This window comes from Petromyzon marinus, chromosome 2, assembly GCF_048934315.1.
Source record: "Petromyzon marinus isolate PM22_M1 ecotype Great Lakes invasive population chromosome 2, UKy_Petmar_22M1.pri1.0, whole genome shotgun sequence".
NCBI lineage: Eukaryota > Metazoa > Chordata > Hyperoartia > Petromyzontiformes > Petromyzontidae > Petromyzon > Petromyzon marinus.
Window position 1 is genome coordinate 326,598 of NC_133668.1, and position 135,781 is coordinate 462,378.

General features: G+C 52.3%; 2 protein-coding genes across 9 annotated transcripts in view; both read right to left on the minus strand.

The window, feature by feature from the left end:
• Positions 1-3,304, minus strand: part of LOC116950696 (V-type proton ATPase 116 kDa subunit a 1-like) — a 34,242-nt gene extending 30,938 nt beyond the window's left edge. Inside the window, exon 1 of the mRNA XM_032968675.2 lies at positions 2,930-3,304. The gene's annotated coding sequence lies outside the window, so the exon portion shown is untranslated. The remainder of the gene's footprint in view (positions 1-2,929) is intronic.
• A 7,335-nt stretch (positions 3,305-10,639) lies between these two features.
• On the minus strand, positions 10,640-86,799 carry LOC116950657 (V-type proton ATPase 116 kDa subunit a 1-like). Of its 8 annotated transcripts, none has more exons than XM_032968644.2 (22): positions 86,660-86,799; positions 74,279-74,472; positions 73,580-73,658; positions 73,367-73,464; positions 73,085-73,213; positions 70,025-70,107; positions 66,937-67,063; positions 65,662-65,744; positions 64,312-64,405; positions 62,580-62,792; positions 60,685-60,835; positions 56,003-56,142; positions 54,996-55,153; positions 54,071-54,161; positions 53,637-53,755; positions 52,672-52,885; positions 49,234-49,341; positions 48,086-48,193; positions 46,859-46,879; positions 45,680-45,797; positions 35,786-35,957; positions 10,640-13,596 (listed from the first exon to the last, which is right to left on the minus strand). In XM_032968644.2, the coding sequence occupies exons 2-22, from the start codon at positions 74,393-74,395 to the stop codon at positions 13,503-13,505; spliced, it is 2,517 nt and encodes an 838-aa protein (XP_032824535.1). In that variant the 5' UTR covers positions 74,396-74,472; positions 86,660-86,799; the 3' UTR covers positions 10,640-13,502. The 8 variants fall into 8 exon arrangements, with proteins under 8 accessions (XP_032824535.1, XP_032824504.1, XP_032824526.1 ...); XM_032968613.2 differs by having other exon boundaries at positions 49,138-49,341; XM_032968635.2 differs by having other exon boundaries at positions 70,025-70,128.
• Between the last annotated feature and the right edge of the window lie 48,982 nt (positions 86,800-135,781).

Genomic DNA, 135,781 nt, shown 5'->3' on the forward strand with positions numbered 1-135,781 from the left:
CTCCTGATGTCGAGGGTAAATGGGCGAGGTTTAGGACTGTGACTCATGCAGCTGCAATGGCTGCTTCGGGTACGCGGTCCAGACCTCCCCAGAGACCCTGGCTGACAGAGGAGGTGTTCAGGATGGTTGAGAAAAAGCGACAGGCCCACTGTCATCGGCTACAGAATCCCACGTCAGAGAATGAGGAGGCTTGCCGCAGCCTTCGCTCGGAGGTTCGGAGAGCCGTGAGGCGCTGCAAGGATGGGTGGTGGTCACGGGTTGCTGAGGAGATGGAGTCTGCCTCAGTGGCCCGTGATCACAAATCTCTATTTAACTCCATCAAAAAAGTTATCTGAAGCGCCACACCTATTACCATCATTAGGGGAAAAAACGGTGACCTAATTCTCCGACCCCCAGGAACAGGTTTGCAGATTTGCTGAGCATTTCTGAGGTCATGGGGGAGGGTAAATCCCTCAGCCAGGAAAACATCGTGGCACAAAGTGAGGATGACCCTGCTGAGGCTGCGGTGCCTCAAATATTGGAAGAAGTCACCCCCTGTGAGTGGCTGGCTGAGGTGCCATCTGTTGAAGAAGTACTGAAGGCGATCCGGAGTCTGAGACCAGGAAAGGCAGCGGGCAGAGATGATCTCCCAAGCGAAATGCTGAGGGAGGGCGGCGTTTGTGCACAGACTGCCCTATATGACATCATAACAAGTCTGGACTACTGGACGGGTTCCGCAGGATTGGAAGGATGCCCTGGTGGTCCCCCTTTTTAAGAAGGGGGACCCCGCACAGACTGTAACAACTACAGGGGCATCTCACTCCTCAGTGTGCTGGGAAAGGTCCTGACAAGGATTATTCAACATCGCCTTGCCAGGCACGCTGAGGAGAGGCTTGCGGAGCCCCAATGCGGTTTCAGGATAGGGCGGTCCTGCACAGATGCCATATTTTCTGTCCGTCTGCTACAGCAGAGGTGTAGGGAATTCCAACAAGACCTACATCTCTGCTTTATTGACCTGGTCAATGCCTATGATACCATCAGTAGGCCTGGGCTCTGGGTCGTTCTTCGTGCTTTTGGAGTACCTGACCCTCTGCTCACGATCATTAAGGACCTTCATGATGGTGAGTGGGCCCGGATAAAACTACGTGGCCGGGAGTCAGAGCCATTCCCTGTACACCTTGGGGTGCGACAGGGATGTCCTCTGGCTCCCAGATTATTTGACATCTATTTTGACCACGTAGTTCGTGAAGCCTTCAATAGCTGTACCGGGGGAATCTCCATATGGTACAGATATAATGGGAGGCTGATCGATGCCCGGGTGCGGTCAAGGGATGGCTCCCTATTGCTCAACCACGTTATGTATGCTGATGATTTGGTAATAGCTGCTCAGTCAGAGGAGGAGTTGGAGACGCTGCTGCTGAGACTGGAGCGTGCCACTAAGAGGTGGGGCCTTACCATCAGCCCCACCAAAACTAAGCACCTGCCTGGGTATTTTGTACCATCGGACACTCCACCCCCACAACTCCCGATCGGTGATGGGGCAGTTGTGGAGAGAGTGGAGAGTTTCCCATACCTGGGCAGTGTGCTTATGACTGGCTCCAGTTTAACAGCAGAGGTCTCACTCCGAATCAGTCGAGCGGCAATATCTTTTCATCGGTTGCGTAACGCTGTGTGGAAGCTACCTGATCTGTCGCTCTGCACTAAGCTTCAGGTCTTCTCGGCCACGGTCATTCCCTCCCTTCTCTACGCTTGCAAAACGTGGACCCCCCTAATGGAACATCTTCGCCGGTTAGAAACATTTAGGCTGGCCTGCCTACGATCCATCCTGGGTTTAACCAGACTGGATTGTGTGAGGAGCTCACAAATCATTGAAAGATCTGGGCAGGGTCCCATCGGTGAGCTCCTCCGGCAGGCAAGGCTGCGATGGCTGGGTCATGTAGCCCGCATGCCCAGCCACCGCATGCCGAAACAGCTTTTGTTTGGCCGGATTGAGGGGGCTAAGCGGGCGCGGCACGGGCTAGAGAAGAGATGGAGTGATGTGGTACAGGAGGACGTGGAGCTGAGTGGACTTGCCGATGACTGGTACCAGCGGTGTCAAGATCGGCCTCTGTGGAGGAGGCTCGTGAAGGATGCTACTGGGCAGTTGGAGGCAGTCGCCCTCCAACAACAACGGAGGACGGAGGAGCGACGCTCAGAACAACGAGCGGAGCGCCGGGTGGCTAAAGCACAGCAGGTTGGCACAGTAGGGGGCACAGGTGGTGCATCAGCCAGTCATCTCAGTCAGTCGACCCGTGGCACCTGGGTCTGCCCAGTGACCTCCTGCCAGCGGGCGTTCGACACTTCACGTGGCCTCACGGTGCACATAGCCTGGCACAAGCGTCGTGGTGACGTCACCGCCACTTAGTGGCGAATGGCGGTTGTTGTTGTTGTTGTGTGTGTGTGGATGTGTGTGTACCTGGTGCGGTGTGTAAACATCGCCACTGGGGAGACAAAGGCGGTCGGGCGTGGTGCTGGCCACCCACCCCCTCGTGTACCATTCCGGCCTTCATAGGTGCTCGCTAACAGCACATGCCCCTACAGCCTGTTAAGGCTATATGGGGAATCTTTGTCTTTATCTTTGTGTGTGTGTGGATGTGTGTTCGTATGTGTGTGGACGCGTCGTTACCTTCGACGACGCGGGGGAGTAGCGGGGAGCGGTAGTGTAGCGGTTAGCGCGCTGCACTATGAACCTGGAGACCCGGGTTCGATTCCCGCTCACGTGACGATTATCTGAACCGGTCCCGGGCCTCCCCTAGGTCGACTCAGCCTCCAATGAGTACCTGGTGCGGTGTGTAAACATCGCCACTAGGGAGACAAAGGCGGTCGGGCGTGGTGCTGGCCACCCACCCCCTCGTGCACCGTTCCGGCCAGGCTATATGGGGGATCTTTGTGTGTGTGGACGCGTCGTTACCTTCGACGGCGCGGTGGAGTAGCGGCACGCGGCAGACCGTGGAGGGTGGTGGTGGTGCAGCACGTGGAGGCAACCCTGGAGGTCTCCCTCCCTCTCTCGAGCTCTCTGTGCGCCACGAGGCAGCGAGGAGGCCTCTATAAATACATCCACGTGGTGAGCGCGCGTGGCTGGCCGGGGCGGTGCTGGCCACTGCTCACCGGATCGCTCGGGCGCTCGCAGTGCCCGTGGTGTTGGTGGTGTTGTTGGTGGTGGTGATGTTGTTGTTGGTGTTACAACTCTCCCTCCAACCACCAGGATCCGGCCACACCGGCTCGCGGAAGGGGCCCCGGCTGGCAGCCGCTGATAGGAGGCACCGCACGCGTCGAGTCGGCAGCCCAATTGGGTCGGGTGTGTTGATTGCGTAATCACAACCCCCACCCCCCAGCGCCTCCAATTCATCATCCGTGGCGAGAGAGCGAGAGATTCAAACAATGGCGAGAGAGCGAGAGATTCAAACAATGACACAAGACGCAAGCCACGACCCACACACAATGACACAATGACACGCACAATGACACAAGCCACGGGGCCAGAGTGAATACACCGCTACAGTCGTCTGCGCTCCTTCAACGGAGGATTAACAGCAGCGCTACACGAACACTGTCTCTGTGTCTCTCTCTGTCTCTCTCTCTCTGTGTCTCTCTCTGTCTCTGTGTCTCTCTCTGTGTCTCTGTCTCTCTCTGTGTCTCTGTCTATCTCTCTCTGCCGAAGCCAGCAGCGCGACACGAGGCTCCGTACCGGTCGTGTCTGTGGCCATCAGGCCCAAGGCGTGGAGAACAACGTCACACTCAGCGTGCACGCGGCTAATGTCGCCTCCTTTCCCTATTTAAAAACATAAAAACATCCCATCAGCCGCGCATCATTGATCGGCATGGATTCTCTGGATCGGTGGTTGTAGCGCATTCGTGACAACAACAACCACAAGACAACTTTGACAACATCCGTGACTCGCAAACAACGAAACTGAGGTTTGCGGAACGGGCAAAGGTGCGGTTCCTGCAACGTCTCGCTCACGCCACTGATGGCGGAAGGACCTCCACTTGAGGGAGCTCGAGAGAGCCAGGGGCACTGGAGAGCCCTGGGGAATTCCACCAGAGTGTATTTGGCCTACTCTTCCACCGCTGGCCAGACGTCTCGGATAAAGCGTGCACGCGGAGCGACCTGACATTGACACGGCAACCACAACGACCTGGCCGAGCTGGAGTGGCGTTCGTGCGTGGAATGAACGGGAGCTGAGCTCACGGAAACTCTGTCCGAGGCGCTCCGCTTATCGCGCCATCGCAATGCATTGAAACGATCGCCAATGAAGCGAGCGTCTCGTGTGGCGGCAATTCGAGCGTGGCCCAGCGCTGGCATTTGTGGCTGAAAACGATTGGCGAGTCAAACTCGAAGAACGAACAGCAATTAAGAAAGAAAAACGACAAAGAAAACGACCGATATATATATTTTTTTTGGGGGGGGGGGGTTAGATGGCGTAAATATATAAATGTTATGTCGTCGTTTAAACTCAGATTGTAAATGTTGTGGCTTGGCTCTCCAACACATAACCGGTTAGTGCTGTACTAGTATACTACACTATACACTAGTGCTGTACTAATATACTACACTATATACTACACTGTACACTACACTATACACTAGTGCTGTACTAGTGACGAATTGGCCACGTTCTGTTACCGTGACAACCCTTACTAGTTGGCTGTGTCGGGTGGTGGCGGGTTTTAACGACACAACATTTATACATTTACGCGATCTAACCCCAACCCCCCCCCCCCCCCTCTATTACGGATGATATTGATCGCGAGAACCTGCTACTGCGTGTGAAAACCGATATATAAATATTTATACATAAATATTTATATATAAATATAAATATTTAAATATAAATATTTATATATAAATATTCTTAATGCGATGCCCCCCGCCGCCCGTGACGGATGGTCGATGTGGCCCTCGCTCACGAGGCAGGGCTCGGGGTCCTGGCCCTGCCCTCGGGGTCCTGGCCCTGCCCTCGGGGTCCTGGCCCTGCCCTCGTGGTCCTGGCCCTGCCCTCGGGGTCCTGGCCCTGCCCTCGGGGTCCTGGCCCTGCCCTCGGGGTCCTGGCCCTGCCGTCGGGGTCCTGGCCCTGCCCTCGGGGTCCTGGCCCTGCCCTCGGGGTCCTGGCCCTGCCCTCGGGGTCCTGGCCCTGCCCTCGGGGTCCTGGCCCTGCCCTCGGGGTCCTGGCCCTGCCCTCGGGGTCCTGGCCCTGCCCTGGCTCACGGGGCAGGGCTCGGGGTCTTGGCCCTGCCCTCGGGGTCCTGGCCCTGCCCTGGCTCACGAGGGCAGGGCCAGCTCCCCGAGCCTCCTGGGCCCGAGGGGTGTCGCCAGGCCCCCGCTGGGCAACGAGTCGGGGCTCGTGCGCTGCCCCGAGCCAGTGGTGGAAAGTCCACATTCCCATGGCAGGGGACCGTCTCTCCATGGTTACGATGAACGTCGTTCCCTTTATTATCCAGGCAAGGGTCGGCGAGTGTCGGCATTGATTTCAGGAGGGTCCCGCGTGAGGGATGTTTGGCCCCTGTCCTGTGGGAGATGAACCCACGTGAGGGGATACCGCTCGGAGATCCACACAGATGGATTCAAGGCTCCATTGCGGCGCTGACATTCCCCGGCAGTGTCCCATCCAGGTAGTGGGCAGGCTCAAGAATCCCGCTTAGATTCTGAGTCAGCTGACAGGAGCGTGCAGCACATTGAGAGAGCGAGTGAGCGAGAGAGCGATGTTGTTTTGGTGGCGGGCCCCGGACAGCGCTCGCCCTTGCCGTGACCTCCCGCTGCTGAACGGACGTCGCGATGATCGTGACGGATAGACGCGGACGACCCGAGGCCACGGCCGGTCCCTTCGCGATGAGGACGACGACGACGATGATGATGATGATGAATCGCACTCGAGTGTCCGGGCGCTCGCCAGGAACGGCGGGACCGGAGCGAGGCTGCGCTGGTGGCAAGCGGCTCCCCGCGGACGCCTCCGACTCGCTCCTCGTCACCGGCGGCACCACGCACGGGGCCCTACATTCGTGACGTGCATCGCGGCCGAATCCCATCGCGGCGCGAAAGAAGCCCCGATGTCGCGCACCGGTCGCCGCTCGGTGGCGGTGATGTCACCGCGGCGCCTGTGCCAGGCCAGGTGCACTTTTGAGTCCGCGTGAAGTGTCGAAGCGTCGCCGGCGGGAGGAGGTCTCGTGGGACGGAAAGAATCCCCAGCACGCGCGGACATACACAGCGAGCAAGACGTGAAAGCCCTACCGGCAAGCAAAATACAAAAATGAATAAAGCAATGAATAAAATGTCACTCGATCGATCGCGGCGTCCTTCACGCAAATGGAACCTCACGACGGCCATGGAGCCGGGAGGCAGCGGCCACGCGGCGAGGAGCCGGGCGGCGACACCACCACACGTACACACGAGCTCTGAGGCCCACTGCTGGAGCGCAAGGATTGGGCCTCACTGCTGGGGCTCACTGCTAGAGGGTACGAGTTGGTGCTCTCTGCTAGAGGGTACGGGCTGGGGCTCTCTGCTAGAGGGTACGGGTTGGAGCTCACTGCTAGAGGGTACGGGTTGGGGCCCACTAATAGAGGGTACAGTTACAGGTTTGGGCCCACTGATAGAGGGTACGAGTTGGGGCTCACTGCTAGAGGGTACGGGCTGGGGCTCACTGCTTGGGGGTACGGGCTGGGGCTCACTGCTAGAGGGTACGAGTTGGTGCTCTCTGCTAGAGGGTACGGGTTGGGGCCGTCCGGGCGGGATGACATTGGCACGCTGTGGGTTGGGTCACCTTCTCGCTCTCTGCAGTGTTTAGCCAACACGGGGACACGCGCACGTGCGTGTGTGTGCGCATGTCCGTGTGTGTTGTGTGTGTGCGTGTCCGTGTGTGTGTGTGCATGTCCACAGAGCTCGCGTGCACCGAGTGCCGGGTGGCGATGGGGCTGGAGGACTCGGCAGGGGCTCAGGCCCTGAGCGAGATCCTCACCAATGCAGGCGGAAGAGTTTTTAAGAGCAGACCGCAGACCCGCGTCTGTTTTGGGGTTGGCCAAACGCGTCCGTTTCATTGGCAACCTTCAGGACTTTAGTTTAACACCGAGTAGCAGTGGTAGGAGGAGTCGCAGTGGTAGGAGAAGTAGCAGTGGTAGGAGGAGGAGGAGTAGCAGTGGTAGGAGGAGTAACAGTGGTAGGAGGAGTAGCAGTGGTAGGAGAAGTTGCAGTGGTAGGAGGAGGAGTAGCAGTGGTAGGAGGAGGAGGAGTAGCAGTGGTAGGAGGAGTAGCAGTGGTAGGAGGAGTAGCAGTGGTAGGAGGAGGAGGCTTTAGCGACCAATATCATCCATAATAGAAGGGTTTTTTTGTAAGATCGCGTAAATGTAAATGTGTCGCTAAACCCGCTACCACCGTACTTGAACATCTCGGGATGACAAGTGTGGAGCCGCGCGTGTGTGAGACGCCGCTCGAACTTTATCTGAACTTGTTTTTATTGTGCTCACCAACGCACTATGCAGGCTCAGACCAGCCGAGCTTCCCAGATCTGATGAGATGATCCGGCTCCAGATGTCACCGCTATTGGCCAAAAAGCCCAATGCTGAACTTACACCGCCAATGACAGGCACCCCTCGATTAACGAGAGGGATGCGTTCTTTAAAAAAAAAACCCCACGCGATTTATCGAAATGGGAACGGCTACAGCCATTAGTTTTAGTTTCTGACATTACCACTCTACTCATAACCTAAACATTCACACCTACTGCTGCATCACTATTCACAACACAACACATACACACCTACTGCTGCATCACTATTCACAACACAACACATACACACCTACTGCTGTATCACTATTCACAACACACACATACACACCTACTGCTGTATCACTATTCACAACACACATACACACCTACTGCTGTATCACTATTCACAACACAAACATACACACCTACTGCTGCATCACTATTCACAACACAAACATTCACACCTACTGCTGTATCACTATTCACAACACAACACAAACACACATACTGCTGTATCACTATTCACAACACAAACACTAAAACGCCCGAATAGTAAGTCCTTTAAAAAAGAAACAAGATTCGCCCCTTGTAGGGAACTCGCCACAAGATGAGCTGCACGCTGTGGCGACTGCCGAGGTAACGTGGAGGCGGACGGAGGGGGCCGTCTCGCTGGCGGCTTCTCGTTCGGCCGTCTCGCACAGCGTCACCGCAGTGAGTTGTCGTTGCGCGCGGGAAAATTCGATTTCGTGAATGGAAAAGGGTCCACGATTTGTCAATTGCGCTCGCGCGAAATGTCGCGAAACGAACGGTCCTAAGTGGAGGGATAGTGGCACGGTTCTCGTGTGTGGGGGGGGGGGGGGGGGGGGTCACACACAGCGGCAGGACCCTCGTGGAAGAGCCACGAGACTCCTCGAGGCATTCCAGTGTGAGCAAGGACAGGAATCATTGCAGGCGATGTGACGTTGAATGCGACCACAGCTCATCCCGTATCGATTCTCCGTTGGTTAAATAAATATTGCCGATGCGTAAACACACGCACAACGCACGAGCCAAAATGCAAGTTTAACGTTTCATCAACAGTCACCATATCCAGCGTGCCGGAGTGCAAAGGTCATGCCATTGTGAACGCGCAAGTACAGACGTATCAATGAATGTTAATCGATACGTTGTGCATACGTGCTATTTATGTATGGATTATGTATCTCCCTTGATGCCTGTGTTGATGAACGTCGCACCCCGTCCGCCCGGCCATACATCAACCCCCACAGCGCTCGCCGGCGGCGCGGGCTTCCAGCCAATTTGGTGTTCGCCTGCATCACCTCTGGCGCTTCGTGAGCGCCACGCGGTGCCGTCTGGGGGTGCGAGGGGGGGCAGCGTCACGGCCCGCACGGGGCCAGAGAGGCGGGCGGCGAGGAGCCGCGGCGGAGAACCACCTCGGGATTGTTTTCGTGGCCAATTTTAGCGAGCGCGGATCGAGCGGAGGGATGGGCGGAGCAGTCGCCGTGAACCCGGCCGCGTGGCTCGCAGCGGGAGAGCGAGCGGCGAGCGGTCGGAAGGGGTCGAGAGTTCACATCCTGGGTGGGGTCATCGTCATCGCCAGGGCACTCTCGCAAAGAAGACGTCCCTGGTGCCCTCGACTTGTCGCCTGGTTACAGAAAACTTAAACTCCTGGGTCGATAAAATAGACACCCCTCTGCGGGGATGTCAGGAGTGATTCTCCTATGGATAGACTCGCCCCCGCTATAGGAACGTGGAATTACCATCATTGGTTCAGGGCTGTAAACGGGAGACGAGCACCAATGCCTCGTTGCTGGCGTGAGCAGCAAATCGCTCTCTCAACTGCGGCACAAGATCGCAGCCTTGCAAGCCTCCAGGACGTGTCCACCCAGAGTCGACCCTGGGTGGGGGCGACTCTGGGTGGGGGCGACTCTGGGTGGGGGCGACTTTGGGTGGGCGACTCTGGGTGGGGGCGACTCTGGGTGGGGGTGACTCTGGGTGGGCGACTCTGAACGGGGGCGACTCTGGGTGGGGGCGACTCTGGGTGGGGGCGACTCTGGACGGGGGCGACTTTGGGTAGGGGCGACTCTGGGTGGGGACGACTCTGGGTGGGGGCGACTCTGGGTGGGGACGACTCTGGGTGGGGACGACTCTGGGTGGGGGCGACTCGGGTGGGCGACTCTGGGTGGGGGCGACTCTGGGTGGGGGCGACCCTGGGTGGGGGCGACTCTGGGTGGGGGTGACTCTGGGTGGGGGCGACTCCTGGTGGGGGCGACTCTGGGTGGGGGTGACTCTGGGTGGGGGCGACTCTGGGTGGGGGCGACTCTGGGTGGGGGCGACTCTGGGTGGGCGACTCTGGGTGGGGGCGACTCTGGGTGGGGGCGACTCTGGATGGGGGTGAGTCTGGGTGGGGGCGACTTTGGGTGGGCGACTCTGGGTGGGGGCGACTCTGGACGGGGGCGACTCTGGGTGGGCGACTCTGGACGGGGGCGACTCTGGGTGGGCAACTCTGGGTGGGGGTGACTCTGGGTGGGGGCGACTCTGGGGGGCGACTCTGGGTGGGGGCGACTCTGGGTGGGGGTGACTCTGGACGGGGGCGACTCTGGGTGTCAGCAAGTAGCGCTCAGTCGGCCTGTACAATGAGATGCGATGAGTGAAAAGCTACAAAGATTCCCCGTGTAGCCTCAACAGACTGTAGGGGCAAGTGCCGTTAGCGAGCAGCACCAATATAGGCCGGCACAGTACACGAGGGGGTGGGTGGCCAGCAACACGCCCGGCCGCCTTTGTCTCCCAAGTGGCAATGTACACGCACTGCCCCAGGTACTAATTTGAGGCCGAGTCGACCTAGGGGAGGCCCAGGATCGGTTCAGATAATCGTCACCTGGTGGTGTTGGTCGTGAGCGGGAGTCGAACTCGGACCGCCGGGTTCGTAGCGCAGCGCGTGCCGACCGCTACGCTCCCCACACATTCACGTTTAATGTGTAACCACCGCACTCTGTAATTGTCGTGTAAACCACGAGGCTTTTAAAGCTTCTCATCATCAATACTGTAGGCGTCGACTCGTGACTTGGCCGACTCCGCCAGCGAGTCGGCGGCGCGTCCACGTTCAGAGGCGGCAATGAAGGACGCGGGGCCCCCGGACGTTGCTTCTGCTGAACACATTTATTATTACACCACATCGAAGGGTAGGCTGGGGGCAGTGCTCGCACACGGCACGGAAAACAACCACGGCACGGAACAACCACGGCACGGAACAACCACGGCACTGCCCGTCAGCGAACAAGCAACGCCAACCCTCGGGGGGGGGGGGGGGGGGGGGCTTGAGAGCTCGAAGCCGCGGAACAAATCGCGTCCAAGTCGGCAGGAGGAGGACCAAGCGCCCAAGCGCGCTCCCGGCGACACGAGCGAGATTGAAATTCACGCGGGGGGGGGCTCCCATTGCCGCGCGCGGAGCGATCCCGCTGCCTCCCATTGCATCGACATCGCGTTCCCAAGGCTGGCGATGCCTGCGGCCCCTGCGGTGCCTTGGACCGTCAATGGCTACGCCCCGAGCGATAGCGGCACGCACGACGGCACGTCAACTACGAGCACTGAGACTGGGAAGTGCACAACAACAACCACCGACTTCAATGTCACAGCTCCAACTTCAAAACGACGCACGTGCAGGAAGGGTCACGAATATTGAAAATGCCTTCTTTCACGTTAAATGCCGCCGCGCCGTTTCGCGAGGCAACCCATAACAGTGAAACGTTAACGCGTTGCATGTAAACGAGAGATCCAGTTTACCCCAGAACACCGCAGCGCGTCCGCTACACGCCGCGCGCCCACAAACACGACGGCGCGGGGCGGATCGGGACAGCCACCCGGGGGTCTACGGGGGTCTACAGAGGTCACCGGAGGTCATCGGAGGCCACCGGCCCAGCGCCAAAGACTCCCGACGGCCTCCGACGGGAGACCTCTCCCGGGCTGCCAAAGTTCTCGGCGGCAGGCGTCGAGCGGCTCGTAAATGGGCGCCTGTCCACGCGAGGAGTCGGCTTCGTCGCACGCGGCGCCTTCCCTTCACCTCCCGCCTACCCTTACAGTCCCCCCCACCCACCCACCCACACCCCACACACCTCACAAATTCCACAGCTGTGTACGCAACACAACAAACGGACGTGAAAGAGCTGCGAGACTGCGCACATTACGGCGGCAATACCCGGCAGTGACGCGGGCGCTATTGTAAAAGGGTCGAAAATAACGAGCTGCTAGAACCCACGTGGTGTTTAAGCAACTCGCCACATTCATTCCCGGCATTTGAAATCAAGTGGAGTTTGCACTTTTTGTTGTTGTGGGATATCGCTCGGAGGCGTCCTGTCGACTTGCACAAACTCTCGTAAACCCGAAGCAACACCGTCAGGATTGCCACCTTGATACATCTGTGACAGCCGCATCTCGCAACACGCGCCCCTCAACAGCGGACACAAGCTCCGAGCGCACGTAACATCAACCACTAATTTTTAATGCTGTCTGTATATAGATATGCAACGTATAATTGATTAGCCCACGCAAACACCTATTATATATGTACCAATGCATTCATTAGCGACGTTCCTATTTGTAACATTGACACACACACACAATCACAACACAACGAGCACACACCCATTGCTGGGGTCGACACGAACCACGGCATGGAACACCACATGGACGTCCAATGTCTCGCCCCCGTCACGTGGCCCTGCCAATCCCACGGCAGGCCTCGGTGCTCTCCGCGCTTCCCCGCCGGGGGAGGAGGGGAGGGCGCTGGGGTGAGGGGCCCCACCCACCTCGCTCGGGCGCTACCGAGGAGCCTGCGCTCCGTAACCGCGTCGAGACGTCGAGACGCAGAGTCTTCTTGCCTTGCGCGGTCCGTCGGAAGGACGCTCGCGCGCGCCGGTCGAGGAGACCGGGCGGGCCTGGTTCCGTGGTCAATCCACTGCTGGATGACGGCCTCCCCACGCCGTGCGCGCCCGCTGGGGCTCGTTTAACCATACTTCGCCACCCCGGTCACTACGAGTTGGCGGAGGCAGGGGAGCCCATCGTGGCAACGTGGCGCGGTACGTACTCCGCAGCGCTGCTGGGTTGTGCACAGGGTGCCATTCTCCTTGAAATTTGGCCAATGGTCAAATGGACGTTGATTACCCAAAGCGAGTTTGGCCGTTTGCTGCCCACATTTGGCGGACGCAAACCGCCTGCCCGCCAGCGAACCAAGACGCGGCCGCCGAGACGCGCGCTTCGCAATCGTTTGCAAAAACATTGCGAGGCTCGGCCGTGAACAATATCGGTTTAGCTTCTCCGCGACGGCACAATTCTGGCTGCGCTGGCACCGGCGCGGCGAGCACGTGGCACGAGCGACGTGACGGGGCCCAGGGCAGTGAAACGTTTATTGAAGCAGGGGAACAAAACGTCCAGGCGAGCGACGGGCTGGTCGCCGCACATCACAAAGTGTCATATGTCACGAGCTGACGCGAGATCTTTGCTTGGTTTAAGCCGTCTATCTTTCTAATCCTTTCAGTGAGACCGCTATGCCAAGTTAAAAATCGATAACGCGCACCCGCAATTGATATCGACATTGTTATGTGGAAAACATAATCAGCTTCGTGGAGTCGATCGCAGGAATATATTGTCATTGCAAAAAAAACTAAATCGGTTAAAATTCATTTAAATAATTTATTAAATAAAACCAAACCCCCCCCCACCCCCCCAATGCTTGTTGAGCGAAGCTGCGCGTGCACGCATGCGGGGCAAATTAGTGAAAACTGCTTCTTGTTGTTGTTGAGCGTTGTTGTTGTCCTTCCCCCGCACCTCCGACAAGCCACGGTCGGCCACGTGCGGCGGTGCGAAGGAAGTTCAACGTACAGTAACGGTACACACCAAGGGGATCAAAGCAGCCTCTGTAACACGAGCGCACGCTGGGCTCGGAGGCAGAGCGCCACCGCGGAGGGGCGGAACCCCAGCGCCCCCCCCACCCCGGGCAGCTCATTATCACTCTTCCAGCTGGCTCTCCAGGATTTGTTGAAAGGAGAAGGGTGCAAACTTGTAGCCTGTTCCCAAGTAGAATTTGTTCTGAAACTCCACCCTGCGGAGGGAAGAGAAGAGGGGGGGGGGGGGAGGCATTAGCACAAACCGTTGTTGACTCGGGGGGAATTCGTAAAAAATAAAAAATCCTTCCGACACCGAAAATAAAAGCGGCTCCGCTGTAGCGGTCCGGTCCCCGGAGTGAGTGAGAGTCAGCGAGAGTGAGCGAGAGTGAGCGAGAGTGAGCGAGAGTGAGAGAGAGTGAGCGAGAGTGAGCGAGCGAGAGCGAGCGAGAGAGAGCGAGAGTGAGCGAGAGTGAGCGAGAGTGAGTGAGCGAGAGTGAGCGAGAGTGAGCGAGAGTGAGCGAGTGAGAGCGAGAGAGAGTGAGCGAGAGTGAGCGAGAGCGAGAGAGAGTGAGCGAGAGAGTGAGCAAAAGTGAGCGAGAGTGAGCGAGCGAGAGTGAGCGTGAGCGAGAGTGAGCGAGCGAGCGAGAGGGCCCGGCTCAAGCGAGAGGCGAGGCCGAGCTCACGTTCTCCCTTTCACAGCCCTCGGCCAGCGGTGGAAATTCTCCGTGACTATGGCGGGGTGGGGGGGGAAGAGTCTGTCCACGGGACAACCGCTGTCGACCACCCAAAAAGTGGTAGCTATTTTACCGACCCCGGAGGGCGGGATTGATGGGCAGAGCCAAAGCGCGACCGGGACGTGAACTCGGAACCCTTCGAATTGCGAGCCGCTCGCTCTTCGTACGAGGCGGCGGCCAGGAATGACTTCGGATGAAACCGTCTCCTGGCACCGTCGCGGCAATTCGATTCCCCACGGAACGCAAGCAGTCTTTCTCCCGTGATAATGAAACATCTCTGTGACCTATAGCTCCTGTTTGCTTAAATGAGATTTAAACCGAATTTGCTCAATTATAGCATATTTATTTGACATGCCTGGGAAACTCTGCCACACTATCACCAATTCCTATTTTTCATGCCAAGACGTAACTAAATGAAATAAAATATATAACGGTGTCACTCAAACGCCTCGGGAAGACAAAGGAGAGCAGCCTGCACCAGTCGAGAGAGCGCACGGGGGCGACTGTGACGCAGGCTAATAACGGGCACCGCGCCACCGCTACGGCACCGTCAACATTACGATGTAACGGGCACCGCGCCACCGCTACGGCACCGTCAACATTACGATGTAACGGGCACCGCGCCACCGCTACGGCACCGTCAACATTACGATGTAACGGGCACCGCGCCACCGCTACGGCACCGTCAACATTACGATGTAACGGGCACCGCGCCACCGCTACGGCACCGTCAACATTACGATGTAACGGGCACCGCGCCACCGCTACGGCACCGTCAACATTACGATGGCGACGAGCGCTTCTTCAAAACGGAGCAGCAGACCCTGCGAGCCCACGCATCATTTTCACTTTCGAGGGATTCAGCCAAAAGCGAAGGGTTTGCATTCCATAAGTCATAGTGGTCACGGTCTCACCGAGAGTGGGAGGACCCGTGCCATGCACACCGTAGGAGAGCCTTCATCTCACCGCCTGCTGTCATTGCCCGCCGCCTGTCCTCGTCTCGGCCGCGAGTCGCGCAGTGCCAGGCCGCGCCCTCGACGGGAACCGGGCGCATTACTGAGGGCCGCGGCCGGACCGGCGCAGCGCCAAGCGCGATCCTCAGCAAAGCCGGCGCGCGCTGCCCAGCGCTGCATTCAGGATTCGAACGCGCAGCTCAATTTTGGGTTATAAATCAAGTCTGTGGTGTTGAAAAAAAAGTATCCAATCAGTACCACTTAATTAAGCGTGCGGTGCATTGCGCTAATAATGCGGCCCTCGAAGAGAAAACAGTGCTGAGTGTGGTCGTTAAGCACGAGGTCAGGATCGGTGCTCATTAAGCATGTGGACCGTACCGCACACACCGCACCTGGCAGCTCGTTTGTTTCCCCGAGATGCATCAAAGGCCAAACGTTCGAATTCAGCGCATTCGTTAAGTTACGGCTTTCCGGGTCAATCGTTTGAAAATAATAAATCGGACGGGAGCAAACGGAACATATTCGCGTTTATGAATGTAATTTTCTGAGTTTGTGTTTCATCTCCTGAAGAAGTCTACTTCAACGAACCGCAGAATGCAGGTTTAAAAAGTTGCGTGTAAAGGCCGTGCAAACGGTGAGTGTGCACATCAGCGTCATTTGGAGAATCGGTGGCTTTTTGAACTCGGCAACAGTGGCAAGTCTCACAGATTCGTAACGGCGTACTCGATCACGCAACAACGCGTAGGCCAGCGGGGTACAAACGTACGTAGCATGATGAACAAATACACACGATTGTGTGCAGAATAGACACAGTGGATTACTTACACATTTCCACGTGCTGTTTCACCCACAGTGAAGTTACTCTTTAAGCTGGCTCTCTAAGGATTACTGTTTGGGAGCTAACTGCTCCTGAGTGTTCATGCCAAGACAGCGCCGTGCACGCAGCTTAACCGGGCACCTTACCGTCAGCCGGGGAAGCTGCGGCGAGCGATCCCGTCTGCCGAACCGCAACAGCTCAGAGATGTTCAACGTCGACACGGGGTACACAAGTATACACGTAGCAGCTGTGCAGACGTGGTCACCTTGTCGGGGAGTGGAGGCTTCATGGAAAGAACGACGGTATAACTTACCATGTGGCCTAACGCAAGCAGAGATCATTGCATTGCCTACGAAACGCGTCGCTTCGAGTGAAGGGCCAACACGGCCGCTCGGCCCCCCGCGTGGTGGAAGGCCCTACGGGGGGGGGGGGGGGGGGGTGCACCCCGCCGAGTCACCGACCCCCCCCCCCCACCCCGATGTCGGGTTCGTGCGTGGAGGCCTAATTAGCGGCAATTATCGAATCAGAATGAGCCTAATGAAGAGCGAGCCGGAGCGCAGCACCTGAGTACTAACGAGACCCCGGAGCCCACAGAAATATCAAGATGCAGAACGACGCGGCCGAGCTGGCGCGTAAAATATCCCCAAACCGTAGCGGGGGCAACAAGAAAAACCTGACGACTCGGACGAACGTGCGACCGGTGGCGCCGAGCCGATGACAGAAACCGGAAGTGGGCGGTGACCGAGTTGTGGTGCCGCTACGGAGTTCGTGTCGGAGTGGTGCTTCCAGGAGGAGTGCCACCTCCTTCCCCGCGCTCCCGGAGGTCGCGGAGGACACCCGACGCATCGCGTCCCTGTCGCACCGTCGGTCTGTACCCCGTCTCTGCTTTATTTCTGTCGAAATGAGACGGTGGGAAATCGAGGGCTAAATTTCGGACGTCTACTTTTGTGGCCGTCGCCGAGGAGCGTGGCGAGCCGATGGTGCGAGGCGTTAACACAACAACACATTTAGCCGCCAACACACCGAACCCCCATCGTCCCTTGGGATAGAGCATATCGCTTGTGGAGCTGTCCACGTGCGCACTGCGTAAGCATTTTGAGCACGCGTTAATAATCCTGACGATCCAGGGAGATTCTCGGCAAGGCTCCACCATCGTAAGCAGATTGAATGCTGTGCGTATCAATCCATTGGACGCGTTACATTGCCGTGTCACGATGTGTCTGTGGACACTCGACATCAAAGCAGTGGACTTTGCAAAACCAAAACCCCCTTCTCCTTCTGCTCCTAACTCTGTGTGTGGGCTTCACCGACGAGCAAGCAGACGGTGGTACAGCAGCGGTTGGTGTTGAAAATAAAAGGCAAATACAGCATCTATAGAACAAAAAGTAAATAAGAATTTTGTACATTTGGAATTTACGCCATTCTTACAGGGCAAGGCACAGTGTTTCACAGTCTGCGGGAGTTTCGCAGGAGGGCGCGATGACCGCTCTGTATACTCCAACTGAACACTTTGGAGGTAATTTATCAAATTTGGAAAATGTGGACCGCGACGCCGGCACACGCGAGGAGCGACGACCCGAACGTCAACCGCCAAGGAGGCGCCGCCGAGTATTTATTCCGGCGAATGCCACACCGCAGCGTTAACCAGGGTGAGCAGCCAGGTTCGAGCCGCGAGCCTCTACGAGTGGCGGACCGCTTGTTGCGCCAAGCCTTCATCGTCCCAGACGTTACAACGGAGCACAAACGCACGGGCAAATTAGTGCCAGTGTTTTACACTGGGCGATAAACGATGATGCGAAGTGGACTTGAGAAGGAAAACAAGCAGGGGAGTTGTCACTAACCGCCGTTAATAAACAAAAAGACCTGGACGCTTCAAGTCTTTCTACATAATTAATTACGCGTTGAGCTTAACGGTTAATTTAAAAGTGAAGTCTCCAGCAGCATCGATCGAACATTTCAAACCAAATGGACGGGGCTTCAGCCCCGCCAAACAACTGAAGATGACCAACATTGCTGCAGGGATCGACAGCCGATGGGATCGGAGCGACGGGGACGGTGCGGGGATTGCGAGCCCAGGGCAAGGACGCTCGGCTCCTAGGGGGAGCCGGGGAGGGCGGCACGCAGACGCTCTCGCTACGCTTTGCGTTCAGGACGCCGAGGTCCTCGCTCGTTACGGCACAGCTCGGCGTTCCGATGAGAACGGTTTAAGAGGGAGCCAGGTTTAAGAGGGAGCCAGGTTTAAGAGGGAGCCAGGTTTAAGAGGGAGCCAGGTTTAAGAGGGAGCCAGGTTTAAGAGGGAGCCAGGTGTAAGATTGAGCCAGGTTTCAGAGGGAGCCAGGTTTAAGAGGGAGCCAGGTTTAAGAGGGAGCCAGGTTTAAGAGGGAGCCAAGTTTAAGAGGGAACCAGGTTTAAGAGGGAGCCAGGTTTAAGAGGGAGCCAGGTGTAAGATTGAGCCAGGTTTCAGAGGGAGCCAGGTTTAAGAGGGAGCCAGGTGTAAGATTGAGCCAGGTTTAAGAGGGAGCCAGGTTTAAGAGGGAGCCAGGTTTCAGTGGGAGCCAGGTTTAAGAGGGAGCCAAGTTTAAGAGGGAGCCAGGTTTAAGAGGGAGCCAGGTTTAAGAGGGAGCCAGGTTTAAGAGGGAGCCAGGTTTAAGAGGGAGCCAGATTTAAGAGGGAGCCAGGTTTCAGAGGGAGCCAGGTTTAAGAGGGAGCCAGGTTTAAGAGGGAGCCAGGTTTAAGAGGGAGCCAGGTTTAAGAGGGAGCCAGGTTTAAGAGGGAACCAGGTTTCAGAGGGAGCCAGGTGTAAGAGGGAGCCAGGTTTAAGAGGGAGCCAGGTTTAAGAGGGAACCAGGTTTCAGAGGGAGCCAGGTTTCAGAGGGAGCCAGGTTTAAGAGGGAGCTTAGTTTAAGAGGGAGCCAGGTTTAAGAGGGAGCCAGGTTTAAGATTGAGCCAGGTTTAAGATTGAGCCAGGTTTAAGAGGGAGCCAGGTTTCAGTGGGAGCCAGGTTTAAGAGGGAGCCAGGTTTAAGAGGGAACCAGGTTTAAGAGGGAGCCAGGTTTAAAAGGGAGCCAGGTTTAAGAGGGAGCCAGGTTTAAGAGGGAGTCAGGTTTCAGAGGGAGCCAGGTTTCAGAGGGAGCCAGGTTTCAGAGGGAGCCAAGTTTAAGAGGGAGCCAGGTTTAAGAGGGAGCCAGGTTTAAGAGGGAGCCAGGTTTCAGAGGGAGCCAGGTTTAAGAGGGAGCCAGGTTTCGCTCTATAAAAAAACAGCGTCGAGCGGGTCTGCTTTATAAATCATCGCATTTAAACGTTTTTGCTTAAATCCTTTTCAAAACATTAGGGCGGTGAAAACACGAAGCTAAAAAGCCAAAGTAATTCCAAATCATTCGCAAACAGAATGCCGGAAATGTATTGCTCAATAAAGGGAACGGATCGGTAATCGAGTGAGCGGCGCGGACGTGCGGAGAGAATGCTCGAGCGGGGCCTGCCGCGGGGCGGCCGTCACGCCGGGTGATGGAGGATGTTATTAAAGCCGTGTTCCCCGGGGAGCGCGAGCCACATCTCATCAGCTCTGTTTAGCATCCCGACTCGCCCCGGCGAGCCAGACACGGTTAATGAGCCAGCGCTGGTGGCGGGCGGGCGGGCGGGCGAGCGGGCAGGCGAACGGGCGGGCGAGCACCGATAGAACCGGGGGTGGGAGGACCGTCTGCGCGCTTGCAGATAAGCCCCCGCTGCTTAAGGACGGCGCCGACAAGCGCGAGGGAGCACGGCGCGCGGCGCTCGCTGTATTATTTTCGACAAATTACATCGCGGTCCCCGAACTGCGCGGAGCGAGGCCTGGTGCTGCCGGACCGACAGCGATCGGCACGGTTCTACCTCCGAGGGATTAATTACGGCGCAGAGCCGGCAGGTGGCTTGCAGGGCGGCTCGGCGCAATGAATGACAATTCAATGTCACGCGCATCCGGGACGCGATGCGGCCGCCGCGCTCGCCCACTAGCGCTCTGGCTACGACGAGGAGGAGGAGGAGGCGGCGGCACCGGCCTGCCTATTAGACACCCATCTGGGCTCTACCTGTGCGACTGCGAGACACCGAGCCAATAAAGCGAGCATTAAACATGCACTGTGGAGATAAAGATACAGAGTGGCTCTCCGCTCTGAATAAAATACGTTAATCTTAGAGACTCATTTATGCTATCGGATAAGAACGATAATAATAATAATGGTTGTGACGCCGTGCCGCAGTCGTGAGCGCGCTGCACCGGTGAGCCGAGTTCAATTCCCAGCCACGGTGAGGGAATTACATTTTGGCAAGCAACTTTATAACATTTTCATTAAAATATCCACCTCTCATATCGATGTCCGTTTTCGCGTTCCAAGCTGTAAAAAATATAAATGGACAGCTATAAAGAGAGAAGCGGGTTAGGTATTAAAAAAATAAATTTTAAATCCATCCCCTTGGTCACGCGGCTTAAAATAACATCGAGTGGCCGGCAATGCGGATGGAGCGGTGGAGCGAGAGAGGAAGCGCAATCGATGGCAGGCACCACGGCCGAGGGGCGTGCAGCGGCGGCACCACCACGGCACCAACACGAGCCACTCAGGCTCCCACATTACGCCCCAAGACACCGGCCATTTGCCGGCAAGTGGACCGGCTCTCTTAAATATTGATTGGATGGCATTTAAGCTTTAATGGTAAGCAAGATAATGAGACTCGTTTTCCATATTTGGCGGAGCAGCTAAAATAATCCAGTTCAGCCCATTGTGTCCTTGACCCTGGAGATGCTTGACGTGTTATTTATTTATTTGCTCGCTTGCACGTACAAGGAAATGGCCGCAGCCACCACAATGCAAGAGCTATTACCCTCGCGTGCCCAGGAAAGGGTGAGCTATCAATCAGGGCACGGCATTAAAGGCAAAACGTGGAACGGCTCCCGACGTGTCCTGAGCGTACGCCCTGCGACACGAGGCCGCGGCCAATTCAACCATCCGGCCGCTTCCGTGAGTGTGGCAGCTCGCTCGGTCGCGACCCGCAGCCGCTGCCCAGCGAGGGCCGAGCAGCTGCGGCGAGCGCGCACGCACGGAAGGACGCACGGAAGGACGCACAAACGCGCGTGCGCACAAAGTGGCGAGTCGAGACGCGGCACCTTAGCGCTGCCGAACGCGTCACCCGCTAGAGGGGAACAGCCGAGCTGCGGCGTCACGCGGCCTTGAGCCAAGAGGAAGAGACGAGAGGCGTCGAGAGACGCGCTCCGCCGCTCTGCACAATTTCACGGGCAGATTGGGGACATTTCTGAAACGGCATCGCAGCCCTGTTTGGCATTAAGGATATTACACTGCCCGACGAGTACGCGCAACGCAACGTACACACACAATCTGGCATCCCTCTGAACCGAGACGCTCGGGTCACAGGCGTGTCGTCGCAATCTGCGGGATACGGAGCACCTCCGTTACGTGCCCAACCCACGTCATTTGGCCAAAGTATGTGGAATGACGTCACGATATCACCTTCACGCAGCATTTGGCATCCGTTGCAGGTCGATCCGAATTCGTTCCACCAACTCAATGAGTGACGGGCAACCGCAGATTGCACGTAAACTAAATGAGCTCTGTCCCCTCCCCAGAGCTTGTTTTCCCCTCGGCTACCGATTTGGGAAAACGCACCAAGCCACGGTGTCGTTTTGATTTCCATCCCGCACCTTGCGTGTGGGTTCACGTAATAAATCTACCGCACGTCAAGCAGGGCGGGCGGGAGCGGTGGCGCAGCGGTTGGCGAGAAGAGCCCGAGGAGGGCGAGCGGGGCGCGGAATCCTCCGTCACCGACACGCGGCGGCCAAGCGTGGGGACGAGCGGTCAAACAACCGCACGGCCGACACAGCAGTGAATTGACGCGGCGCTGCAAATAGCAAAGAGGTCTCCCGCGAAAGGGGCTCGATGGGCTTTTGTTGTCCGCTTGCGGCCTCATACTTAGCCAGTGCTCATTCGGTCGTTTGTGCGGTATTGCTTCTTTCCTCAGCTGTGTCTTTAAAAAAAAAAGGATTGCAATTTACGTGCAGCTGCGTTAAATATAAATGAATTCACGCTCCAAGATAAAGAAGGCTTATTCTGTGTGTGATGACGGAAGAACACAGAAGCACAATATACACGTAAAGGATTTAACATGGATCAAACTTATCGCTTACAATTCAATCTAAATAAACGCCGCGTGCGCATTTCAAGCACGCGGCGTATTGTCGAGGCAGGAATAAAAACGGCCCCGCGAAAGTGTGGAGTTAAGGGGCCGTCGCGCGCCATTTCACCCAATCCGGCGCGCTCGCGGTCCCCGTTGCCGGCGACGCGCTGAACACGCAGGTTTGTATTCAGGCAGGGCACCGGGCGCAACAACACGGGTTTATCTCGGCTTACACGCGGCGCGTCAAACAAAAGGCTCGGCGACGCAACCCGCGCCGCGCTGCCGCCGCCCGCGGCGCGCAGGGCACCGGCGGCGTCGAGGCACCGGCGGCGTCGAGGCACCGGCGGCGTCGAGGCACCGGCGGCGTCGAGGCACCGGCGCCGTCGAGGCACCGGCGGCGTCGAGGCACCGGCGGCGTCGAGGCACCGGCGCCGTCGAGGCACCGGCGGCGTCGAGGCACCGGCGGCGTTGAGGCACCGGCGGCGTCGAGGCACCGGCGGCGGCCGCGTGCGCCTCAACGCCGGATTTCCGCGCCGTTATTTTTATTCTTCACGCCGTTGCGGAGCGCTCGATCGTGGACGGCCGCAACGGCTCGAGGCGCCGCGGGCAACCCCCCCCCCCTCCTCCCGCCCCAACTCCGACCACGAACGGCTGTCGCGGGTCCCTTTGTGCGAGCGAACCGGCGTCGCGATGATTAGGGGCCAGCGCCCGCCCGGTCATTTCACTCCGCTCGGCGTCCTGCACGTGACGAGGCTGATTATTGGCGAGGCCTTCTGCCGCTGCCGCCGCCGCCGCCGCCGGTGCCGTCGAGCGGCGGTGGGCGCCGCGCTCGCAAGCCGCTCGGCCCGGCCGCGTGCGGTGCCACCGCCTGCACGCGGCGTCGCCCGACGCCCGTAACGCCGGTTTTTGCACGTGGCCATAAATCTGATGCCAATTAAGTGGCAAAGTGTTTTTGTGACCTTCGCGTTTTACGCACACACACAGGCGGGGAAAACACGCGCGATGAACGCCGGGCCAGGTTAACTGCAGGAATGCGAGCAGATCACTTGAACCCTGATTTTCACGGTACCATTGTCTTTATTTGTGTTACTATACTCGTTATTCCTTGCTATGCAATGTTTATATCTGTCGTTGCCGTGTACCAAGCCTATTCAAGTAAACACTTTAGACTATAATGCATTTCTGCACGTGACAATGAAAATTTGTAATGGATGACAATTTTTTGTTTCACAAGGACACGCCCTTCTGGCTCAACGTGATGTACAATGCACGGTGCGCACACACACACACGGTGCGCACACACACACACGGTGCGCACACACACACACACACGGTGCGCGCGCGCACGCGCACACACACAGTGCGCGCACACACACACGGTGCGCTCGCGCACACACACACACTGTGCGCACACACACACACGGTGCGCGCACACACAAATACACACGGTGCGCTCGCGCACACACACACACGGTGTGCGCGCGCACACACACACACACACGGTGCGCACACACACACACGGTGTGCGCGCGCACACACACACACACGGTGTGCGCGCGCACACACACACACACGGTGTGCGCGCGCACACACACACACACGGTGCGCTCGCGCACACACACACACGGTGTGCGCGCGCACACACACACACACGGTGCGCTCGCGCACACACACACACGGTGTGCGCGCGCACACACACACACACGGTGCGCGCGCATAAACACGGTGCGCACACACACCAGTTGTGTGTTGGAGAGCACATCTACAACATTTACAATCTGAGTACTGTGCTGTATTAGTAACGAATTGGCACGTTCTGTTTACGTGACAAACCTTACTAATTGGCTGTGTCGGGTGGTGGCGGGTTTAAGAAAACATTCATAATTACGCGATCTAATCCAAAAAAGTGTATTATGGAAAAAAATCATGATTTTCAGTAAAATATTGATTTGAAAAATAACACCGATCTGCCTTTTACTGTACACCTTCAAAACCTCAATTGTTCATTTTAGCAATGTTCCAATTACACTGAAAAAAAAACCCATTTTCCCCGAAACTATTCGGGGAGGGGGGGTTGCGATCAGATAACACCACGCCGTCTACACAATATCACAACATGTAGACCTCCCTCTTTCCAGTGGAACCAACACAATCATAATAATAGTGACGTCCTCTTCGTAGTCGTTGTTCTTATTGTGCTGGTTAGAAACGGCTCGCAATGTAATTGTGTTTGCAGATTGTGCAGCGCACCAATAAAATCCAGCAAGACTGACAGTCCCTTTGTGGCTACCAATAACGACCACCAACACCACCACCAACACCACCACCACGCCGCGCTCCGCTGGGGGGGGTGGGTTGGTTTGCACCAATGGAGATCGCGCGCCCCCTTCATTTGCATTTCGCACAAAGGCAAAACAAAGACAAAGATCCCCCGTATAGCCCTCGGCCGTTGGGGCAAGTTGCTGTTTTGTGCGTACGGATTAAGGCTGGCACGGCACACGAGGGGGTGTGGGTGGCCAACACCAAGCCCGGCCGCCTTTGTCTACCTCGTCAATGCCGGCGGTTTACTTACCACTCCACGTACCCGATTAAATGCGTGTATTTATGTTGAACTTTTTCTTTCACACCGTACGTGGCCAACCGTGCCAATAGGCGGTGCGGGGCACAGAGCACGAACGAAACACAACAAAACCAGCTCCAAAGAAATTCGTCTGAGGCCGAGTCGACCTTGGGGAGGAGACACGACCCGTTGCAAATGTCACCACGCTGTTATTTGGTCGCGAGCGGGAATCGAGCTGGGGTGGCCGTCGGCTTTGCGGCGCTGCCAAGCGCCCCCCACCCAAACCCCCCACAGCATCGCAGCGCCTGGCACGCGGGCGCAACGTCCCCTCCTACCCTCGCACCGCGCCACAATCCCAGCGCGCACAGAAAGCCCTCGTAAGCACACATCAAAGCCAGCCGCTTAGCGGGGGGGTGGGTACGGTGGGGGGGGGTCCCGCTCATTAATATGCGGCTACACGGCACGCTCGGATACTGCTCCCGTGCTGAAGGTCACGGCAAAAGGAGGGCTGCTGTTAGTGGAGAAGGCCCGGGCACCGCACGGGACTATTCTCTCCGTACCCTGGCTCATCGCAGGCACCGATCGTCCTCGCGTGCTTAACGTACATGCACGCACACACACGCACGCACACGCACCGTTATCGTTTTTATAAGCCCTGCCCTTCTAATCCTTGAATACTTGCGGCTGATGGCTCGGGCTGTCCAGACAGCTTGCGCCCCCCTTGTGTGGACAAAATACTTGATGTGAATTTCCCGGATAATTATTCAACATTCAATTAGTTGACATCGGCAAACTTGGGCACCGGGCAAGGCTGCTGCGGCGGTTCACTTCGTAAATCGGTGACGTTTAAAGGATAGAAGTGGACATTTTTACTTGAGTGGAACCTCAAAGACCGGCGCAATTTCACAATTTGTAGAGCTTACCACTTCAACATTGAACATTTGCACAAAAGCAATGCCAAGATCACGTGCCTGGCTTAGTCCTGGGACGGTATCTGTCTGAGAAGAATCAGAACTGATAGGAGTCGAAATGGAACGCACAGTAAATGAAACGAAATTTAAATGAAAATGAGCACCTGACAGCATGTGTCTTGCTTGTAGGCCTGACTCAGTGGTGGAAATTCCACATTCCTACAGCAGGTGCCTGTCACTGCATATTAAAATGTTATCTTCATACAAAGTGCTCCTCTTTTTTTTTTACCCTGCGGATACGGTGACCTGAATTAATCCGACACAAAGAACAGAGCGACGCGCAGGGCGCGCTTCGCCTGGTGGTGAATATGCAGCGGCCCCCCACTTTGGAAGACTTATGGCCAATCTGCCATGACATTGCAACGATCTCTTCCCGCAAAGGAACAATTGTTTGCAGCAAACTGCCCTTCCTTCAACGTGAATAAGGCAATTAAAAAAAATGTTCACTGCTCTCAAGAAACGTTTGTTTTATAGAGAAGCGCTCTGTTAGTTACTTAACATTCAGGGACTTTGCTCCTTGTGTCCCCAACTTGCAATTAACGCTTTGCGCAGGATATATTGCTAAACAGCTCCCTCGATTATTGACCAGAGCGCAACGTAGCGTACCCGCCACGCGCGCTGCCTACGCGAGCACCGCGAGTGGACGCGCCGCGGTCGCTACACCAACCCGCCTCCGGTAAGCGCGCGAGCGCGAGTCGGAATTCAAGAGAGCATCGCTCCTCTCCCGCTCGAGCCCAACACCAACAGATGGCGACCGGCACTTGGACGCGGCCACACGCCGCCTCGCGCTTCATCATTGTCACGCGCGCAATTGTCGACTCGTTCAGCGAGCCTCCCCGAGTCTCCCATCGACAAATAACAATTACGCTCGCCCCTCAAAAGCCGGCCAATGCCGTGGGCGATCGGCGCACACAATCGGGGACGCGCGAGACCCGGAGACTCGCGCGAGACCCGGAGACTCGCACAAGACCCGGAGACTCGCGCAAGACCACGGGGTTGGAACCCCTGGCCGGGCCGGGCCGTCCGCCCGTGGTGGCCCCCCCACACGCGCGCGCAGATGGGCAGGAAGCCACCGTAGAGCGAGGGCAGGAGCCACCTGGCGGCGTGACGCCCCGCCCCCCCCCCCCCCCGCCAGGGCCCGCCGCTGCCCACGCACGCGGGCGGGCACCGGGCCGCGGCCCCGTCCCCGACGTCGCACTCGTTGGCTTGTCGGATCCGAGGCGGCCGCGTGAAACTGCGGCCCGTCCCGACTGTAGGCTTGAGACGTATCGATGTGGGGGGAAGTGCAGAGGGAGCGGCGTGGTGCCAGCGCTGGGACGCATCCAGCACGCTGTGAGCGCCAAGCAAAATCAAAGCTGCGTCTGGGGCAGGGCGGGGATCGCGGATTAACGTGGAGTCGTACGTCTCGTACGCGTGGGAGAAAGGACGGCAGGTACTGAGATGGTTAAAACTTGGGTCGAAGAGGAATATTGGTGGAAGCAATGGAGTCTTTTTTTCCCCCTTGAAAAACGACAAGAACACCAAATTAATTTTGGCAATTTGTCGGGAGGCAATTCTTCTCTAACGCGCAAAAAAAACCCCTCAATTATTGCCGCCGTAATATAAATACACGTTTGATGATGAAAGTGCGGCAATATAAATTACACGGGTTGATTATGTAGCTATTTACAGATAAAGGAGCTCCGCTCTCTATTGAAATATGTATCACCGTGTGGCTTGATGTGACCCTTCAAGCAGCTCTATCGGAGCACACGTTGAACAATGCAACGAGCTCCAATCACCGAATATATTCCGATGCTGATGCTCTCAGGCAGAATTAATACAATTTAGCTTTTTAGAACTTATCACCACAGAGAATCAAAAATGTTTAAATTAATTGCCGCTGAGGCCTCCCTCGAACACCCCGGGCTTTTCCCAGGCCATCCAGAGAATTACAAATTAACGGACAAGATTTCTTAACTTTTATACGAGTACATTACTCTTCAGAATTGAAATACAATGATAAAGTATGCCGCAAAATTTTTTGCCGCAATTTAAGGCACGAGTGAGCATCAAGCCAGGCCACGTTCACCCGGAAAGCCGTGTCACCCGTGGAGATTGATTGACCATACTTCACCATGCTGGTCCACGCAGGTTTGTCAAGAGGGAGCGGGGGTGGGGGGGGGCAGGACCAGCTCCGATATCACTCGCCATTGCCGCTAGCTGAGAATCGAACTCGGGTCACGGGGTCAGGAGCGCGGCGGCGCCGGCCATGCCGGCACCGTTCTCCAGCCTTTCCACTCCGTCTCGCCAAGTGCAAGCGCCGCGGGGAGAGCGGCGGCGCAGCGGTTAGCGCCACGCTGCGCTACGGACCCGACGACCCGCGTTAGATTCCCGATCACGGCCATCACCAGTGGCGATTGTCTGAACCGATCCCGGGCCTTCCCCAAGTCGACTCGGCCTCAAATGAGTAGCCGGTGCGGTGTGTAAACACTGCCACTGGGCACACAAAGGCGGTTCCGGCGTGGTGCTGGCCACCGACCCCCTCGTGTGCCGTGCCAGCCTTCATAGGTGCTCTCTAACAGCACTTGCCCCAAATGTCTATCAAGGCTATACATGGGGGGGGGGTCTTTGTATAATTCCCCTTGCCGCGTGCGTACACTTGGGCGTTGTCCCCCATGTCGTTCCCCCACGCTCGTCTCTAAGCAACGGCCTAACTACACCCGCCGCCCCCCTCGGCGCCTCCACGGCACGACGTGCCGCTGCCACCCGCCAGCTCGCCGCCGCCACCCGCCAGCTCGCCGCCCTGGTCTTTCCAGTGCCGCATTTGTGCAAACTAAAAACAGGAAGATGGCAACCATTTCCACAATTGCAACGACGGCTCGGGCCTTTTTTTTTCCAAGGAAAATGTTGCTCAAGTGCCCACCACATTGCCGTTGTCCAGACGGGTGAACGGACACTCAGACGGGTGAACGGACACTCAGACGGGTGAACGGACACTCGGACGGGTGAACGGACACCGAGACGAACATTCGGACGGGTGGACGGACACTCGAACAGGTGAACGGACACTCGGACGGGTGAACGGACACTCGGACGGGTGAACGGACACTCGGACGGGTGAACGGACACTCGAATGGGTGAACGGACACTCGGACGGGTGGACGGACACTCGGACGAGTGAACGGACACTCAGACGGGTGAACGGACACTCGGACGGGTGGACGGACACTCGGACGGGTGAACGGACACTGAGACGAACATTCGGACGGGTGAACGGACACTCGGACGGGTGAACGGACACTCGGATGGGTGAACGGACACTCAGACGTGTGAACGGACACTCGGACGGGTGAACGGACACTCGGACGCGCAGCAACGGCAACTCTCCAACCGTTCCGAAAGAGATGAAATATTAATTGAAATTGTTATTGCTAATTAATGAGCAGCAGATGGTGAACATGGACATATAAGAGTTGTGGGTTCGCAAGGGACTGCAGTGCGTGCCTGTGGCCCCATAGTTGTCCTCGTTACGTAGCTGCATTGGAACACACAAATATAATGACAACGCTTCATGGCAAAACAAACAGCTTGCCCAACCAGTTTCAATATCAAGCGCTTATTAATAGTTATGTGGTTAACATCACGTTATCTTTTTTTAAAAAAGAGTTTCTGAGCACCGGCCCAAAGGCCCCAAGCGCTAAACGACAAGCAACAAACAGCAACCATGAGGGTTGTAAAAGATGAGTCAACACGCTTCACAAATTGAGGACAGTTATCATGAAGTCTAAGAGAAATGTGGTGATTGTGTGGGTGGTGCGTTTAGTTTAGTTTATGTATTTTGGTAAAGCCCTGTGACCCATTCGGCTCTTGAATCGGGTGCAACCACAACAAACAAAAAAACATGAAAACATCTTAAAGTGACTATGTGACTGCAAATAGAAAATCCATGAAAAAAAAACAGCAAAATATTCCTGAAAAAAGCACCGTACACCAACGCTGTGTGCAAAAAATCCCAGTGGGATGCAAGTCAAACAACAACAACCACAAGAAAACTTAGAGTAAGGCCGTCAGTCTAACTCCGTACTACAACAAAACAAACATGTCCAAACCAAAAAACGTTTTCAAAATCACCAAAAAATTAAAGCCATAATTGCAACGTAACAGTGATCACGGGGATTGTGACCGAATTTTTACAATAAACTAAATAAATAACATGTAACACCAAATCCTACAGCCATAGCTGGCTGCATGAGTTACTCCACAACAACAGAAGTATCAGTCGGAGTATCAAATTTTTCAATGCACCTTTAAGATCAGCACGCTAAATCAAAACAAAAATAATACTTTGCAGCGTCATCCGGAGCGAAAACATTTTATTTTATGCCACTTAATAGCAGTGGCAGCTAGGGGTGTACAACTCCTCTAGAGCAGTTTTGAGACAAGATCTCATTGGTAGCGATTCAAGTTGCAGTTTATTGGCAAAAGCATTTCAGACCCTGGGGGCATCAATAGCAAAGGCCCTTCCTCCAGTTTTTGCACGGCAATAGGGAATGTGAAGCTGGTAAATGAGCGAAGACCTGAGGTCAAATTTGTTATTGGAAACAGAGAGGAGATCCAGCAGGTAGTCTGTGGACTTTTTTGTAAGTACATCGTGAATAAATAAGATCTGGTGTACAAGCCGTCGAACATTAAGAGATGTTGTTGCGTTGTTGTGACCTGCAGTGTGGCGAGTGTGTGGGTGGGTGAGGGTGTTGTTGTGACCTGCAGTGTGGTGAGCAAGTGGGTGAGCGGGTGAGTGAGAGGGTGAGTGTGTTGTTGCGACCTGCAATGTGGCGAGTGTGTGGGTGGGTGAGGGTGTTGTTGTGACCTGTAGTGTGGTGAGCGAGTGGGTGAATGAGCGAGTGGGTGAATGGGTGAGTGGGTGAGTGAGAGGGTGAGGGTGTTGTTGCGACCTGCAGTGTGGTGAGCAAGTGGGTGAGCGGGTGAGTGAGAGGGTGAGTGTGTTGTTGTGACATGCAGTGTGGTGAGCAAGTGGGTGAGCGGGTGAGTGAGAGGATTAGGGTGTTGTTGTGACCTGCAGTGTGGTGAGCAAGTGGGAGTGCGGGTGAGTGAGAGGGTGAGTGTATTGTTGTGACATGCAGTGTGGTGAGCGAGTAGGTGAGCGGGTGAGTGTGTTGTTGTGACCTGCAGTGTAGTGAGCAAGTGGGTGAGCAGGTGAGTGAGAGGGTGAGTGTGTTGTTGTGACCTGCAGTGTGGTGAGCAAGTGGGTGAGCGGGTGAGTGAGAGGGTGAGTGTGTTGTTGTGACCTGCAGTGTGGTGAGCGAGTGGGTGAGCGGGTGAGTGAGAGGGTGAGTGTGTTGTGACCTGCAGTGTGGTGAGCGAGTGGGTGAGCGGGTGAGTGAGAGGGTGTTGTTGTGACCTGCAGTGTGGTGAGCGAGTGGGTGAACGGGTGAGTGAGAGGGTGAGTGTGTTGTTGTGACCTGCAGTGTGGTGAGCGAGTGGGTGAGTGAGAGGGTGAGTGTGTTGTTGTGACCTGCAGTGTGGTGAGCGAGTGGGTGAGCGGGTGAGTGAGAGGGTGAGTGTATTGTTGTGACCTGCAGTGTGGCGAGTGGGTGAGTGTGCGGGCGAGCGGGTGAGCATATCGGTGTGACCTGCAGGGAGTGCTGTGGCTCAACATTGTGGATGAGACGATACAGTGAGGTCTGGTAGGCCGTGTCCTCAACGCGGTAGGCTCGGCGTGTCCTACTTACGCGTAAAACCTCGCAAAGCTGCACGCGCCCCGACAGGTTTGGGTTACAACGACGGCGCTGACGGATATCGCGTGCCACACATATCGTCTTCCTCCGAAGCCATTAAGGGCGCGAAGCTTGGCCTTCTCAAGAAAACAACGTTCCTCCCGCCATCAGACGCTCGCACGCGGCGACGGGGCAGCGTGCGTCTGCGCGGCGGCCACCGCCCCCCCCCCCCCACTCCCGGCCCCCCGAACGAGGGGCGGCCACCGTCGGCGAGCACGAACGCCGTGGCGCTACGTCGGAGCCTCGCCGGCGCTACGCCCGGCACGGTGCCGGGTTGCGCGCGGCACTGTGTCGCCGCCGCCGCCGCTGCTGCAACAGCCGCCACTACGATGAAGTCATAGGGCGTGCGGCGTTTCCAAGAGCTCAACGTGAACCGATCTCGCCCCATTGGGATTTCGCAAGCAGTGGCCTCGTCTCTCATATCAAGTGTTCGCTGCGTACTGATGGCAATATGACAGACAAGCAAGCGGTGTGCCGTCACACAGCGACGGCGACTGGACTGCAATGCCTCGGGCCTCATGTTAGGGACTACAGACAACGTACGAAGGATATTTATAAGCTCACTGTGCCAGACACACACTAAGATTGTGGGCAAGTTGAGGTATATTTCGGTTGAGTATGTTATCAAATGGAGAGATGTGCAATAAATTAACGAAGAAACATAAATGTTTCCATTTAAAGCTTTCGTGACTGCAGGGATTCATATTCTTGGTTCTTTCGGTAAAGTCACGTAGAAGGGAAATAATAAAAATATAACATAATACAAATTCTCACGGCGTTTCGATTGCAACACAAGCAATCAACATCAGGTGTGAAAACTACAGCAAGAAAATGTTTTTAGCTGAAGTGGGAGAGATGCTGTGGTAAGGGGTTATATAGGTTAGAGAGGGGGGAGGAGCAAGGGAGGGGGGGAGTAGGGGGAGGGTCGCGTTGTGTGGAATGCTACTGGACGGGGGGGGGGGAAGTGGGCGGGGCTATAAAGGTGCAGAAAACCAATGCCACTGCAGCAAAGCCAATGAAAGACAGGAAAGCAACAGCAGCGGACGTTGGAGAAGTGCAAAAAAGCCAACACCACTACAGTAAAGCCAATGAAAGACAACAAAGCAACAGTAGCAGTACTGCCAAACGCTGGGGATGCAATTAACTCGGCAGAATAGACTAGTGCTCGGTAAATACGATGGAACAACCATAGACAGTTACCGTTTCACCTGGTTAATAACATCCTTCCAAACATAAATGTACTAAATTAAAATCTCCATAACCACGGTCGCATTAGGCACGTACAGGAGGCACCGCGGTGACGAAATGTTAACTACCTCGCCTGGTATACAGGAGGTCGTGGGTTCAATCCCTACCCAGACGCCTGCTACTGTATATTTGTAGTTTGCGTGTCTCTCTCCCCGTGGTCGCGTCGATTTCTATCCGGGTCCTCCACATTTAGAGACACGCTTTTAGAGCATTTGGCTACGATACATTTCTACATAAGCCACTTCTCGTTGGGCTATCATTTGTGACCAGGTGACTTCTGAAAAACAGCGATATAGCACAGTGGGCTTAACCTGTTAAATTTGAATCACAGTTCCTATGATCACTGTTACATTATTTTTATAGCTTTATTTTGGTGATTTCGAAAACGTATGGTTTAGCCATGTTTGTTTGTTTGTTGTAGTACAGAGTTAGCGTGATAACTTTAATCTAAATTGTCTTATGGTTGTTATTGTTTGAATTGCATCCCACTGGGATTTTTGCACACAGCGCTGATATACGGTGTTTTTTTCTGGAAGACGTTGCTGTTTTTTCCTGGATGTTTCTGTTGCGCGTAGTCACTTTAAGATGCTCTTGTTCATGTTTTTGTTTGTTGCACCCGAGTCAAGAGCCGCATGGCTCACAGGGCCACACCGAATACATGAACTGAACTGAACCTGGTAAAATGAATGTCTTGATTTTAGTTACATACAGGAACGTAACCTAAACATTAAAAAGAAACTCTGGAAGAGTCATTAATATTTGCCATACATTAAACATCCCGAGATAAAGGCACCACACACTGTGATTGAAAATAAGCAGAACATGTCTTTGTTCAAATATTAATTACAAATAAATTCAGTATTTTTAACTAAAACTGATTTAATTAAAAATAAAGGAGCGAGAAAACAATCAATGCTCTTTATCCAGCTACTCCATATGTCAAATTGCATTTAATATTAATTCCACCAATTATTTAAAATACAAACAAGTAATTACTTTAACACATTTGGCAAGAGGCTTTAGATACTGCCCGTGTGTACGGTGTGTGTGTATTGACTGTGTGTGTGTATTGACTGTGTGTGTATTGACTGTGTGGGTAGCAGTGGCTCAACGAACCGGCGACCACCCTAGTTCAACTTCCGCTCACAATCTAATTCGTGCGATTAGCAGAACCGGTCCTGGGCCTCCCCCTAGCTTGGCTCAGCCTTAAATGGGTACCTGAGGAGGTGAATACACATCAGCACCGGGGAGACAAAGGTGGCCGGGAGTGGTGTTGGCCACCGACCTCCCTCGTATGCTGGACTTCAAAGGTGCTCGTAAAACAGCACTTTCCCCAACGGAGTGTAGAAGGCTACACGGTGGATCTTTGTCTGTATGTACACCGTGGTGGTGGCGGCAGCGTTAAAGCAGTAACCGCAGAGTTCCTCAGCAGAAACGGCGTACGCTCCGGACGTGTCAACGCCGTTATCGAACGGCGTCCGCGTGAAACGGGCACTCATTACATCGCAGCGACGGCATTCATCCGTTGAGAATCAGGGTCGTTTGCCGGAGCCGGCAACGATCGCACGCGGCGGGGACAAACGCATCGGAAGCCGTCGATTGAAGGCGGCGGCTTTGTTTGACGGTGGCACCGAGAAGAGGAAACGCGGGGCGAGCGCATCGGAAGCGCTGTCCGTGTCGTCAGGATGAGGAGCGGAGCAGCGTGCTGCTCAAAAAGCCTTTCTAGTGCTCGTCAGTTTAAACTTGCCATTTGGAATATTTTAAGCGGCTGTCACATCTCTGCGTTTAACATACATCACACCGTGCCAGCAGTGTGCCTGTGAATAACGACGTCTTGTGACAATGGTTTTTTTTTAGTCCTCCCACCGCCTCGGTTATAAGGAAGAGCGCGGGGGGGTGTTCTGAACAAATGCCGAATGTCAATCTATACGGACACAACAGAGGGTGTCACATTTTCTCTGGATATTAAAAATGTTTATACAAGCTGCCAACACTTTCTTTAACACATTCACCAATCACTTACACGAACACAGCGACACCACAGACGTCGCGTTCCCAAGCACAATTAAAAACGAGTTACACAAATGTCACCAGTGAATCTACTTCCGCCGCCCTGCGTACGACACCACGGCCGCGGACGAGCGCGTACAGTGTCCCTGCACTCGGGGAGCGAGCGTCCCCAGGGGGACGGGGGGGGGGCAGGCTGGGCCTGCGCGACCCGCGGGGACGCAGCCCCCCCCTCCCCCAGGACTCGGGCTCACGGAATGCGCCCGCGGGGGGCTCTCAAACGCAACGCCGCGCTCGCGGCCGGCCGCGTGCCCCCCATCCACGTCACTCGGCGACGCAGCGGGGAGGCGGCCGTCACCGCAGTCTCCCTGCGCTCGCGTGGGAATCGCCACACACACACACACACACGCGTGTGCGCGTGTGTGTGTGTGTTTGTTAGAAAGCAGCGGAATACCCCGTGGCCGGGCGACCAGTCAACGCCGATAATTAGTCACACGGCTCACACTTTAAGAGAAACCTCGCAGCACCGACTGAAGAAAATCCACCCCCAAACAAACAAAGAAACGATAAATAAAAGCAGGTGACTGAATGAGATCTCTTCCATTCCTCTGCAGGGAAGCATTGCACCACTGCGTAGATATTCAGCACACACACAGAATTTCACCCGCGCACACACAGCGTTACACACACAGAGTTACACACACACAGAGTTTCACCCGACAAAACAAATGCACATTTGAGCCCAGATCGTGAAGGGGAACAGTGTGCAAATTCTCCCACTAATGAGGATATGATCGTGGAACATTTCCCCATTAAATAACTGAACTCTGCTAATTGGAGCAGAGTAATCACTCCTGGCATTACCATTTTGTAATAATTAAGGGCAGAATGTACCCAGAGAGGCTTAGAGTGGCAAGCAGTATGCTTGGTCCAGAGAGGCCGAGCGTGAGGCCACGCGTGCGTGTGTGCGGCCGTCTGTGCGTGTGTGCGTGCGTGCGTGTGTGCGTGCGTGTGTGCGTGCGTGTGTGCGTGCGTGCATCTGTGCGTGCGTGTGTGCGTGCGTGTGTGCGTGCGTGCGTGTGTGCGTGCGTGTGTGCGTCTGTGCGTGCGTGCGTCTGTGCGTGCGTGTGTGCGTGTGTGCGTCTGTGCGTGCGTGCGTGCGGCCGAGCGCTCACCAGTGCAGGCGGAGAGCGTGCAGGAAGGCCGAGAGGCCCTCCATGACCAGCAGCACGCTGACGGTGAGCACGGCGAAGAAGGCGAACACAAAGATGAGGCCAAAGAAGCCGGCGTAGCTGTTCTGTCTGAGCCCCGTGTGCATCACCATGCCCCACAGCACTTCGGACAGCTCTGCGAAGAGCGGACAGATGCACAGGGACGGACGGACGGGTTGATTCGGGCACCGAGGAACAATAGGAGCCAAAACTGACATCACCTCCGTGGCATCTCCGTGGCATCTTAACTGATCGCTGTTCTCAAGAGTGCACAGTTGGATAACGTCTTCATTTGCGTGAAATTGGGAAAAATGCAATGGAGAAAAAAACAGTGTGTTCGTTTTAGGAGTTTTGTGTTGACCGTGCAAGTAAGTTGCATAGACTTTAGAACACGTGACTGTTTGCGTTCACCGAGCCCTTCTTTCGTAACCGAGTGAATTTGCTCGAGCTCACACGAGAGCGAAAGCGCTCCCGATACAGCGCAGCATAGTGTCTCATAATTGGTTTAATTGTTAGCCCCATCGGCAAAGGACAAACACACTGCTGAGACCGCACGGTCAGACGCATCAAAGCCAGAGCCATTTACCACGCGCTGCTTGATGGGACTCGGGGCGCAATGGAAACCCACGCCGATGCAAAACAACACGGTGCCCCAAGATACCCAATTACCATAATCGCCTGCTTTAATATCAGCCGCCAAACAATTAAAGTTGAGAATTTGTTATAATTCCACCTGCTACTGCAGCGTAAACATGTCACTTTGTGAAAAAAGATACATCTTTCACTCGATTTTAATATTTACGCATAAATGGGCTCGGAACGTCTGGAGGTGTGCGCTGGTTTGCGATGTGCCTGCGATGTCTGCCGTGAGCAGGGCGTCCGCACTGCCCTCGTCTAGCGGGAGGCGCGCCCATCTGCACGACAAAAAATTGTTACGTTTGGCAGATGGCACCGGCAGAGACGACGCGGTATGTTAATATGGTTCCCTTCGAAAGGGCACTGCTTAAAATGCAGCAGTTCTCATACTGAAGATGCAGACAGGGGGCACACGTACACGCACACCCACGGTCGGTATTGGAGAGGGAAAGTCGCAATGGCGTTTTGTGCTCACACTCTGGAGGGGCCACACTTCATCTTAACGTCAGCAACTAGTCTGGCTCGTCAGTCGCACTCGGAAGATAAATGTTTCGGCATCTCACCAACAAGAAGACAAGATGAATTATTTGCCCGTATACATCTGTCGGCAGACATACGTTACAACCGGAGGACTGGTCTCTCCTGGCAAAGAGCGATCTCGAGAGAGTGAGTGGGTGAATGTTCCCAGGCCTGCGTGTAGAGGGGGCCCGTAACTCATCGCGTAAAGCACAAGGTACTACAGCTGCCGGCCAAAGAGTCTCTCCACAGGACAGCCACTTTTGACTTCACCACAAAGTGTAATCCATGTTATCTACGCTGCACATCACTCCGAGCCTGGGCGCAATTCACCACAGCGACACACCAACAATATATCCTTGATTTCATGCTGCAATGTTATCGCTTTATTGATATGGCAATAACTGTAATTTCAGTATTCCCACAATAAATATGAAATACGAGGCCTTATTTTGTGATTTTTATTTATATTGCCACGCCGAGTTTTCATGCCCACGAATGTAATAAAAGTGGTGTGTGTACAAATAAATAAACCGTACACCAAGTACATAGAATACCGAAAGATAAAATTACAAATGTTGAACTTGGGCCGGCACTAGCTTGGTCTGACTTGCCCGAGTACCTCACAAAATAATTAAGCAGGCAAGATGCCTGCTTCACATATCCGCCTCCACATAAATAATTACTAGATTTCTTACACAACCAACCAGCTGCACGGCATTCTGGGAGTGCGTAATTTCAGCAGCACCCATTTCAAGACAAGCAAACTCTGCACCAGCTTCGACATACAGCGTCTCATCAGTAGTCAGGCTTGCTTAAATCAATGCTGGTGAACTTCCAGACGTACTGGCAAGGACTTTACCAAATGTACACAAAGAAGGCCAGGAGGTCATCAAGAGGTCATCAAGAGGTCATCAAGAGGTCATCAAGCACAATGCCACGATGTCACTCCTTGCAAACCAAGTTCGCGAGTTCAAATCCTGATGAGAGGTTGACTCAGCCCATCATCCCTCTAAAGTAGATAAAATGAATACCACTTTGGACGGACAGATTCTTGGATTATTGGAAGGAAGCGGCTTGTCCGATTAGTTACTGAGTTATATTGTCCGCACCAGCGTTACTCATTTAGAACGCAACACGCGTGTGCGATGTGCTACATCGGCCAACGAGGTGACTTAATAAGGCCAGAGTATCTTTAAATATGAAGAGACGTACGCATTCGTAGAATTCAGTTACAAGTCAGTTCACATTGTGGGATTTGGGATTAAATACCAGCAGTGTGCTCAAGTAATTAGCACAAAGTGCATCAAGGGCTAAGTCTGCACATTCAACAAATTGAAACGAACTTAAACAGAAAGCAAAAAGAGCCATCGCTTGTGCTGGAAAGTTTTAGGAGGCTTTTTGTTTGGATTACCGTTGGGGCTATCTAGCATTTTTAATTTCCCCCAATTGGCCCAAAGAGACGAACTGCCCCGTAGCCAACGTTCGTGCGCAGCGTACGAGAGGTTACAAATCTCCGTTGTGCCCACGTCAAATATAACGATGAGTTGCCATGCGCATTTTCCGAGCAACAAAAAAAATGGAAGTTTGGCGGTGCCGGAGGAACACAATTACAAACGAGCTGGTGGCAGCACTTTCTACCGCGGTGTACGAGCACTTAACCCTTGTGCGGAACCACGCTCAGCTGCACGCCGATAGCCACCGCATTCCCCAAAATCCTAGACGATGACACAAAATATATACTTATACCATCATTCATGCGAACTTGCATTCCCGAACCCTTTTTCCACGCAGGAGAGGAAAACCACAGACAAGCGGAAATGGCAGCCAGGACTGGTGCTACTGCTCCAAGCTCTGCAGCCCTATAGCGGAATGTCTGGCAAGAACAACGCTGCAAACGCTCGACTTTTTAAAAATCTACATTTTGTGCCACTCCGCACACACAGAGTCTACGTACTTTAAGATACAGAATGCAGACTTCGCTCTACACACAAACGACGCCAGAGAATGTTATTTATACGATTCAAAACAATGTACGATACCAACATGGCCAGTACGTTTTTTAGTTCCAGTTATTGGCGTTTTTGCAACGCATTTTTAAAAAAACGAATTGTACGCATTGATGTTCAGTCTGATGCAATAAAAAAATATTCTACAGCCTGCTCGTGAAAGGAGCAATCATCCCGTTGTTGTTTTCTTCAGAGAAATCAATCGAGACAAAACACTGCACGTGCACGGTGGTTTACAGTCTGGGATTTACCGGCAGAACGCACACTCGCAATGCACGTGCTTAAAGAAGTTGTCACTCATCTGCTATATTTCCTTGTAGTGCCCATTAGCTGTGCCCGACCCATTAAATCATCCAGCCGTAAGCTTTTTTAAGTAGCTGTCATTAAAAGTATATTTATAAACACAGTCAAGAGTCATCACGGGTTTTTTCTTCTCCTTTCATTTGCACCGTTTCACGCAAGGTCACGGAACCGCTGCTTCTGGCATTGCCGGCGCTCGCAGCATGAAACGCGTCGGCCGCAACACGCCGGGTAAGCGTCCCGCCCCACCGTCAGTGCGACGGAGCGAGCGAAGCGCCGGACGCAAATTCCTAGGGGTGGAAGAGGAAAGGGCAGCTGCCCGTCAGCGCTCAAGGCCCAGCGACGCGTGGGAGCTGCAGCGCATTCACTGCCATAGACGGCTTGGACATTCAGGCCTGCGCCACAAGCAAGCACTTGAAGCACGCCACCGGGAGCGGGCGCCACCGGCAGCGGGCGCCACCGGGTGCCACCGGGAACGGGCGGCACCCGCGTTCGCTCGCGCCGAGGGCATGGCGCAGGACAGGAAAGCAAAGCGTGGAGCGTTCGGCGCGAGCCAGGAGAAGAGTGGCGCCGCTCGGCCTCTCCGGCGGTAGGGCGAGCCGATCGCAATCACGAGGCTGCGAGTATACATCCACACGTTGGGGCTTGAACGAGCCCATCATCTCTCAGGGGCGGGTAAAATAGGCACAACTTGTTGGGGAAGTTAACAGTGGTTGTCCAATCGATATAAAGTGTAATTTGTTACACTCACGTCTGGAGGCTGTACATCCGAGATGAGCACCAATGGCTCCATGCTCATTTTTAGCATGAAATTGCTTGCTCACCGTAGAAATACCCGAATGGACACACGGTGGGGATTGTGAACGCTTTCATCGGAGAGCAACATCGATTTCATTAACCGCCTTGGTCTTTAGCGCCGCACACTGCGAGGGGCTAAGCATATGAAACATGTGAAGGAGTCTGCTTCTATGTATGTACGTGCGTATGTGTGTGTAGAGGGGAGCGGTAGTGTAGCGGTTAGCGCTACGCTGCGCCACGAACCTGATCACCCGAGTTCGATTCCCGCTCACGGCCAACATCAGTGACGATTATCTGAACCGGTCCTGGGCCTCCCCTAGGTCGACTCAGCCTCAAATGAGTAACTGGTGCGGTGCGTAAAAACATCGCCACTGGGGAGACAAAGGCAGCCGGGCGTGGTGCTGGCCACCCACCCCCTCGTGTGCCGTTCTAGCCTTTATAGGTGCTCGCTAACAGCACTTGCCCCAACAGTCTGTTAAGGCTATACAGGGGATCTTTGTCTTTGTGTATGTATGTACGTACATATGTACGTACGTACATGTGTATGTACGTACGTATACACGTACATGTGTATGTAGGTAGGTATGCACGTACATGTGTATGTATGTACGTGTGTACGCTGAACTTCTTTCGCAAGGTACGGAGCCAACCGCGCTAATCGGAGGACAACAAACGAAACACCGAAAGCGGTTCTAAAGGAGAGTTTTCAATTTAGATGTAAAAGTGCATGGCTCCGGTGGCTTCCTAATACAAGACCAGCCATGGTAACAGTCTCGGTGTTTCCCCACGTCCCTGTCAGGGTGCCTGCCTGCGACGTTGCCCTGGCCGCCACCAATCTCTTTAGACATGTGACCTTTTCTTTACCCCCCGTGCATTCAACGTCTCCGCTCCGTCATGAGAGGAACGGCAGAATTAAATGAGACACCTTTCCCTTTCCTCCGTTAAATTACGCGAAAAATCATTCACTTAAATCGTGATAAAGGAACGACAGAAATAATAAAATAAAGTGTTATATTTTGTTAACAATTAAGAGAGTCGACTGGACAACAGGAAATTAAATTAGGTGTTTTTTTTCCCCACTTGAATGGCAACCCCAGGAGAATGACTAGAAGCTGCTCGGCAGAAACGAGGTTAATCAGTGAATCATCAGCGCACTGCGACCCAATAACCCTACCCCTGATTCCATTTTATTACATGACACTGCTGCAAGTCATCTCCAAATCTATACAATATCACACACGCACACACCTCGTGCGGCCCCGCACGCCTCATGCAGGCATTCATTTGAGAAAAAGATTCCCATCACAAACATCTGTGCAATTCTAAGCGGAAGATTAACCAAGGGCCTTGGACACTGTATATATATTTTAAGACTTCTGGAACGAAAGCATTTTTTTTAAACTACCTGGGCTACAACCACGTAGTCACGCACGTTCGGCATGCAAGATCATGCAGTTATACGGCTATCATCAGCAGAGTCATAAAAAATAAAGTTTGCCGAAATATCACAGTTCTGATTACTCTTTAGTTCTTTCGGTAACGTCACGTACTTAGAAATAAAACAAAAATAAAACAAAATATTTTATTTCTACCTACTACGTGACTTTACCAAAAGAACCAAAGAGTATGGATTCCTGCAGTCACGAAAGCTTCAAATCAAGACAGTTCTGATTGTAACGATATTAATTCTAGTGTTAAGAGGTTTGCTTGTCCAAACGTTAATGAACCATGAAATACACATGGGGTGGATCGTGCCCGAGAGAACGTCAAGCGTGGAGATGGAGCGATGGGATCAGCTGCTGTGCGGGGTGCCAGGGCAACTAGCACTGCGAGAGACGGCGCAGGCTCGGAGCAGCCTTCATCCAGCAGTGGAGAGACCGTGGCTAATTACGACGACGACCATTATACGTGTGTGTGTGTGTGTGTATTTATACGGGCAGGCAACAGCCCAATAAGACCATCAGTCTCCATTAAAGGGCAAAAATGTTAACAAAAAATATATATCATTTGGAAACGTAATTAAAAATAAAAATTTGACGCAGCAGCTTTAAATGAACCGGCATGCACAATGACCTGGCTCCCGGCCAGTGGCACACACCTCATTGGTGGCGAGCGCCTGCGCCGAATGGCCTGGACATTTCAAATCCTTCCTCAGATTTGTGGCGACGCGTTTGCCATTTCCAGCGGCAGTAAAACCGTTCAGACGATAGCGGCATTCTTTATGCATTCATCAAAGAATTATTCACAATCCGCACTTGCAAATAACTTGATGTGTCACGGTATTTCACAGCCGTTCAAATGTTATCATTCGCTGGTTAACGGGACACCTATTTCAGTTTGACAAATTGACGCTCCCATTCTAAACAAAGCGCTGCTTCGTCATTCGTGTCACATCCTCAAAATGGAGAACAGGAAACGAACGTCTGACGACTAACACGTTACAGAAAACTGGAAAGAAACCCAACCGCTTTCAACCAAACGTAATAATTAATTTTACAAAATGCAACCGCAACTACGTGGGCAGCTCTTTGGCATCGACAGTGGCAAGAACAAAAAGAGAAATGGGACGCCAATGGAGCTAGAGAATAACAAGAAACTATTTTATAAAAACAAATGACCAGCACCCACACTTGCTTGCTAAAGTAGTTAGAGAACCCATCAGAAAGGACCTTGAGAGGTGAACAGATGGCTCGTAGGTGGAGGAGGAATGGCCAAATTGGGTCGTTTCCAGTTCAGAATTGTAGCCGAGCGAGAGTGCTTTAGTGCCGCTGGGAGGAGAGGCGTCATTTTGTTTCTGGCCAATGCACGGGGCCGTGATGAATGTGCGGACCGCCTTATTGCAGGATGCCGATGGCTGAAGCCAGACGTGATGGATGACTGGGAGGGCTGAGGGCGTTGTCAAAAACACTCGGGGGGGTTCAAAGGTCGTGCCGTAGGGTACCGCTAAAATGTGGACGTTCAATTCAATTCGTGCTTCCGTGTCAGAAAGGGGCACGTGCTTTTGCTTAATTTGTTCACTTGTTACATCATTGCCACACGTGATGAATTTCTTATCGTCAACTCACGGGCAAACAAGCCTGGCGCTGTTAATAGCCTAATGAGTAAAAAGCAAAAACCAGCAGATATAATTAATCTAACTAATGACGAGGTCACAGCATTCCACCGACTGCTGTTTGATACTCTTCTTTTGATTCGATGAAAGCAATAGACGCTCGACTGTGAACACAGAAGCCAAGCGTACGAGTTTCCACAACGTCAAAAACCATCTCTGCCAGTCTCCCGCACCGGAGACGCATCCATCCCAGCTCCAGGTTATTGCCTTGCGCGCAAGCAGCAGCCCGCGTGAAGCCGCTGTCCACACCGACGGGCACCGATATTGCATCACGGCGGCGTGGGGAATTGCCAAGCGGGGGACGTTTCTCCCGCCGCCGGGGCTCGCGCCCGTGAACGAGCGGCGGGTTATTATGATGGCGAGGCCGGCTCCCATCACGCCGCAATAAAATTGGCATCCCCTCCATAACCGCTTTCACTCACGCTCCACTTGGCCAGCGGATCGCGGTCCTCCGGTCCGCGAGCGCCCGGTAATGGATACACCGCCGGCTCATTTTACATGCGGGTCAGCGCCGGGACGGCCGTTATTTACCACCGCCCGTACGGCGATGCGCTCAGCACAGATTTACACAGTTACAGTGGCTCCAGTTACAGCCGTCTGCGAGCGCGCGCGCTACACCCATGCGTGGAATTTTCATTTTCACCGAATCGCGAGACAAATGCAAATGAAATACAGATGAGCCCCTAATAAAGTGCGCGTAGATCCGATCTCCTCATTAGGCTGCGGCACACTCACCGGCCGTGCAGACACAGATAGATTGGCAAAGCAGGAAATGCAATTTGCACATTCTGCCTCAAAACAATTGCTGCAGGCAGCTGCGATAGCCTCATTAATTACCAGCGTGTCGCCGTGGCTGCGAGCTAATGGAAGGCTTTCAAAAACTGGCGTGTGATTAAATGCAATGATGCTGCATGGGAGGGAACTGATGAACCTAAAATGCTTAAAAATAACAACTGTCAGCTTCCAGGAAAACTAGGTGCCTCTGTGGTACCAGACACAACCTGCTAAGAGTGCAAATGAAATGTATAGATTTAGTTGTTGTTTTGCTGGATGCTATGGCAAAATATATATGGCGATCACTTTCTGAAAGGTTCTACATCTTCCAGCCAAGTGGCTCAGCAACAGAGCGAGCGATTCGCAAACGGAAGGTTGCGAGTTCGAACCCTGGATGGGGATTGGGTCAGCCCATTATCTCTCTGTGATCAATAAAATGAGGACCACTTTGTGGGGAAGACAACAGCGGTGGTAGTCCTCATGGATACTCGCCCCGGCCATACGAATCTGGCATTTCTTGCTCTGGCTCGGGGCTGCAAAGGGAAGATGAGAACTGATGACGCCTCGATGCTCATTTTGGGCATGATATCACTTTGATTTTTGATCTTCAAGAAAAAATACGCCGTCTGATTCGGTTACGTTCCGTCCAAGTTATCAATGCGGCACGATTGCTGATTAGCTCATTTATATTCGCATGCGAATCCCCGTGTGTGTGACAGCTGCTGTCGAGAGGCAGGCACGGAGAGCTCCACCAGTGCGCGGTGGCTGGGGGTGCGTATCTCGGAAAAGTGGCGGAGGAGGCTTAAAAACCGCTTAGTGCTGAATGTTGCCTATAAAATAGCGTAGGTTTGTTTTCCCCGTTCACGCTCGCAAAGTACTGTTGTGAAAATAGCCGCGTGCGTCTCCAGGGTAATGTGTCGTAGAGTTGAGTGAAAATTGTCCAGAGGGTCACCACATCAGCCCGCTGTGCTCTCTATTTCCATGCGCAGTGTTTATTCATTTTTAGACGTAGGGCTCTCACGCCCGACGTTCATTCATTATTCATCGCTCTTCACGTTACATCGTCGCGGGGGGTGCAGTGTACATTGTTAACTGTGACTCGACAGAGCACATCAAATCAAGTCATCACATCGTGGGCGAAAATGCCAATCTATTTATAATTTTTTAAGCGAACTGCAGGAGGAGGAGGAAGAACGATGAAAAGCGACATTTTGACAATTTCACACCGGATAGAATCGTCAAAATGCTGCTTTGCTTTTTAATATTTCTCTGGTTTTGCTGAAAAAACTAAATCAATTGCCATATTTACCCACGATGTGACAACTTGATTTGATTGGGTCTATTGCGTGGTGGAGGGTCGCAAATCTTATTGGCGGCAGCAATGTATTTTATTTAGCACGTAGGTTTTAGCAGCCAACATTAAGATCGCGGACGCTGTCGCAGTTAGGCCACGTAATGACTGGTCTCAATTTTGTGTCGTAAAGCCCCTCCACCACCCGACAGGGAGAAACCAATGAGATGGCCACTCGCAGCGTACGAGCGCGTAACGCCACGGCACTTCGATTCGCAATGATCCGCTCGCTACTGCGTCAGGCATCCTCAGGACGAGATGCAGGAAGTTGGGACTGTCGTGGATTGTTATATCGCCAAATCGCGAGGTCACAACGACAAAGGCGCGAGAGCGCGGGGGGGGTTGGGGGGGGGTGAACTCACGGGCGTGGGCCAGGCTGAGGGCCCAGAGGCGCAGGTAGGAGGCCGTGTTGGAGATGCAGCCCAGGCAGTACTCGATGGTGTGGATGGCTTGGTGCACAAACACGTCCCCAAAGTCAAACTGCAGGGAACACAGCGCACGACCCGACCTTCCATGTCATGCGGTTTCGCGGCAGGGCCAGTCCCGCTGTGCGGCGTTACGTAGGCGTTCTGTTTCATTATATGCAAACTATATATATACTAAATACCGCTGAATGTTTTACTCACAATTAGAATGTTACAAGTTCAAAAGCCAGTTTGGGATATACTCGGCTCATCATCCTGCTAGATCATTAAATTGAGTAATACTGCGTGGAAAGTGAATGGTGTCACCCTATGGATCAGCTGCCACTCACACACACGTGGAATTTACATTTTTGGCTTACAAGGTGGCCAACGCAGATGAACGCTGCCCCAATCCTCTGTTTGGTAAAAAAACGCTGGGATTTTCCTTTTAATATCCTTCAAATATTGTCAGCGTATTATCACAGAGTAGCTCCAAATGCGATCCTATCTCTCACGACGTGTGCAATATATAGCCACGACAAATATAAAACATACAGAGCAATTACACTTTGTGATTAAACCAGGAATTGAATGATTCCACGATTTGGTGTTAGGTGCAAACTCCACCACCAAAAATCAGAGATCACGGGTTAGGAAATCATCAAAGATTGCATTTGTGAGAGGCAAAGGGGGGAAAGCGAAGAGAGGCAGCGCCGCCTGAACCTCAACAACATCGTGACCGTGGGGTGGGGAGGGAGGGCAGTTGGGGGTGGGGGGCTGTCTGTCCCCATGAATGCCGCACATTTGCATGCGGTTTTGCCAACGCGGACGTGTCGCAGGAGTGGAACAGCTGGAGTTAAAAGTGGAATGTCTGAAATCACAACGAGGCTCAATTCCTTCCCACCCAAAGCCCCACACGCCACCCCACCGTTTCCACACACAACCGCCATTATGGCCCCTGCACGTGATCTACGGGGTGTAAATGGCCCGCAACGCACGCAGCGTTAAGACAATCTCAACCACGACGGGACGCCACGCGAAGACTTGCGGAAAACACGCGCGCGCACGTCGATGGTTACACACGGAAAGCGAAGCGTGCAAGGGGGGCGTGCGGGGAGCTGCACCAAACCAACTCACCGGCGGCTCCTTCTCCGCAGGCTTAAAAACGTTATGTTCCGTTGTCAGTCGCGAAGTGGACGACAACAACAAAAAAACATCGGTTAATTTGCGACAAGGCCAAAGAAAGTATAAAAAGAGTCAACCCTCGTGTTTGTTAGACGTCACGCCTTTGTGCGAGGCGTTTCTCGTGCTCTCATTCGTGGGAAAAGAACGACAATCGTGCCACCGTGAGGAATATATATTCATAGATATGTACGTGTCAAACGATATGTGCCTCAAAAGCTACATCGCTGAATATTTATTGCATTGTAGAAAGCGTCGAGCTCCATGTTATGACGTGGGACACACCGCCGTGCCGTCACCGTGCGCTGCGGCGTCGGTTAAACGGTTTCAATTAACTCCGTTTAAGAATGCTCCCACGCAGAGGCGATATTACTTCGGCAACCCGGCTGCGAGTGGCGCGGCCGTGCAATCACAACAGCCAGGAACGCCAACCAACCAACCACACAGCAAAACACAAAACTGTTTGCAGAGAAATCATAATCCGCAGCTGGTATTGCCGAAAGGTCACGTTTCTCACGATGCGCACGGGGCTTAAAAACAAAACAAAATAATTCCACGAGTGTCAAGGCGAGCAATTCCCTGCAGTCCCCGGCCTGAGCACAGCCGCGGCGGCTGTGGCAGCCGCCGCGGCCACCGCCACCGCCACCCTCGCTCTTCTTGAAGAACATGACACAGGCGACCGCGGGGGCAGGCTCGCATGCTGCTGTCATGCTCTACTCCTGCAAATCCCCGAGACTGAAGCAAAGCATGTGGCACATCGCTGGGGATTAATACGGCATTTCCTCCGGCCGCCGGGGTTCCGTGGAAAGCTCGCATTGGGGCACATGATCAAGAATTTAGTGAAAAATGACACGGGGGGGGGGGGGGGCATTTGCATGAGCGAGCGTACGGCTCGGGTAATACGGCCCCTAATATATAGGGCAATGAGGCGAGGCATCAATCTACTTCTCGTCCTTGCCGCAACTGCGATCGTTAGTTCCTCCACGCGGGGCCCGGCAGCGCGACGGAAACGAAGCTTCTGGTGCCCTCGCCGAGTTTTGCGAGCGTGGGCAAGGGCACCGCGCTCCAGGGAGCGAGCCGCGTGGCAACGCGGGCGGGGTGGGGGGGCGTCAGAGGAGCGTTAGGGGGCGTGAGCCGGTCGGCTCGGCAACGGGGGGACGCGGAGGGGGGCGGCGGTCTCACCGGCTCCTCCTCGTCCGAGCGGTTGGACAGCTGGTCGTGGTCAATGATGCCCGCGTCCTCCTCCGTAGGCCCGTTCCCTACGCGCACGCCGGCGAAATTCGTGGTTCCCTGCGATGGCACGCGCGCCGAGAGAAAGCAGGCGGTGAGCGGCGCGGGCGGGCGCGGTCGCACGCGGACCGTGACGGCCGCCGGAGCCCAGCGCCGCCTCCCCCTCGTAGCCACGGCGACGCTCGGACGCACGCGGCACCAACGGGGGGCGCGAGCGCCTGGCTGGGCGCGCACGGCCAACGCGTGCCGGTACGGTGCACGCTTTTGACTGCACCTTGCTCGTCTTGCCCACGACGATATAGTGACACGTGGAAATATAGCAGAGCGGCTGCGTCGTTAATGGCATAAATTGTCCAGAATTCAAACGAGTCGAGCCGGCAATCACGTTTGATTTGCCACTCTGGTTGTTATTTTCCATAATTTATGTAACGATGTGCATGCCCGCCGCACAGCTCTGTTTTCGGTGTCTCGTGGCATTCTGAGATGAGTACGGTTGACTATGTATGGTGCGAAAGAAGTCCGACGTACATAAATACACACGCCATATTCATCATGTGTATCCCGGCTAAAAATCTCAAAATATGATAATTAAATGGGTGTGGAAAAAGAAAAAGAAATTAAAATGAAATTCTTTACATGGCTCCCCTACGCCCCTTTATCCATACAAACTATAGAAAAGCAGAAAAGGGCACACTTTGAAAGTGTAAAAAATCTGCATATTATTCCCATTAAAATAAAAAAAAATTAAATTGCAGGAACGAGGCACGCGCACAAACAGATGTGCACGGGTTGTTTCGAAGATCATTAAATGGGAATTTGTGCTTGCGGCATTAAAATTGGCGCAGGCGCCCGGCAACCCAGCTGGAGATTGCAATTTAAGGCCATCCTCCCTCATCCTCCCGCAACAGCCCGCTAACGACGAGTAACGACCTCGCGGCCAACGACAACGCCGACCTCCGCTCTACGACATTTTGCGCTAAGGTGCGACGATTCAGGAATCGCACAGCAGAGGCGGCAGCGGCGGCAGAAGCAGGGGCAGAAGGAGCGCCGGCGGCGGCGTCTGGAGAAGACGGGCCTGCGTGCCGAGGCCGCGGTCTCACCAGGTGACGGCGCCTCCGGTCCTCGTACCAAAGCACGAGCGGCTTGCCCGCCAGCAGCACAGGCACACACAGCAGCGCCAGCACCACCAGGAAGGACTGCAGCCCTCGCTGCACGCAGACAACGCTCGTCAGCGGTGGCAGGAGCCGCTCGCTTGCATTCTCTGGCGACGGCGAGAGCTCCCAGGTGCGCTTCAACTCAGGCAAACGAGCGCGGTTTGTGCCACCTAAATTCACCAATGTCGTATATTGTGGCAAACGCCTTCAAATTCTTCATACAAGTTCATGATTGCGTGGGATTTCATGTTATTTTTTCCACATTAAACAAGCAACACTGACGATTATAAATTGACGAATGTTCCATCAATCAATCAGTGCCCTAATTGCAACCACACAAAACCATCAAAATACTATATTTATCTTACGCTAACGAGGCCTTGTGGCAAACACGGCGCAAATATTACGAGCAACGGTAATAAATACAAATAAAACTGACAATATAATTCAGCGGCAGCTACGTAAACAAAATATGGAATACGTGAGCACCGTTCGTGTTACAATCAGTTGCAGCGGACGCGAGGCCACTGTCTGGAGAGATAGCGGCCACACCAACACGGATTATAACCGCGTTTGTAAAAAGTACCATCAATCATTCTAAAAACCATTACCTCAAAAGTAACGTAAAACCACGATCGTTAACAGAGATGGGACAATCTATAGAAGTGTATTGCCGTGAGGTTGGTCACTCGCCCTACGAAGGTGCCCAGGCCAGACATGCGCTGTCAACATCGCCTATAGCTGCGGACAGAATGTGTAAAAACAAGTGTACGGTTGCTTGTAATCACGGAAAGGTGCTCATCGAGTGCCACATTCATCAGATATACAAACGATTCACGATTACTGCCAAACCCCCCCCCCCCACCCCCAGTACGTACACCAACGGATACCCATTGAAAGCTTGGCATGCGCACACTGCCCTCTCATTCACACACACTGCCCTCTCATTCACACACACTGCCCTCTCATTCACACACACTGCCCTCTCATTCACACACACACACGGCACTGCCCTCTCATTCACACACACACACGGCACTGCCCTCTCATTCACACACACACACGGCACCACACTCTCATTCACACACACACACGGCACAACACTCTCATTCACACATACTGCCCTCTCATTCACACACACACACGGCACTACACTCTCATTCACACACACACACGGCATCACACTCTCATTCACACACACACACGGCACCGCCCTCTCATTCACACACACGCACACTGCCCTCTCAACCACACACACACACACACTGCCCTCTCATTCACACACACACACGGCACTGCCCTCTCATTCACACACACACACGGCACCACACTCTCATTCACACACACACACGGCACAACACTCTCATTCACACATACTGCCCTCTCATTCACACACACACACGGCACTACACTCTCATTCACACACACACACGGCATCACACTCTCATTCACACACACACGGCACCGCCCTCTCATTCACACACACACACGGCACCGCCCTCTCATTCACACACACACACACTGCCCTCTCAACCACACACACACACACTGCCCTCTCATTCTCACACACACACACACTGCCCTCTCATTCACACACACACACGGCACTACACTATCATTCACACACACACACGGCACCGCCCTCTCATTCACACACACGGCACTACACTCTCATTCACACACACACACGGCACTACACTCTCATTCACACACACACGGCACTGCACTCTCATTCACACACACACACGGCACTACACTCTCATTCACACACACACACGGCACAACACTCTCATTCACACACACACACGGCACTACACTCTCATTCACACACACACACACGGCACTTCTTTCTCATTCACACACACACGGCACTACACTCTCATTCACACACACACACGGCACTACACTCTCATTCACACACACACGGCACTACACTCTCATTCACACACACGGCACTTCTTTCTCATTCACACACACACACACGGCACTACACTCTCATTCACACACACACGGCACTACACTCTCATTCACACACATACACACGGCACTTCTTTCTCATTCACACACACACACGGCACTACACTCTCATTCACACACACACACACGGCACTACACTCTCATTCACACACACACACGGCACTACACTCTCATTCACACACACACACGGCACTACACTCTCATTCACACACACACACGGCACTACACTCTCATTCACACACACACACGGCACTACACTCTCATTCACACACACACACGGCACTACACTCTCATTCACACACACACACACACGGCACTTATTTCTCATTCACACACACACATGGCACTACACTCTCATTCACACACACACACGGCACTACACTCTCATTCACACACACACACGGCACTACACTCTCATTCACACACACACACGGCACTACACTCTCATTCACACACACACACGGTACTACACTCTCATTCACACACACACACACACGGCACTGCCCACTCGTCCCGCTCACACACGGCCCTCATCACTAAACCTGCCGGATTATTAATCTGCTGTTTACAAGAGCGACAATCACAGGGACAACTTAAGAGTATTTTTCTTCAACAACGATGAAGTGATTTCTAAACGACAAAACAGTAAAGATCTCACGAGGTGTTATCGAATAAAACTGCCATTATTTCAAACTACAGATGTATGTGGATACTTCTAATGATAAGAGAATTGAGAAAATGCAAAAGTTCATCGCGTAAAAACTTTGTTGGGCCAAATAAAGTCTCCCAATGTATTCTGTCGGTCAACGCAAGTGCACGTGTAGAGAGAGCCCTTTTGACAAGCCACAGCAGGATGAAGTTCTCGCCCCCGGGGCCGTGAGGGAAGATTTGACCATACTTCACCACGCTGGCCAGGAGCGGGGGTTGGTGAAGACGGGGAGCACAGACGTTGTGGGACCGCACGTGAGGGCGCGCAAGTCCAGTCGCACAATCTACCTTGCTGCACTCCTCTACTCACCACGAAGGCCGGCGGCAGCCTATAACGCCCGTAGCGAATGGTGGTCACCCATCCAAGCACAGTCCACGCTCAACACCTGCTTAGAGCTTCCGAGATGTGACACAACCGGGAGGGAACATTCCGGGAAATTGGTCACGGGCTCTAGGCCGTTGGGTGTCCGACCTTTCTGGACTCGCAGGCCACCGCCAACCCTTTGATGAAAAAGCTGCGGCCCGCCACGCAGGAGAAAACGCGGCGCTTTGAAAATAAAAATAGAATCTGCCACAGTTGGGCGGACCACCGGCGCCACGCGCGGTGGGCACCGCCGCGACGGGCGGCGACGGGCGACGCGCTTCCTCCCCTCCTGAAAACATTCAAACAGCCCGAGCGAGCGCAAAGAGCGTGCTGACCTGTCCCTTGTAGATATTAGGGCCTGAGTCGCTGTATGTGAAGAGGAACATGTTGATGAAGGCAATGAGCAGGCTGGGCGCATGCTTGGACTCGTGCACCGTATAGTTGCACCACTTGTAGAAGATGAGAATGACCAGGTAGCCAAAGAGCGACAGCATGAAGATCATCTCTGGGATGAACTGCAGGTAGATGTTCCACTTCTTCTGGAAGTAACTATGAAGGGCATTTGGGAAGGAAGCAACAGTTAAAACACACGCATTTTACCCGCCATACACTTCACGATAAAACTACAATAGCTGGCGGACAAACCAAGTCAAAGAGAGTTCCTGCTGCTCGAATGAGCATGGAGGCGATACTCATCTCCAGTTTACAACGCTGCAGAGCCAGTGGTGCATATTCCATATTCCTATGGCAGGGGGCTAGTCTATCCATAGGATAACCAGTGTGAACTTCCCCACAAAGTGGTACCTATTAGATCCACCCTGGAGTGATGATGGGCCAAGTCAACCCCTCACCAGGTTGTGATCTTGCAACCCTCTGTGAACCACTTATTCACCCTCCAATCCACCAGGCCAGATTAGGGCATGTTAGCCGGTTCAATGTAAGTTGAGATTATTATTTAAACCCAACGTTGCCACTTTGCTCTGAACAAATCGCCCAAAAATATACCGGCAGTCTAGCAGCCAATCACGTGATTGGCTGGCGGGTCTCTGGGGGACGGGCGAGGGAATGGGAAATGAATCACATTACAGATCGAGCATACGAACAGTAGTTTACGAAATTGCGGTTTCTGATTAGTGTGATGATGGGTGTGTTTATTATGCACAGTGGCACAATAACATTCCCATGTTCGCACCAGATCGTGATTACCTGAGCGTAAGAATATTCCAACCAAATCAACGCGCGTGACATTCATTCATTCATTCACGCTCGGCGTGTTTACGAGAGCAAGGCAGGAGCGTACATGTGGTTGAAGAGGCTCAGGACGACTCCGAACACCATGTGGATGATGCCCAGGGTAACCGACATCTTCATCTTGTACGAGTTGAGAAAGGTGAGGCGATTGGATGCGACGTTCCAGATCTGCAAAAACCGCGGACAATCGTCAAAAATCCAATTTGCACGGAGACAAGAACACCGCGAAACTGCGGCCACCCCCCGACCATGGCGATGGATGCGCGCAAAGTTCACGCACCCTACCGTGACCAACCACGGCTCGGGTTACGTAGTCACTTGAAAAGCTTGAAAATGGCAGGAAATCCGTGGCGAGAAACAGCACTCGTCAAGGTCAGGATGCCGGAGGTATAGCGGGCGGAAGTTTAATTGGCTTGTAAACTGCCCAATTATGCAACGTAATGGGAATGCTGCAGCTTTGGTGGAGGAATGTTAAGTACTCACGGGGTCGATCCCGAACGGATAAGGACCGCCAAACACGTTGGGGACAGCTGGGTCAAGCTGCAGGATGGAGTTGCCCTTTAGATCCGCAATCCTGCAATTCGACATAGAGCGGAGTAAACATTGCCAGCTGTTCACGAACACTGCCCGTCACGCTTAATACCAAACTTCACAAAGCAAAGTTCCCATTTTACAAAAGAAAGCACTTGATTGGAAATCTACTCTGTCAGACTCTGGGAATGCATTGTTTAATAGACAGTGATTTTTATATAACACCTATCTAATATACGGTTACAATTTCAGCCAATAGGACGATGGGGATCAGAATATTTATTTAACTAAAAAGATTCATAAGAATTGTATTTTCCAAAACAATCACCCGTGTTCTGATTGGCTGGTCGTGATTGGCTCCTTCCTCCCTTACGTCACACAGCGCAAGTGGGATGGGCGTCGCCTAGCGACCGGTACTTCCGTTGTTCAGTACATGTGGCGCTCGCGCCATTCTGACAGCGCAAGTCTAGCACAAACGTGCTGTCTTTCACAGACGCAGTGATCAGTAGTTTCGCAGTGGGTAGCAACGTTGCCACGTGCGATCCAAATCGAGTAATTTCCAGGCAATTATCGAAGTTCGACAATGTGGACCATGACGCCCGCACGCAATGGCAAACTCTCTCCGAACTGCGTCACGTGATCTCTGAAGTCCACTGTAGGAGCAGACGGCGAGTAGTAATTTTACGTCTATTACCAGGCCGCAGTATTAATCAGGGCGGCCCGCCGGTTTCGAACCACCGACGTCCGCAACGTGCGGCGAACGCGTCACAACTGGGCTTCGTCACCGCCACGAATAACGAAAGGTCACAAGACTGTGAGCTGCCATCTCCGGACAGCGATGTGAAAGTCTGCCCCGAGCGAAGAGGGAAGCACGCACGTCCAGTTCTTGGAGGCGAACATGGCACGGGGACTCCAGGAGGATCCGAACAGGTCCAGCGACTTGGAGAAGCAGTCGTTGTAGATGAGGCCCGTGTAGATGGAGAAGAGCCCCATGAGCAGGATGATGTAGCGCCCAGCGAAGAAGGTGTTCCAGATCTGCCGAGGAGGCGGGGAGCACAGATAAGGTGACGGGATGACCTCCGCATCGGAAACTATGGACAGACGTTTTGGTGACGCTGCGGCCGCCACACGCTGGCGGTGGTGGACAGGCAGAAAAAAAACGGGAAAAAGTTAACACATTCGTAAATAACGACACAGTGTGGTCCTCTAAGACAAACAGCACTTAAGGACACTGTGTGCTGGCCTAAAACGGTAAAAATTTGCCAAACTAAAACAATTCCACCACAAGTTAGTTGATGGGGAAACGTCGCCGGGACTAGAAGCAATAGATTAGGATCCGTGCCGTACCGGCCATGTGTCGATTTACCCCTTAATCTTTCAAGACCCCGTTACATTGTGTACTTTTTAATGCGAGGAGAAAACACCGCATTCTAATGTGAATCTCGTTGGGATGCACAGCCTTCAACAAATAATCATAATAATAAAATGGGTAAAAATAAATAAAAGGCAACGTTTTGGACAACATCCCCTGCTCCAGAGCACATGCATTCTAAGATTCCCGGGGAGAAACCTGCCGCTTTCACAGCCGCCCCCTTTCCGTGCCCTCTCTGACGACATCCGAAAAGGGCGGCGCTTTAATGTTGGCAACACAAATGCGTCCGTTCAACAGCCACGCACATCGACGGGCGGCGAGACACCGCGTCGTAAACACTGCGGGGAAGCGGAGAGTCGCGCACGGGTCACAGAAACCGAACACAACGACGACGTCCATTAGCGGTGCGCCAGACACGTAACCGACGTCTCGCCCAGAAGCGAAACGGCCAAGAGAGCAATGACCGGCACGCGCAGTGCGGGGGGGGTGGTGGTGTGCCGACAAGCAGTCACCTCGCTCTCGATGCGCTGCGCCATGAGGCGGCTCTCGCGAATCACCATCCACAGAGCAAACGCCGTCATGAGCGTCCCGTGGCCCCAGTCGCCGAACATGACGGCGAACAGGAAGGGGAAGGTGATGATGGTGTACGGGGCTGAGGACACACAACACCAAAAGGTCAACGGGCGGCGTCGTGCGCAATATCAGTCGCAATGTTACCAAGCGGACAAAACGCCTCCTTCACATCCACGTCCCATCGGCCACGAAGCCTTCTTCCTAGCAGAGCGGCATTGGTGCAACGCAAGCAAACTCTGGACCGGTGTCGCCATTCGGTGTCTCATCAGCGGGCAAACATAGATGTTCAATGCAGAGCCTTTCCAGAGGAGAATATTCTCAACAGATTCAATATGGCTGGAAACCCGAACCAACGTCCCCAGTTTTATTCCACATGCATTGTGTCGCGAGGCAGTCTATTATTCAAAACTCTCACGTGGCAATGTATCACGTTGTGTTAGAGAACGAGCCGCAGATGGGGATATCACAGAACTGCTTCTGAGATGCCTTCAACTCTACCTACACGACGTGGGGGCTATGCTTTTTACCAAATGCCGTGCAACGGGTAAATGTTCGTTGCCTACAAAAAGAGAATAATTATTAGGGGTGGAATTTTGCCAAATTCCATGACATGTCTAAATTAATAACGTGGGATGTTTGAGCAGGAGTCGGTGAGCGGGCCGACACCGGTTGAGACTCTAGAATTGTGACGCTGGTTTCTTCACTGGTGGCTTTGCTGGATCGAAAGGAGAATCTCTGCAACCTGCCTTGAGCCCACCCGTCGGCTGGACAAATATATTACTGTACAGACAGCCCATGTCAGATGTGGAAAGAATGCGCAGTAGCGCATCAGCAAATATTAAAAACGTAGGAAAACTGAACCACACCCAGTTTACAATACAACTCCAAACATCAATAAATGACATATCCTGTAACTTACAATTGTAAATGAGAACAACCAATGCACAAACATAGACAAAACCAGCAACAATACATTGTTGTGCGCAGAAACGCATTGTGGTGCAGCATGTGGACACGAGGACCCAGCACACGCGCCGTACATTACACATCCCTACTGTACGTTAGACATTCCGAGTGCTTGCGCAGCAAGAACATGTCTTCTAAACGAAGACCGGGCTTTGGTCTGGCACAGGAGCCGCGGACGTTGAGAGCGATGTGCGCGCGTGTGTTCTTTACACCGTGCGGCACTCTCCGCCCAACGATCGGGGAAAGCCGAGCAAACACGCGAGGGCCTTACACCGCAAGGGTAACCAGTTGAAGGCCGCAACATCCCAGCGAGATTCAGATTAGAAGGCCATTCTCTTGTTGCATTAAAAAGTACATAGTGTAACCGGCTCTTGAGAAATTAAGGGGTAACGCAACACTTGCCTAGCGTGAAATGGATCAAAATCTAAAGCTTCAAATTTTAATTTGCACATGCCTGTGTTATACATATATATAATCCCATATACACATATATACACACCTGCGCGGACACTTCACACACACAACAAACACGGTCCCTTACACACGAATTGTAATTCCAAGGACAAATCTGTACTTTCATTTGCCCCAGTTTCCATAACATTTGTATCATAACTACTGGCAGGATAACAACCTTCTACAAGGCACAGTGACATCGAAGCTCGCACCACACATTCCGTAAAACACATTGATTATCACGTGAACATCCACAGCAGAGTGCAACATTCATTTGATGAATATTGGCAGCAACGCACCCCGAGCGATAACGACTTGAGTCTGAACATCATCCGACAGCCGCGACGTTGAGCTCTCTCACCGGCCTAAATACGCCGCCACCGCATCAAGAGGAGCAACGCCGGCCAGGCAAAACAATTATTCCTTAAATTGATTTGAAATTCGACAAAGGAGGGGAGAGGCCTCGAGGGGAGAAGCCTCGAGATGAGATCCACAATGGGCGAGACAATTGCCTTGACGAATGACTGGGAAGAGAACGATGAACGATGTGGAGGCCGACCGACCCCACGTGAGCAACCCTGGGATCAGGAACGCTTTCTCTACAGTTGACCACACGCACCGTCTCCATGTGCTCCGTGTCCTTCCTCAAAGACGTCGGAGAGATCGAGGCCTCACTTTTATTTCGACTCTGTCTGATTTTAATCAAGATGTCTGCGTTGAATTGTCTCAATTGCATCCAGTTGTTCAAACTACTAAATACACGCAAGCAAGTAGAGTATGGAATAATGCATTATCTATAGCTTGATTAAGTTATGATTATAATGAAAGCAACAAACCAATTTTATTAAACAAGAACGTGTTGAGTCCTAAACGTTACCTGCAAATTACGCGTCATATGACAAAGACTATAAAAAAATCTGAAAAGTGCAGGAAAAAGCAAGGGGAAGTGGGTGATTGTAATTAGCGAGAGACAGAATGGGGAACACGTGGATCGGAGTGCACACGCAAAACAAGACGCACATCTTATTGACGGCTAAAACCAAGTGGGCAGGAGGAGTCCCGAGAGGGATGCTGGCCGGTGGCCGAGACAAATAGCGGAGCGGCGGTCACAGGAGGGGACGTGCCAGCGAGGTCATCCACCACCAGCACCGCGGAGATGGAGCGGTGAGATACACCGTGCGCAGGAGTGAGATGGAGCGTCGCATCGCGAGACCGCGAGCGGTGGGGCTTGGGGGAAGCCTTCATCCGGCAGTGGATAGATGATGGCTGATGATATCTATGAGGTGGTTATTGCTCATTGAAACCTGCAAGTCGGTAAAGCTCCTACACTCAGTTACAAGCTGTTCTTGTTGTTGTTCAGATATAAAAAAATTGAAGAAAAATTCTGAACACATTTGCAAAAATTAAACACGCACTCAAAGCGCGCACGCGAAGGCTGTTACGGTGATTAGCATCGCTCACGATGCAGCTCTAAAAGCACTCCGGTAAGCTTCTTTAAGTCCTGACTTTTGTACAAAAACACGTCCCCGCAAAACCAAAACACATTACGGCGCCGGAGGGCATCGCTGATCCATGGCTGCAACGAGCCGATGGCCACGTGTCACGGACGCAAGAGTGCGTGCCGTCTCTCGTGCTTTGCGCGCTACACTCGCTACGTGCTTCGGGCTACGCGCTGCAGCCTGCAAGGCACCACAGCGACACATGCACACATTGCAAAGACAAACATGGAAACATTCTAATACGATTTAAAACTTACGCGTTTTCTGACTTGAAAGGGAATTAATCGTCGATTCATAATGCTTCGTTGCCAAAAAGCAAGCTTTACTCGGCAAGCTTTATCACTGGCAGTCTTGGACAATTATGGTTGGTGAATAAACTCAAATGAAATGCATTATTGATGAACACAAACAAAAGACTTGTTTATATATGTATATAAAAACATTGGGGCGTTTGACTGCACGAATATTATGCACCAGGCACCAAATACAGCGTTTAAAAATACATTACTAGATCGTGTCCCCTTTATAATGATTACTTTATTTTACATTGCCAAACACATTTAATTAACACCTTCACTCGCTACCTTGAATAAACACAGACAGCCGCAGAGTAAAGTAGACCCGTGCCCTTTTGCACGGCGAGAGCGCTGCATGCACAGCTGTGGATGCAGCCATGGTGCGGTGGTTCGAACACGGCGCTCTGTGAACCTCTGCCAAGCCCCACTTCTGAAGACGAGGACCTCCCCACGCCGTGTTGGGCACGGGAGACGTTCTGACCATACTTCACCGATGTGATCACTGCGGCAGGTCAGAGAGGGACCCGGGACCAGTTCCGACCAGTTTAGAGATCACTCGCCGGTCGTGCGTGACTCTGGCCAGGAATCAAACTCGGATCACCGGGGTATGGAGCGCGGCGCACTCACCGCTGCACCACCAGGCAAGCTTCGCGTTACCGGAGATGGCAACCTTTTTTTTGGCTCTCGTGGGAATCTGCACAATTATGTTTATATATAAATTGGTCGGAGCAAACCGTCGGTACTGGTTAATTTGATGCAATTAATATTCGCGTATGTATAATTTGATGCAATTAAACTTCGTGTATGTATAATTTGATGTAATGAATATTTGTTTATGTGGAAGCAGTATTTCCTACGTAGTCTGTAACGCGTTTGTTGTCACCGATTTATATCTGGTTGCCTCTGCTGTCCCTTTGGCTTTGCTGCCGTACGCTCTATTTCATGTTTTTTGCTTTTGTCGCACAGGGGACCCAGCTCACTGTGGGAAATGGTGCTCTCGTGGCCTCTCGAATTCTCACCACGATACAGAAAACAAACGTGAACTTCAAACTACCTGCCAATCAATTAAATTCACGTGAGGGTTCGCTGCGAGGCGCGAAGAGGCCGGCTGTGCGCACACAAGTGGCGGTTGACCTTGTCGGGTAATTTTGGCAAACTCGAAAATTCCCCCCGCAAAATGACCATCCTGATATTACGCGCGGTGATCACCGCCCCCCCCACTACCGGAAGACTCATGCCCCATTGCAGGCCGGGAGCAGAGTCACCTTTTGCCCACAGGGACAGCTGCCACCGGGGGTGCCCTTTCAAATGCGTTGACACGAGGTACGATGTGAAGCGCTCCGAGGCATCTCGGCGTGTAGGAGGGTGACTCTCAAACACAAAACGAGTGTCGTCGTCGCCACGCACCTGGGTTGATCTCGCGGTAGTTCCCCACGCCGTACGCGTCAACGATGTTCTGAAATCCGGCCGTGAACTTGTTCGTGCGGTTGAAGGTGGGAGGCGTCTGTTTGGTTTGCATCCGGTTTAAAATGGATGGAACAGTCGATCCACTTTGCTCCTGGAAAAAAAAGATTGTGAAGAATCAAATAATAGCAGCAGCAAAGCAGCTCGCGCTCAGAGGTGGCAAAAGTCACCCTGAAGCTGGCTTGTTCATCGTAAAGCCCGACACATGAATCCTCATCCCTGCTGTAGGAGTCGAAACTAGAACACAAATCTATTTATTTTTACAACGTAAGGCCCACTGAGCTATGTAGCTCTTTTTCAGAAGCGACCTGGCCACAAATGGTAGCTCAACGAAGTGGCTAATCATGTGGAAATTTATAGCAGCCAAATACTCTAAATGTGTGATTCTAAATGTGGAGGGAAAACACCGGGGACCTGAAGAAAATCCACACGACCACGGGGAGAGAGACACGCAAACTCCAAATATGTCAGGGTCCAGCGGCTTGAACCCACGACCTCCTGTACACCAGGCGAGGTAGTTAACATCTCGTCACCATGGGTGAGCGTGGTAGGTGCATAAACAGAGGGCACGACGCACTATTCTAAGCAACTGCTAAGCTAATGAGTCTGCCCACTAAATGGCACGATCACTCCACACTGGTCGACACCAACCGTACCCAGGTGGACAATGAGACGGGAGCAGACAAGTTCTATCAACTCAGCTCTGTATGATCTGACACGGCTGGCCTGCGGAGTAATTAGCGTAACAAAAACGACCAAATCGCAAACATGCCAGGTCAATGTCACACACATCACGTTCCTATCGATTTTACTGTAAGATGCTCGTCATTCTACATCTCGCAATCAAAGTGCAGCACAAGGATGGGCAACACGGATGGGCAACACGGCAATAAAACGGGGAAAAATTATCCCCCTCACAAAACACGAGGCTGCTTGGGCAAGTGGGCTGTGACCCGGCCTGGCAAGCAGAGACCACAACACATGGAATGCAATTATTGGTTGGTTGCGATTACTTGCTGGATATACACATTCATCGACGGCCACTTACAATATTTTTCAAATCCTTAAACTACCCTTGCTTAACCGACACATCCATGGTTAGTTGTAGGGTCAGATGGCGCGAGTACAAAGCGTGCCGCGCACCCTCCTCCACGCGACATGGCCAAATTATCAAGTTGTCACGTGATGAACAAACGTGCCAATGTATTGCACCAGCTTGAGCAGCAGCACCAGCGGTCCTGGAGAGCAGTCTCACACAGCATTCAACAATTTGGAGTGGGCGTTGTGCGCTTAGTGGCAGCCAGCATCAACAGGCAGTTGTCACAATCGCCGACACGCATTTTGCTCACGCGATCAATTTCAAAAATCAATTATGACTCGTAATATTGGTCGCGAAGGCCCGCCACGTGTGAATTATACCGACACGTTTGTTTTCATCACCGTCACCGCGCGACTGCCGACGTAATGGAAGTCGCCCGTCAGTCATTCCGGTCTCAACTCGAGAATTCAAAGTGCCGGGTTGAGCTGACGTGGTCGCGGCCAACCCCCCTGAATTTCCCGGTCCTCAAATGATGCCTCGGTGCTCATCTCCCATTTACAGCCCTGAGCCAGCGGTGAAAATTCCTCATTCCCATGATAGAGGCGAGCCTGTCCACAGTACAAGCACTGTGGAGACTTATTTTATCAACCTCCAAAGCACGATTTGAACTCGCGACCTTCTGGCTGCCGGAGTCCATCACCACCCCGGTGAATACCAACATGGCCTCTTGGTGAGCATGCAGAGCGAGCCGCAGCGTGGGGGGGGGGGGGCACGGGCGCGCGGGCCGAGCCGGACGTACCGTCCCCCTCCGCAGGGCGAACTGGATGGAGTCCAGGTCTCCGACGGGACACCACACCTCGGCGATGAGGCACTTCTGCGTGACGTCAATGTTACACAGGTTGAGGGTGTGGTAGATGGCCTTCATCTTGCGCACCCTGATGGACCAGATGCGGATGTTCTGTGCGGCCGAGGCCAGCACGCGCTGACGGTGGTCGTCCGTCTGGTTGAGCACCTGAAGAGGCAGAGAGACACCTGGGTCCAGCGAGGCCTATAGGTCGAGTTTAAAGCTATTTATTTATTTTCTCGCCGTCATTTTAACAATTTTACAAACTGCGGACAGAAACACGAATGCGATGACGTACATTATTCACGCGATTGTTATTTTCTCTGCAACGTTGGTAATGAGTACATTCTGCTATGTATTCTATCGTCTGTTGTAGAATAGAGGACATATCTTATAGAGAGGGTCCTTGCGTATACAAACAGGCAGTTCACCGACATGATTCAAGAAAGCCTGACTGCTGATGAGACACGGTGTGCTGAGAACAGTCCAGAGTTTTGCGTGCACCAAATCAATGCCGATGATAGGATTTGTAAACGTGCTGAGAAAGCACTCAACCTCTGTGTGCTGTGAAGTAGGGCCGTGGCCCGGAACGTCGCTGCAGTGTTTTTGTGTATTGTGCACCACTGCCAATGCAGTAACACCAAATACGATTAAGCAATTACGAAGCAGACATTTTGGCTGCATATCTATATTGTTAATTATAATCCTCACTGATTATTTTGAGTTCAGTTTGGGGTTAATCCAACATTAATTTGGCAATGAAACGTGAGAAATGTAAAGTCATTGCAAACCCAAGGGGGTTTTGTCCAGCTGCCTGTGCAGAAGATATACGAGCGACTCCTCACAAGTCTTCTCTGAATTCAAATCACTTCACTTTTCACTCTCCATTAATCTCACACACCATCATCCTTCATATTTATGCAATGCTTGCACAAGTTTATCCTCCTCCCCACTTGTCTCTACATGCGTCTGTGCAACTAATCCTTCGCACATCCATCCACATGAAAAATCCAAGTACCTTGCTTTACACATCCCATCAGCCGCCACGTGACCTTTTTGGGAGTGTTGCTTTGTTTTCAGCGGCATCGGTTCAACACAAACAAAACTGTGGACCGTTTTCAACATTCATCGTCTTGACTGCAGAGGCAGGATTTGTTTCAATCAAAGCCGGTGAACTGCCAGATGTTTATAGGCAAGGGCCCTCTCTGTTTGACACGGCTCCCCGTGTAACGCAAGCTGTGAAGTCTTGCCAACGTGTGCTCACAACTACGTCCACGCGCCTGAGTGCCGCGACCAGGATGGGTGGTCTTGCTGTGAAGCGCAACCGACTGTAGAAGGATCCAAGTCTTGCCATGAATCACAGCTTCCTTTGCCACTTAAAACCCCCGATGTGAATGGTAATTTTCCACTTTAATTCCCACTAAAGATGCAAAAAACAGACGTCAAGGACACTTAGCAGATTGCTGCACAGATGCTTAACCTAATAATAGGCTGTGTCATGATTTAATTATCGTGCCACACACAGCATTTTTTTTTGGAACGAACCAAAGTTCCACGAGTTCAATCCCAAGTCACCAACACAACGCGCACCCACATCAGAGGTTTACAGCCACACGAGCCGCGCACTCACAACGCGAGTTGTCTACACGAGGTGCGAGTATGGATTTAAAGTGGCAGAGCTTAGTACCGTCTGTAGGTCATCGATACGGTTATTGACTCCCGCCTCCATTTCCTTCCTCTCCAGAGGCGTCTCTGGGCATGGGTATAGCGTCGCACGGAATCTGCAAACAACACAACGCAGGCCTCTTACCCAGCCGGCGGGCATTCTACACTGGGCAGGGCTGGGCAGGGCGGGGTGGGGCAGGGGGGGGCGGGGTGGGGCTGGGCTGGGTGGGGTGGGGCTGGGCAGGGTGGGGGGGTTCCCTGCCCTACCGCTGGATTGTGGGAAGCTAAGCGAGCAGCAGCGGCCGGCGGCTCGAATGTTTTGTGGGGCGACGGTGGCGCGGCAGTAGCGGGGGGGGGAAGGTTTACATGAATTCTGTACCGCGTTGCTAATGGATTGTGCGCCGCATGCACGCACGCGAACGTGTCTGTTGACCACAGACGTATTCCGGCGTTACGCCGAGTTGATTCCACCGACGAATGAGAGTGGCCCAAGCGTGCGTTTGGAAGCGAAGGGCGACATTATATTGTGGAAACGCTTCACTGCATTGGGTATAAATTCTGTCAAAACGAGTAACAATGCTGCTGAAGGATCGCGGGCTGTGCCCTTCCAATGCTGCAACGTTGGCTCTTAGCGCAACGCACGTCATCAGCATTATTTGAGACTGCTGAATTCCAGGTAAAGGCATGGATTTTTTCGCCAGCCTGCGCTCACCTTCAACGGTTGCACGCGAAATTAAACGATTGCACGAGTGTCAAATTTCTCGTGGCAAGGCGTGCGATTGTGTAGATACGTTACGAGTATTATTCAAATCCGCGGTGGATATTACACAACCCCATGGGGAGAACCGGTCCATCCAAGGGGCGATCAATGTCGACTTCCCACAAATAAGGATCTCATTTTATTGACCCTCGGAACGATTACTGGCCGAGTCAACCCAAGACGAGGATTTAAACTCGTAAACCTCCAATAACGAGTCGAGTACTCTAAAGAGAGCGCCACACAGCCCAGGTGGACGCATGCTGCCCTATAAAATGAAAGTAACCATAAGGAAGAGGCTCTCGTCAATCCCCTGCGGTGTGCGGGCCTCCCCACACCGTACGGGTCACGGGTGCCAATTTGGCCATACTTCACCACCACGCCGGTTGGTGCGGGCTGGTGAAGGGGGGCGGTGGGGCAGGGGTGGCTCGGACTTAGCGGTCACCGATGTTAGCCGTGGCGGGGAATTAAACTCAGGTGGCACAAGCTCTAGCCACTGCACCGCCGCCGCTCCACCCCCAGCGGGATTTGGCGCCGCGTGCAAATGTCAGCGTTGGTTCGTCCCCAGAGGCCACGACCTTGCCTGCGGTCGTCTACGCGCGAGCGGGGGCTCACCCTTCGCAGATCTTCTTGACGCGGTGCTTTAACTGGTCACCTTGGAAAAAGATGATGAAGACGGACTTGTGAACCTGGTCTCCCTGGTGGAAAGAGCGCGCGGCACGATTTAGGAAGCGCCGCGGCATCAGCACAATTTTATCTGAGCGCGCGGCTGCATGCCTCGGTGGAGGAAACAAAGCGCCGCGATTTACTGAAATTGCCGTCGTTATCACTAAACGGTACCGTACAAGCGGCGAAACAAACGCGATACTCATGTTTGGACAATAGCTCTTTCACGGCAGCCCACGCAACTTCTGAATATATAAATGCGTTGTGTTTTCCCAATGGCCGTATATTTATGCCGTCGCTACAAATGCACAGGAATAAATCAATGCAAAGGTGCTGTGAGCAGCCGACCAAATTCTACGACGCGTTTTAACTTATTTTTGCGATGCAGTGCTTATGCCAAACATGTGCAATATTTTTTGCAAATCGTTATCGTTGCCACTTTGTTCACCGGGCTCAAGTTGAAGCGTGGCAATACCGGTGTCTAATTCAATAGATCAATAGCGATGCAAGAGGACTGGCCGAGAAACGGGGGGAAGGGAGCGAGCGGAAAAGATCTTTCGAGGACCGCTCCTGTATGCATGAAATTGCATGCGGTGAAATGTCAGGACGACATAAGGTGATGGCTTTCGTAATGAATTCAACTAGATGGCACTTAATGTAATACATTGGAGAGCACAAGCTTGTTCAGTTGATCAACTCCCTGGAATGCCAGGAAGGATGATGCATCAAGGTCTTGCTTGCACAACCTTTTTTTGTAACGACCTTGGCAATAACTTCTCGAAAGTGATCGGGGCTCGTGTGTGAATTCACACAGTCCATGGGTAACGACGAGGTTGTGATTAAACAGCACGGTGATGATAATGATTCGCGATGACTGCAATCATGGGTAATGATTATGATTACAATACAAAGCTCTGCACGAAATGTCACAAATATGACCCTTTAAAGAAATAACATTTTAAATAACTGTCAGAATTATCACGCGAAACAATGAGCTGCCATTAAGAGGTCTTTGTTAAAAACAAACGTGGCAGCGCAAAGCGCAACGCAAAATGAGCGGCTTCCTTCCAACGCGGACGCGGCTGCCGCTTCGTCGCACCGAACACAGGGCTTCACGCGCCAACCGCGGGGACGGTGAGAATTCTCAAACAGCGGCCGCGGTGTCGGCACGGCGGTGAAGGTGAGGGGGGGGAGGGGGTAAGGGGCCGCGAGCGGCGTGGGCACCGTGGAGGGGTCCTCCAGGGGACTGTCGATGTCGGTCTGACGCAGGAACACGTTTCCACGGCACACGCGCCACAGCATCCTCTCGAAGGTGGGGATGCGCTCCCGGTTGATCACACCTGCTACGAACCTACGCAAGCAGGCGCAGCAGCACAGCCAGGCAACGACGACACCGGTGTTTTTGCACTCCAAGACAGCCGTGGAAACGTTTTCGTCGGCCGTGCTCGTCTTAATGTTGCGCAGTTATTTACGGTTCGTCGTATTTTACGCTTTTTTGTTTTGCTCGCATTTAAATATTTCACCTGCAAAAACCCTTGAGGTGCAACGTCTCATTTGCAAGGGCGTGCAGCAGCAGGGTGAATTCCAATTTTTCCATGACCTCTATTTGCTTAATCTAGTTGCTTGCCTTCCCATTAATAAATATCAATTCATTGCATATTGATATTTTTTTAAGTGCAAATCACCTTTTTATTTGGCCTTATACACATATTTGCTGTTGAAGTCAGCTTACATTTGTTACATTTAAATGTTTTAAAAATACTGTGCACTCAAATCCGTTCCATTGTAACCCAGGGTCACCCTTGCAAGAGAGCCGCAGTTGCTTCATGGCGTCCCCACGGGCCAAGTAAAGGGGACTGCCTGACAAGCACCGGCGTGCCCGCGCGGACACACGGCCTGGGCCGGCGTTAGGCACGCCGCGAGGGCCCAACGCGGGCCCCCCGGCCTGGGCCACCACGTGTTGGAACAGCGGACCGCGGGGACAATCCCGCTGCCCGGGTCTGCGCGAAGAGGAGGCAACGTGTTGATGTACAACACACACACAGTTTAACACGTACGCTTTCGCGACCGGCATTATTAATAAAGGTTTTTGGGTTAGATCGCGTAAGTATAAATGTGTCGCATCCCTCCACCACACACACAGTTATATATTCATGCGCCCACAACGGACATCGCTAAAATTAACGTTGCTTCTTACAACACATCGCGCCTATTAACGACACGCAACAGGAGCGGCGGCGGCGGCGGCGGCTAAATGGGGACCGGTCTGCGGCAGCGATGCGCATCACTAAATTGTAACAATAGACCGCTCCACAGATTATTCCCAGCGCATCACGTAGCTGCATGTTGCCCAGTATGGTACGTAAAAGTTGTCGGCGCTAACTAAGCATGGTTCCATTACTCGTAAGGATTATTCAGTAAATCAAGCCTCTCCTCGTAACGGCCCATTGTGCCAGCACAGGATTAACAGCGACCCCTGCCTCTACGGTTATTACGGAATGTGTGCAGATTGTCAAAAAGTGATTTCCTGCTCAAATGAGCATGGCATGTTTACCGCCAAAACGGTGGTGGAAATTACAATCATATGGTGGTGGACAGTCTATCCATAGGATAACCACTATTGACTCATCCACAAAGTGGATTATTTTATCCACCCTGGAGGGATGACGGGCCGATTCAACCACCAACCAGGGTTTGAACTCGTGACTTTCCCACTGCAAGCCACCCACTCTACTGCTGAAACACTCGGCCAGATTGCGGAGTGGAAATGGCAACTATGTGGAATGTTAGCGGAATAAAGCTGCTCCGACGTGTAATGAGAGGAGCAAATGCAACATGGTCACGGGTGATATGAAAGTGGTGGTGAGTAACGTGTCCGTGAGAAAGCTGCAGAGCTCGCTGCCAGCAGGTACGCCGCAACGGAATTATAAATACATCTCACACGCTCGGTGGGACTCCGCATTGTCAAAACACAGTCGTGCACCAACGATAATTCACGAGACACATCGGGGCAAGGCACCTGCCGAGTGTGAAACACGACGCGAATTTGCGAACTTAACGCCAAGGCGAACGCAACCCAGGAGAGGCTAAATGTGAGCAAAGATGGCAGCGATGATAAGCGATCAATTGCCAAATGGCCGCACGTTTTTTTACAGAACATATCGGGATTCCAATTGATCATTCAGTGATGTGTAGGGGAAGAGATGGGGGGCATTTCCCTTATGCAGGGCCCACAGCGGTATGCAAATCGGACGGCTGGGCTGCCGTGCGGTGAGTTAAGCGCAATGTTATCAAATTCCCAATTGCTATAATGCTAAATAACTCCTTTGAAGATAAACTCGTGCAGGGATTTGCATCTCCGCAAAACGGCGGTTGGGAATGCCGCACGTAGGGAGAGCGTCGTCGCTGTTTAGCCGCGCGCCAGAACGCCATTGTTCACGGGGGATCGGCAACATGGCGGCACCGGACACATTGCCGGATTTTCTTTCATCCTGAAGAGGGAAAAACCGCAAGCTTCCAACACCACCTCCTCCAACCTCTCAACACTCCGACGTACAACAAAGGGAGCCACCGCGGTGCTGTGGTTAGCACGCTGGATGCCAGCTCGATTACAACACCTTCCGATAAATCATAAACCGTAAATCATGCTTTATATGCATCAACCGTTATTTAATGTAACGCAAAAAAGCATCTGCCTAGCTATCGGTACCCCTGGTTGTGACTACCTGGCAGGTTGGCCACATCCCCCCACATCCCCCCCCCACCGTGCATACCAGAACGTCTCGCTGCTTCACTACGTTGAGCCACACGAGGCCTACCCGGTGCAGCACCGGTCCAGGCACCCGCCTCCCCCGCCCCCCCCCCACCGTGGGTCAGCACGGTCATCAACCCACGCCGCACAATGTCGCTGCTCACATAACAATCAATCACATGGTCCCAGCGGAATATTACGAGAAGTGGGTGGCATCTGTGTGTGTGTGTAGAACTTCTTTCACACCGCACGTATCCAATCGTGCTAATTAACCTCGCCCTTCTTGGCCACGAGCCAGATTCAATGTCTTGTGAGGCCAATTTAATCGTTTGGTCCTGGCTCGGTTTGGCAAATAGCCAGTGAAAAATCACCCGTGTCGTGACGGCACCGCGTTGGCGCGGTAGGAACGTGCCAGCGGAAGAGGGGTAAATTCAACGCACGGTTCGTTGGGCTGAGATTCCGCGTCAAGGCACCGTTACGGAAACCTCCTCTGCGCGACGAGGGCTCGGGGCCAAAGAGCCGGAGAGGGCGACCACGGAGACACGCGCATGGGGGCCTCACCCAAGGCGCAGTGGCGCACCGCGGCCGATCTCGCTGGGATCCAGGAGAGTGGCCGACTCCTCCAACAGCTCTGGATCTGCCATCTGGTGGTGACGCAATTCAACCTGAATTAACAATCGGCGACGGGAGGGGGTGGGGCGGGCGGGCGGGAGGGAGGGGGGAGGCAAGAGGGAGCGACGCCACCACAACCACGCCATTAGCAGCGTGCAGGGCCCAGGGACCAAGCCCGCGGCGCGGTGACCTATCGACCCGCGGTGACGATGGGCGGCTACGCCCATGTTCACTCGGGGAGCCATACACACGGCCGCTACGGCAAAGGGTCTCGATTCCCTTCCATGGAACAGATGTTTACACGCGGAGGGTACAAATTACGAGAATGAACGGCAGTGTGGTCCATTTAGAGATTTTTACGTAAACGTCAAAATAATTTATTTGGTCGTAAAAATATTATTTCGGCAAGTGGAAAATAAACATCGATTTTGTGTTTATACATGCGATACAATTGCATTGACGATAACGCTCTTTTCTCTACATTTTATTAAAATGCGCTTTCCTTGAAGTATCGAGAGCAATTATTCACATCTTAAAAAATATTTCTTAATTATAGGAAGTGGCCCATTGGGACAGTGCATTACAGAATGTGATTTTTAACCATTAACAATTAGATTTATTTCCAATAACGATCATTAATCAACGTGAAAATAATAAACAAATGTCCAGGCTTTATTGCATGCAAGTGTAAGGCTTGGAGACCGCGTGCATGAGACACGCCCGCGTGCCAGGGTGTAGCTGGGTCCTGCATGCTCCTCCACTCGCGAGCCATTCCTTGAGCCTTTCCCAAACATCGGAGCCTCTGCCGCAGCAAGAGGTTCGAGTTGACGCACAGGAGGCACGCAGCGGGCGTACGGGCACTACCAGGGCCTTTTTAAAAAGTACCAATCCAAACGGCCGAAACTGTCAGACGCGAAGCTGCTTCAACATGGAACGCTCTGATCGACACGCTAAGATATGATGCCACCAGTCTCACCTTATTGACACCTTTAATTAATGCACTGGCACAGCAACTAGAGTATATTCAACATCAAGTGGTGGTGTGCACCACTGCTATATATATTTGGCTGAGTGCGATATTCTTTTTATAAATGCATACTTGTACAAGTTACAGATGTAAAATATTTGCATGTGGGTCATTACGTTTGAAAAGTGTGTGTCAATCGAAACCCGAGATTAACCATAGCCCAATATTTTAATGAACAAATTAATAAATAAACAGCCAGGGCCTGTACCCAGCTTTGGGGACATCAGGCACCTGGACTACGGTGGAACCTTGCTGTAGTTTGGGTGAAATCGTAAAAGGCTTAAAAGCCAAGCCATGCACTCTCAACCTGAATGGAACCGTGATAGCGGAAGTGGCCAGAACACTCCAGTGTTGTAAATTAAACCGCCACAGCCGAACATGGGAGTTGACAAGCATCAAGCTGGCGCATGACCACACTGGAAATATTTGCAATACGTTTTAGTGCTGAGAAACACTGCAAACCATTTTTTTTAATAAGGAACTACAGTTTTTTGTATCAATTACACAAAACTTTTAGATTTTTTTTCTATTGACAAGTCACAATTGCGTTTGAGAACAACAGCAGAAGTAATACGGGCATTAATTTCGAGCGTATCTCTATTTCCTGCTTCGATGCCTGTAATCTTCGCTCCAGTCACCTGCCCAAATACGAGATAATATAAAATCGATAACTCATACGAGCGTGCTCCACGATAGCTCTCAGAAGCCCACACACGCCGTGGAATAATGAAGGCCCTTGCTCTCTCGTTGTTGTAGGGACCCTGCCATTGAATTCCCCCCCAAACGTGCGAGCGGGGTGGCGTTGCTTGACGGCAACGACATTCTCCGTCGCGTCTCTCTCTCTCTCTCCCCCTCTCGCTCGTCCACAAGCTTGGCTACGTCTATTTACAACGTATTTGGCCTCCTGGGTCTAAGCCTCGTTTTCCTCACTTAACTAATATTAGCAGAACCAGATGTACCCACACGTATGTTTAAATTGGATGGTACTCTGCCTGACGGTACAATAGCGGGTGTTAAAAGCTATTAGGTGCTCTGCCGGTGAGAATATTTTACGGTGTTGACACAGGCTCCGATTTCTTTGGGAAAGGGAAGAGGAAAGGCTCGCACACGACATTCACTCTTAGCTGCCTTCGGCGAATCATTGTCATGAAAGCGCCGAGCTTTCCATCCCGACGAGGGCTTGTTTGGGAAAGGGAGGGGGAGATAGCATTAATCAAACAAAAGAGATCTCAAGACATTTTCAACAAAAGCCGTTTGCAATGTATACGACACCGTGGGAGCGATAATTCCACGCGGCAATCCACTGTAATTGTTTATTCGTGTAATGCAGGACACGGAGCTTGCCCAAGTGTTCCATCCATCCATCCCCCTGCCATAATAGAGCAGCAGCAGCAGCAGGAGGGTACATGGGCTCTAATCAGTGTAATGACTGGTGTAATTTAGAACATCCCACGCTGCCTACCGCAAATTATAAAAGTACCCCCCCACCCCACCGTGCCGAGTGGGCTCCGCGTTACTGAAACAGCTCATTGGGGGCCACTCCGTCAGCCTCCGCTTGGCCCAAGAAAGGTCCAAAATAGTTTACCCATATTTTATTTGATAATTGCTGATGAATTCTCTCCCAACAAGAGCGTTAATCACCCGTGCCTAATTTAATTAAAACAATAACACGGATGCATTCAAGTTCCGTTCTTACCCGGCGACAGACGGACCATTCACGCCCGCCGTGAAAACGCGCGGCGCGGATGTGTGTACGTTGAACTTCTTTTGCGCAGCACGTAGCTAACCGTGCTAATCGGAGGTGCGGGGGGTGGGGGGGACAATCGATACCTCGGATAAAAGCACGTGGGAGCGGGCGGCGGTGCTGGTGGCGGAGCGGCAATAATCTGCACCGCCGCGGCGACGATCCATCGCAAAATCGGTCGGTCAAAAATGGCAAAGGTGAGATGTGAATGGAATAGAAAGGCGCAGACGGGTCTCACCTCCTCGAAGAATTGCTGCGTTTTGTCCAGGATGTGCTTGAGCTCCGACAGCTCCAGAAAGTTGCGCTTAAGAGCCTCCTGGTTCGTGTTCACCTCCTTCAGCTCATTCTCCAGTTTCTCAAAGGTGGCCTGTGCACGGATACGCAAGGGTTGTTGAGGCTCACACCACAATAAAGCAACAGCAGCAAGTGGGGACCCTGAGATTAATTTTGCTATCGGCTAAAAACAAAAAAATAACCACACGGAGCTCTCCGAGAAAACGTCGAACACAAAGAAGCTCACCTCCAAGTCGATCATGTCCCTGGGAAACGGCACCTCGGGGTTTTCGCCATTGTCCATGATCTGGATGTCTGCCCGCTTGATCTCCTTCTCAACAAATCCTGGCGAAGCAAACAGGCGCAATCGGGCGAGCGTGCACGAGTTCCGAACACCGGAGCCATCTACGACCAGACTGAACGAGGAGGAAGTGCGGTGCACCGCGGCAATCAGGCTCACTGAGTTTCCGCTCCATCTCCTCGCATCGCCGCACTTCGTTGACAAACTTGCGCTGGAAGACGTTGACGTCCGGGTTCAGCTGCAGAAATGAGGAAAGTTTGTGAAAACCAATCCAGGGGAAACTCTGTAGCCAGATAGCAGGAGTGTAACGGATTCATACAAGCTCAATGCGATGAGACAAAAAATACATTTTCGTCAGTGCTCATGACAATCCAATTTTGAGTTCAGTTGCGTAATTTAGCTGGGGAAACATTCAAAGTGAAGTGGTTCATACCCCATCCAGAGGAAGGGTGTCTGAGACAGATGCAGGGAATGTTGTGACAAGGCAAGGAAAGGCGATGCACATAGCAGGTGAGTGCTGGGAAAAAAACGGCTGCACTGCGTGGGGGACGTCTGCAGGATGGGGCACTGTGATGGTCTCCATGAGTCCAGCGACCAAAGCAAATAAAAGACCTTGGAAGCAAATGTCGAATAATGTTCGGCCAGATTCTCAAGGTCGGGTGGCGAGACTGTTCAACAGCTGCAGGATCTGGCCGAGGGTAGAGAGCGTTGGTGAGGTGGTGGTGGCATCAACGGCTTAGGCCACGACGGCATTGCACCGTGAGTCGGAGGCACAACTGGGGAACTCTGCCATCACAAACGTCGCGCTCCGGCCGCGCCAAGCGACCCCGCCGCGCGCGCGCCAACCGGTGTACTCACGTCACGGAACTGCACCATGCCCAGCTCCCCCAGCTCGCTCACGCAGCAGTAGGCGGCCTCAGACTGCAGGAACAGCTGAGCCAAGGTCATTTCATCGCTGCGGAATAGCTCGCCCATGGTGCCGGTTCTGTGTCAGGGCCCCCGGAAACAGCGGCGTACGTACGCTCTCGCTCGAGACGTCTCTACGGAGTATCCTGCAATTAGAAGGGAGGTTCATAAACGACTAGTACCGGGGCTAGGTCCGTTTCCTGACAAATGTAAAACCACTCTCTTGACTGGCTCTGGCTGCAGAAAACACACCAGCGCAGACCGGCATTGTAGACGTTATTACATTCCATCCTTTATCATGCCTAATAAAATATTTATGGTTTTCTGGGGACTGAAGCCCGCACAGTGCACTTGCACGACCCGCCTGCATAGTATGGAATGCATAAGGAGCACAATGATTAATTTAATTGTGCGTCTTCCAAAACTCACCTCTTTATAATTCATTACCATTAATATCCGAGGACGGTGTGCAAAACTAAATAGCTCCCATTTTTCATAAATTCTGAAAACACGTAAGAGTTGATTAAAATTCCACTAAAAAAACAGGCGGCATTAGGGTATAATTTCGTGAACAAAAACACATCTGTGTCATATTCACTACAATGTGTTGAAAATCTAACATTTCTACCATTTTTATTTCTTACGTGTACACGCTACGAGCTTTAATTGTCATGGAAATCCGTACCATTACCGTATAATAACACAACCCGCGCTATTTGGCGAGAAGGCTTGGGGGGGCCCGATGCTGCCATAGCATAATGGCCAACCCCACTGTACGCAGCGACACCAGAAACACATCCTCGGACACAGCCCAGACGAGCGTCAACAGCAGCCAGCGCCGTTCCGTAATGAACAGCCCCGCTTTCAATCATCACTGCGCACACTTCCTGGCAGAAAGTAAACGTCCTCCAACCAGGCCAACCTTGAAAACATAATCCCACCTCGGTGAGGAATGTTTAAAAAAAAATTCCCTCTTCATGCACCACATCGACACGAGCCCCTTAACACTTCACACACCGCCTGAAATCTCCCAAGAGTTAAAAAACGTCTCCGCGCTGAAGGAGCGCAGCGGTGGTATCCATCTCCACGGGCGTTGTCCACATTCCTATTGCCAGGGACAGGCATTTTCACAGCATCACCATTTTTTACATCACGAAACCGTGCCGATAATTCTGTACGACACTGCGTCATTCCGTGAGGCCAGGGAGCTCTCCCGCTTTTCGTGCTGCTAAGGCCCGAGTCAATAATGTCTACGCTTCTTCGGTGGAATTAAATTATCGAACCCATTTACACTGAGAACGAGTAACGAGCAGCAAAACCGAAATGGTAATTCGAGTCACCCAAGGGCATTTACTAAGCTCTCATCAAGGGTATTCAGCACAACATTCCAAACTATATTCACGAAATTACACTGACAAATTAAGGTGTAAATTTCAAGGAATGAAGTAGAAGCCATCTGACGTGTGCATACAAGTCGCTGCATCAACCTATGAAAGTGATCTACAGGAAAAGATTATGTCAGGCTGCAAATCCAGACTCAAAATAAATATGGGAGCGAAACTACGTAAATATGCAACCCATTCCACCAAAGTGAATAAAAAATAATGTTCCATGGACACAACAAAAACACGGAGAATGTATATTGCAAGCGCAAACATTTGAGGCAGGTTCAAGGGTTAATAATGAAACAAAGAGGTTTCGGAGTCCTCTTGGGAATCTGGACATGACTATGAACAGCACCAACGCGGCTGGCGAATGCAGTTTGCAGTCAGTGGACAACGGTGGATATTAAACACGCATCGAAAACGTGGATACTCGAAGAAAACTGAACGAAATCTGAAGAAAAAAATGCTCACAAAAATGCGGGGAGAGATGCAACGCTCAAAATTGCTCTCAGAGATGCAAACACGGACAAACGGATTGGGAAAGACACACAAATCAAACATCGCAATAACCGATCAGAAAAGTGCGCAGGCTTCGGCAGAAGAGTTTTGCCACAAGAAGGGATGATGCCAGACGGACAAGACTGGCAACAGAATGGCAGCCAAAGGAGCTTTGCACGCAGACACGGAACGATGACGTTGGTTCAAAACGCAGAGATTAAATGGATTGCAACCATGCAGGACTGCGTGGAATGGCAATATCTTGAGGATACCCACATCAAGGCATGCTTTACAATTAGCTGCACATGTGGCTGTCTCATAATTCTCTATACTACAAACAAATCTACGAGACAGCCACCTTCTCTGGCAGGCACAGATCGAACATGATAGGGAGTAAGTGTTGTGTCAATGTTGTCCCACGTGGGTTCACGTTTCAATAGCCAAATGATGTAATAACCCAGCGTACCGAACAACATTCGCAATGTTCCACGACAAAATTATCAAGGACCAAAGAATAGATACGTGCCGGGCTCTCACGGTTACACTTCTACTGAAAGCACCGAGCGAGCGTCAGGATCTCCAAGTCGCGGGCGATTGGTAAAGTAGCAACAGGCGCAGAGCTCCAGATGCACAGGTCCAGCCAGTCGAGAGAAGCATCGACATTGTAACGCCACCAATAGCGGCCGGAAACATTTTACATTCCGAGTCACGGGGGAACAAACGATTATTTCCCTCGTGTGCTCGCTGGAGACACACGCAGTGATTCAGCGAATACACCCGGAGGTGAGATTTGTAAAATGGTCTTCGACCTACACACACACACACACACGGTGTCACCACGGCATCTACGCGCATGTTTTACAGCGTTAGTCTTTCTGTGCACGCTTTAGCAGCGTGTGCTTCATTAACGACGTAGTGTCTTGCAACCTGCACTGTGTAAACAGTAAGTGCAATTGCACCTCACATTATCGCATGTTCCTGTTGGTGCATATCCACAGCTGATAGACAATGTCGTTTACTGCTTGCCTAAGCTTGCTGGAAAGACAATTACACTAACCAGTGACACATCACCCTAACCAGTGACACATTACCCTAACAGGTGACACATTACCCTAACAGGTGACACATTACCCTAACAGGTGACACATTACCCTAACCAGTGACACATTACCCTAACAGGTAACACATTACCCTAACCAGTGACACATTACCCTAACCAGTGACACATTACCCTAACAGGTAACACATTACCCTAACCAGTGACACATCACCCTAACCAGTGACACATTACCCTAACAGGTGACACATTACCCTAACCAGTGACACATCACCCTAACCAGTGACACATCACCCTAACCAGTGACACATCACCCTAACAGGTGACACATTACCCTAACAGGTGACACATTACCCTAACCAGTGACACATTACCCTAACCAGTGACACATTACCCTAACCAGTGACACATTACCCTAACAGGTAACACATTACCCTAACCAGTGGCACATTACCCTAACCAGTGACACATTACCCTAACAGGTAACACATTACCCTAACCAGTGACACATCACCCTAACCAGTGACACATTACCCTAACAGGTGACACATTACCATAACAGGTGACACATTACCCTAACCAGTGACACATCACCCTAACGAGTGACACATTACACTAACCCGTGACACATTACCCTAACAGGTGACACATTACCCTAACCAGTGACACATCACCCTAACCAGTGACACATCACCCTAACCAGTGACACATTACCCTAACAGGTGACACATTACCCTAACCAGTGACACATTACCCTAACCAGTGACACATTACCCTAACCAGTGACACATTACCCTAACAGGTGACACATTACCCTAACCGGTGAAACATTACCCTAACCAGTGACACATTACCCTAACAGTTAACACATTACCCTAACCAGTGACACATTACCCTAACCAGTGAAACATTACCCTAACAGGTGACACATTACCCTAACCAGTGACACATTACCCTAACCGGTGACACATCACCCTAACAGGTGACACATCACCCTAACCAGTGACACATCACCCTAACAGGTGACACATTACCCTAACAGGTGACACATTACCCTAACCGGTGACACATTACCCTAACCAGTGACAAATTACCCTAACCAGTGACACATTACCCTAACCAGTGACACATTACCCTAACAGGTGACACATTACCCTAACCCGTGACACATTACCCTAACAGGTGACATCACCCTAACCGGTGACACATTACCCTAACCAGTGACACATTACCCTAACCGGTGACACATCACCCTAACAGGTGACACATCACCCTAACCAGTGACACATCACCCTAACAGGTGACACATTACCCTAACCAGTAAGACATTACCCTAATCAGTGACATCACGTACACGCAGCGCCAATAGCAAGTGGAGGGACTTTCTTCTTTGCTTTAAGTCAACATAAGCCTGATATCATAGAGCATTACACGCTGCTTATTTACAATAAACAAGTATTAGATTTAAAAAAATAGAATCTTGATTTGAAGCTTTAAAAATATATATACATTAGAGTACGGCATGTAATACAATAATGAAATGCCTGTGCCCTTGTGTTGAGTGGACAAGGAACACAGAGGGTTTTAATCTTCTTAAACCAATCAAATATCCTGACCGCAGGCAGGCGAGGCTCGCTTTAATTTACCTGCCCAGCCCTAAATAAATGACCACCTGTGAGCGTGCGGGGACCAAAAAGGCCGCGCCGGTTTTTTGTTGTTGCCAGAGAATCTCTCCACACCGCGATCCTTTTGCCGAGACGACTTCAGCTTGCAGCAGCAGCAGCGGCGGCGGCAGCGGCGGCGGCGACAGTCTGCCTTTGCGCAGCCACCAGAGAGACTGCATCGTCACGTGTCCGGCCGGCTGCCCGACTGCCCCGGCGTTTCACGTGCGAATGCGTTCATCGATGTTAATGTGGTTTTTGTTTGTGCCAAGCACCACGATAAAGTGGCACACCTTGGCATCTGTGCTCGTCCCTTCATTTAAATTGTGACAAACGCGAGCGGCTACCCCTCCTCGGCGGCTTAAAATGGCGGGTTTATCCGGGGCTCGTCACGATTTTGCGTTAGTCCGGTGGAAATGCTTCTGCGAGGCGACGCGTTTGCGGCGGGGGGGGGGTTACCGTTGTTGGATGCGCCTCCGATTAGCAACGCTCGGCCTAGGTACGGGTGTGACAGACGTTCACCAGGTGCAGCATCCCGTGTAGACTGTAGGGGCAAGTGCTGTTAGCGAGGAGCAGCACCTCTGAAGGCCGGCACGGCACGCGAGGGGGTGGGTGGCCAGCGTCACGCCCGGCCGCCTTTGTCTCCCCATACACACCGCACCAGGTACTCATTTGAGGCCGAGTCGACCTAGGGGACGCCCAGGACCGGTTCAGATAATCGTCACTGGCGTTGGCCGTGAGCGGGAATCGAACCCGGGTCGCCAGGCTCGTAGCGCAGCGTGGCGCGAGCCGCTGCACGCGCCGCTCGGTAAAAACACACGCACGCACACAGAGGTCAAAAACACACGCACGCACACAGAGGTCAAAAACACACGCACGCACACAGAGGTCAAAAACACACGCACGCACACAGAGGTCAAAAACACACGCACGCACACAGAGGTCAAAAACACACGCACGCACACAGAGGTCAAAAACACACGCACGCACACAGAGGTCAAAAACACACGCACGCACACAGAGGTCAAAAACACACGCACGCACACAGAGGTCAAAAACACACGCACGCACACAGAGGTCAAAAACACACGCACGCACACGGGGTTCAAAAACACACGCACGCACACAGAGGTCAAAAACACACGCACGCACACAGAGGTCAAAAACACACGCACGCACACAGAGGTCAAAAACACACGCACGCACACAGAGGTCAAAAACACACGCACGCACACAGAGGTCAAAAACACACGCACGCACACAGAGGTCAAAAACACACGCACGCACACAGAGGTCAAAAACACACGCACGCACACGGGGTTCAAAAACACACGCACGCACACAGAGGTCAAAAACACACGCACGCACACGGGGTTCAAAAACACACGCACGCACACAGAGGTCAAAAACACACGCACGCACACAGAGGTCAAAAACACACGCACGCACACAGAGGTCAAAAACACACGCACGCACACGGGGTTCAAAAACACACGCACGCACACAGAGGTCAAAAACACACGCACGCACACAGAGGTCAAAAACACACGCACGCACACGGGGTTCAAAAACACACGCACGCACACGGGGTTCAAAAACACACGCACGCACACAGAGGTCAAAAACACACGCACGCACACAGAGGTCAAAAACACACGCACGCACACGGGGTTCAAAAACACACGCACGCACACGGGGTTCAAAAACACACGCACGCACACAGAGGTCAAAAACACACGCACGCACACGGGGTTCAAAAACACACGCACGCACACGGGGTTCAAAAACACACGCACGCACACGGGGTTCAAAAACACACGCACGCACACAGAGGTCAAAAACACACGCACGCACACAGAGGTCAAAAACACACGCACGCACACAGAGGTCAAAAACACACGCACGCACACGGGGTTCAAAAACACACGCACGCACACGGGGTTCAAAAACACACGCACGCACACAGAGGTCAAAAACACACGCACGCACACGGGGTTCAAAAACACACGCACGCACACAGAGGTCAAAAACACACGCACGCACACGGGGTTCAAAAACACACGCACGCACACGGGGTTCAAAAACACACGCACGCACACGGGGTTCAAAAACACACGCACGCGCACGGGGTTCAAAAACACACGCACGCACACAGAGGTCAAAAACACACGCACGCACACGGGGTTCAAAAACACACGCACGCACACGGGGTTCAAAAACACACGCACGCGCACGGGGTTCAAAAACACACGCACGCGCACGGGGTTCAAAAACACACGCACGCGCACGGGGTTCAAAAACACATGCACATGCACGCGCACGCCCACGAGGTTCAATGGAAAATCCCACAAGAGCCGCACGGTCACATGTCGCGCTGAAAGACGGTGACCACAGCAAGACCGCAAACACAGCAGAATCCCCACCACGCGAACAACGCCTCGCTCCGTGGCATCGGCAGCACCGCTTCTTGCTTCCGAGGCTTGCCACGGTAAGGCCTTGCCAGCAAGATGATATTTCATCAATTGCGGCAACCGTGGTGGGCCCCAATGGTTGGTCGACAGGTTTTCTCAGAACGTCGAAAAGAAGAATCCGCGTAATAAGCGCGGCAGTTGGCTACCAAGTGGCGTGCGAGATGCAGTGCCACAGAGAGCACCAAATGGCTCGTGTTGAAATGCAGGAAATGAAACGGCGTGTCGCGACACGCGCGTGCAAAGCCTCTTCTTGCTGCGTGCAAACGGATCAGACGGCCAGTTCGTAATTCGGCATTAAAAGCCTTTCAGCGGCATTAATTCTCAAAAGTTTCACGAATCACACGGTCGCTAGAAGAGCTTTCCCTGAGCAAGTAAAACGTCCTGAGAGGGCTGGACGAGACACGGAACTGTATCAGGGTTAGCCCCAGCACAATTACCTTCACATGGTGCAATCAGTACTGCTGGTAAATCCGACTTTGCTGTGGCATTCGTCACGACTTGCCACGAGGAAATGTTCACGTAAAGCCACAATAGAACTATGTTCCGCACAGCACAGGCTTTGATGAAATGAACAGCAGTTACATTGCTCTATTAAGTCATGGATCAAAATACTGAGCTGGCATTTGCAATGGAGATTGCAATTACAAGCGATGTCCATTCTGATTGGAACGATTTTTCTCCTGGAGTAAATCGTAGAAATAAATCTTTGACGTGTCCTTACGGAATTTCAAATCAGCGAGCATTAGTTAACAGAACATTGAACCTCTGTCAAATAGAACCATTCCGTAATTTAATTTTTTAAAATCCCATCATCAGCCGCTGCTGGATGATTGTTTCCCCCCCCCCCCAAGTCATTGCCACATCTCGTGGACTTGCAGTGAATACACCGCACGCAAAATTAAATATATTTCAAACTTAAAGCAAGAAATACATTATCATAAAGGCAATGTCCTCCTCGTGGTTCATACGGCATGACGCTTGGTCGCTGCGTGAGCAATACTCATCATACGTGTTACTAAAGATATCGCGAAGAGACTCAATTCGCTTGGAAACTAACGAGGCTCACGTTTCAGATGGCAGATCTCTTATATATACCCGCATGTGCCAGGGGAATTATTCTGTCGTGTGACCTTGACACGATGATAGCTAGTAAATCAGGGGTGCGATTCAATCCAACAATACATTACTATTGCCTAGTTTTGTACCATATATTTGTATTGTTTCTTGATTCCGTCCTGTTTGAGACACGTGTTGTCTCCAATGCCTTAAACACAGCACGCACATGCAGAGCCCTTATGTCAATCCAATGCTAGATGAGAGTCTCCACATAAATGTTGAAATAAGTTCAACATACATACAGGGCACATAGCAGTACTGTAAATTCATGGCAATGCTGTGCGATAATTACAAGATGACTACAAAACCACACTGCGGTACTGATCAACTGTGGGTTTTACTACTCTCCAACACACCGATGTGCTGAAGTGGTCACGCGAGTTGGCACGTTCTGTTCACGCGACAAACCATGAATAACTGGCCATGTTGGGTGGTGGCGGGTTTAACGACACATTTATATTTACAGGATCTAACCGAAAAAAACCTTAATTGTGGATATTATGCTCTACTGATGACAGTACTCTGACAGCATACAGTAACAACAACAACCGCCATTCACCACTAAGTGGCGGTGACGTCACCAAGACGCTTGTGCCAGGCTATGTGCACCTCAAGGCCACGTGAATTGTCGAACGCCCGCTGGCAGGAGGTCACGGGGCAGACGCAGATGCCACAGGTCGACTGAATGAGATGACTGAGATGACTGGCTGATGCATCACCTGTGGCCCCTACTGTACCAACTTGCTGTGCTTTAGCCACCCGGCGCTCCGCTCGTTTTTGTGAGCGTCGCTCCTCCGCCCTCCGTTGTTGTTGGAGGGCGACTACCTCCAACTGCCAAGCAGCGTCCTTCACGAGCCTCCTCCACAAAGGCCGATCTTGACACCGCTGGTACCAGTCATTGGCAAGTCCACTCCACATCCTCCTGTATCACATCACTCCATCTCTTCTCTAACCCGTGCCGCACCTGGTTAAACCCAGGATAGACCGTAGGCAGGCCAGCCTAAATGTTTCTAACCGGCGAAGATGTTCCATTAGGGGAGTCCACGTTTCGCAAGCGTAGAGAAGGGATAGAATGACCGTGGCCGAGAAGACCTGAAGCTTCGTGCGGAGTGATAGACCAAGTAGCTTCCACACGTTACGCAACCGATAAAAAGATAATACCGCTCAACTGATTCGGAGTAAGACCTCTGCTGTTAAACCGGAGCCGGTAATGAGCACACTGCCCAGGTATGGGAAACTCTCCACTCTCTCCATAACTGCCCTATCACCAATTGGGAGTTGTGGGGGTGGAGTGCCTGATAGTACAAAATACTCATGCATGTGCTTAATTTTAGTGGGGCTGATGGTAAGGCCCCACCTCTTGGTGGCAAGCTCCAGGTTAAGCAGCAGCGCCTCCAACTCCTTCTCTGAGAGAGCTGCAATTACCAAATCATCGGCATACATACAGTGAAGGAAACAAGTTATTTGATCCCCTGCTGATTTTGTACGTTTGCTCACTGACAAAGAAATGATCAGTCTATAATTTTAATGGTAGGTTTATTTGAACAGTGAGACAGAATAACAACAAAATCCAGAAAAACGCATGTCAAAAATTTTATAAATTGATTTGCATTTTAATGAGGGAAATAAGTATTTGACCCCCTCTCAATTAGAAAGATTTCTGGCTCCCAGGTGTCTTTTATACAGGTAACGAGCTGAGAATAGGAGCACACTCTTAAAGGGAGTGCTCCTAATCTCAGCTTGTTACCTGTATAAAAGACACCTGTCCACAGAAGCAATCAACCAATCAGATTCCAAACTCTCCACCATGGCCAAGACCAAAGAGCTCTCCAAGGATGTCAGGGACAAGATTGTAGATCTACACAAGGCTGGGATGGACTACAAGACCATTGCCAAGCAGCTTGGTGAGAAGGTGACAACAGTTGGTGTGATTATTCGCAAATGGAAGAAACACAAAAGAACTGTCAATCTCCCTCGGCCTGGGGCTCCATGCAAGATCTCACCTCGTGGAGTTGCAATGATCATGAGAACGGTGAGGAATCAGCCCAGAACTACACGGGAGGATCTTGTAAATGATCTCAAGGCAGCTGGGACCATATTCACCAAGAAAACAATTGGTAACACACTACGCCGGGAAGGACTGAAATCCTGCAGCGCCCGCAAGGTCCCCCTGCTCAAGAAAGCACATATACATGCCCGTCTGAAGTTTGCCAATGAACATCTGAATGATTCAGAGGACAACTGGGTGAAAGTGTTGTGGTCAGATGATACCAAAATGGAGCTCTTTGGCATCAACTCAACTTGCCGTGTTTGGAGGAGTAGGAATGCTGCCTATGACCCCAAGAACATCATCCCCACCGTCAAACATGGAGGTGGAAACATTATGCTTAGGGGGTGTTTTTCTGCAAAGGGGACAGGACAACTTCACCGCATCAAAGGGACGATGGACGGGGCCATGTACCGTCAAATCTTGGATGAGAACCTCCTTCCCTCAGCCAGGGCATTGAAAATGGGTCATGGGTATTCCAGCATGACAATGACCCAAAACACACGGCCAAGGCAACAAAGGAGTGGCTCAAGAAGAAGCACATTAAGGTCCTGGAGTGGCCTAGCCAGTCTCCAGACCTTAATCCCATAGAAAATCTGTGGAGGGAGCTGAAGGTTCGAGTTGCCAAACGTCAGCCTCGAAACCTTAATGACTTGGAGAAGATCTGCAAAGAGGAGTGGGACAAAATCCCTCCTGAGATGTGTGCAAACCTGGTGGCCAACTACAAGAAACGTCTGACCTCTGCGATTGCCAACAAGGGTTTTGCCACCAAGTACTAAGTTATGTTTTGCAGAGGGGTCAAATACTTATTTCCCTCATTACAATGCAAATCAATTTATAACAAGTTTGACATGCGTTTTTCTGGATTTTTTTGTTGTTATTCTGTCTCTCACTGTTTAAATAAACCTACCATTAAAATTATAGACTGATCATTTCTTTGTCAGTGGGCAAACGTACAAAATCAGCAGGGGATCAAATACTTTTTTCCCTCACTGTAACGTGGTTGAGCAATAGGGAGTCATCACTTGACCGCACCCAGGCATCGATCAGCCTCCCATTGCATCTGTACCAGACGGAAATTCCTCCGGTACAGCTACTGAAGGCTTCGCGAACTACGTGGTCAAAATAGATGTTAAATACAGTAACACACACACTCCACTGCACACACAACAGGAATGATATTACACACTAACAGTATACGCTACAATACGTAATGACAGTACACACTGTATTACTGATGACAGCACTGGTGACATCGCATATTAGATGACAATACACAGTGACAGTACACACAGTACAATGTGACTGCACACTGACAGCAGCATGTGAAAGCACACACGACAGTAGGGGGACAGGGTTAAATGACAGTACACACCACAGTTCACAATGACGGCACCCACTTCAATACAAGGCAGCACTGATGACAGCACGCATGACGTAACACGTACATGACATTACAACACACACTACGGTACAATCTGACAGTACACACTGACAGAGGTCTGGCAGTACACACGACTGTAGTGCCACAGGAGGGTTTAATGACAGCACACACGACGACAGGACCCAGCAGTGCCCACGACAGTACACGCCGACAGTACACGACAGTACAGTACACGACAACAGTACAGTACACGACAGTACAGTACACGACAGTACAGTACACGTCAACAGTACACGGCGACAGTACACGCCGACAGTACAGTACACGCCGACAGTACAGTACACGGCAACGGCAGTGCACGGCAAAAGTACACTACAGTACAATACACGCCGACGGTACAGTACACGCCGACAGTACAGTACAAGCCGGCAGTACACGCCGACAGTACAGTACACGCCGACAGTACAGTACACGGCGGCGAGCGTGCGCCAGCTGCCACCGGCGTCTGCGGTGTTTCCCGCAGCCTGCGCGGTAGGCCGCGCAGCCCGTCCGAACGCCCCAGGGGGGTGGGGGGTGGCGGCTTCACTCGCTCACAACAACAACAACAGTGGCGGCAGCGGCGGCGGCAATGACTCTCCCCTCTCGGCACTAGACGGATCCGCCTTGGCGCTCCGTGTGTACACAACAAACGCAGCGAGCGAGCGAGCGCGCTACCTGGGGCTGCTTCTGCTGCTGCTCGCACGGCTCTCGCTCACTCCGCCATCCGGAAACAGAGGCCCACGTCCCGGTGCGCCGACGTCATAATCTCCTGCGGCGTGACGTCACGCATCGGGCGCTGCAGCGGGGTGACGTCACGGTCCGGGCGCTGCAGCCCGGGTGACGTCACGAGCTCTCCGGGCCATTGCGGCATTTTTGTTTATGACGCGAACCGGGTGGGGGGAGGGAGTTTGGCTTCAAAGTGCACCTAGCCTGGCACAGGGCGCCGTGGTGACGTCACCATCGCTTCGTGGCGAATGGCGGGGTATTGGTGTTGGGTGGGAGGGAGGGGGTGATGACGTCACAGGCCATCACCAGCCAGAGAGGACACGTGCCTTGTACTATGGGACTCTGAACAGTGGACACGTGACTTGTAGTATGGGACTCTGAACAGTGGACACGTGCCTTGTACTATGGGACTCTGAACAGTGGACACGTCCCTTGTACTATGGGACTCTGAACAGTGGACACGTGACTTGTAGTATGGGACTCTGAACAGTGGACACGTGCCTTGTGGTATGGGACTCTGAACAGTGGACACGTGACTTGTAGTATGGGACTCTGAACAGTGGACACGTGCCTTGTACTATGGGACTCTGAACAGTGGACACGTGCCTTGTACTATGGGACTCTGAACAGTGGACACGTGCCTTGTACTATGGGACTCTGAACAGTGGACACGTGACTTGTAGTATGGGACTCTGAACAGTGGACACGTGACTTGTACTATGGGACTCTGAACAGTGGACACGTGCCTTGTACTATGGGACTCTGAACAGTGGACACGTGACTTGTAGTATGCGACTCTGAACAGTGGACACGTGCCTTGTACTATGGGACTCTGAACAGTGGACACGTGACTTGTAGTATGCGACTCTGAACAGTGGACACGTGACTTGTAGTATGGGACTCTGAACAGTGGACACGTGCCTTGTACTATGGGACTCTGAACAGTGGACACGTGACTTGTAGTATGCGACTCTGAACAGTGGACACGTGACTTGTAATATGGGACTCTGAACAGTGGACACGTGACTTGTAGTATGGGACTCTGAACAGTGGGACACGTGCCTTGTAGTATGGGACTTTGAACAGTGGACACGTGACTTGTACTATGCGACTGAACAGGCGGGTACGTTTCCACTCAGCGCGATGGGAAATGCCTTTGCAGCCCAGACTCACGCTTCGTCTCAGAGGACGGGACAGCTGCCCCTCGGAGCTTCGCGAAACAATTAGAGGCCATTGTCCAACGAGCCAACACTGACCGGCGGTCACGTGCTGTGCGTCAACGATCACGGACCACGGCCGCCACCTCGGAACCCTCGGAGACAAATCCTGAAAACGTCGACAAATGCAGAGCACATTCTGACATCTGCCACAACAACAACAACTCAACATCTCCAAGGTGTATCGGAATAGCTCCACGGCACGTTGGCAACTAGAGCCGGTGACTAAGATGAGGGCACCGCACTGCTGGAACCTTCGGTCCCTGATGACCGACAGAGCACAGACCGCCCACAACCACAGCGAATGTCGTGGCTTTCCACGTGCTGTGCTGTCCTTCTCCAAGGCACCAATGGACAGCTCACCTGACAAGCTGCCCGGAAACAACTCACCATCACTACGACCGCACGCAGGAGATCTAACAACCGGAGCAGCCCTCCCAGGCCACAACATTCAAGAGGCACCGGGATATGGTGGCCTGTGTCCTGAGTTCCTCAAGTGACTGGGACTATATGGACAATGTCTTGCACACCTCTTCATCATCATACACGGGACAGGCAAAATCCCGATATAATGGGAGTCATGCTGCAGTGACAGTGATCAGAAGGAATGGGGTAGCGTAGCTGTATTAACAACATAGCTGTATTAACGACGTAGCTGTATTAACGACGTAGCTGTATTAACGACGTATATAGCTGTATTAACGACGTAGCTGTATTAACGACGTAGCTGTATTAACGACGTAGCTGTATTAACGACGCAATTAGATGGCACCAACACAGCCAGACAGGGCCAGTGACATTCAGCGGTTGATGAGAAATTTCTCACACACTACCAGTGAGTCCACACTGTCAGTGAGTCCACACTACCAGTGAGTCTACACTGACAGTGAGTCCACACTACCAGTGAGTCCACACTGTCAGTGAGTCCACGCTACCAGTGAGTCCACGCTGTCAGTGAGTCCACGCTACCAGTGAGTCCACGCTACCAGTGAGTCCACGCTGTCAGTGAGTCCACGCTACCAGTGAGTCCACGCTGTCAGTGAGTCCACACTGACAGTGAGTCCACACTGACAGTGAGTCCACGCTACCAGTGAGTCCACGCTGTCAGTGAGTCCACACTGACAGTGAGTACACACTGTCAGTGAGTCCACACTACCAGTGAGTCCACACTGACAGTGAGTCCACACTAACAGTGTGGACTCACTGCCAGTGAGTCCACACTGCCAGTGAGTCCACACTACCAGTGAGTCCACGCTACCAGTGAGTCCACAATCTTCGTGCCAACGACAACCACCTACAGCCATCGTCAACAAACACCTCGACAATGCCCCTCGCCGCCGACACGAGTCCTGATCCCACTTCTGGGACCGCGCTGCTGCTGCTGCCACCATCCTCGCACTCCACGTGTACAATTGACCCCCCTTTACCCCCCCCCCCTTACCCCCCTGCTCTTCGTATCCCGGAAATGTCGCCCCTCCAGTCCGTCGGCTCCGGTGCAGTTTCACCGCCTGCACACTCCACGGCTACGCCACTGCTGGCGTTTGTTGCATTTCCACCGCGGCTGCGTTCACGGGGCTCGGTGTTGCAACGCGTCTCATGCAACGCACAAGCTGGAGGACAACACTCGCAGAGCCCCAGCGGCTCTTGCCCACCTGGCTCCTTGCAGCGGAAGAATGGAGGAGGGGGTGGCATTGGAAAGACTGATCGTGCTGTTTCAGGAAATGATCACCTCGTGGCAAATAGCTCCAGGCGATGCAAACAGGAGGTGCGATACGTCACGTGATGGTGGAAAATGCTCATGCAAGGCGACGTTGGAGCTCAATACGTTTGGCAGCGCCATTTGGTCAATTTCAATCCCGCTCGTTTGATTTTAACTCACGGGGAATGTGCTCAAATGCGTCCAACAGTCACAAACAACAATTGTTCTACCTGATTGCCATTCGCGTTACGATGACACCTTGAGGCCGTGCGAGTTTAAATTGTAGCATTATTCAGTATCGAGCATCATCGGCCATGCTTAATCCACTGCTGGATGAAGGCCTCCCTAAGCCGCTTCCATTTGACGCAATCCTGCGATGCAGTACTATCCTGCACTAGAACTGATTTCACCGCTCCGTCTCACCGATCGATGTCCTGTCAGACGCGCTCCCATTATTCACCTGACAGTTGTTATCTTTGGCCACCGGACATCACCGTCGTCATCATCGTCGTCATCTTTGTTATTGTTGTGATGATGATGATTCCGTCTCATGACATTCCCTCGCCTAGCCCACCCGCTCTTCTCGACTGCGTGAAACAATGCACGCGAAGAACAACGTGGACACGTAATAAACAACGTGGACACTGTTGTATATGAGCCTCTTCCAAAATTGATATTAACAATAATATTTGCGTTATATAATATTTTTTTAACAAACAAAAATAATAATCAATAAAACCCGTAAGCCAGGCACACGAAAAACCAGATGTCGATCATAAACAGACCATTAAAAAATAAAGAAATAATAAAACTCTCGAGGCGAGGATGTTAGCAGCTATCTGCGAAGATCTCCAGATGAACAAGAGTTTGATGTGCCCTAAGGGAGGTCACGCAGAGGGAAGCCCTCCCGCAAGCCAGAAACGAGGACGCCCACGGGTTAAACCATATATATATTTTTTTATTTTGTCATTAAAACAACGGTTCAAATTTAAAATGCAATAACAAGAATAAGCTAAAGTTAGCGGTCCTCGCGCTCACTCCAATCAAGACCAGGCCACCAGATACATCAGTGAATTATTATCCAATAATTAATTCGCTATCAAATGATTTTCACCTTTAATAATTTTACTGTTAAAACAAAGCTTGGAGACAAAATACCGAGTCACATCAAAGGTTATCGAGAAGGAATGAGGCGAACGGGCAAACTTACGAAAGAGTTTAAACAATATCCCAAGCAACCCCGACCACCTTTGTCTCTCTCACAGCGCGGAGAAGCAGGAATTACACCTTATCACAAGGGGCCATCTGGAAAAGCCAGCCGGGTTTGATGAGGAGACACACCCCACCCCACACACGGCAACTAGACAAACAAGTTTGAAAGAAATTGCAATATAACATTAATAATAACGTGTTAACCTTAAACGATATTCCATTATAGAACCTTACAGAACCAAGGGATATGGATTCCAACAATCTGGAAACGGACCTCTTAAACTCAGGATGAAAATTATTTTTCTTTCTAATAACTCCATCATATCAATGCGAACCTCGGTAACCCGAGAGGGGTGTCGGGAGGACGTAGTTACAAACACGAGTCTTGGCGAACATGGGACCAAATTGTATTTGAGAAATATAAAGTCGAAAGTATAAAGAGATAGGTACTCCCGACCACCTTTGTCTCTCCCGAAGAGCGCGAGAGAGGAATTTCACTGCAGGACAAACATATCGTTATCGCAGGAGCCATCTGTACACACACACGAACTCACACACACAGACCACGCCCCCCCCCTTTTCCACCGCATTTTCAAAAGTCAGTGAAGTTAAGTCAAGAGTCAAGACAGATCAGCGAGTCAAGACGTCCACAGGACGAGCAGTCGCATGGAGCGGCTGGCTCCGAGCCTCGCTGAGTAGCGAGGATCGCATGAGTCGCCATGTATCAACGAAAGTGAGTCATACAGCAGTGGAGAGAAACTGCTATCAGCGAATCAGCGCTGAGAGCGCTCGAGCATCTCCACAAAGCAAGCACGTGCAACGTGGCTCAACCAGCCGCGGAAAAGCTTGGGCAGCCGCCAACAACTTCAGCAAACCAGTGACCAAGCGCGTGCGACGAGTCATACAGCAGTGGAGGAAACCTGCTGTCAGAGAGCCGCCAACAACAACTCGGCTCACTCAGCAGAAGAAAAACTTGACCTGTCGCCCGCGAGCGCAGCGTCAGATAATACAGCAGCGGAAAGAGCGCGCGCCGGCGTAGCTCATCCAGCAGTGGAGGAAACTGCTGTCAGCGAACCAGCACAGGCGCGTTCGCGCATCTTCAAGGAGAAAGAGCGCGGCCAACAACGCCAAGCAAGAGCGTGCAGCAGCTCATCCAGCAGTGGAGAGAAACTGCTATCAGCGAACCAGCACGGGCGCGTTCGTGCATCTTCAAGGAGAGGGAGCGCGCGCCACCAGCGTGCCATCAGCACCAGCATCAGCACCAGCGCGTGCCAGCAGCGCGCCACCAGCGTGCCACCAGCACCAGCGCGTGCCAACAGCGCGCCACCAGCGTGCCACAGTGCGCAACTTCGCGTCACCAGCGCTGAGAGGGCAGCGGCCCCGCACTCAACACCCATCGGCGCGACGACGGCGAGCGTCGTGCTGACTCATCCAGCCAGCGGTGGACAGAAACTGGCAGCCGGTCGTATGCAACCCCTCCTCCATACTCTCCCCCTCACTCCCCCACCGCGCCGCAACACACAGGAAACACATTTTGGACACAAGAGATGCTAACCTCGGCGTCTGCTTTACGCAAGGAATTGAACCAGTGATAAAGAAGACACACGATACGCATATCGGGATAATCAAGAAGGGTGCCACTCCAAGGTGGTGCATTAAAAATCAATTCATAAAGGAAAATACTGCTGTCATTGAGTTGCATAATAACCAATCGTCCTGTTAACAACGTGATAAGAATTGACTTGAAGGTCTATGAATGGATGTGGTACTGTGTGGGCAATGTTTAAACACGAATTTACATATTATAAGGTTAAGGTTTTGATAGAATAGTTGCATGTTTTGATCTCTCTCAACAACCGATTGATTGTGTTACGCGTCGGGAATGAACCACAGGTGCCGCTATCGAGGTGAAACAACGCAATCGTGATGGCATCATGTTAACGCTGTGTTGAAATTCCAAGGTCGAGAGTTTTCATATTATCCAAAAATTAAAGTTAGCTAGAGAATAAAATTGATTAAGGCATAAAGGTTGTGTGTGATTCTTCCTGAAATTCTGCATAATATTGTTCTGCGTATGAGATCTGAATCCTGGGGACCTATCATAAGCACACTATCACCACACATAATCCATAACACACATAATTCGTAATGTTCGATCGAGAGTAATCGTATCCTTATCGATAATACGGAATTAAAGAGCAGAGTCGAATCGACTCTCTCTCATTCACGCTCACAACGCCTGCGTCACTGCATACGATTAATTGCGTCATTCCAATTCATAACACAATCCTAGTCACCGAGGCTCGACCTGATAATCCATAACGACCTGCATTATCCTAACCACGCCCACTCGCATAAATTAATACGATTATATCTCGAATCAGCATAATTTATGCGCATAATAAATTACGCACATTTCAAATTGCATTTAATTTTCATTATTTTCATAAATTTTCATAACACCTATATATACAACAACACGTAATGAACAACGTGGACACGTAATGAACAACGTGGACACGTAATGAACAGCGTGGACACGTCATGAACAGCGTGGACACGTCATGAACAGCGTGGACACGTAATGAACAACGTGGACACGTAATGAACAACGTGGACACGTAATGAACAACGTGGACACGTTATGAACAACGTGGACACGTTATGAACAGCGTGGACACGTTATGAACAGCGTGGACACGTTATGAACAACGTGGACACGTAATGAACAACGTGGACACGTTATGAACAACGTGGACACGTCATGAACAACGTGGACAAGTCATGAACAACGTGGACACGTAATGAACAACGTAGACACGTAATGAACAACGTGTACACGTAATGAACAACGTGGACACGTTATGAACAACGTGGACACGTAATGAACAACGTGGACACGTTATGAACAACGTGGACACGTTATGAACGTGGACACGTAATGAACAACGTGGACACGTAATGAACAACGTGGACACGTAATGAACAACGTGGACACGTAATGAACAACGTGGACACGTTATGAACAACGTGGGCACGTAATGAACAACGTGGACACGTTACGAACAACGTGGACACGTTATGAACAACGTGGGCACGTAATGAACAACGTGCTATTCACAGCGTGTGTTATTAACTGCTTGCTGTGCACGACTTGTTCCGTATACATCGTACGAGCGGAATGCTTAACTACGTCCTGCACAACGTGAAGCTAATGAGACCGGCACAGGATATGAAAGGGAAGTGTAATTAATAACATTGGAACAGATTCAGCAGATAGAGAATACATGCCGGCTCTATAAATCAGGAATGTATTTGCATTCACGAGAGTGTGTGGGGCTTAAATCTTGACTTCTTAAAGCTTTCGTGACGCCGATAGGTTCAAAGAAAATAACAAAAAAACGACGTTTCGATGACAGCACAAGGAGGAAAAAGAGAGGGCAAGCTGCTTCGGCAGACGGCCTCAGCAGCTTGACCCTCGTTTTTAACTCCTGATGACGACCGCTTGTCTTGTGATCGAAACGTCGTCGTTTTTGTTTGTTTGTTATTTTCTTTGAAACCTTTCGACGTGACTTTACCGAAAGACCCAAAGAATGCATGGGGCTTGTTTTAGTTTTTGGCGGACGGTAGCAACAACACGCGTGGTCTAACTATTCAGGCACTCTGAATGCGAAATCCACCTCGCCCTGGTGTTACGATACACATTAAATACCCTTCCATTCCCTGCAAAGTCTTTAAAGAGTTGGCCGGGTGCTCGAGGCCAGGCGGTGATCAAGTCTACTCTCGAACGCGACGCCCCCGTCTCGGAAGCGAAGCAGACTTTGAGCCTTGCGAGCAAAAACGCAACGGAGTTCCATTTGTAACGTTGCCGGGACGTTCTGTGGTCAAGTCCGCATGTCGACACCCTTCGTGGACGCGACACAGCGGGACTGCCCTGTGCTCCTCCTCCTCCTCTCGATCGCACATCTGATCTTATCGCTTCGATATTTGCCGTGTCGTGTTAATTGTAATATTGCACGCTCTTGTGAGCCGATTTAGATTAAGCACAAGTGTTGTAAATCAAATTAAAGGACGTGATAATCTCTGCTTAAATATCCAGTTGCTTTGTTGCATCGACTGGTTTCATGTTACATTTTTTTTAATATTCGTGACACTTGATGGCCTACGGCCAGTTACAAACAACAATGCGTCAATGAACGGTACACAGACCTGGCATGACATTACCATCTGAGACCTCTTAGACCGTGGCCGAGCATCACGTGTGGCGCTGTCGTCCACTCGGCCCCCACAATTCCAGGGATTGCCTTGCTGAGCTGCCCGCCCCTAGGGCGTGCCCACCACGGCAGGGGAGGTGGTGGACGTGGTGGGCACGGCAGGGGTGGTGGGTGCGGCAGGGGCGGTGGGCACGGCAGTGGTGGTGAAGTATGGTCAAATATCCCTAACGGCCACGTAAGCCTCGGGGAGGGCCTCCATCCAGCGGTTGATTGAACAAATCGGCTCCCTGCGCACGTGCGGGTGTCAACCGGGGCGAGGGGGGGGGTGCTGACAGCGGAATTCGCCCTGCACGGGGTTGTGCAACTTGAAACATCCAGGCGCAGCTTCCTGTCCCTCTTCCAACGCGAGTCCCTCCCCCTGTCAAATTCCGTGTTGACGACACGTGCTCACCCACGTGCTCACCCACGCGCTCACCCACGCGCTCACCCACGCGCTCACCCACGAACTCACCCACGCGCTCACCCACGAACTCACCCACGAGCTCACCCACGTGCTCACCCACGTGCTCACCCACGCGCTCATCCACGCGCTCACCCACGAACTCACCCACGCGCGCACCCACGCGCGCCACGGACACCACCTGTCATCATCAGCCGCGATCTATTCACTGACGGATTAAGAGGACGCCGAAGTGGTCGACCATCTCCCGCGGCCCCGTGACGCAGCGAGCCATCTCGCTCCTGCACCACGCGCCGGTCCTATCGCCTCCCTTCTCCGTGCCAGACGTCCTCCTGTGGCGAGTGCCCTCCCTGGGCTGCCAGTCTGCCGTGAGACTCCGTGCCCTTGCACGAGACGGATACCGTGAAGGCGAACCTGGTCCCTTTGTGTGTGTTTGAGAACACGTGAGTACGTCTGCTCGTTTACAATCACAAAATACTCCTCCAAGTAGCTCATTGCATTCCCCTGTTTTAAACGGATTCCTTCCCAGTCAGCGTGTAATGGAAAAAGAGATTTATTTGTCTGTTGGTCGTTACCAATGTAATTGCTTTTGACCTATTTCCTATTCCGTGGATAAAATTTTTATTTTTTATTACGAAATAAGTTATGTGTTGCAAGCTTTCTACTGTACTGCATCATTTTTGATGTCACGGTCATTGTTAATTCGCTTTGAATTGTTGTTCCAATGCTCATTGTTCATGTTGATAATAATAATACCCGCGATACAATATAATACATTTACATTGTTTACAGGTTTGCGGTACATTTTTGTTTATATATCGGGTGAAGTTGTGCTGCCGTGCTTGCGTTTAAATACAAGAGGGTGCGACGGGCTGGAAATTGTTCCAGATCTTTGCGAGTGACACACGATAAGTTCCGCCTTGCCAGGTCCACGGGCTACTGGCACGGGCGCGTTCCGCGGGCGGTGCCTGTGAGACGAAGAGCGTCTTGGTGCTGGGGACGGAGTTGAGGTTTCTCCTCTCCGCCTCGAGCCAATGGGTCCATGCGGCACCGACTCCCGACGCTCGAGGCGGTGCCTACACTCATCATCTTCTTCTTCCTCTTCTTCTTCTTCCTCGTACGGCTGATGCCGATGGAGAGCAACGGCTGTAGTTCGCATCGCGATTGTAGAGCCGCATTATTACATCAGGAGTCGGGCATTGGGGTACGGGTGTTCCTAGTGCTCCGTATTTGTGAATGAGGCATTGCGTCGTTATCTGCTCCTGCACGGTTTGTTCTGGGTGGCCACAGTCACCGCACAGCGGAGAGTTTATTTTATTTTATTTTCCATTTGTCCATCGAGTAGCCGCATCTGGTGCTGCCATGGTCTGTGCGGACAGAGTTCGGGGTTTGTGGACCACGAGCGCGCCACGGAAGGGAGCCTCTCTTGGCGTCAGCTCTTTCACCGGGTCGCTGTTTCGTAATCGCCGTGCGGACCGCGGTTGCCAACTGCCACCGAATCTTCCCATGAACCGTCCCGCATTTCTGGGCGCAGTGCATCAGAGGTGGCAACCCCCTTGCAGATGCCTCGTGAGGTAGCAGCCGTCACGTGGCGCCCCACCTTTTGCACCGACTTGTGTGTCACATGTGCGAATGGGTTTACAAACAACAATGTCAACTCATACATCGCACGCCACCGCTCGCTCTCGACAAGGGAGCACAGACTCAGGGGCGTGAGGAGGGAGCCACCGACAAGCGAGAAGGCGGCGGGCCGACGGCAAATATTGCCCAAGCTCTGCCGCTCTCTGTGTATTACGGCAGTGCCATCGTCAAATCAATGAGCCGGAGCACCCGGAGAGACCCCCACGGATGTGGGGGGCAACGCACCACCCCACACAGGCGGAACAGGCGGAGACGAGGAGGGGATTTCACAACATTTGTGTGTGATCCACCAACCCCCTCGCTGCCCCTGCCGCTGCCACGTGCAGCAGCGGCAGCAGCCACCACCGCTCGCCTATACATTGGAGTTGGGGGGATGTGGGGGGTGGGGCCGAAGATTTCGTGTCCTCGAGGCCCGGAGAGTTTCCATCAGCGGCGCCGCGTGGAGGCTGCTCGCGTGGGGGTCCGCGTGGGGGTCCACGTGGGGGTCCACGTGGGGGTCCGCGTGGGGGTCCGCGTGGGGGTCCGCGTGGGGGTCCACGTGGGCTCTGCGTGCGCAAGGCGCGTGAATGTCGCACGGCAGTCGCCTTCTTGTCGACGTGGATGCAGCGCGTGGCGTGTGAGTCACGCGAGAAAGAAGGATGAGAAATGGAAGAGAGCCTCGGCATTAAAACAACAACAAGAAAAGCGCCGCGTACCACAAATTCTCCACAGCGCAAAAAAGAAAACGCGGAGCGCGGATCTGGGATGCGGCCCGCGAGTGAACGGCGCGGCCGGGCGAACAACGAAAACGGCGGCGCCTCGCGTGGCCCCGCGAGGCGCCTCGCGGGGCCACGCGAGGCGCTCCACGCGAGGCGCCTCGCGTGGCCCCGCGAGGCGCTCCACGCGCGCGGCGGCTGCCACTGGAGCGCGTTGGACGCCCCGCCTGTGGGGCCTCCCACCCCGTAGTGGACTCCGGGATCCATGGACAGCGCCTAGCGCCAACCTCGCAGCGGGCGTCTCGCGATGTTCCACGGAGCCCCCCCACCACCACCCACACCACCTCCCACACCACCCACACTAACCACCACCCACACCACCACCCACCACCCCCACCTACCACCACCCCCACCGCCCCCACCACCCCCACCCCCACCTACCACCACCCCCACCACCCACACTAACCGCCACCACCACCCCCCCCACCACCCACACTAATCGCCACCCCCACCCACCACCACCGCCACCCACCACCACCCACACCACCCCCACCCACCACCACCTCCCACACTAACCGCCACCCCCACCCACCACCACCGCCACCCACCACCCACACCACCCCCACCCACCACCACCACCCACCATGTTTATGTTGCTGCTGTTGATGCTGCTGTTGCTGCTGATGTTGCTGCTGTTGCTGCTACTGTTGATGTTGCTGCTGTTGATGCTGCTGTTGCTGCTGTTGCTGTTGTTGCTGCTGCTGATGTTGCTGCTGCTGTTGCTGCTACTGTTGCTGTTGATGTTGCTGCTGTTGCTGCTGTAGCTGCTGATGTTGCTGCTGCTGCTGTTGCTACTGCTGCTGCTGTTGCAACTGCTGCTGCTGTTGCTGTTGCTACTGTTGCTACTGCTGCTGCTGTTGCTACTGTTGCTGCTGTTGCTGCTCCTTCTTCAGCCGCTCCCGACCCCGCAGTGTGTGTGTTGGTTTGAGCGGAGAAGCGATCAGCCAGGTCGAGGCAGCGACGGATTCGTCGCGCGCCCCAGAAAGTGGCCCCAGAAAGTGGCCCCAGAAACCCCGCGAGGCGTCGCGGCGAGTCCGGGCCCTCTGTGCCGGCTCGGCTCCCAGAGGGCACATGAGGTCCGCTCGTTGGAGGCACGTGCGTGTTGGTTTAACAATTCCTTAGCCAGCCGTGATACGTATTGTTTGGTTCTTTCGGTAAAGTCACGGAGATAGAAATTTAAAATAAAATTATTTTAAAAAATGCATATATTTTGGAATTTTTTTCATTTTATTTTTTTCTATCTACGTGACTTTACCGAAAGCACCAGAGAATATGAATTACTGCAGTCACGAAAGTGTTAAGTCAAAATTTAGCCATGTTACGATTCGCATGTCATGCACGGCAAAACCTTCTTCTGAATGTTTTCTCTTTCTTCCCCCTGTCAACATCTGTGCACGGTGAACCCCTTGCGTTGCTGACATCAGAACTCCATCAGAAAGAGAAGCATTAGTGCATGAAATACAAATCAGACAACGGGTATTATAACTCCATGAATTATGATGATCATTGTACTGAAAATAATCATCATGCAGCGCTGTCTTCAGGGTAATGCGCTTATTTATTGCCTCATCATCATTATAACGAATTTACCCAGGAAAAGCACATTGATCCCGCGTACTCAACTTCCAGGAGGGTCCTGTCGCATTGTGATGGTTGGCCAACACCAGTGACGGATTGTGTTGTGGGTTCAGCTATGGAAGGGGACTTGAGAACCAGGGGGGACACCCGCTGCGGAAACAGGGAGATCATTTACAAACCCTGCCCGGACAGACACCCCGCGTCGGGAATCGAACCCAGACGCGTTCTCTCCGAGATGCGCAGGGTCACCACCACGCCACTCCGCCGGCACATCTTCATCATCCGCTGCTCGGTGAAGAAGATCCCCGCCGTCACGCACGCGGCAGATACAAACTCGGCACGCTCGTCAGCAACGCTGCGGCCTGTAACTAAATTAGTATTTGTTTACTCGGCGACGATTCTTCACAGCGCCTGCAGAGCTGACAAGTGTTGGGGACTGCTACTCGTTTGCACCACGGGGCCCGATGCAAATTACATTTTTCAATGTTTTCTGATGGCCTGATTTTGAATGGATACATGTGCGTCGAACTTCTTTCGCGCCGTACGTGGCCAACGTACGAGTGGCTGGTGAGTACCAGACAAAGCCCTGACGTAATCAAACATTGCTCCCCAATCAACTCAACAATTTACGCGGCGTCCCGTGGCCCGCTTGCTCGACCGTGGCAATCAAAAGCCCCCGCGGCGTCGTCCATCCGCCACGGGCCGGGGGCCGCTCGTCACGAACCTGGCGCCCCGCGGCTCCCAGAACCGGGGCCCCATCGACTCTGCCGCTCGAGAGAGGACGAGCCCCCCCCCCTGCCCCCCCCGCCCCCCCCCTCGCTGTTGAGGGGCTCAGACGAACCGTGCCCTCCCCGGCCTCTCCCTGTATCGCACATCTCGAGCGCAGCCGGCAACGTGACGGCAGACCTGAGACTGCACCCGAGGGCGGAGTCTCAGGTCTGCATCGAGGCTTCGGCGCTCATCCTCTGTTTATATCGCTGAGACGATGGTTGCAATTCCACGTTCTTATGGCGGGGAGAGTCCATCCGTAGGACAACCACTATTAACGTCCCCTCCCACCCACACACACAAAGGGATGCGCGTGAAAATGAGCACGTTGTGTTTATCCGAGCGCATCTTTTCACCAATCCACTGCTGGACGAAGGCCTCCCCGCGCCTTGCGGGCCGTCGGCTCTGTGTGACCATACTTCCCCACGCTGGTCGGCGCGGGTCGCTTCCGTGGCTGGGAATAAAATCCAGAGCGGAGCGCGCATCCACTGCGCCGACCCATCGTTTGTGATTATTATGCGGAGATGCAATGGTGCACGAAAAACACACGAATGCTGTAATGGCCGTCCGACATGCTAATCTCGTGCATTCCATCAATATCTACTTTAGATATGTCCCTAATGTACATCGTCTTGGGCACACGCCCAGCCTGCTCGACATCTCAACATTGCTTCCCACTCACATCACATCGCGTGCACGTAGGCGACGCGTCAAAAAAGACGACGATCTCCCCGTGGAGCCTGTAAGGGCAGGTGCTCTGACCGAGCAGCACCTATGAAGGCCGGCACTGTGGCACACGAGGCAAATGCCACGCCCGGCCGCCTTTGTCTCCCCAGTGCTGATGATTACACCGCACCGGGTGCCCATTCGAGGCTGAGTCGACCTAGGGGAGGCACGAGACCGCTTGCAAAATTCGCCGCCGCCGCTGTGGGTCGAGTGCCGCAGCGAGACTCGGGCCGCCGGCTTCGACGCTCGGTGCGCTGACCGCTGCGCCACCGCTCCGCTAACCCTTCACGCACAAGGACAAAGATCCCCCATATAGCCTCAACAGACTGTCGGGGCAAGTGCTGCTAGCAAGCAGCACTTATGAAGGCCGGAACGGTACACGCGGGGGTGGGTGGCCAGCACCACGCCCGACCGCCTTTGTCTCCCCAGTGGCGATGTTCACGCACCGCATCAGGTACTCATTCGAGGCTGCGTAGACCTAGGGGAGGCCCAGGACCGGTTCAGATAATCGTCACTGGTGTTGGCTGTAAGCGGGAATCGAACCCGTGTTGCCAGGTTCGTAGCGCAGCATGCTAACCATTACACTACCGCACATACACACACTCACTCCTACACACACACTGACACACAGACACTCACTCTTACACACAACAACAACCGCCATTCGCCATTAAGTGGCGGTGACGTCACCACGACGCTTGTGCCAGGCTATGTGCACCTTGAGGCCACGTGAAGTGTCGAACGCCCGCTGGCAAGAGGTCATGGGGCAGACCCAGGTGCCACGGGTTGACTGAGACGACTGGCTGATGCACCACCTGTGCCCCCTACTATGCCAGCTTGCTGTGCTTTAGTCACCCGGCGCTCAACTCATTGTTGTGAGCGTCGCTCCTCCGCCCTCCGTTGTTGTTGGAGGGCGACTGCCTCCAACTGCCCAGTAGCGTCCTTCACGAGCCTCCTCCACAGAGGCCGATCTTGACACCGCTGGTACCAGTCATCGGCAAGTCCACTCAGCTCCACGTCCTCCTATACCACATCACTCCATCTCTACTCTAGCCCGTGCCGCGCCCGTTTAGCCCCTTCGATCCGGCCGAACAAAAGCTGTTTAGGCATGCGGTGGCTGGGCATGCGGGCTACATGACCCAGTTAACGCAGCCTTGCCTGCCGGAGGAGCTCACCGATTGGACTTTGTCCACATCTTTCAAGGATTTGTGAGCTCTTCACACAATCCAGCCTGGTTAAACCCAGGATGGATCGTAGGCAGGCCAGCTTAAATGTTTCTAACCGGCGAAGATGCTCCATTACGGGGGTCCACGTTTCGCAAGCGTAGAGAAGGGAGGAAATGACTGTGGTCGAGAAGACCTGAAGCTTCGTACGGAGTAATAGACCAGGTAGCTTCCACACAGCGTTACGCAACCGATGAGAAGATAATGCCGCTCGACTGATTCGGAGTTAAACCTTTGCTGCTTAACCGGAGCCGGTCATGAGCACACTGCCAAGGTATGGGAAACTCTCCACTCTCTCCACAACTGCCCTATCACCAATTGGGAGTTGTGGGGGTGGAGTGTCCAATGGTACAAAATACCCAGGCAGGTGCTTAATTTTGGTGGGGCTGATGGTAAGGCCCCACCTCTTGGTGGCAAGCTCCAGGTTCAGCAGCAGCGCCTCCAACTCCTCCTCTGAGTGAGCAGCAATTACCAGATCATCGGCATACAAAACGTGGTTGAGCAATAGGGAGCCATCCCTTGACCGCACCCGGGCATCGATCAGCCTCCCATTATATCTGTACCAAATGGAAATTCCTCCGGTACAGACAGCTATTGAAGGCTTCACGAACTACGTGGTCAAAATAGATATTAAATAATGTGGGAGCCAGAGGACATCCCTGTCGCACCCCAAGGTGTACAGGGAATGGCTCTGACTCCCGGCCACGTAGTTTTACCCGGGCCCACTCACCATCATGAAGGCCCTTAATGAGCGTGAGCAGAGGGTCAGCGACTCTGAAAGCACGAAGAACAACCCAGAGCCAAGGCCTACTGATGGTATCATAGGACTTGACCAGGTCAATAAAGCAGAGATGTAGGTCTTGTTGGAATTCCCTACACCTCTGCTTTAGCAGACGGACAGAAAATATGGCATCTGTGCAGGACCGCTCTTTCCTGAAACCGCATTGGGGCTCCGCAAGCTTCGCCTCAGCGTGCCTAGCAAGGCGATGTTGCATAATCCTTGCCAGGACCTTTCCCAGTACACTGAGGAGTGAAATGCCCCTGTAGTTGTTACAGTCTGTGCGGTCCCCCTTCTTAAAGAGGGGAACCACCAGGGCATCCTTCCAATCCTGCGGAACCTGGCAAGTGTTCCAGACTGTTGTTATGATGTCATGTAGCCTCCTACCGCTGTTATTGAGCTGATCTGGCCCAGGCCTTCCAATCACTCCAGACCAGGTGCCAGCATCATGACCAACTCAGGCATTGAAATCACCCAACAAGATGACTTTATCCCGAGGGGCCACTTTAGCCAGCACCTGTGACAGGAGGTCATAGAAGGCATCTGACTCATCAGCCTTGCCTGCATCCCTCCACGGATCGTCGTCTTTGGTGGGGGCATAAGTAACCACGACCACCACTCCTCGCCTCCAGGTGATGGGAAGGCAAGCCCAAAGTAGCCTGGGGCTTACAGCTTCCCACACCTCACTGCCACGCTCCCACGTCCCCTTCATTATTTTGTTCAGAAGAAGCGCCACACCCTGTTGTTTGGCAGTCTCCTGCCCCGAGTAGAGGACTGTCCACCCCTCATAGTAGCAGGAGCCAGAGCCGGTCCACCGGACCTCCTGAATGCCACAGAGATCCAGGCGGTACCGGTCCAGCTGCTGACAGAGGAGTGGCAGCCTCTCCTCCGCAGTGAGCATTCGAACATTCCACGTGCCCACACGTAGTGGCTTTTTGTTGTTTCTGGAGGAGCCCCGAGGGTAAAGATTCAATCTCCTGGCTCCGCCAAATGGGGTTTGGCCAGGAGATGTCATAGCCACCTGTCCCCCCAGGGCCTCCGGCACAACCTTACACACTCTTACATACACACCCACTCTTACACACATACACTCTTACACATACACTCTTACATACACACTCTTACACTCACTCAATCTTACACACACACACACTCTGATTCACACACACACACTCCGAGGCATACGGACCGAGGCCCCGCATGCACACGTAATGACCCCATCCACGCGGTCGGCCGGCGCGTCGACTCGCACGTGTCACGTGTCGGTGCGTGGACGCGACGCTTCATTACGTGGCGGCTGCATTCGCTTCTTCCCGGGGGGGGAGGAGGCGGGTGGGTTGGGGGGGTTCGCTTAAAATGCGACGTCCCTCTCTCTCGCCTCCTCGCCACCGACAATGATTTGAGGCGTGCCGGGCTGCCCGCGTGCGGCGATGATCCGTCGAGCGAGAGACGCGGAACGGCTCGGGGGGGGGTGGGGGGGTAGGGGGGGGGGGGGTGCCCGTGCAGCGTCCTCGCAGGGCCCGGCCCCACTGTTCCGTCTCGATGGCGATCGGGAATTCGTTTGAAGAATTGTGATCAATTCTAAAGGCGTCGCCTCTCCCACCATCCCGAATCCCCGCGCCCCCCCCCCAGCTCCCTCCTCGGCAGCCCGTGCCCCCACCCCCCCACCGCGACAGAAGTCTGCGCGTCTCCTGGGCGGTCTCGAGCCGACAGAAACGGGACCGGGCGGCCGTCTCGTGGCAATGGCGAGCGGAATGTGAACAATTCACCGTCTGACATTTCGGGTTTGAGAAAAAGAAGGGGGGTGGGTGAATCGTAGGGGGTCGTTTGTCACAAATTATAGATGGGGCCGTTTTAAATATGAATACCGCGTTGTCGCGAGTGAAACAAAAACACAACCCACCCCCCCCCCCCCCCGTGGATCAATGAATTCCCTTTATTTGCTGGCAGCTGGTGATGGAGGCGAGCTGGGGCGTCGGACAATCGTCCGTCGTGAGAGAGACTGTGAGTGAGGAGAGAGACTGTGAGTGTGACTGTGAGAGAGACTGTGAGAGAGACTGTGAGAGAGACTGTGAGTGTGACTGTGAGGGAGACTGTGAGAGAGACTGTGAGTGAGGAGAGAGACTGTGAGAGAGACTGTGAGTGAGGAGAGAGACTGTGAGTGTGACTGTGAGAGAGACTGTGAGTGAGACTGTGTGACTGTGAGAGAGACTGTGAGAGAGACTGTGAGTGAGGAGAGAGACTGTGAGTGTGAGAGAAACTGTGAGAGAGACTGTGAGAGAGACTGAGTGTGACTGTGAGTGTGACTGTGAGAGGGACTGTGAGTGAGGAGAGAGACTGTGAGAGAGATTGTGAGACTGTGAGAGAGATTGTGAGACTGTGAGAGAGACTGTGAGTGAGGAGTGAGACTGTGAGAGAGACTGTGAGTGAGACTGTGAGTGAGGAGAGAGACTGTGAGTGAGGAGAGAGACTGTGGGAGAGACTGTGAGAGAGACTGTGAGACTGTGAGTGTGACTGTGAGACTGTGAGTGAGGAGAGAGACTGTGAGAGAGACTGTGAGAGAGACTGTGAGTGTGACTGTGAGAGAGACTGTGAGTGTAGCTGTGAGACTGTGAGAGTGACTGTGAGTGTGACTGTGAGTGAGGAGAGAGACTGTAAGAGAGACTGTGAGTGAGACTGTGAGTGAGGAGAGAGACTGTGAGAGAGAAGAGAGACTGTGAGAGAGACTGTGAGTGTAGCTGTGAGACTGTGAGAGAGATTGTGAGACTGTGAGTGTGACTGTGAGAGAGACTGTGAGTGAGGAGAGAGTCTGTGAGACTGAGTGTGTAGCTGTGAGACTGTGAGTGAGGACAGAGACTGTGAGAGAGGCTGTGAGTGTGACTGTGAGAGAGGAGAGAGACTGTGAGACTGTGAGAGAGGAGAGACTTGAGAGAGACTGTGAGTGAGGAGAGAGGCTGTGAGTGTAGCTGTGAGACTGTGAGAGAGACTGTGAGTGAGACTGTGAGTGTAACTGTGAGACTGTGAGAGAGACTGTGAGTGAGGAGAGAGGCTGTGAGTGTAGCTGTGAGACTGTGAGGGGGACTGTGAGAGTGTAGAGAGACTGTGAGAGAGACTGTGAGTGTGACTGTGAGACTGTGAGTGAGGAGTCAGTCTGTGAGTGAGACTGTGAGTGTAGCTGTGAGTCTGTGAGAGAGACTGTGAGGAGTGAGACTGTGAGTGAGACTGTGAGTGTAGCTGTGAGACTATGAGAGAGACTGTGAGAGGGGCTGTGAGAGAGACTGTGAGTGAGACTGTGAGTGAGGAGTCAGACCGTGAGTGAGACTGTGAGTGTAGCTGTGAGACTGTGAGAGAGACTGTGAGTGAGGAGTGAGACTGTGAGAGAGACTGTGAGTGAGACTGTGATAGAGACTGTGAGTGAGAATGTGAGTGTAGCTGTGAGACTGTGAGTGTGACTGTGAGAGGGGCTGTGAGAGGGACTGTGAGTGAGGAGTGAGACTGTGAGAGAGGCTGTGAGTGAGACTGTGAGTGAGGAGAGAGACTGTGAGTGAGGAGAGAGACTGTGGGAGAGACTGTGAGAGAGACTGTGAGACTGTGAGTGTGACTGTGAGGGAGACTGTGAGAGAGACTGTGAGTGAGGAGAGAGACTGTGAGAGAGACTGTGAGTGAGGAGAGAGACTGTGAGTGTGACTGTGAGAGAGACTGTGAGTGAGACTGTGTGACTGTGAGAGAGACTGTGAGAGAGACTGTGAGTGAGGAGAGAGACTGTGAGTGTGAGAGAGACTGTGAGAGAGACTGTGAGAGAGACTGAGTGTGACTGTGAGTGTGACTGTGAGAGGGACTGTGAGTGAGGAGAGAGACTGTGAGAGAGATTGTGAGACTGTGAGAGAGATTGTGAGACTGTGAGAGAGACTGTGAGTGAGGAGTGAGACTGTGAGAGAGACTGTGAGTGAGACTGTGAGTGAGGAGAGAGACTGTGAGTGAGAAGAGAGACTGTGGGAGAGACTGTGAGAGAGACTGTGAGACTGTGAGTGTGACTGTGAGACTGTGAGTGAGGAGAGAGACTGTGAGAGAGACTGTGAGAGAGACTGTGAGTGTGACTGTGAGAGAGACTGTGAGTGTAGCTGTGAGACTGTGAGAGAGACTGTGAGTGTGACTGTGAGTGAGGAGAGAGACTGTAAGAGAGACTGTGAGTGAGACTGTGAGTGAGGAGAGAGACTGTGAGAGAGAAGAGAGACTGTGAGAGAGACTGTGAGTGTAGCTGTGAGACTGTGAGAGAGATTGTGAGACTGTGAGTGTGACTGTGAGAGAGACTGTGAGTGAGGAGAGAGTCTGTGAGACTGAGTGTGTAGCTGTGAGACTGTGAGTGAGGACAGAGACTGTGAGAGAGGCTGTGAGTGTGACTGTGAGAGAGGAGAGAGACTGTGAGACTGTGAGAGGGGAGAGACTTGAGAGAGACTGTGAGTGAGGAGAGAGGCTGTGAGTGTAGCTGTGAGACTGTGAGTGAGGACAGAGACTGTGAGAGAGGCTGTGAGTGTGACTGTGAGAGAGGAGAGAGACTGTGAGACTGTGAGAGAGGAGAGACTTGAGAGAGACTGTGAGTGAGGAGAGAGGCTGTGAGTGTAGCTGTGAGACTGTGAGAGAGACTGTGAGTGAGACTGTGAGTGTAACTGTGAGGCTGTGAGAGAGACTGTGAGTGAGGAGAGAGGCTGTGAGTGTAGCTGTGAGACTGTGAGAGAGACTGTGAGAGTGTAGAGAGACTGTGAGAGATACTGTGAGTGTGACTGTGAGACTGTGAGTGAGGAGTGAGTCTGTGAATGAGACTGTGAGTGTAGCGGTGAGACTGTGAGAGAGACTGTGAGGAGTGAGACTGTGAGTGAGACTGTGAGTGTAGCTGTGAGACTATGAGAGAGACTGTGAGCGGGGCTGTGAGAGAGACTGTGAGTGAGACTGTGAGTGAGGAGTCAGACCGTGAGTGAGACTGTGAGTGTAGCTGTGAGACTGTGAGAGAGACTGTGAGAGTGTAGAGAGACTGTGAGAGATACTGTGAGTGTGACTGTGAGACTGTGAGTGAGGAGTGAGTCTGTGAGTGAGACTGTGAGTGTAGCTGTGAGACTGTGAGAGAGACTGTGAGGAGTGAGACTGTGAGTGAGACTGTGAGTGTAGCTGTGAGACTATGAGAGAGACTGTGAGAGGGGCTGTGAGATAGACTGTGAGTGAGACTGTGAGTGAGGAGTCAGACCGTGAGTGAGACTGTGAGTGTAGCTGTGAGACTGTGAGAGAGACTGTGAGTGAGGAGTGAGACTGTGAGAGAGACTGTGAGTGAGACTGTGATAGAGACTGTGAGTGAGAATGTGAGTGTAGCTGTGAGACTGTGAGTGTGACTGTGAGAGGGGCTGTGAGAGAGACTGTGAGTGAGGAGTGAGTCTGTGAGAGAGACTGTGAGTGAGACTGTGAGTGAGGAGAGAGACTGTGAGTGAGGAGAGAGACTGTGGGAGAGACTGTGAGAGAGACTGTGAGACTGTGAGTGTGACTGTGAGACTGTGAGTGAGGAGAGAGACTGTGAGAGAGACTGTGAGAGAGACTGTGAGTGTGACTGTGAGAGAGACTGTGAGTGTAGCTGTGAGACTGTGAGAGAGACTGTGAGTGTGACTGTGAGTGAGGATAGAGACTGTGAGAGAGACTGTGAGTGAGACTGTGAGTGAAGAGAGAGACTGTGAGAGAGGAGAGAGACTGTGAGAGAGACTGTGAGTGTAGCTGTGAGACTGTGAGAGAGATTGTGAGACTGTGAGTGTGACTGTGAGAGAGACTGTGAGTGAGGAGAGAGTCTGTGAGACTGAGTGTGTAGCTGTGAGACTGTGAGTGAGGACAGAGACTGTGAGAGAGGCTGTGAGTGTGACTGTGAGAGAGGAGAGAGACTGTGAGACTGTGAGAGAGGAGAGACTTGAGAGAGACTGTGAGTGAGGAGAGAGGCTGTGAGTGTAGCTGTGAGACTGTGAGAGAGACTGTGAGTGAGACTGTGAGTGTAACTGTGAGGCTGTGAGAGAGACTGTGAGTGAGGAGAGAGGCTGTGAGTGTAGCTGTGAGACTGTGAGAGAGACTGTGAGAGTGTAGAGAGACTGTGAGAGAGACTGTGAGTGTGACTGTGAGACTGTGAGTGAGGAGTGAGTCTGTGAGTGAGACTGTGAGTGTAGCTGTGAGACTGTGAGAGAGACTGTGAGGAGTGAGACTGTGAGTGAGACTGTGAGTGTAGCTGTGAGACTATGAGAGAGACTGTGAGAGGGGCTGTGAGAGAGGCTGTGAGTGAGACTGTGAGTGAGGAGTCAGACCGTGAGTGAGACTGTGAGTGTAGCTGTGAGACTGTGAGAGAGACTGTGAGTGAGGAGTGAGACTGTGAGAGAGACTGTGAGTGAGACTGTGATAGAGACTGTGAGTGAGAATGTGAGTGTAGCTGTGAGACTGTGAGTGTGACTGTGAGAGGGGCTGTGAGAGAGACTGTGAGTGAGGAGTGAGACTGTGAGAGAGACTGTGAGTGAGACTGTGAGTGAGGAGAGAGACTGTGAGTGAGGAGAGAGACTGTGGGAGAGACTGTGAGAGAGACTGTGAGACTGTGAGTGTGACTGTGAGACTGTGAGTGAGGAGAGAGACTGTGAGAGAGACTGTGAGAGAGACTGTGAGTGTGACTGTGAGAGAGACTGTGAGTGTAGCTGTGAGACTGTGAGAGAGACTGTGAGTGTGACTGTGAGTGAGGATAGAGACTGTGAGAGAGACTGTGAGTGTAGCTGTGAGACTGTGAGAGAGATTGTGAGACTGTGAGTGTGACTGTGAGAGAGACTGTGAGTGAGGAGAGAGTCTGTGAGACTGAGTGTGTAGCTGTGAGACTGTGAGTGAGGACAGAGACTGTGAGAGAGGCTGTGAGTGTGACTGTGAGAGAGGAGAGCGACTGTGAGACTGTGAGAGAGGAGAGACTTGAGAGATACTGTGAGTGAGGAGAGAGGCTGTGAGTGTAGCTGTGAGACTGTGAGAGAGACTGTGAGTGAGACTGTGAGTGTAACTGTGAGGCTGTGAGAGAGACTGTGAGTGAGGAGAGAGGCTGTGAGTGTAGCTGTGAGACTGTGAGAGAGACTGCGAGAGTGTAGAGAGACTGTGAGAGAGACTGTGAGTGTGACTGTGAGACTGTGAGTGAGGAGTGAGTCTGTGAGTGAGACTGTGAGTGTAGCTGTGAGACTGTGAGAGAGACTGTGAGGAGTGAGACTGTGAGTGAGACTGTGAGTGTAGCTGTGAGACTATGAGAGAGACTGTGAGCGGGGCTGTGAGAGAGACTGTGAGTGAGACTGTGAGTGAGGAGTCAGACCGTGAGTGAGTCTGTGAGTGTAGCTGTGAGACTGTGAGAGAGACTGTGAGTGAGGAATGAGACTGTGAGAGAGACTGTGAGTGAGACTGTGATAGAGACTGTGAGTGAGAATGTGAGTGTAGCTGTGAGACTGTGAGAGGGGCTGTGAGAGAGACTGTGAGAGAGACTGTGAGAGAGACTGTGAGAGAGGAGAGAGACTGTGAGAGAGACTGTGAGTGAGACTGTGAGTGTAGCTGTGAGACTGTGAGAGAGACTGTGAGTGAGGAGAGAGAATGTGAGTGTAGCTGTGAGACTGTGAGAGAGACTGTGAGTGAGGAGAGACTGTGAGAGAGACTGTGAGTGAGGAGAGAGACTGTGAGTGTGACTGTGAGACTGTGAGTGTGACTGTGAGTGTAGCTGTGAGACTGTGAGAGAGACTGTGAGTGAGGAGAGAGACTGTGAGTGAGACTGTGAGTGAGGAGAGAGACTGTGAGAGAGACTGTGAGTGAGGAGAGAGACTGTGAGAGAGAATGTGAGACTGTGAGTGTGACTGTGAGTGTAGCTGTGAGACTGTGAGAGAGACTGAGAGAGAGACTGTGAGTGAGGAGAGAGACTGTGAGTGAGACTGTGAGTGAGACTGTGAGTGTAGCTGTGAGACTGTGAGTGTGACTGTGAGAATGTGAGTGTAGCTGTGAGACTGTGAGAGAGACTGTGAGTGTGACTGTGAGTGTGACTGTGAGACTGTGAGTGTAGTTGTGCGACTATGAGAGAGACTGTGAGTGAGGAGTGAGACTGTGAGTGAGACTGTGAGTGTGACTGTGAGAATGTGAGTGTAGCTGTGAGACTGTGAGAGAGACTGTGAATGAGGAGTGAGACTGTGAGAGAGACTGTGAGTGAGACTGTGGGAGAGACTGTGAGTGAGACTGTGAGAGAGGAGAGAGCCTGTGAGTGTGACTGTGAGACTGTGAGCGTAGATGTGAGAGAGACTGTGAGTGAGACTGTGAGAGAGACCGTGAGTGAGACTGTGGGTGTAGCTGTGAGGCTGTGAGAGAGACTGAGAGACTGTGAGACTGTGAGAGAGACTGTGAGTGAGACTGTGAGTGTAGCTGTGAGTGTAGCTGTGAGACTGTGAGAGAGGATAGAGACTGTGAGTGAGACTGTGAGTGTAGCTGTGAGACTGTGACTGAGACTGTGAGTGTAGCTGTGAGACTGTGAGAGAGACCGTGAGTGAGACTGTGGGTGTAGCTGTGAGACTGTGAGAGAGACTGAGAGACTGTGAGACTGTGAGAGAGACTGTGAGACTGTGAGTGAGACTGTGAGTGTAGCTGTGAGACTGTGAGTGTGACTGTGAGTGTAGCTGTGAGACTGTGAGAGAGACTGTGAGTGAGGAGAGAGACTGTGAGTGAGACTGTGAGTGAGGAGAGAGACTGTGAGAGAGACTGTGAGTGAGGAGAGAGACTGTGAGAGAGACTGTGAGACTGTGAGTGTGACTGTGAGTGTAGCTGTGAGACTGTGAGAGAGACTGAGAGAGAGACTGTGAGTGAGGAGAGAGACTGTGAGTGAGACTGTGAGAGAGACTGTGAGTGAGACTGTGAGTGTAGCTGTGAGACTGTGAGTGTGACTGTGAAAATGTGAGTGTAGCTGTGAGACTGTGAGAGAGACTGTGAGTGTGACTGCGAGTGTGACTGTGAGACTGTGAGTGTAGTTGTGCGACTATGAGAGAGACTGTGAGTGAGGAGTGAGACTGTGAGTGAGTCTGTGAGTGTGACTGTGAGAATGTGAGTGTAGCTGTGAGACTGTGAGAGAGACTGTGAGTGAGGAGTGAGACTGTGAGAGAGACTGTGAGTGAGACTGTGAGAGAGGAGAGAGCCTGTGAGTGTGACTGTGAGACTGTGAGCGTAGATGTGAGAGAGACTGTGAGTGAGACTGTGAGAGAGACCGTGAGTGAGACTGTGGGTGTAGCTGTGAGACTGTGACTGAGACTGTGAGTGTAGCTGTGAGACTGTGAGAGAGACCGTGAGTGAGATTGTGGGTGTAGCTGTGAGACTGTGAGAGAGACTGAGAGACTGTGAGACTGTGAGAGAGGATAGAGACTGTGAGTGAGACTGTGAGTGTAGCTGTGAGACTGAGACTGTGAGTGTAGCTGTGAGACTGTGAGAGAGACTGTGAGTGAGACTGTGTGACTGTGAGTGAGACTGTGAGACTGTGAGTGTAGCTGTGAGACTGTTAGACTGCGAGTGTAGCTGTGAGACTGTGAGTGAGACTGTGAGAGAGACTGTGAGACTGTGAGAGAGACTGTGAGAGAGTCTGTGAGTGAGGAGAGAGGCTGTGAGAGAGACTGTGAGAGAGGCTGTGAGTGTAGCTGTGAGACTGTGACTGAGACTGTGAGTGTAGCTGAGACTGTGAGAGAGACTGTGAGTGAGACTGTGTGACTGTGAGTGAGACTGTGAGAGAGACTGTGAGTGAGGAGAGAGACTGTGAGAGAGACTGTGAGTGAGGCTGTGAGTGTAGCTGTGAGACTGTGACTGGGACTGTGAGTGTAGCTGAGACTGTGAGAGAAACTGTGAGTGAGACTGTGTGACTGTGAGTGAGACTGTGAGAGAGACTGTGAGTGAGGAGAGAGACTGTGAGAGAGACTGTGAGTGTAGCTGTGAGTCTGTGACTGAGACTGTGAGTGTAGCTGTAAGACTGTGAGAGAGACTGTGAGTGAGACTGTGTGACTGTGAGTGAGACTGTGAGACTGTGACTGTAGCTGTGAGACTGTGATACTGTGAGTGTGACTGTGAGACTGTGAGAGAGACTGTGAGTGTGACTGAGACTGTGAGTGTGACTGTGAGACTGTGAGAGAGACTGTGAGACTGTGAGAGAGACTGAGTGTGACTGAGACTGTGAGTGTAGCTGTGAGACTGTGAGTGAGACTGTGAGTGTGACTGTGAGACTGAGTGTGATTGTGAGTGTGACTGTGAGTCTGTGAGAGAGACTGTGAGTGCAGCTGTGAGACTGTGAGTGAAACTGTGAGTGAGACTGTGTGACTGTGAGTGAGACTGTGAATGAGACTGTGTGACTGTGAGTGAGACTGTGAGAGAGACTGTGTGACTGTGAGTGAGACTGTGAGTGAGACTGTGAGTGAGATTGTGTGACTGTGAGTGAGACTGTGAGAGAGACTGTGAGTGTGACTGTGAGACTGTGAGAGAGGCTGTGAGTGTGACTGTGAGACTGTGAGTGTAGCTGTGACACTGTGAGTGAGACTGTGAGACTGTGAGTGTAGCTGTGAGACTGTGAGTGAGACTGTGAGTGTAGCTGTGAGACTGAGTGTGATTGTGAGTGTGACTGTGAGACTGTGAGAGAGCATGTGAGTGTGACTGTGAGACTGTGAGTGAGACTGTGAGACTGTGAGTGTAGCTGTGAGAGTGTGAGTGAGCTGTGGACATGTCAGGCGCCGTCCGTGAGTCGTGGTTGCGCCCCCAGACCACAGCAGCAGGACCCGGAGCAAGCGCAGAGGATGAACGACTCCCAGCGAGTGTCGGGCTCACGGTCACCATGCGTCAAGTCGTGCCGACTCAACAATGTTGCCTCCATGCAAACTGCATGCAAACGATTCCCACATAAAAAACAAAAACTCCCCATCTTAGATTCTCCTTGAAGGAGGCCGATCGGCCCAAACGCGACACGAGATGCTGCTACGTTGTGTTCAACTTACAGTGCTTGTTACATTGTGCTCAACTTACAGTGCCTGTTACATTGTGTTCAACTTACAGTGCCTGTTACATTGTATTCAACTTACAGTGCCTGTTGCATTGTGTTCACCTTACAGTGACTGTTACATTGTGTTCACCTTACAGTGACTGTTACATTGTGCTCAACTTACAGTGCCTGTTACATAGTGTTCAACTTACAGTGCCTTTTACATTGTATTCAAATTACAGTGCCTGTTACATTGTGTTCAACTTACAGTGCCTGTTACATTGTGTTCAACTTACAGTGCCTGTTACATTGTGTTCAACTTACAGTGCCTGTTACATTGTGTTCAACTTACAGTGCCTGTCACATCGTGTTCAACTTACAGTGCCTGTTACATCGTGTTCAACTTACAGTGCCTGTTACATTGTGTTCAACTTACAGTGCCTGTTACATTGTGTTCAACTTACAGTGCCTGTTACATTGTGTTCAACTTACAGTGCCTGTTACATCGTGTTCAACTTACAGTGCCTGTTACATCGTGTTCAACTTACAGTGCCTGTTACATAGTGTTCAACTTACAGTGCCTTTTACATTGTATTCAAATTACAGTGCCTGTTACATTGTGTTCAACTTACAGTGCCTGTTACATTGTGTTCAACTTACAGTGCCTGTTACATTGTGTTCAACTTACAGTGCCTTTTACATTGTGTTCAACTTACAGTGCCTGTTAAATTGTGTTCAACTTACAGTGCTTGTTACATTGTGTTCAACTTACAGTGCCTGTTACATTGTGTTCAACTTACAGTGCCTGTCACATCGTGTTCAACTTACAGTGCCTGTTACATCGTGTTCAACTTACAGTGCCTGTTACATTGTGTTCAACTTACAGTGCCTGTTACATTGTGTTCAACTTACAGTGCCTGTTACATTGTGTTCAACTTACAGTGCCTGTTACATCGTGTTCAACTTACAGTGCCTGTTACATCGTGTTCAACTTACAGTGCCTGTTACATTGTGTTCAACTTACAGTGCCTGTTACATTGTGTTCAACTTACAGTGCCTGTTACATTGTGTTCAACTTACAGTGCCTGTTACATCGTGTTCAACTTACAGTGCCTGTTACATCGTGTTCAACTTACAGTGCCTGTTACATTGTGTTCAACTTACAGTGCCTGTTACATCGTGTTCAACTTACAGTGTCTGTTAAATTGTGTTCAACTTACAGTGCCTGTTACATTGTGTTCAACTTACAGTGCCTGTTACATTGTGTTCAACTTACACCACGCGGGCCACTTGGGCCGAGCTGTGTCGCGGGTTCTCAAATCCGTGGTCGCATCCAGCCAAGCCGCGCTGCACAAATTGCCGTGAAGTATGGTCAGACGGCCTCGCCCCGTCCCCGGCACGGCGTGGTGGGCGAGGGGCTTCACCCAACAAGTTGGCTGCGTTGGCTTCCAAGTGCTGAAGCAATGAAAATGAGACGATGATCTCATTCGCCGCTGGTGAACGTGAGCCGGACGGTGTCGGGATCGCGCTGCTGCTGCTGCTGTGGGCGAGGTGGAACGTCGCGGACGTCAACACCGAACGCCGCATTCGAGACTCAAACACCGCAACCTCCTGGCTTTGACATTCCTCCTCAAGGACACCGCTGGTGGAACCACCAACCGCATCATCGGAACATCACACAGGCCGCTGTGTACGTCTCCGTCATGAATGTGGAATTCAAGACAAGCCACGGTGGTGGTGCGATCGTGACCGTGCAACCCAAACTGTGGCCCTGATCGTGAAGCAATGTGGTCTGCCGCTCCTTGCACGGAGGAGGAGGCACAGCGACACGACACGAACTCTCCTCTCTGCTGAAGCCCTCTCGTCGTGGACCTCGACATTGGCATTTAGCTCCTGAACACGTCGCTTAACACGTTGCTGGACACGTTGCTGGACACGTTGCTTAACGCGTTGCTGGACACGTTGTTGAAGACGTTGCTAGATACGTTGCTTAGCGCGTTGCTGGACACGTTGCTGAACACGTTGCTGGACACGTTGCTTAACACGTTGTTGAACACGTTGCTGGAAACGTTGCTTAACACGTTGCTGGACACGTTGCTGGACACGTTGCTGAACGCGTTGCTGGACACGTTGCTGAACACGTTGCTGAACACGTTGCTGAACGCGTTGATGGACACGTTGCTTAACACGTTGCTGGGCACGTTGCTGGACACGTTGCTGAACACGTTGCTGGACACGTTGCTGGACACGTTGCTTAACACGTTGCTGGACATGTTGCTGGACACGTTGCTGGACACGTTGCTGGACACGTTACTTAACACGTTGCTGAACGCGTTGCTGGACACGTTGCTGAACGCGTTGCTGGACACGTTGTTGGACACGTTACTTAACACGTTGCTGGACGCGTTGCTGAACACGTTGCTGAAAACGTTGCTGGACACGTTGCTGGACACGTTACTTAACACGTTGCTGAACACGTTGCTGGACACGTTGCTGGACACGTTGCTTAACACGTTGCTGGACACGTTGCTGGATACGTTACTTAACACGTTGCTGGACACGTTGCTTAACAGATTGCTGAACACGTTGCTGAACGCGTTGCTGGACACGTTGCTTAGTGCGTTGCTGAACGCGTTGCTGGACGCGTTGCTGGACACGTTGCTGGGCACGTTGTTGAACACGTTGCTTAACACGTTGCTGAACACGTTGCTTAGCGCGTTGCTAAACGCGTTGCTGGGCACGTTGTTGAACACGTTGCTTAACACGTTGCTGGACACGTTGCTTAGCGCGTTGCTAAACGCGTTGCTGGGCACGTTGTTGAACACGTTGCTTAACACGTTGCTGGACACATTGCTGTCATAGGCAAGCACAGAACCACGACAAAAAATATCTCGCATCCCGTTCCATCATCCCCTTGACGCTTTGGCCTTGGGTTTGTCAGCAGCGTTTGTTTACTGAGTCTGTCACGGAGGAAGCGTTGCCTGGCGGACTAAATTGTTACAACAACAACAACACAAGAAGATAATTCGCCCCCTTTCCAGATCCGTCCCTCCACATACAATTTTAAGTGTTTATTTTTACACATGCAATCAGTCACACGGCCTTCTGGGAGTTTACAATTCGCGGCAACATTATTCCAACACAAGCGAAACTCTGGGCCGGTTGCAGCGCTCAGTGTCCCACCGGCAGTGCCGGGCTTGATCCAACCCAGTGGTTCGTAACCCTCACGGCTACCCTTGCACCACTTGGGGTCTCTATCGTAAACAAACATAAAGAAATTACGTACAAAAGTAGATGGGTTAGATGGAACAAAGTAGTTGTACGGATGTGCCCCGTGCTCATATTGTGTCTCGATTATTTACCGGCCACGTCTCGCACCCACAGACGGTGCAGCGTGCACCCCGGGTTAATAAGAACCACTGCTCTAAAGTAATGCCGATGCCACTGGCAGCTGATTGCGGGCAAGTGCACAGTGAGATATGGTTCTTAGTTCGACTCAAAACAAATGCCATCACAGCACGATGCGCGTGCCACCTCAAACCCTTTCTGTCAATGCTGAGAGAAGATTCAGAGAAAGGGAGGTGCAGTTGCCCACACGGCCCACGCTTGCGAACGTTGTGGACCTTGTCGATTCAATCATCTGGTGATGGATGCTGCTTCTACGTTGGCAGCGGTGCACAGGCACAAATCTACATTAAAATAAAAAGCGGAACGAGTTCTTCAATAACACCGTGGGCTTGACAATGGAATGCGTATAATAGGCGACGTCTCAGGCAATGAGCCTCGCCCACGGAATGGTTCCGTGCGCGAGCGGTGATGTCGCGTGACGCGCAAGGCAGGATGGGAACACCGTCCCGATGGTGCTGCCCGGGGCTCTCCCACGGCGTTCTCGTGTCACGTGACGGGAGGGGCTGACGTTGCGACGTCCGGTTTGACGATCCCACTCAGGAGCCTCCAGCGGAGTGCTGGAGCGGCTCTGACAACAGTCCCGGGCCTCCGCTAGGTCGACTCAGCCTCAAACGAGCGCCTGGTGCGGTGTGTAGTAAACATCGCCACTGGGGAGACAAAGGCGGTCGGGCGTGGTGCTGACCACCCACCCCCTCGTGTACCGTTCCGGACTTTTTAGGTGCTCGCTAGCAGCACTTGCCCCTACAGTCTGTTAAGGCTATACGGGTGATCTTTGTCTTTGTGTGAGTGAGTGAGCGTGCGTGTGTTTGAATTTGTGAATTTCTTGCCACTGTGTCTGTAACCCGCGTCGTGAGATGCGATGACATCGTCGATGCCAGCTACATCAACGTCGCTGCTGCTGCTCGTCGTTGTTGTTGTTCTTCTAAAGCCTCGTGGATTCGGGTTTGTTTTAATGGAAGTTATTTGTTTTCATCAACCGAGTACAGATGTGTCCCTGGCTTCATCCATGGCGCGAACTTAGCGAGTGGGTCCCTAGCCGGGGGTGGGGGGTGCTGAATGCCAGCAGCCCGCCACGGGCTTCCAGCTGCAGCAGATTACACAGAGAGCCGAGAGTTTTGTCACGCCGATGATTGTCATGCTGCTGATGATTACAGAGACATCGGCGTCGACCTCAATTACACTCGCAACCTCCACTCACTCACACGATGATGCCACGTGTAGCCTGAACAGACTGTAGGGGCAAGTGCTGTTAGCGAGCAGCACCTATGAAGGCCGGCACGGCACACGAGGGGGTGGGTGGTCAATACGACGCCCGGCCGCCTTTGTCTCCCCAGTGGCGATGTTTACACATCGCACCAGGTAATTATTGGAGTCTGGGTCGACGGGGGGAGGCCCATGACCAGTTCAGATAATCGTCACTGGTGGTAGCCATGACGGGAATGGAACTCGGGTAGCTGGGTTTGAAGCGCAGCTTACTCACTCACACACTCACGCACACACTCACACACTCACTCAGACACTCATACACTCACACACGCACTCATACACTCACACACGCACTCATACACTCACACACTCACTCATACACTCACACACTCACTCATTCACACACTCACACACTCACTCACACACTCACACACTCACTCATTCACACACTCACACACTCACTCACACACTCATACACTCACACACTCACTCATTCACACACTCACTCACACACTCATACACTCACTCACACACTCATACACTCACTCACACACTCATACACTCAACACACACATACAACACACACACTCACTCATACACACACAAAACACACACACAACACACACACACGCGCGCAGACAGAGCGTGCTCCCTGCCAGCGCCACCTGCAATGTCTCTGCCGCTCGCTCCCCGCGGGCCCCGCTCGCTCCCCGCGGGCCTCCCCCCCCCCCCGCGCTGCGGAGGCGATGGGCACGGGAGGGATCCCCCTGGCGCAGGGAGTCACCTGCGGCCTCCTCGCCACGCCTCGCCCACACCGGCGAGGGCCACCCGCTCGCCGTGGCGGGGCAGCCACACGCGAGAGGGCCTCGCAGCAGCTCCTTGGGGGACATCCATTGAGTCCCTACGCGTGGAGCGGGTGAACCCAAACGCGTTCACTTGCGTATGGGGGGGGGGGTCTACTGACGATGTTCGTTTAGGAAACGGGGTGGGGGGGGGGGGTGAAGCCTCGATAATAATTTGTCTACATTGGCCTTCAAATTAGTTAGATAGTCCGGCGGTGGACTATCTGTTTGCTTGAACACGTTAATATTATTAATCCTTGATCGTTTCTGCGTGGATTAAATATCGGCCGTTCTATAGGATTCGGGGGGGAGGGTGCGTCAGGTCACGTTCTGACAGATTGTTGCTACCTACTTAATATAATTATAATAATTAACGTAATAATTATAATTACTAATATAATTATAATACTTACTATTATTATAATTACCACCACCGCTACCACCACCCCCTGGACCGCTTCTTTACCCAGAAGAGCTTCACTAAAGTCTCAAGACTGCTGGGGGCGCCTGCTAAGCTCCACAGACGGCGGGCGACTATTACTCTTCCATTTGTGGTTGAGTGTTTTTGTTTATTTTTCTCTAAATATACATTTTGGACCGTGGCACAGGCACACAGTGGCCTAACCACTCCCCCTCCAATGACGTCCGATGAGTACCGTTGGTTATGTACGGCGCGAAAGAAGTTCCAACGCGCACATACGCACACGTGGGTCAGCTGTCGCTGAAATTCCATCGTCGTGGTCTCGTGGGTGTGACGCACGTGCCGTGTCCGCTGCCCGTGCACCGGACCGCGCGTCAAGTCATCACGTGGAGACATCCATTCGCTGGAGAGTACGGTACAGCGAGCAAGTTTGAGAACAGGAGGGTTTCTCCACAGATTTGGCTGTCCGCCTGATGATGCTAGTTGTAATTAATTGGCGAAACGTCGTACTCGGATTGTAAATGTTGTGGCTTGGCTCTCCAACACACCGGTTAGTGCTGTACTAGTGACGAATTGGCCACGTTCTGTTCACGTGACAACCCTTACTAGTTGGCTGTGTCTGGTGGTGGCGGGTTTAACGACACAACATTTATATATTTACGCGATCTAACCCAAATAAAACCCCCTCTGTGTTTTGAGATTGTTCTGTGCGGATATTCAAAGTCGTCTACTGGCCGTTTCCAAACGAAGGTGAGAGCGAGGCAGGGTGACTTCCTAGCGCTCTGAGCCAGTGGTGAAACATTCCACATTCATATGGCAGGCGCCAGTTTATCCATGGGGCAACCGCTGATTACTTCCCCACAAAATAGTATTCGTTTTATCGACCCTAGAGGAATGATGATTGGCTGAGTCAACACCCCCAACCAGAATTTGAACTCGCGACCTTAGCGAGCCACTCGCGTTACCGCTGACACCACCTGGCCGGTGATTTAAAAGCAGGTTCGAACATTTTTTTAAAACAAAAAATCTGCTTTAAAAAACAAACCAAGGACGATCTCTCTCCTCGACGTGCCGCAGGTTGTAATCCACCTGAAGGGAGCCGGCCCTGCTGTGTGCCTGGCGTTCACGGCTTTAGCCCTGCAGCCGCGAGGCCACCGCGCAGAGAGAGATGTCTCGTGGGTCGAGTGCACGGGCGCCCCCGGGTTCACGCGAAGAAGTGCCCTAACATGAAAACCGCGTCACCGGTCTATCACCAGCGCTTCTCTCTTTCAATTGCGCGCTGTTTTATTTTTTTCGTGGCACCTGGGGTCACGAGAATTTAAAATAAATGTAACAAAAATAAATATATAAACAACCCTAACAAAGTGTCCGTTTGCTCTGCGGGATTGGTGGCGCGTGGTTCCACGCCACGCGCTTGACCCGTGGCCGCAGCGAGAATGAGCCACGCGAAGGTCCCATTGTTACATTAACAGCGCGAGCGCACACCGCGGGGAGCCGTGGCGCACTGGTTCTAGCGCATCGCGCAGCTAACAAGTGGCGCATCGCGACACGAACCCCGAAAATCCAGAGTTCAGTTCCCGGCCGCAGCTAACAAGTGGCGATTGATATCCGAACCGGGCCCTTCACCAGAACCCACACGGACCACCCCTATGGTCACACTACCCGCCTGGCTGGCAAGGCGTAGGCAGACCTCGCGTATGGAGAAACAGATGCAAGTGAGACAAAGATCCCCCGTGTAGCCTTGACAGACTGTTGGGGCGAGTGCTGTTAGCGAGCACCTACGAAGGCCGGCACGGCACACGAGGGGGTGGGTGGCCAGCACCGCCTTTGTCTCCCCAGTGGCGATGTTCACACACGGCACCAGGCACTCATTTGAGCCTGAGTCGACCTAGGGAAGACCCATGACCGGTTCAGATAATCGTCGCTGTTGGTGGCCGTGAGCGGGAATCAAAGCCGGGTCGCCGGATTCGTAGCGCGCTAAGCGGCGACACCGCCGCTCCCCGCAAGCGCGGCGAAGGTCCACGTGCTGCCGGGGAGCACGTGCCGCGTGCGAGGGGCCGCGCCTACGAAGGCCGCCACGCTGGCGGCCTGGGCAGGGCGCTGCGCTGGGTAGGGAGGCCGGCGGGCCTCGGTTGTGACCCACGGCGGCGGAGGCGGTGGAGGGGCCGCCAAAGGAACGATGGACGGGCCGATGGGACGGCCCGCCGTGTGGAGACGGAGCGGTGGCGAGATCGGAGAATCTGCAGCACGAGGCCGGGCGGATGGCTCCATCGCATGGCCGCGAGGGGTGGCGAAGGCTTCCAGCAGTGGATAGATCGTGGCTTGTGATGATGAGAGAGAGTGCACGGGTATACACGAGGGTAGGATTGCGTTCGGAGCCACGCAGATGTACAGAGCTCTCAGACGTACAGAGCTCAGACGTACAGAGCTCAGACGTACAGAGCTCAGACGTTCAGAGCTCAGACGTTCAGAGCTCAGACGTTCAGAGCTCAGACTTTCAGAGCTCAGACGTACAGAGCTCAGACGTTCAGGGCTCAGACGTACAGAGCTCAGACGTTCAGAGCTCAGACGTTCAGAGCTCAGACGTACAGAGCTCAGACGTTCAGAGCTCAGACGTTCAGAGCTCAGACGTTCAGAGCTCAGACGTTCAGAGCTCAGATGTACAGAGCTCAGACGTTCAGAGCTCAGACGTACAGAGCTCAGATGTACAGAGCTCAGACGTACAGAGCTCTCAGACGTACAGAGCTCTCAGATATATATATATAGCTCTCAGATGTACAGTGAAGGAAAAAAGTATTTGATCCCCTGCTGATTTTGTACGTTTGCCCACTGACAAAGAAATTATCAGTCTATAATTTTAATGGTAGGTTTATTTGAACAGTGAGAGACAGAATAACAACAAAATCCAGAAAAACGCATGTCAAAAATGTTATAAATTGATTTGCATTTTAATGAGGGAAATAAGTATTTGACCCCCTCTCAATTAGAAAGATTTCTGGCTCCCAGGTGTCTTTTATACAGGTAACGAGCTGAGATTAGGAGCACACTCTTAAAGGGAGTGCTCCTAATCTCAGCTTGTTACCTGTATAAAAGACACCTATCCACAGAAGCAATCAATAAGATTCCAAACTTTCCACCATGGTCAAGACCAAAGAGCTCTCCAAGGATGTCAGGGACAAGATTGTAGACCTACACAAGGCTGGAATGGGCTAAAAGACCATTGCCCAGCAGCTTGGTGAGAAGGTGACAACATCTTCTTGGTTCTTTCGGTAAAGTCACGTAGAATGAGAATAAACACAATAAAACAAAATAAGACAATCAAATTCTCACGACGTTTCGGCCACAACACAAGTACCTTTCTTCAGGTGAAGGAACAGAACTGTCGGGACGACAGCGCTTCAATGAACGCTGCTAAGATTCGCAGCGTCTTCTTTGGTTCTTTCGGTAAAGTCACGTAGAATGAGAATAAAATAATAAATTGATAAAATAAAATAACGCAATAATATTCTCACGACGTTTCGGCCACAACACAAGCGGCCTTCATCAGGTGAAGGGACGAGACTGTCTGGTGGGACAGCGCTGGAGTCTTTTAAGCTAGGTGGGAGAAGTAAAGCGCCTTGACAAAGGAGTTTACATATCAAACAGGAGAATTTAGCATTGAAATAGCTGTGATAAAGTGTTGGATCAGCAGGGTGTTCAAGTGAAAATTAGCATGTAACTGGGAGATTAGCATGATGTTAATGTGAGGGATTAGCATGTGACTGGTCACGGAAGTAGCTATGTTGAAGTCAAAGTTTACATATCAACAGAGGCATTTAGTATATGGACGCTAAAGGACTGCAACTACCCAACTATCATACAATAAACCGATGTGAAAAAACGAAGTATAAACTACATCAATAAAATAAATGTACTCAATATATTCTTCAATAAGTTGAGCTATTAACATAAAGTAAATGGGTATACACTACACTATATAATGAATACCATATAGTAAACTAATAAAGAACTAAAATATAAACTACATCAATGTTATCAATAAACTCTAAATACTCTCCAATCAGCTGAGCTACTAACAATAAGTCATATTCTTAGCTCTTTCGGTAAAGTCACGTTGAAGGGAAACAATAAAATAATAATATATATAACAATAAAAATTATCACGACGTTTCGACCATAACACAAACGGTCGTCATCAGGTGTGTCAGTTTGCATTAATTTATTTATTTTTAAAACGGTGTATTTATTTTTTTATAATTTTAAAAAACGTCAGCACCACGCACAGCGATTTGGCAGTTTATTTAGAAGGACTAATCCATCTATGTTCTGAAAAGAGGAGGGGGGAGACCAAAAGTTAATGTATGCTGTCTGAAAGCCACTGTAAGCGTGAACAATCAATTAATACCTGAAATTGTTTATCAAATCTTTCCAATGATTGCTAAGCCAGAATCCATTTTCTCGGTTGAAATTGTCTCTGTGCTTGTATATGTGGATAGCCTCATGGACGAATCTCTCATGGTAGCCAGATGGCTTACAAAGAACCTCTGTCTTGGAAAAGTCAATGTCATGTGAGCCTACTGAATTATAACAATGATCTGCCACGGCCGAGATGTTGGTCCTACCGTGTTTAAGGTCTGCTTTGTGTTCACGAATGCGGTCCGAGACATGGCGTTTGGTTTCTCCAATGTAACTACTACCACAGAGGCAACTTAATTTGTAGACACCAGGGTACTGTACGTCCGGAATCACATCTTTTACAGACGGAACCAGATCACGGATTTTATGTAATGTGTTGAAACGGACCTGGATCTTGTGTTTATTCAAGATTTTGGAGATCTTTTTTGTAATCCCCGCAATGTAGGGTAAAGTGATGGTCTTGAAAGGCTCCTCAAGAGGGTCCTTCTTCATGGTTTGAGTGATAGCTTTGCGGATTGTATAGTCGGAGTAACCATTAGCCTCAAGAGCTTGGTGTACGTGCTTGAGTTCACTGCCTATGGGTTCCTGGTCGGATATGCATTGGGCTCTATGATACAGAGTTTTGATGAGAGAATTCTTCTGTGATGGATGGTGGTGGGAATCCGGTTTCAGATAAGCATCCGTATGGGTAGCTTTCCTGTAGACAGAGTGGCTCATTGAACCATCAGGTCTCTTTTTTAATTAGGACATCCAAAAAAGGTAGCTTGCCATCTTTTTCAACTTCCATGGTAAATCTGATGGCTGGGTGTATGGAATTGATGTGGTCGAAGAATTGGTCTAGAGCAGGCCGGCCATGTGGCCAGATGACAAAAGTATCATCCACGTACCTCTTCCATAAGGTTGGGCGCAGAGTGGCAGTCTGGATGGCGTCAGTCCCAAATTTCTCCATGAAAATGTTAGCTATAACCGGAGATAGGGGGAGCCCATTGGTTTGTTTGTAGAAAGTTCCATTCCAAGTGAAGTATGTATTGGTTAAACAGTGTCTCACCAGGGGGGGTACCTCAGTGTTTAGTCCTTGATGAACCAAGTCTTAAATGATTGCGATGGTGTCAGGTACAGGAACCTTGGTGAATAAGGAAACTACATCAAAACTGACAAGCAGGTCGTCTGGGGACAGGGAAATACCCTTGATTGTCGATACCAGGTGAGTAGCAATAAGTCGTTATACATTACAATGCCATATGGCGAAAAAAGAACTCCCTCATCAAGACTCTATATCATAGAGCCCAATGCATTTCCGACCAGGATCACATTGCCAGTGAACTCAAACACGTACACCAGGCTCTCAAGGGTAATGGTTACTCCGACTACACAACCAGCAAAGCCATCACTCCAGTCATGAAGAAGGATCCCCTTGAGGAACCATTCAAAACCATCACCTTACCCTACATTGCGGGGGTCACAAAAAAGATCTCCAAAATCCTGAACAAACACAAGATCCAGGTCCGATTCAACACAGTACATAAAATCCGTGATCCGGTTCCATCTGTAAAAGATGATGTTCCAGACATACAGTACCCGGGAGTTTACAAACTAAAGTGCCTCTGTGGTAGCAGCTACATTGGAGAAACCAAACGACATATCTCGGACCACATCCGCGAACATAAAGCAGACTTGAAACACGGTAGAACGAACTCCTCTGCCATGGCAGATCACTGTTATAATTCAGTGGGCTCACATGACATTGACTTCTCCAAGACGGAGGTTCTTTGCAAACCAACCGGCTACCATGAGAGATTCGTTCATGAGGCCATCCACATATACAAGCACAGAGACAATTTCAACCGAGAAGATGGATTCTGGCTTAGTAACCATTGGAAAGATGTTTTAAACCATTTCGGTTCTTAATTAATCGTATTTTATGGTGACCTTCAGACCGCAGCTCTTTCGCTGGCATTGCCTCTTAATACCTCTCACACCACGGTTAATGGTATGGTTTATAACATGGAGTATAACAGCGCATCGTGGCTGTTTCTCTCCCCTCCTCCGTTCCGAGCATAGATGGACTCGTCCGTCTGAACAAAGCTCGTCGCTGTCCGTGGTGCTAACGTTGAAAAGAAAAAACCGCCACCCATTTTTTCGCCATATAGCATTGTAATGTATAACGACTTATTGTTAGTAGCTCATATGATTGGAGAGTATTTAGAGTTTATTGATAACATTGATGTAAATTTTGATTTAAAGCTTTCGTGACTGCAGTAATTCATATACTTAGCTCTTTCGGTAAAGTCACTTTACCGAAAGAGCTAAGAATAACATTGATGTAGTTTATATTTTAGTTTTTTATTAGTTTAATATATGGTATTCATTATATAGTGTAGTGTATACCCAGTTACTTTATGTTAATAGCTCAACTTATTGAAGAATATATTGAGTACATTTATTATATTAATGTAGTTTATACTTCGTTTTTTCACATCGGTTTATTGTATGATAGTTGGGTAGTTGCAGTCCTTTAACGTCCATATACTAAATGCCTCTGTTGATATGTAAACTTTGACTTCAACATAGCTATTTCCGTGACCAGTTACATGCTAATCCCTCACATTAACATCATGCTAATCTCCCAGTTACATGCTAATTTTTCACTTGAACACCCTGCTGATCCAACACTTTATCACAGCTATTTCAATGCTAAATTCTCCTGTTTGATATGTAAACTCCTTTGTGAAGGCGCTTTACTTATCCCACCTAGCTTAAAAGACGCTGCGAATCTTAGCAGCGTTCATTGAAGCGTTGTCGTCCCGACAGTTCTGTTCCTTCACCTGAAGAAGGCTGCTTGTGTTGTGACCGAAACGTCGTGAGAATTTTATTGTCTTATTTTGTTTTATTGTTTTATTCTCATTCTACGTGACTTTACCGAAAGAACCAAGAAGATGAATCCTTGCAGTCACGAAAGCTTTAAATCGAAAAAGAAAGGTGACAACAGTTGGTGCGATTATTCGCAAATGGAAGAAACACAAAAGAACTGTTAATCTCCCTCGGCCTGGGGCTCCATGCAAGATCTCACCTCGCGGAGTTGCAATGATCATGAGAACGGTGAGGAATCAGCCCAGAACTACACGGGAGGATCTTGTCAATGATCTCAAGGCAGCTGGGACCATAGTCACCAAGAAAACAATTGGTAACACACTACGCAGTGAAGGACTGAAATCCTGCAGCGCCCGCAAGGTCCCCCTGCTCAAGAAAGCACATATACATGCCCGTCTGAAGTTTGCCAATGAACATCTGAATAATTCAGAGGACAACTGGGTGAAAATGTTGTGGTCAGATGAGACCAAAATGGAGCTCTTTGGCATCAACTCAACTCGACGTGTTTGGAGGAGGAGGAATGCTGCCTATGACCCCAAGAACACCATCCCCACCGTCAAACATGGAGGTGGAAACATTATGCTTTGGGGGTCTTTTTCTGCTAAGGGGACAGGACAACTTCACGACGATGGACGGGGCCATTTACCATAAAATCTTGGGTGAGAACCTCCTTCCCTCAGCCAGGGCATTGAAAATGGGTTGTGGATGGGTATTCCAGCATGACAATGACCCAAAACACACGCCAAGGTAACAAAGGAGTGGCTCAAGAAGAAGCACATTAAGGTCCTGGAGTGGCCTAGCCAGTCTCCAGACCTTAATCCCATAGAAAATCTGTGGAGGGAGCTGAAGGTTCGAGTTGCCAAACGTCAGCCTCGAAACCTTAATGACTTGGAGAAGATCTGCAAAGAGGAGTGGGACAAAATCCCTCCTGAGATGTGTGCAAACCTGGTGGCCAACTACAAGAAACGTCTGACCTCTGTGATTGCCAACAAGGGTTTTGCCACCAAGTACTAAGTCATGTTTTGCAGAGGGGTCAAATACTTATTTCCCTCAGTAAAATGCAAATCAATTTATAACATTTTTGACATGCGTTTTTCTGGATTTTGTTGTTGTTATTCTGTCTCTCACTGTTCAAATAAACCTACCATTAAAATTATAGACTGATCATTTCTTTGTCAGTGGACAAACGTACAAAATCAGCAGGGGGCAAATACTTTTTTCCCTCACTGTACAGAGCTCTCAGATGTACAGAGCGCTCAGATGTACAGAGCACTCAGATGTACAGAGCGCTTAGACGTACAGAGCGTGTAGATGTACAGAGCGCTCAGATGTACAGAGCGCTCAGATGTACTGAGCTCTCAGATGTACAGAGCGTGTAGATGTACAGAGCGTGTAGATGTACAGGTCGTGTAGATGTACAGGTCGTGTAGATGTACAGAGCGTGTAGATGTACAGAGCGTGTAGATGTACAGGTCGTGTAGATGTACAGAGCGTGTAGATGTACAGAGCGTGTAGATGTACAGGTCGTGTAGATGTACAGAGCGCTTAGACGTACAGAGCGTGTAGATGTACAGGTCGTGTAGATGTACAGAGCGTGTAGATGTACAGGTCGTGTAGATGTACAGAGCGTGTAGATGTACAGGTCGTGTAGATGTACAGAGCGCTTAGACGTACAGAGCGTGTAGATGTACAGGTCGTGTAGATGTACAGAGCTCTCAGACGTACAGAGCGTGTAGATGTACAGAGCGTGTAGATGTACAGAGCACTCAGGCATACAGAGCTCAGACGTACAGAGCTCTCAGATGTACGGAGCGTGTAGATGTACAGAGCGTGTAGATGTACAGGTCGTGTAGATGTACAGGTCGTGTAGATGTACAGGTTGTGTAGATGTACAGGTCGTGTAGATGTACAGGTCGTGTAGATGTACAGAGCGTGCAGAGTGCATGGGGGAGGGAGGCAGCCTAGAGCAGACACGTCGCGTGGAGTATGAAATGGGCATTGTTTATCAGATGGTAATTAATAATATATCATGCTTCGTTACATTACTAAAATATATAACATTCAAATGAATTATTCAGCCAACTCAATAAAATCCCAACAACGAGCTCTATAAATAAGGAGGCGCATGTTTATTGTTGGAATGTGCCATGCATCGATAACGTGAATTAAGAAAACCAATTTTGAGTGAATTCACAAATTTGCCGTGTGGAGCGACGTTGCCCAGTAGCAGCTGTTGAAGCGAGCAAATCTCTGCGCCGGTTTCGACCAAATGAGCCCTCATCAGCGCGGCGTGGTCTTGGTAAACCATTGTCACCGGGTGTCCCGCTGCCACTGCTGTTGTTGTTGTCGTCAAGGGCTCTCCCCCTGTCTGCGGGCACCGCGGGGAGCGCGAGGCGCCTGGCTCCGGTGGCGTCGTCGGCAGCGGCGAGCGCCGACGCCGGCGAGGACAGCGCGCGGAAAGCCGCAGGTCCCGCAGATTGCTGGCGGTGTCCCCCCGCCTCCTCCTCCTCCTCTCCCTCCCAGCGACAGCCTGCGGGCGTGCTGTGCGTGCGCGTGTCGCCACGTACATATAATGTGAGTGTGTGGGGAGCGGTGGCGTAGCGGTTAGCGCTACGCTGGCCTACGAACTCGGCCACCCGGGTTCGATTCCCGCTCACGGCCAACACCGGTGGTGACGATTATCTGAACCGGTCCTGGGCCTCGCCTAGGTCGACTCGGCCTCAAACGAGTACCTGGTGCGGTGCCTTAACATCGACACTGGAGAGACAAAGGCGGCCGGGTGTGGTGCTGGCCACCCACCCACTCGTGTGCCGTGCCGGCCTTCATAGGTGCTGCTGCTCGCTAACAGCACTTGCCCAACAGTCTGTTCAGGCTATACGGGGGATCTTTGTATTTTTCCCTGATCTCCGTGGATCCCGGCCTGAATATGTGTTCGCTCACAGCACTTGCCCCTACAGTCTGTTCAGGCTATACGGGGGATCTTTGTCTGTGTGTGTGTGTGTACTGCACAGTGCGCGTTAGCCCACACGTGCGCGCGCGTGCGTGAACGCAGTCGTGAAAATAAAATAAAATCCATCACGTGCACCCTGCAGCCTCATTGGCGCTACGGGGATCGACACCGACTCCTCCATCTCGACGTGCGCCTCCAACGCCCCATCGGACTGCACTCCGCGAGCCGAGTGTCGAGTCCGCTGGGTTGCCCGCCCCTCTGCGCGCTCTCGACCCGAAGCAGCCGCTGCTGCTGATGCTGCTTGCGGCAGCGGCGCACGGAGATCGTCGCAAATTCCCGCGTTAATTAGCGGAGCGAATCGCGCGCGGACGGCTACGGGGATCTTGATGTGAGGGTGCTTAAGGATAATTAATTAAAGGCGTAATGGATTGTTGCGTTTGCGGCCCTCTCCCAGTGAATGCGCGCGCCCGTGGAGGAACAATGGGGACGACGGGGCGTCGGTGGGGATCATGGAGGGAGCCTCTTGGTGTGGGCGCGCAACGCCTCTCGGCTGCTGATGATGCCGATGATGATGCTGTCTGGTGCTGCTGATGATGCTGCTGATCTCTGGTGCTGCTGATGATGCTGCTGATGATGATGTCTGGTGCTGCTGATGATGCTGTCTGGTGCTGCTGATGATGCTGCTGTCTGGTGCTGCTGATGATGCTGCTGATGATAATGATGCTACTGTCTGGTGCTGATGATGCTGCTGTCTGGTGCTGCTGATGATGCTGCTGATGATAATGATGCTGCTGTCTGGTGCTGCTGCTGATGATGCTGTGTGGTGCTGCTGATGATGCTGCTGCTGATGATGCTGCTGTCTGGTGCTGCTGCCTGGTGCTGCTGCCTGGTGCTGATGGTGCTGATGATGCTGCTGTCTGGTGCTGATGATGCTGCTGCCTGGTGCTGATGATGCTGATGATGCTGCTGTCTGGTGCTGATGATGCTGCTGCCTGGTGCTGATGATGCTGATGATGCTGTCTGGTGCTGCTGATGCTGCTGCTATCTGGCGCTGCTGATGCTGCTGCTCTCTGGTGCTGCTACTGATGATGCTGCTGATGATGCTGCTGCTATCTGGCGCTGCTGCTATCTGACGCTGCTGCTGATGATGCTGCTGCTGATAATGCTGCTGTCTGGTGCTGCTGATGCTGCTGATGATGCTGTCTGGTGCTGCTGATGATGCTGCTGTCTGGTGCTGTCTGGTGCTGCTGATGATGCTGCTGTCTGGTGCTGCTGATGATGCTGCTGTCTGGTGCTGCTGCTGCTGATGATGCTGGTGCTGCTGATGATGCTGTTGCTGATAATGATGCTGCTGTCTGGTGCTGCTGCTGCTGCTGATGATGCTGTCTGGTGCTGCTGATGATGCTGCTGCTGATGATGCTGCTGTCTGGTGCTGCTGGTGATGCTGCTGCCTGGTGCTGATGATGCTGATGATGCTGTCTGGTGCTGCTGATGCTGCTGCTGTCTGGTGCTGCTGCTGATGATGCTGCTGCTGATGATGATGCTGCTATCTGGCGCTGCTGCTATCTGGCGCTGCTGATGCTGCTGATGCTGCTGTCTGGTGCTGCTGCTGATGATGCTGCTGCTGATGATGCTGCTATCTGGCGCTGCTGCTATCTGGCGCTGCTGATGATGCTGCTGCTGATAATGCTGCTGTCTGGTGCTGATGATGCTGCTGCCTGGTGCTGATGATGCTGTCTGGTGCTGCTGATGCTGCTGCTGATGATGCTGCTGCTGATGCTGCTATCTGGCGCTGCTGCTATTTGGCGCTGATGATGCTGCTGATGATGCTGCTGTCTGGTGCTGCTGATGATGCTGCTGCTGATGTTGCTGCTGTTTGGCGCTGCTGCTGCTGCTATCTGACGCTGCTGCTGATGATGCTGCTCTCTGGTGCTGCTGATGATGCTGCTGATGATGCTGCTCTCTGGTGCTGCTGATGATGCTGCTGCTGATGTTGCTGCTGTCTGGCGCTGCTGCTGCTGCTATCTGACGCTGCTGCTGCTGATGCTGCTCTCTGGTGCTGCTGATGATGCTGCTGATGATGTTGCTGCTGTCTGGCGCTGCTGCTGCTGCTATCTGACGCTGCTGCTGCTGATGCTGCTGCTGCTGTCTGATGGTGGTGATTACGCTGCCACTGCCGCCTGCGAGAGTCGGGTTGGGACTCACGGGTGGCCGTCGATCGCGCGGCGCTCCGGTGACAGGAATCACCGCGGGGCCAGCGCACGTGGGGCGACGTTAGCCCGAGTCGCCGAGTCTCGCGTGGGGCGACGTTAACCCGAGTCGCCGAGTCTCGCGTGGGGCGACGTTAACCCGAGTCGCCGAGTCTCGCGTGGGGCGACGTTAGCCCGAGTCGCCGAGTCTCGCGTGGGGCGACGTTAGCCCGAGTCGCCGAGTCTCGCGTGGGGCGACGTTAGCCCGAGTCGCCGAGTCTCGCGTGGGGCGACGTTAACCCGAGTCGCCGAGTCTCGCGTGGGGCGACGTTAGCCGGAGCCTCTGCCTGCCGAGCCGCGCAGGGCCGTCCACGCCACTCGACGGGCAAATCTCGGCTGAGGTTTTTGGTAAACTGGGAAACATTTTGCCCCGATTTTCCGTTCAATGTTTTGTATAGGAGTATTAAAAAAACAGATGCATAATGATTCGGTTTGTGCGTCCGCCCGTCCGTCTGTCCAACCTATACATTCTCAGAAATGTTGAGAAAGGATGAAAATTAATATTCCCTCTATTATGGATGATATTGGTCGCGAAAGCCTTCGTGTTAAAATTACATCTCCGTTAGTTATTTGTTTATTTTTTTATTTGGATTTTTATTTGTATATTTTTTATTTGTACTCTTTTTAGTCGTATATTTTTTTACTGCATCTTTTTTGTTAATTTGTATATTTTTTCTTTGTATCTATTTTTATTTATTTGTATATTTTAATCTGTATTTTTTTTCTCGAATTTGTCGCCCCACTTAACTTAGCGCCCTAGGCGACTGCCTCGGGCGCCTCTACGGACGGGTGGCCGCCCCTGATTAATTATCGTCATCATCACCACCACCGTCATCACGATCATCACCACCACCACCGTCATCACCACCACCACCGTCATCACCACCACCACCACCACCACTACCGTCATCACGATCATCACCACCACCGTCATCACGATCACCATCACCACCACCGTCATCACGATCACCACCACCACCACCGTCATCACCACCGTCATCACCACCACCGTCATCACGATCATCACCACCACCGTCATCACGATCATCACCACCACCGTCATCACGATCATCACCACCACAACCACCGTTATCACGATCATCACCACCACCACCGTCATCACGATCATCACCACCACCACCGTCATCACCACCGTCATCACCACCACCACCGTCATCACGATCATCACCACCACCACCACCGTCATCACGATCACCACCACCACCGTCATCACGATCACCACCACCACCGTCATCACGATCACCACCACCACCGTCATCACGATCATCACCACCACCGTCATCACCACCACCACCACCACCACCGTCATCACGATCATCACCACCACAGTCATCACCACCACCACCACGACCACCACCACCACCACCGTCATCACGACCACCACCACCGTCATCACGACCACCACCACCACCACCGTCATCACGACCACCACCACCACCACCGTCATCACGATCATCACCACCACCACGAGGATCTTCATCATCAGCATGAACGATTCCAGCTGTGGGGTCACGCCGATTGGCGCACAGCAGAGATCTGCACAGCAGCACAGACAATGACTATCTCGTCAAAACCACTGTGACCATGGACGCGATTTTATTGTTTTCTTTACAGGGTGCTAATTTGTCATTTTATTTACATGGCACTATCGTTTTAAATGAAAAAAGAACGGATAACACACTGTAACATGAGAACAAATGTCATGTTATTAGCTTCAACAAGTCAGTCTCCACGTGTTCGCCATCGTTGCCAACGCGTTGCCCAGAATCTTCTCCAGGTGATCTCCAGAGCCAGGAGGCAGCAGCACGTGTCACGTGGTGTTGTTCCAAATTCTCAGAAGTGGTTACGTTTTTTGAAGCACCCTGTATATAATAGGCGACGTTTCAGGAAATGACCCTTCTTCGGAGCACGTGGATCAAGTGGTAGACATCGGCGTGCCGTGTTCGTGAGTGGCAGCGTCGCTGTGAGCGAGCTGCGCCCCAAACCCGGCTCCCCGAGTTCGGCTCCGGGTCGCGGCTACCGTCAGTGGCGCGTGGTGTCTGGGCGACTCGCCTTGCAGCAACCCGCAGTGAGCGGAGTGCTGGTCAAAGAAAACAAATGACCGACACGTCGCGGGGATAGGCCTTCATCCAGCAGTGGATTGAGAACGGGCTGCATATTAATTTGCTGAACGATGATAATCACCGGCAGGGCAAGAGGGCACGGCACCAATCTCGCACTCGCATCACCGAATTCCCAAGTCCCCGTTGAGGGTGTGGTGTCTAAGGGTGTCGATTTGACGGGGAATTCTCCGCTCGTGTCATCTGCGTTACTCCGTCCGTCGGGTCACTTAGTGCGGATCCATGCTCCCGCGTCTCCGTGTCAACAGAGCGCGGAAATCTTTATAATTTACCAGTGAATGGAGGAGATGCCACGGGCTGACCGCGCACACGCGGTGCGGAGTACGGGATGCAGGGAACGGAGTCCAAATAACCGTCCGGGCCAATCCCGTCCCTGTCGCACGAGATCCGGCTCGTCAAATCCGCTCCAGAGTTTGCTCCCTTGAACAAACGCTGCCTAGGTAACGTTGCCATGGAACGTGAAACGCCAGGAGGCTGAGGGACCGGCATCGCGTTTTGACTGCCCGTGCGGTGCCCGTGCCACGCGCTCGAGACCACCACCACTGCTGCCACCACCGCCACCACCACCACCGCTGCCACCACCACCGCCACCACCGCCACCACTGCCACCACCACCGCCACCACCGCCACCACCACCACCACCGCCACCACCACCACCACCGCCACCACCGCTGCCACCACTACCGCTGCCACCACCACCACCGCCACCACCACCGCCACTGCCACCACCGCTGCCACCACCACCGCCTCCACCACCGCCACCACCACCGCCACCACCACCACCACCGCCGCTTCGGTCAGCCCAGTCGGGCGAGTCGCCTTCAACAGATGGCGACGCGCGGCTCGCGTTCGGCGACACGCAGATGGAGGAGTAGTGAGGTCACCCTCACACCCGCAACAGTGACGATGGTGACGACATCACGCGCCGTTCGTCACTAAGTGGCGCTTGTGCCAGGCTATGTGCACTCCGGGGCCACGTGAAGTGTGGAAGGCCTCGCTGCTGGCAGGAGATCACGGGACAGAACCAGTGGCCGTGCGTTGACTGACTGAGATGGCTGGCAGATGCACCGCCTGTGCTCCCCACTGCGTCAACTCGCTGCGTTTTATTCGCCCTGCGCTCCCGTTCGTTGTTGTGAGCTTCCCACTTCCATTGTTGTTGGAGGGCGACTGCCTCCAACTGCCCAGTAGCCTACCTCACGAGTCTCCTCTGTACACACACACGTGTTCACACACACACGTGTAACACACACACGTGTACACACACACACACGTGTACACACAC

Bases quoted from the DNA above. Each gene is read 5' to 3' on its own strand.
- LOC116950657 (XM_032968603.2), bottom strand. From the start codon at position 74,395: ATGGGCGAGCTATTCCGCAGCGATGAAATGACCTTGGCTCAGCTGTTC. The intron at 54,162-54,995 runs GTGCGTGCTTCC...GTCGAATTGCAG, and splicing joins TTCGCCTCCAAGAACTGGAC to GATTGCGGATCTAAAGGGCA. The intron at 45,798-46,858 runs GTGAGTTGGTTT...TGTTCCCTGCAG, and splicing joins CTGCGGAGAAGGAGCCGCCG to TTTGACTTTGGGGACGTGTT.